The 121412-nt window shown below is 44.5% G+C and overlaps 14 protein-coding genes, 1 long non-coding RNA gene and 2 pseudogenes across 16 annotated transcripts; 13 read left to right on the top strand and 4 right to left on the bottom strand.

Annotated features, from left to right (window-relative positions):
• LOC8068777 lies at positions 3631–4930 on the top strand. The gene has a single exon (XM_021449037.1). The coding sequence runs from the start codon at positions 3893–3895 to the stop codon at positions 4454–4456; it is 564 nt and encodes a 187-aa protein (XP_021304712.1). The 5' UTR covers positions 3631–3892; the 3' UTR covers positions 4457–4930.
• Positions 13524–14268, top strand: LOC8068776. The gene has a single exon (XM_002437781.2). It carries the CDS (start codon positions 13650–13652, stop codon positions 14013–14015), a length of 366 nt encoding a protein of 121 aa, XP_002437826.2. The 5' UTR covers positions 13524–13649; the 3' UTR covers positions 14016–14268.
• LOC8068775 lies at positions 17816–19171 on the top strand. Its single transcript, XM_002437780.2, has one exon. It carries the CDS (start codon positions 18342–18344, stop codon positions 18741–18743), a length of 402 nt encoding a protein of 133 aa, XP_002437825.1. The 5' UTR covers positions 17816–18341; the 3' UTR covers positions 18744–19171.
• On the top strand, positions 20966–21914 carry LOC8068774. Its single transcript, XM_002437779.2, has one exon. It carries the CDS (start codon positions 21131–21133, stop codon positions 21488–21490), a length of 360 nt encoding a protein of 119 aa, XP_002437824.1. The 5' UTR covers positions 20966–21130; the 3' UTR covers positions 21491–21914.
• On the top strand, positions 29097–30171 carry LOC8068773. Its single transcript, XM_002437778.2, has 2 exons — positions 29097–29320; positions 29456–30171. The coding sequence occupies exon 2, from the start codon at positions 29661–29663 to the stop codon at positions 30006–30008; it is 348 nt and encodes a 115-aa protein (XP_002437823.1). The 5' UTR covers positions 29097–29320; positions 29456–29660; the 3' UTR covers positions 30009–30171.
• Positions 31343–37569, top strand: LOC8068772. The gene is made up of 4 exons (XM_021449271.1): positions 31343–31396; positions 32492–32776; positions 35147–35375; positions 37056–37569. Exons 1-4 carry the CDS (start codon positions 31343–31345, stop codon positions 37319–37321), a joined length of 834 nt encoding a protein of 277 aa, XP_021304946.1. The 3' UTR covers positions 37322–37569.
• Positions 38467–39171, top strand: LOC110431431. Its single transcript, XM_021450557.1, has one exon. It carries the CDS (start codon positions 38490–38492, stop codon positions 38844–38846), a length of 357 nt encoding a protein of 118 aa, XP_021306232.1. The 5' UTR covers positions 38467–38489; the 3' UTR covers positions 38847–39171.
• Positions 42340–49999, top strand: LOC8068771 (iron-sulfur assembly protein IscA, chloroplastic). Of its 2 annotated transcripts, none has more exons than XM_021449143.1 (3): positions 42340–42638; positions 43920–44147; positions 49586–49999. In XM_021449143.1, exons 1-3 carry the CDS (start codon positions 42464–42466, stop codon positions 49759–49761), a joined length of 579 nt encoding a protein of 192 aa, XP_021304818.1. In that variant the 5' UTR covers positions 42340–42463; the 3' UTR covers positions 49762–49999. The 2 variants fall into 2 exon arrangements, with proteins under 2 accessions (XP_021304818.1, XP_002437821.1); XM_002437776.2 differs by having other exon boundaries at positions 42341–42638; positions 43917–44147.
• LOC8070733 lies at positions 50447–54256 on the top strand. Its single transcript, XM_002437775.2, has 9 exons — positions 50447–50766; positions 50860–50947; positions 51142–51252; positions 51433–51515; positions 51862–51976; positions 52553–52644; positions 53022–53087; positions 53170–53263; positions 53760–54256. The coding sequence occupies exons 1-9, from the start codon at positions 50453–50455 to the stop codon at positions 53868–53870; spliced, it is 1074 nt and encodes a 357-aa protein (XP_002437820.2). The 5' UTR covers positions 50447–50452; the 3' UTR covers positions 53871–54256.
• Positions 54117–62172, bottom strand: LOC8070732 (probable WRKY transcription factor 61). The gene is made up of 6 exons (XM_002436423.2): positions 60554–62172; positions 60110–60181; positions 59748–59822; positions 59041–59619; positions 58790–58903; positions 54117–55422 (listed from the first exon to the last, which is right to left on the bottom strand). Exons 1-6 carry the CDS (start codon positions 60605–60607, stop codon positions 54448–54450), a joined length of 1869 nt encoding a protein of 622 aa, XP_002436468.2. The 5' UTR covers positions 60608–62172; the 3' UTR covers positions 54117–54447.
• LOC110430920 lies at positions 57428–59491 on the top strand. The gene is made up of 3 exons (XR_002448351.1): positions 57428–58001; positions 59098–59230; positions 59355–59491. It is a non-coding gene; the product is annotated as an uncharacterized LOC110430920 (long non-coding RNA).
• On the bottom strand, positions 70182–73347 carry LOC8068770 (single-stranded DNA-binding protein WHY1, chloroplastic). The gene is made up of 6 exons (XM_002436422.2): positions 72932–73347; positions 72741–72833; positions 72198–72292; positions 71455–71528; positions 71277–71365; positions 70182–70710 (listed from the first exon to the last, which is right to left on the bottom strand). The coding sequence occupies exons 1-6, from the start codon at positions 73265–73267 to the stop codon at positions 70597–70599; spliced, it is 801 nt and encodes a 266-aa protein (XP_002436467.1). The 5' UTR covers positions 73268–73347; the 3' UTR covers positions 70182–70596.
• On the top strand, positions 86641–88987 carry LOC8068769 (AP2-like ethylene-responsive transcription factor BBM2). Its single transcript, XM_021449270.1, has 7 exons — positions 86641–86963; positions 87123–87205; positions 87320–87417; positions 87794–87867; positions 88010–88060; positions 88150–88777; positions 88820–88987. The coding sequence occupies exons 1-7, from the start codon at positions 86641–86643 to the stop codon at positions 88985–88987; spliced, it is 1425 nt and encodes a 474-aa protein (XP_021304945.1).
• LOC110430689 lies at positions 103886–104742 on the bottom strand. The gene is made up of 3 exons (XM_021448496.1): positions 104523–104742; positions 104352–104410; positions 103886–104159 (listed from the first exon to the last, which is right to left on the bottom strand). The coding sequence occupies exons 1-3, from the start codon at positions 104653–104655 to the stop codon at positions 104037–104039; spliced, it is 315 nt and encodes a 104-aa protein (XP_021304171.1). The 5' UTR covers positions 104656–104742; the 3' UTR covers positions 103886–104036.
• LOC8070731 lies at positions 108265–110051 on the top strand (annotated as a pseudogene).
• LOC8070730 lies at positions 111245–113064 on the bottom strand (annotated as a pseudogene).
• Positions 115699–116555, top strand: LOC8070729 (eukaryotic translation initiation factor 1A). The gene has a single exon (XM_002437772.2). It carries the CDS (start codon positions 115846–115848, stop codon positions 116278–116280), a length of 435 nt encoding a protein of 144 aa, XP_002437817.1. The 5' UTR covers positions 115699–115845; the 3' UTR covers positions 116281–116555.

Below are 121412 nucleotides of genomic sequence, written 5' to 3'. Positions count from 1 at the left end.
CACCTGTCACATTGAATGTTTGAATATACATAGAGTATTAAATATAGATTATTTATGAAACTAAAAACATAACTAGAGAATAATTTGCGAGATGAATCTTTTAAGCCTAATTAATTCATTAATTGTCAAATAAAACGAGAACACAACACCGTAAAAACTTTAATATCTTCATCCAAAGATCCCTTTAGAGCAAGTTTAATAATACAGCCCACTTGCTCACTGTAAGGTTTCTTGCAGCCTTCTCCCAGTCCACTCATACAATAGTTAGCTATTTACCATTAATATATGGCTCACTTATCTCTCTCATAAATTTTTTTAGTTTTTATGCTAAGCTGACTGTAAGCTTACAGCCCTGTTTTTTTTTCTTCTTTGCTCTCATTCACCTCAGCATTTAGCCAGCTTACAGCCCACTATAATACTTACTCTTATATCCTCTAATGGCTTTTCTATATCTCATCAGTCGCCGGCCAGGTTTTTCTTTGGCAGCACAGCGAGTGAGGTCTGGACTCTGGACCCATGTGGCCGTTGTCGGCTAGTGTGATCCGGTCGCCCTCGGAGCGGAGAGCTAGCGCCGCCGTTGGAGCGGAGCCGGAGAGTAGTAGCGCCGCCGTGCAGGAGGACGACGACTTGTCGCGTTTCGTGCTGGAGGATTCGATTCAGGCTTGTTTAGTTCTATTTTTTTAAAAATTCTTTATCACATTAAATTTTATAGTATATATAGAAAATATTAAATATAGATAAAAATAATTAATTATATAGTTTATTTATAATTTGTGAGACAAATTTTTTAAAACTAAGTAACTTATAATTAAATAATAATTATCAAATAAAAATGAAAATAGTACAGTAGCAAAATGCAAAAACAAAAATCCTGAAATAAACAAGGCCTCAGAGATTTGTCAGCACAGATACGCCGCCCGGCACCGATGTCCACGCGTAGATTTGTCGCGAATGATCAGCACGGATACGTCGTTGCGCCCAGCAGACGGGGACGCGTAGAAAAGTTTGTGCGTGTGTGGATACGGGGTCGTGTCATTCAGAGCATGACGTTTACCCCCTATTAAGGCCTTGTTTATTCGAAAATATTTCGGATTTCGGTACTGTAGCACTTTCGTTTGTTTGTGACAAATATTATCTAATTATGGACTAATTAGGATTAAAAGATTCATCTCGTGATTTTCAGCTAAACTGTGTAATTAGTTTTTGTTTTCATTTATATTTAATGCTTCATGCATGTGCCGAAAGATTCGATGTGACGGAAAATCTTAAAAACTTTTTGCTTTTTGAGTGAACTAAACAAGGCCTAAAAGCCACTCCCAGTTTTGCGGCGACCACGAACCCACGGCGGTCGCGTCGTCGCCCCAGGACTCCCATGCCTAGCTTTGTCAGGGTGGAGTATCCTCGGTCGGCCATGTCAAATTGTCAAGTCGAACGATCGCGCTCATATGTGTAAGGTTCAAAGCAACAATTTCTTTGAGGGGTGAAAATTGAAACTCCAATAAGGCCTTGTTTAGTTCACCCGAAAACCAAAAACTTTTCAAGATTCTCCGTAACATCAAATCTTGTGTCCCATACATGGAGCATTAAATATAAATGAAAACAAAAACTAACTACACAGTTTGTCTGTAAATCGTGAGATGAATCTTTTAAGCCTAGTTACTCTATGATTGGACAATGTTTGTCAAATAAAAACGAAATTGCTACAGTGTCGAAATCAAAAAAAAAATCTAGATCTAAACAAGGCCTAAATATATCATCACCTTGTAGGTTGCAGGAAACTTTTAGGGAAGTGTATATTCTTAAGTGCTGACCTAAACGGTCAAGGTAATTTCACATTCTATATTTCCTTGATTGTTATTAAAAACATCTAAAATAATTTCTCATTTCATTATTCGAAACCTCCAAAATAGTTCAACATTTTGTTGCGTGTTATTTACATTCCCAAGAGAAATGCACATTTTCTTGAGTGTATTTGGAAACTGCTAAAGAAGTTTTTTTTAGGAAAGGTATTGAAATGTACTATGGATCCAACTAGGCCCTGTTTAGTTACTCACCCAAAAAATTTTCATCCATCCTATCGAATCTTTAGACACATGCATGGAACATTAAATGTAGATAAAAAAATAAACTAATTACACAGTTTGGTTGAAAATCGCGAGACGAATCTTTTAAGCCTAGTTACTCCATGATTAGCCTTAAGTGCTACAGTAACCCCACATGTGCTAATGATAGATTAATTATACTTAATAGATTTGTCTTGCAGTTTCCTGACGAGCTATGTAATTTATTTTTTATTAGTTTCTAAAAACCCTTCCCGACATTCTTCCGACACATCTGATGTGACACCTAAAAAATTTTTATTCTCAATCTAAACAGGGCCTACACAAAATTTCGATAAGATAACGACGTTTATTGTTTTTCTTTTTGCGAACGATATATCCTGCTAGCAGATGATCCTCTTATCATCTAGCAGACATTTATTGACTTTAGGAGACAACTATAAAACTTTTGGACAAAGTTCTAGACAAACCATCAGTATGACATTGACGTTTTTGATCTGATTATTTTTTCTCTTTTTTTCCCCTACGCACTTGGCGTCTTGGCGGCTAAGCATACTCAGCTGCTCTCACCTGCTCCTCTTTCAGGCCCGAATCTGGTTCGAAATGTGACATTGTGGATCACAGAGACCGCAAACACCTCAGCAGGCCTTGTTTTTAGTTCCTCCCAAGTGTACTCTTAATTACATCAGATATTGGATATATGCATAAAGTATTAAATATAGATTAAAGAATAATTAACTGCACATGTTGCGATTATTTTGTAAGATAAATCTTTTAAGTCTAGTTAGTCTATAATTTAATAATATAATGCTACAGTATATATGTAGTAATGACAGATTAATTAGCTTAATAAATTTATCTCAAAAAATACTGAGAATTTCTGTAATTTGTTTTTATTACTATCTAAACACTCGATATGACACCCTAAAACTTTATATGCTTGATTAAAACACAAGGCCTTACTACACGTGGTAGTGAATTTGGGTTATTCAAAATTCATTTGATATTTGTTTCTCTCACGGTTCTTTGAGTTCGTCTCAAATATATTCAATATCCACATCCTTATATGATCCAATGAGGTCAAATATATTTGGGCCTTATTTAGTTGATGAAAATTTTTAGATTTGGCTACTGTAGCGTTTTTGTTTATATTTCATAATTATTGTTCAACTATGAACTAACTAGGCTCAAAAGATTTATCTCGCAAATTACAGCTAAACTGTATAATTAGTTTTAATATTTTATTTTTATTTAATGCTCTATGTATATGTCTACAAATTTAATATAACAGAAAATCTTAAAAAATTTTGGAATTTTGAGGTGAACTAAACAAGGCCTTGGGAGCAACCCAAAAATTGAAGTCCAGTGTCAACTTGATGTCTCTGGACTTGAGAGAGGGGTCTCCAACTTAACATCTGGTTTAGGTTTTTGAATATTCTGGTTGTGACTCGTAGTAATCGTGGGTGGTCGGCGGCTCCCGGCTGGGCCATTTTTTTTTTTTTTTTGGTTGCCTGTGTTGTTGTACTGATCTGTGCGGTGGCCCACTCGGACATGGTTGCGGGGGCACGAAATCTTGAATTTCAGAAGAAGAGCGCCGCGCAATACAGAATTTCTAATTTTAAATAAATATACAAATACATGAACTACGACTTTTTAACGTAGTGCCCCGCGGCCTAGCAGGAAACGGCTATAAAAACGAAGGCCGAACTGCTAGATTGTTTCATCGCCAGCCACGATCAAGGCTTAGGCTTAAGTTTCTGCTTTGCAGCCCAGATCGAGAAGAAACCTTTCCTACTCGTCGTAGTCGATTATATTATTCCGGCGACCACCGCATGGACGACCGGCGCTATTCCGGGCTAACCAAGGTAGGCTTCGGTGTCATGGCGTGCAGCTCAGCGCTCGCCGTCTGCAAATCCTGGGGAGGCGCCAGCTCCGTCGCGTTCGTGCTCGTCGCCGACGCGGCACTCGTCCTCCTCTTCGCCTGCCTCCGTGAGCTCGACCGCCGCTGCCGTGCTGATGGCGGTGCCGCCGCCGCAGCAGGCAGCGGCAGCGTCAAGGCCGCGGTGTGGGCGCTCACCACGCTGCTCACGGCGATGTTCGCCTACGCCTCGAGGGTGGCGCCGCTGCTGCCGCTGGTCGTCGGCGCCATCATCTTCCTCTGCCTCAGCGAGTCCGAGTGGGCCCAGATCGGCTTGGGAGGAAACTATGCTGCTGAGCTGCTCAAGATGGGCTTCGGCGTCGTGGCGTGCGACTCCGCCCTCGCCCACCACCACGCCCGCGGCGAGGGCGACGCGGGCTCCCTGGCGTTCGTCTTCTTCGCATACGTGGGTTTCCTGACGCTCACCTGGCTCTTCCTCCGTCGCTTCGACGGCCGCGCCCGCGGGGCCGAGCAGTGAGGCAATGGCACGACCAAATGAATAAATGCCGCGGCCTGGGCGCTCACCGCGCTCTGCTCACCGGGATGTTCACGTCCAGGGTGGCTCCGGTCATGCCGCCGCCAGTGGACGCTCCGGTCTGGGGCATGGCCGTGGCCACGGCCGCCGGTGGGCTGCGGGCGTTGTTCTGAGACTAGCTAGCTAATCCATAGGTTGAAATGGTGCGTGATCTGTATTTGCCTGTCGTCGCTTTGTATGATTGTATTTGTACTTGTACAATCGATTTGCTGTGAGGTACAGTACAGAATGGTATTCCTTGCTGGGTCACCTCTGTTTCTTCTTCTGGAACTGGATTCCACATCATCACATTCCTTGCATGCCAACGAAGTGTTCATCAAAACGGAATCTGTTTGCAGCTGCGACCAGATGACAAACACCGCTACTTTATTCGATTTTAATCACTCACGCAGAAATGACGATTACTGGGCACAACAGTCTGTCAAATATCATGTGCAAAGCAAGATTAGCAGTGTGTTGAAGCTGAAATCATATTTGAATATGAACTGTGCAAAAGTATGAGACTGTCCACATTTCATCACTTCATACATTAATATGACTCTTGAAACCATATTGGCTATATAAATGCCTACTATCATATTAAGAATTCTCTTCAAAACTCAACTATTTCAGCATCATATTCTAAGATTGATGGTTTCTGCGGCTAATGTTTACTTGTTGTGAAAGAAAAACATCATATCATGGCTAATAAGTTATGCAGATAAGTTTAAGCGACCAGGACAAACTCCACTGGATTTCACTACTAATTGGCTCTAAAATGGCGCGTCACACCCAAGGTTTTCTAGTCGGTTACTATTGGGAATCGAGAATCGAACAGCATCGTAGGTACCGTCTGTATCGGATTGTTAAAATCTACGAAATAAAATCTAGGACACTGATTTCAGGAACACATCCTACATACTCTGTGGATACTGAATTGCTTTGATAAGGCCTTGTTTAGTTCGCAAAAATTTTTCAAGATTTCCCGTCACATCGAATCTTTGGTCGCATGCATGAAGCATTAAATATAGACAAAAATAAAAACTAATTACACAGTTTACCTGTAATTTGTGAGATGAATCTTTTGAGCCTAGTTACTCTGTGATTGGGCAATGTTTTTGTCAAATAAAAACGAAATGCTATAGTAGCCAAAAACTAAAATTTTTAGGAACTAAGGCCTTGTTTACTTTCAAAATTTTTTGCAAAACGTGAATAGTAGTATTTTCGTTTGTATTTGATAAATATTGTCTAATTATAGACTAACTAGGTTCAAAAGATTCGTCTCGTCAATTCTGACCAAACTGTATAATTAGTTTTTATTTTCATCTATATTTAATACTCCATGCATACGTCTAAAGATTCGATGTGACAGAGAATTTGAAAAGTTTTGCAAAATTTTTGGGAACTAAACAAGGCCTAAACAAGGCCTAAGTGAAGGTGGACCCATGTGCGTGGCTACAATATTACCTGGGCTACCCGGACGCATTATTGTTTTGATCTAGGACATGCAATTTGAGTAGTTAACTATGCCGGTCGGCTTACCGTTACCGACATGGTCCGCACGCATCTAGTTTGCTCTGTCGCCGTCGCTGGGCGGTGTGGTCGATGCCGCGTCGGGTGGCACGTGCCACAGCACCGAAATTCTTGGAAGCCTCCGCGGCTCCGCCGATGATTTCCCGCGCCAGCATCCGAGTCTTCCGTGCGACGATTCCCGCGTGATGGATGCTGCACACGGACGGGAGCGTGGATGCTGCGTGCGTGGACAGCCCATGCTGAGGCCGGCCCACAACCATGTTTTTTCGTTCGTAGGCTGGATCGTTGTTTTGTTGATATTTCATTTTTTTTAAAATTTTCTGTTCTTGTTTCATTTCTTTTTCTTTTTCCATTTATTACTTTTCGATTTCTTTTCTTGTTTCGTTTCTTCTTGTTTTTTTTATTTTTTTATTACCGTGGCCAGCCATCATCGTTCCTTCTTTTGTCCTTTCATATTATATTCTTTTTTTCTTTTTCTTTTTCACATAGTTTTTTTTTCTCTTTTTTAGTTTTCTTTTTTCTCTTTTATTTATTTACTTTTTGTTCCTTTTCTAATTTATGTTTTTATTTGATTCATGTTTTTATTTTTTTACCTTTCTTTAGTTATTTCCTTTTTTCCTTTTCTTTTTTTTTTGTCTTTTTCCTTTTTTCTTTTCATGCACCATTTATTTTTTTTTCTAATTTCTTTTTCTGTTTTATGTGTTTATTATTATTTTAATTTTTTATATTACCTTTATTTTATTTATTTTTCTTTTATTATCTTTTTATGATGATCTATGTTGTTTTTGATGATATCATGTAGATGTTCTATATTTTTTTTTGTGATGTTGACGTGTTATATATGTGATGTTTTTTTAAATTTTCACGTGATGTATATGTGATGTTCTATGATGTGTCTTGTGATGTTTGTGTAGTATACATGTGATGTTCACGTAATATACAATGATGTTCTAGATGTATTCTGTGATGTTCATATAGTATATATGTGATGTTTTATGATTTTTTTTGTGATGTTCACTTAATATACATGTGATGTTTTATTATATATTTAGTGATGTTTACGTACTATATATGTGATGTTTTATAATATATTTTAAGTGATGTTTTATGGTGTATTTAGTAATATTCACTTAGTACACATGTGGTGTTCTATAATATATTTAGTAATGCTCATGTAATATATATGCGATGTTCTGTAATATATTCAATGATGTTTCTATGGTGTATTTAGGAATGTTCACTTAGTACATATCTGATGTTTTCTAATATATTTTAGAATGGTTGAAAAGTATTCGTGTGATGTTCTTTTAATTTTTTTTCTATTACGTGTTTTTATTTGTTGTTATGCTTTGCTCTAGATTCTTTATTTATATTATGTATTTATTTTTACGTATATTATAATATCAATTTGATGAGTCTAAAAACTAGAATATGATTCTTCTAAATAGATAATATTTTTTCTTATGAACACAAAACATTGTTCTATAAGCCAAGAACATCGTCCCTGCTAAATAAAAGAAAATGTTCTATTTTTATGAAATTAATGTTTGTTAATAAAATTTTATCTAAATATATTTATCTGGAATCTTGTTTTGAAGTATTTATTATAAAAAATATATAATGGTACAATTAGAATTTAATTTAGATATCGGTTTAGCAGTTATATTTTTTTAGTTAGTAGAAAACTATACACCTTCCAGCATGGAAATCAATAAAATAAATAGAAAAATAATCTGCCGTCATGGGCCGTGCGAACCAACTTTTCTGTCCGTGTTGCAGCTTTGCTGCCTCAGCATATTTTGCGAATTTTGCGTATGATTTCTGCTGGCGCGGTGTACCCTCGTGAATTTATTTGCGTGCGCTTTCTATCAGGGCCCGCACAGCACTGCACCCACATTCTCGCAGCGCAAGCAGTGATCCTCGTCGCGGCCTAGGTCCAGTGCAGGCCCAAAATCATGGATGAAGCGGCCCCTTTAAGATGTTGGAATAGATTACGTGGCCCAGAAGTTGCCTCCTCTAGTGATCAAGGCCCAATATACCTAATGATATAAAAGAACGTATACTATCGACCACAAAGAATAAAAACACAAACTATAACAAATACAGTAGGTATACTATTGTCTATTGGACCCGCTTGCCCACTACCCCACTTCGTCAAACCATCCCATGTTACCAGCATATATTTTTTTTCCGACAACATATCAGTGCTGAACTTATTTATCGAATATGTTAGTATTTTTCTCTTATAATAAATTAGTAAATATTATTTTCTATAATTTTTTAGATAAACGAACAGGCTTGTGATTGGCCGGCTAAATGACCTATTGCTTCTAATTCGTGCATCATCAGAAATACGTAGAGGTAAAGGATCCATCATCGAAATGTGAGGGGAAGACTTAGTGAATAACAGATTGGGTAAAATAAAGGGTAAAAAAAATGAATGATTATAAATGTGTTGAAACAGAAAAGTTGATAAATAGGAAGACAACGATGTGAGGAGTAAATCTATGAAGAGAATATGATCTCAGTTGATAAAAGGAGAAAAAATAGACAAGGTATGAATTAAATTGGAAATAGTTTAATGTCCCCAATGAAAAATTTATAATATTAAAAAGAAATAGTATTTTTTAACCCCGGTGTAAGGCACCGGTATATATCTAGTTAGAGAAAATTAGTTCCAGGCCATGAAAAAAGTTAGACTTAGTTTTTTTGGCACTTTTTCTTTCAAATTCAAACTTGCTTACTTGGCCTCAAAACAAATTTTGTTTAAGCCTCGTTTAGTTCCATTTTTTTTGCAAAATAGACATTGTAGCATTTTCATTTGTATTTGACAAATATTATCCAATCATGGACTAACTAGGCTCAAAAAATTTCGTCTCGCATTGTGAACTAGTTATTTTTTAATCTATATTTAATGCTTTATCCATGTGTCGCGAGTTTCGATGTGACGGGAAATCTAAAAAAATTACAAAATTTGGAAGGAACGAAAACAAGGCGTTTCTTGGGATATTTAATTTTTCGCCACTATTATGTTTAGCACAGACTCAATTGCCATCTTTATATATGTTTCTACATTTTTGCCATTGCATCAACGAAAACTTCACATATTTAGATATTTTGCACACATGGGTAGCAGAGTCACCCATCCAACATTGCAGTGGCATGCGAAAAGACTTCTATGCCCTTAGCCTTATCCCTGTGTCCATGGCGATCTTCTCCTGCGTGTCCCACGGTCACTGGCGGAGCCACCGTCCGGCCACCCGGGCGGCCGGCCGGGCTCCTCGCCAAAATGCAAAAGAAATCTTCTTTATATTTATATAAAATTATGTGATTTTATATTTTTTAATGAGAATTGCCCGGGCTCCTGAAATGTTCTGGCTTCGCCACTGCCCACAGTTCAACTTCCCCATCCTGAGCAAGCTGATGTGCCCCCGCTATGCTCTTCCAAAGTATGAGAAGAGGCCGAGTTCCTATACCATGTTGTGCTCTACCCGGACGCGCCTAATCATTGCTACCGCGCATTGGCGGACGCACGTTGAATCTATGTTTATTCTATGAATCTTTGTTTTTGAGCACTTTGAATCAATATTGAATTATCACTCTTAGCTATCTATTAGTATACTGGATTGAGCGAGAAAAAAATTAGATATGTTATTTAGCCCCCCTTTGATCTGTTTCCGGGTCCGCCACTGCTGCCGCGCGCTGGCCTGCTATATTGCTTGGCCGTGTTGTCACTGCCGCCAGCGCTGAGGAGCATCGTCGTTCTATGCTCCTTCAGGCCGTAGAGGAGCTCGCCATCCCATGCCGGTCCGCGGACATCGTCGAGCTGGGGTTCTGCAATGAGGTGTCGTTGCCAACGCGGGCAATTGTTTCAGTTTCTAATGATTCTTCCGACAGCCACAGGCAAAATCCAGCGCCTTGTAGATTCAGCTCCATTCCCTGGTGGCTGCAGCTCCCTGTCAATCTTTCGAGGCTACAGAGCTTTCAGTTCTTGCTGCTCTGCTTTCTTCCTCTTCCTCTCACCTCTGCATTCCTCCCTTCCTCTGTCTCTAATGGCGTATCCAAGCTAGCTCGCCAGTATTCTCTCTGGCAAACGGACGGAGGAGACGCCACCATTAGATAGATTGGATAAAGAGCAAGAGCAAACATGCGAGCTTTGAGTAGCATCGGCGTCGAGCTGGTCGTGGTGTCCTCGCTACTCCTGCTAGGGCTCACCGTGAAGCTCTACTACATCTTCGTGCAGAAGCCCCTAGCGAGCAAGTGCAGCAGCGATGTAGCTGTGGGCTAAGGCCTTGTTTAAATGCAAAAAGTTTTTGGATTTTGACACTGTAAAATTTTCGTTTTTATTTGACAAACATTATCTAATTATAGAGTAACTAGGCTTAAAAGATTCATCTCGTAAATTACAGGTAAACTGTGCAATTAGTTATTCTTTTTATCTATATTTAATACTTCATGCATGTGCCGCAAGATTCGATGTGACACGGAATCTTGTAAAGTTTTGGATTTTTGAGTGTATATAAACTAGGCCTAACGCTGAGGCCACGGCGAACAGGACGGGAAAGATGAACAATGGACGTTGAGCCAAAGAATAAGGTAAGGGTAGAGAGGTCTTTTCACATGCTGCTGCCACGTTGGACATTTGACTTGGCTAGCTACATGTGTAAAATGTCTAAGGCCTTGTTTAGTTCTCAAAAAATTTTGCAAAATTTTTTTGATTCCCCGTCACATCGAATCTTTAGACACATGCATGAAGTATTAAATATAGATAAAAATAAAAACTAATTGCACAGTTTGGTCGAAATTGACGAGATGAATCTTTTGAGTAGTCCATGATTGGACAATATTTATCAAATACAAACGAAAGAGCTTCAGTGTCGATTTTGCAAAATATTTTGGAACTAAACAAGGCCTAAATCTATGAAGTTTTCGTCGATAGAGTGGCAAAAACGTAGGAATGTATATAAAGATGGCTATTGAGCCCGTGCCAAACATACACGTGAAAAGACAGAAATAGCTCAGAAGAGAGAGAGAGAGAGAGAGAGAGAGAGGTGGACCGGGGGGAGGGGGCGAGCTGGGCGCCGCGAGGCAGGGCAACGAGCAGGACGCGGAGCTGGCCCTAGCCGCCGGCTGCTCGGGCATGGCCGTTCGTTTGGCTGATAAACCATGACAGAAAGTATTATTGACTGATTTGTTCTGAGAGAAAAACACTACTGAATAGCTGATAGATTCGGCTAATAAGCTCAAGCGAACAAAAGAAAAACACTGTTGTCTGTTTATTTTTAAAGCAAGTCTAGGCCCATGTAAAATATATAAAAAATATTATCGGCATGATATTGTCATGTGCAAATATATATGAAAAATAATAATTTGATGCTTAAAAAAATATTTACCTTATTTGAAGAAACTATTGATAATAGGCAGCCTCAAAGGTTTGTATGACGCTACTATAGTCCGAAATCTATCTCTAATACTAATGAGATAAAATTTCCACTGATTTTTTGTTCTAGATTTTTTTGTCTGACCACTCTAATCAGCTACTCGTACTCAAAAAGCCTCCTCTGATAATGGACTCTAATATCCTCATCTCTCCTGCCCAAAATTGAATTCAAACCACATACGACACGAACCCAAAAATGAACCACACCAAATGTGGATTCTAGACTGAGTCCAAAAATAAAATCACATACCAAATGAAGTCTAAAACAAATCACATACAAAATCTATGAAAATCATACCGAATAAAGGCCACCAACGTGACAAAATTATGGGAGCATAGCGATGCCGGCAAACCGCGCCATCATAGCCGCAGATGGAGCTCAGGTGACCGCCGCCGCCGCCGCCGCGGACGGAGCTCGTGAGGCCACCAGCGACGCCATGGATCTCCCTTGTGATCAGCTTAACAAGATTTGTAAGAACTTGTGGCATACCAGCCAGCCTTGTAGGCGAATTGAGATTGAAAAATCGCTATGATGGAGATGCCGATTTGAAGATCGATTTGAGTATCATAGGGGGAAGAGAAGGGGCATGGAGAGGGAGCCGGTGTTGGAGATGGGAGCAGCAAGGGAAGGCGAGAGAGAGAGGAGAAAGACACACGAGAGGGAGAGATCGAGCGGACGGGAGGATGAGTAAGGGGCGTCGGTGGCCGGGCGTATGCTTTTCTCCGTTGTGTGGTGTGCGTGAGTTGCTTTGTTTTTACTTTTTTTTTCTTTTCTTGTTAGGCCTTGTTTAGTTCCGAAAACTGAAAAGTTTTCGGAACTGTAGCACTTTCGTTTTTATTTGACAAACATTATCCAATTATAGATTAAATAGGTTTAAAAGATTCATCTCGTGATTTACAGGTAAACTGTGCAATTGGTTTTTATTTTCGTCTATATTTAATACTCAATGCATGTGGCGTAAGATTCGATGTGACAGAAAATCTTGAGGCCTTGTTTAGTTCGCAATATTTTTTGTTTTTGGGTACTGTAGCATTTCGTTTTTATTTGACAAACATTGTCTAATCACGGAGTTACTAGGCTCAAAAGATTCATCTCACAAATTACAGGTAAACTGTGCAGTTAATTTTTATTTTCATCTATATTTAATGCTCCATGTATGCGACCAAAGATTCGATGTGACGGGAAATCTTGAAAATTTTTACGAACTAAACAAGGCCTGAAAAGATTTTGGTTTTTGGGGTGAACTAAACAAGGCCTTATTTAAAAAACAAATCAGAAACATAAAAGTGCTGTGGTAGAATGGTAACCTAATCGAGTGGAACACGACCGATTCAAATGCACACTGGAGGCTAAATAGCTTCCCAATCTCTTTCTTTGCATGTATTGCTAGATAGCCACCGATCAAAAAAAAAATATATCCAAAACTAAGGTTTCAGTGTTACATCTTTATTTATGTGTTTACACTTTATGTAAAACTGAAATGTTGTTATTCATTTTATGATGAATACAATACCCACAATATAAGTTAGTATTGACAATAATACGATATTATCTTTTAAGTCTATATCGAATTAAATCAATTTTTCATAGTCTTTTTCTTCTGTTATAAGACACAAGTTTAAGACCCACTAAAAGAAGCTCGTAGAATTCTTTTCTCCCGTTGTAATGTACAGACATAAATAAAAAGACAAAACTGTGTTTAAAATTGTTTATAACAGATGTAGATAGGTAAGGTGAATGGTTTTAAAAATTTTGAAAAAGTGTTTTGTTCGGTTTTGAAGTTTAGACAGAAAAAATGAACATAATGTGGACTTTTTTTTCCTTTATTTTACTGCCTGATTTGTTTTACTGGTGTGGGCGGTGGCCCACTAGGACATGGTTGTGGGCTGGCGGGCTAAGAAATTTGAATTTCAAATGAGAGAGCGCCGAGTACGACGCAATCTGTAATAATTTTAAATACACGAGCTACGACTTTTTAAAATACTTAAAATAATGCCCCGCGGCCTAGCGGGAAACGGCTATAAAACGAAGGCGCGGATGCTCGGTCGTCTCGTGGCCAACCAGGTAAGTTCAAATGCTGCATTTCCGCCCAGGGAAAAGAAAAACTTTCTAGTTTCTACGACGATCACGATCAGGCACCCGGTCCCTGTCTCTCCCTGTCCCAGTGAGCAACTCAGCATCGCATGGACCTGGACCGGCGCTATTCGGGGCTCACCAAGGTAGGCTTCGGTGTCCTGGCGTGCAACTCGGCGCTCGTCGTCTACAAGTCCAGGGGCGACGCCGGCTCCGTCGCGTTCGTGCTCGTCGCCGACGCGGCACTCGTCCTCCTCTTCGTCTGCCTCCGTGAGTTCGAGCGGCGCCGTGGCAGACCAGCAGGGAGCGGCAGGATCAAGGCCGCGGTGTGGGCGCTCACCACGCTGCTGACGGCGATGTTCGCGTCCAGGGTGGCTCCGGTCATGCCGACGCCCGTGGACGCTCTGGTCTGGGGCATGGCCCTGGCCACGGCCGCCGGCGGACTGTGGGCGTTGTTTTTTACTGTAATTGATTAGCTCGTAGTAGTAGTCCCTAAGTTGCATCGTGCATTATACTTATACCCGTATCGGCCCGTCGATCTCTTTTGTAGTACGATTGTACTTGTAATTGATTTGGTGTGATCACCTGAAATGCTTTTTGGTGTGAAACGAACAAGCCCTCAAGCAGAAACGGAGTCCACGCACGGAACAAGACGTAGGAAAAACTGTGAAAGTAGCACCCAGGTCGTGTCTTCCTCTCTCTCCCGCATCGCGCCATGCTGCTGATGGGCCTCCCGCCCGCTCTCGCCATGCGCGCAGCAAGCAGTCCGATCCCGCGGTGGCGCCGCCGTGCAGTAGTAGGCCGTGTCACTGCCGCGCTTGCCGCCGCGAAGGTCGCCACGCGCCACGCGTTCGCGTGCTGGCCTCAGCGCTCGCTGGCCGCCGCGCGCGCGCTCGGCTGCCGGATGCGGCGCGCGCTTGCAAGCCGCGGTCGCTGCCGCCAAGGCCGCTCGCTGTTCCCCTGGACGTGCGCGACGCTGCTGTCCAGAAAAGGCCGAGAATTATTATCCTATCCTAAGGCCTTGTTTAGTTAAACTCAAAATTTAAAAACTTTTCAAGATTTTCAATCAAATCGAATCTTTAAATATATGTATAGTACATTAAATATATATAAAAATAAAGCTAATTGCATAGTTTGTCTATAATTTGCGAGACGAATTTCTTAAGTCTAGTTAGTTCATGATTGAATAATAAATATCAAATATAAACGAAAATGCTACCGTGGCCAAATTCTAAAAAACAATTGAACTAAACAAGATCTTAGGAGAGAGATAATTAAAAAGAAAGGTAATATTTATTAAGCAAAGAAATCAGTACTTTATTTATGGGATAGTTTCTATGTATGTATCTTGTTGACGTGGTTGTTATAAAAAGTGTACGTAGTTTTTACTACTATGTTTAGATGTACCCAAGTAACCAAAATTTTTGGAGAAATGAACACTTTTTGTAAGAATGGATCTAAACAGGGAGCTATAAAACTTGGGCTGTGAAGATTTGAAATTTGAACCCTAGAACCCAAAAAATGTGTAAACTTACTTCGGGGCCCGAGTTGGACGACCTATACCCCCGCAGCCCCACTCCCACCCCAGCCCTACCTTATCCATTCCCGCACCCACCACAGTGAACCCTACTTCTCTCCCGCAGGCGCTCTCTCCTGCAAGCAACCCTCACCCACCCCACCTCGCCGCCGCTTTCTCCTCCATCCCCGTCCTCTCCCCCACCGCTAGATCCACCGCAGCAATAACTGGATCCTTGTCCTCCACATCCAGATTCAGATCCGGCTGCTTCTCCCCTCCGTCGGTGATGGACAACTGGAGCGGCTCTGGAAATCGGGTCCAGGGCTACCACAGCGACGACTACAGCGACGCAGACATCTTCGGCGACGGAGGAGACACCAGGGGCTTCCTCTCCTAGCTATCGGGATTCCACGGCATGTGGTACAACTACCAACCTTCGAGCTCCCCAACCCTAACCGGGTGGGGATGGAGGTGTTGGACCACAACTCCTGCGAAGGGTGGCCCGGCCTCAATTCCTACAAGGGCCTCCTCCGATCCGGGACTGAAGACGGTGATTTTGGGAGCACCCAAGGTCCTCCTTTGTTCAGCACGCCACCCGCAACGACAGAGGCACTCTATGCTTGCGCGGTGCTCACGGTAGTGTCGGTCAAGGTGGAGCTCCCTTGGGTCGCGACGTCTCACCGTCCATTGGTGGCGGATGCATCCCTCCCCTAGGTGGTCATTGTGGTGCTGCATCCGGTTCCTCCGGCAGATCCAGGGGACGCAGTGCGCCTGTACACGGCGTGGCGACAGCTGCCAACTTCGAACCAGAGGACGAGATCTCCTTCGCTCAAGTCCCGGTATGACTGCTTCTGCTACCCATACAAACTTGTGTTTCTTGTTCACTCCCATACAAGTTGTAATTTTATTTTTGTTTGAGGACATATAATTTTATTTATGTTTGAGAACATGTATTGCTTGTTTTATATTTTTTGAGAATAATTTGCTTTGGAATAAAATATTTTCTTTCAAATCGGCACTGCAGGAAGCAAACCATGCAGTGCATGGATCGGCCATATGCAGGAAGCAATCATGTGCATGTAGTTCAATTAATGAACCAAATCAAGTATTAAACGAGAGCAAATCTGTCTTACGTGTTACAGATTAAAAAAATTAAAAAGCATCTAAATACTTATTTTAAATGTAAAGTTTACAACTAAAAGTTTTAGGATATAAAGATTTGTGATCTAAATAGACTCTAAGACTGTCATAATTTGATGTGTTGCATTGATCAGTGAAGGTGGACCACGTGTGTGTGGCTAAATATCGGTCGGCTTGCCGGCATCGTCCGCACCGCCTCTAGTTTGCTTTGTCGCCGTCCTTGGGCGGCGTGGTCGGTGCCGCTTCGGGTAGAACGGAGCAACAGCACTACACAGCCACGTCGCACGCCGTGATGTTGAGTGGGAGCATATGTCTTTGAGGGCGGCAGAAAAAAAAAACTTTACCAGCATTGGAGAGGTCCAATGCATGGTAGCCCAGCATCGTTCTCAGGCATCCTAGCTTTGAGACGCTGTAATAGATTACGCGTGTGCGTGTAATTAAAACTTGTGATAATTTTGAGGATGAGATGGGACAAGGGGACACCGGCCTTTCTCGACGAACCAGATACATGTTGCGCCCACCGCGCGCCCACCGCCCACGGCCATCTCACATATCATGTGGTGTTGACATTCAAAATTATCACAAGTTTTCAGAGTTTTCGTCAAGAACATTGTGACAAGACAAAGGGACGACATCGAATCATCCGTGGTGACGATCACGTTAAAAAATGTGCTCCCCAGAAAACATATCATCAGGTCTTGACAAAGGCGTTTTTTCTATGAAGAGATACCCTGAAAGCTCTTCTCCGAGTGTTGTATTCGGAGAAAGCTTTCCCGAGTGTAATTGGGCCTTCCCCGAGTATATTTGGCACTAGGGGAATTGAAGCCACTCCCTCCCGTAGTGCGAGGCATGCCATGATATTATCACAAGGATATTTGGTGACCGGTGAGTGGCATCAGAGCATAAAGTGAAGATCACCTTTCTGCGGCACATGATCTGTACTAGGGATTCGAGACTTAGTTCTTTTTTTTTGTTGTTGTTCTAATAAGGTCTTGTTTAGTAGAAGCCAACAGCATGGCTTTGTCACCGTGCGGCACATGATCTGTACTAACTATTCTATGGTACTTATTTTTTTTTTTCTAATTTTGTCTTTAGGATAACTCATGAGCTCTTGCTTACTTTTGGCAGGTACGTACTCATGATGCTTGAAAGTTTACCGTGTGCCGACGGTGGTAGGATGCCTGGACTTAACCTTGGTATAGGATGCATGGAACATAGAAAAACCTCCCTTTCAACCAAAATAGAAAAGGCTCCCCGCGTGTTCAAAGGGGCTATATCTTTGTCTTGTGCGTAACTCATCATCAAGAACAATGGGCGTATCATAAACCTAGGGGAAAAACAACGGGCACATGGAATCTTATCCAGCGACCAGCGGTCAGTCAAGTCAAGCACCTGAGATCTTGACCAACGACGACATAAGATGGCAATGTAGTAGACTTGGAGGTCGTCTATGGCCTTGTTTAGTTTACCCCAAAAATCAAAAAAAAAAGATTTTTTATCACATCAAATCTTGCGGCACATGCATAAAGTATTAAATATAGATAAAAATAAAAACTAATTGCACAATTTATCTATAAATCGTGAGATAAATTCTTTAAGCCTATCATGATTAAACAATGTTTGTTATATAAAACTGAAAATACTGCAGTTCTAAAAACCAAAAAGCTTTCGGAACTAAAGAAGGCCTGACAGGTCCTTGAATTGAATTGTATCCACAGTGTACTAGCCATGGTCCACGGCGGAGTCGTCCATGGCGGAGTCAAGGAACAAGCGCCGCAGGGCAAGCCAAATTTCATCCTCACTAACAACCACCGCTCTTTGAGGCACCACGTACCCTTGCAATGTCCCTGAAGTTTCACCCGACGACGTTGACTGCCGGGGTATCCTATCCAGATTCCAGACCATGCACACACACTTCCGACTATAAACAAGTCTGTGAGCGCAGCGGATTTTCTAATAATACTAGTTGCTACGCTAGCCTAGCTATTTATCACCAATCAACACGCCAATCTTAACGAGAAAAAAAAGAACATTAAACAGTAGTAATCTTAATTATATATAAAAACTGATACCGGCTTTCAGGCTTGATCACACACGGGCACACGGCTACTCTGATACCAGCCACACTGCCTACTAAGCACTAGCCATGGCGGACAACAACGACGACGACGACAACCGGAGGAACCGCGGGCAGACGACGACGACACTGATCGCCGGCGCGGGGCTCGGCTTGCTCACCGTCAACTCGGGCCTCGCCATCTACCGCGCCAGGGGCGACGACGTGGCCGCCGTCCTCTTCGTCGCGGGGTCGTACCTCACCTTGCTCCTTCTGTTCGTCTGCCTCCGCGCCTACGAGCTGGCGGCGCCCGGGTCGCCGGCCAGGGAGCGGGCGAGGCGAGCCGTGTGGCCGCTCACCACGCTGCTCACCGTGGCCTTCGCGTGGAAGGTGGCGGCGGTCATGCCTTCGCCTGCTGCGGCCGCCGTCGTCTGGGCGCTCGCCGTCGCCACCACCGTCGGCGGTTTCGTTGCTCTGTACGTGCAGCGCTGAAGGCATGCACGGACCTAGCATCAGTTCAGGGCTCTCTCGGCTCGGCCTCGGCCTCGGCGGCTCCATCAGCCTAGCTAACTTTTCACTCTTGTGCATATATAGTATATGTACAGTAGCTGATTGGCTTTTACAAAACAGAGTGCCTTATTGTAGCAGGTAACCTTTACCTTTATACTAAAACCTTTACAAAACAGAGTGACCATGTAGGCTTTAAAGCTGTTAATAAAGGTTACATTAGCACTCGGTAGGCACTTCGATCGCCTACACACATTAGCGCTTGCTCGACCCGTGTAATCACCCCCAGTGCTAGCTAGCTTTTGTGTACATAGCTGATGACTTTGCCTAAAGACAGCTGTAACGGTGTTAAGAGCACTCCGAATGCTCCGGCAGCTCCGCGTGGCCACGTTCTGACGCCACGCGATTTGGTCTATTGTGTACTTGTATTCGATTCAGTCTCTTGATTTGCTTGCAGATTTGAAAAAAAAATTCATTATAGATTTGGGGAATAGAAGGAATTTTAGTTTATTCGGAGCAGAGATTGCTACGGAGTAGGGAGAGGCCAGACGAAATTTTGACCAGACAAAATTTTTAATTGAAATTTTGCCTCTTTAGTATTAGGTATAGATATAGATAAAAATATATATGTCATAATTAAAGACACTATTGTTAATACTATCCATTATTAATTTAGTTAAATTTAAACTAGTTTGACCGCCACAAAATAGTTATATGTTCTTTTGTGTACAGGGTAGTCCTACTAATAATTATTATTAGATTTCGCATAGAGATAGTTATGGTTGTTTGTTTTCTTTCATAATTTTGTGTTTGCCACACCCACACATGTGGACTACTGTACTTCGGAATGGAGCATGTTACCGCGGCATGGCGTGTCACCGGCTCCATCTCCCGATCACTGTCGTGCACGATGGGTCATCATTCAAGGCCAGCAGGCAGCTCCAGGTGATCGAGCAAGCAACGAGTACGACATGCACAATCAGTACCACCCCGCACCGGGCAATGAAACTTTACCACGAAACCTGCCAGCTGTGCATACCATCTTTGGAGACAGAGGGAGAAAAAAAAAAGTTGAAAGAGACGATCATCATACAGTGAAAATACCAAATTGCCCTAAGAGATAGTCGAATTAGGGCTCTAAATATTTAAGATGACAAACTTAACCTATTAATATTTTACTTCACCCTACTAGCGTTCCTAGCCTTAGAATTAAAAAGATCACACTAAAATCAAATCCTTAGGGACATCATACTATAAGCCAGGCCCTTAGTCATAGGGCACATTAACAATATATTGTAGTTAAAGAGCAAAAGTAAAACATATTATCTATGAACATACACTACCATGAAAAGATTCTATGTCAATCAAATGTGACTTGCACACAAAAACATATGGGAAGCACTAAAAAATATGAGGACAGTAAATGAAAAAAAACAAAAGAGAGAACAAGAAACAACTTAGATTTCGAGGTGTTTTTTTAGTTTTGTGACTTGGGTCTCCAAGTGTTGTGACACGTACTTCACCCACTAAGAGTTTCATAGCCTCGGCCCTTGGGTCACCAGCACCCAATATCTACTAAGAATTACATTGGTAGTTAGCTAAAAAATAACTTTTGGAGCCTTATTGCTTATTTGAAAAGTTATGACTAAAAGTACTGCTCGTTGATTTTGTGTAAAAGAAAAACACTACTAAATGACTGACTGAGTCGGCAGATAAGCTAAAGCGAAGAGGGTCCAAGTCATCAACCAGTTCTTCATTAACTAACTAGTCAATCATAACTAATTTAGATTAATTTTTGCCTCAACTAGACCCTAAATTAGCAGCAGCCGGCTCCCATAAAAAATACCGTGTTAGAGCACCTCTAAATGCCTTTGTGAATTTTATTCTTTAAATAAGAGTTATTTATATAAAAATCGTTTTCTATTTCTATGATTCCATATCGTTTAGTAAGAGGGTATTTGGTTGGAGTAGTTGTTTAACATATATTGTAGTATTTTCGTTTTATTTAACAATTATTATAGATCAATTAGGCAAAAAAAGTTCGTCTCTCAAATTACTCTCTATTTGTATTTTTAGTTTTATAAATAATCTATATTTATTATTTCATATATATATATATATATATCTAAACACTTAATATAATAAACTATAAACTTTAACCACTACAACAAAACACAACCGTGAGCCAGAAGAATTGCTGGCCACAAAGGCCACGAGACTTTCCTGTCCACACGTTTTATAGAGTTACCTTGACCCTTCCAGACGTCAAAGACTCAAAGAGTCAAGACACACCACACAAGGCAAGGATAAAAGCTGTCAACATCATCAGCGTCCCTTGCTCCACACACACACAGCGTCCCTTGCTCTCAGCCATGGCGAACCTCGCGCCGACCTGGGTCACCAAAGCGGGCCTCGGCGTCCTCACCCTCAACTCCGGCCTGGCCATGTACCGCGCGAGGGGCGACCCGGCCTCCATCCTCTTCGTCTCAGGTTCGTACGCCACCCTGCTCCTCCTCTTCCGCTGCCTCCGGGACTACGAGCGGGCGGCCCCCGGGTCCCCGGCGAGGGAGCGGGCGAGGCGCGCCGTGTGGCCGCTCACCACGCTGCTCACCTTGGCCTTCTCGTGGAAGGTGGCGGCGGTCATGCCTTCCGCCGTCGCGGCCGCCGTCGTCTGGGCGCTCGCCGTCGCCACCACCGCCGGTGGCTTCTTTGCTCTGTTCGTTCCCGGATGAAGCCATGGATTTCGCTCAGATGCATGCTTCAGGCCGGCCGGGTGCGTGTGTGTGTGCTACTTATGCGTGTATGGTATGGACTGAGAAGGAGACTGCAGCAGGACCCTGTATTTTTGTACTAACAGTATGTGTATATATATTGTAGATATGTATAAGTATGCGCGATGCTAGCTTTTTGTTCTACTGTATGTATTTGCTGGTCTTCTTCTGTATATAGTACCCTCTGTAAAAGTTTGCCTCGATCATCAGCCATATATTGAGCGAGGAAGCTAGTTCAAATTTGTACGGTGGATTATCGAAGGATCACCGAAGCTCCTTGTAAAGAGAAAAGATGAGGACTGACTAGCGATTAGGCAGTTTGCTTGATAAGATATAAAAGATACTATTTACTGATAAACTTAAATGAACATGTTAGATGTTTAGAGATCGCTTGTGAGGCCGTCACTGTCCTCATTTGTCAGCGTATCAATCTCACACTTTGTTTGCTTGAGTTTATCAGTCAAATCTAGCTATTAGTCATTTAACAGTGTTTTTCGTTCGTAACCAATCAGCCAATAATATTTTTTGTCATGGCTTATTAGTCAAACGAAACAGACGTCGTGGCCACTTCTGACTTTGTGAGCATTAAACGAGAAAGTTGAAAGTTTGGGAACCGGATAACATTCTTATCTCTCGGCCGCCACAGGACAATCCAGTACAATTTTGGTGCTCGTTCGTCTAAAAAATGGAAATTTGGTCCTCGTTCGCCCATTTTATCAGTAGCCAGCGCCCATCGGTTCTGAGCCTTTTTGTCCCATCGGTTCTGATGCTTTTGTGCCATCCAATGGCCGCCTGCTGCAGCGGTGTTGGCGAGCTGCTCCGCATCACATCGCATCATCCTGCTACTTTCACACTCTCTCTATTTCTAAATATTTATTAATACAATTTACGTATTAACTTTAACTTGATTTATAAAAAAACATATATAATATTTCTGTTTCTAAATAAATTTACTAAAATTTAGAATTAAATATTTATTTAATGATACTAATTATATATTATAAATTTTAATATTTTTAATATATATTTAATCAAATTTATTTATTAAAAAGCGAGATTATTTAGAAATGGAGGGAGTAGTACCGTTGCCATATGCCACGTCACTTCTGGTACAGTGTCAAGAAAGCCCGAAATAAAAGTCACCCGTGAGGTGGTCACTGACCATCGATAAATTAAACGCCGTGTAAGCGCATCTTTAAAAAATTAGCTAATTCATTTTTTAAAGATAAATTTAGTTATTATTGAAGAAAAAAACATTTTTAATGGACTTTATAAACAACTCTTCAATAGCTCTTCGTCCCACATTATTCGCTCTTTACTTTTAGATAGTCTATATCATTAGCCATCATTTACAGAGTCTGTTGAAGTATTTTAATATTTTTTTGTCAAATCTATTTTAAAGAGTAGCTAAATCAATAAATTTAGATAACTTTTTTGACTAATCTCTTGAAGATGCTCTAACGCGCGAGTATAAATGTCGTGTCCACCAGGAGCGGGCAAGGAACTTGTAACAGAAACCAATTCGGAATCCGTTCTCACAGTTCCTCCGAATTCTGCTCTAATTTCTATCTAATTTCTCTCTCTACTTAGGCCCTATTTAGTTATCACATCGAATATTTGAATACATATATAAAGCATTTAATATAGATTTTAAAAATAATTAATTGCACAGTTTTACATATATTTTATGAGACGAATCTTTTAAATTTAATTAGTTCATGATTAAACATCAATTGCTATACTTACAAACGTGCTACAGTATTAAAAACTTTTGTTTTCGCGAACTGAACAAAGCCTTGGATATCAAAGTCTGGTCCTTTTTTTGAACTAATCAAAGTCTGGTCCTTGACCCGGGATCTGACAACTTCAAGGTCTTGTTTAGTTCTAAAAAAATTTGCAAAATTTTTCATATTTTCTGTCACATAGAATCTTTAGACGTATTCATAGAGCATTAAATATAGACGAGAATAAAACTAATTACACAGTTCATCTGTAATTTGTAAGACGAATCTTTTGAGTCTAGTTAGTTCATGATTAAATAATATTTGTCAAATACAAACGAAAGTGTTACAGTGGTCGTTTTGTAAAAATTTTTGGAACTAAACAAGGCCCATGCTGGAGAGAAAGTTCCTTCAGGAATCAGGACGTCATCGCAGAAGGCTCGCTTGGAACTTGGAAGGAGAATATTGAAAAGAAAAAGAACGAGAAAAAAAAACACTGGAATAGAAAAGGAACAGCCGTGTGTAGAAACCGAAAAAGACAAAACTTTAGAGGAATTAGTATTTAAAACACAGAAATTGACGTGTTAGTGGTAATAAACACATTTGCTTAGACTAAACAAGAAACTAATACAGTATTCTTTTCACAAGGGCATATATCAGTTAATAATAATAATAAGAAGCATCGTGGACGACCCATAAGCTGGTCTTGCTGGTAGAAACTTTAGACCATGGACTTTAGCAGTGACTTAGGCCCATGTTCGGGTCACAGGATTTCTAGAGGAATCGTAAAAGAATTGGATGCCTCCATAGTTTTAAAATTGTAACAGTGTTTGAAATGAAGAATTTATTATTTTTTCTTAAAGAAAAGGTTCTTGCACTTTGGAGGAAAAAGAATCAGCCGGCATCTCAACAAAAATTAGGAAATCAAGTTCTTTCTCGGATATTGAAGTATCTAACCTGACAGTGGGTATCATATTTCTGCTGTTGGGTAGAGGCTCGACCAGATAGTTACCCTCTTTCTATCATTATCGGGTCTAGCCTATACTCGATAATGATATCTTCCTATCACTACCGATTATCCTATACCGAATTTGATTGCGGCAGTAATGAGTTGTAGCAACTAAAAAATAGGAATTTGTCACCTTACCATGAAAAGAGCAAAGTGTAGTCTAACAAAATATTTTCTCTAGGAAAAACTCTAACAACCAATCTACATGGCCTTATAGTTATAGATATATTGGCTAACTAGGTTTGTGACTGCGTGTTACGTACAAAAGGAACAAAATATAAGAGCCGTAGGTCGCCATGGGATGCAATTGGCGTGCATGGCTACAATTTTGGGAGAGGGGGGAGGGGGAGGGGGAGGGGAGGTTGTGTTAGTCTTGGAGTTGGATTGTGAGGTCAAGGGTAGCAATGACGACAATGTCGTCATGGAGACAAATCTAGTTAGGGTGAGGAAGGAGTGAGCGATGGGTAGAGAAGGGAGCATGATGCGAGTGGTGGCAAATGGGGTGTATATGGTGTGTGTGCAGTGGACATCTGTTCACGCAGGAGGTGGGATGGATGCTGTAAAAGCTGAGACTAAACCCAGCACTTGAGTAGACGCATGGTCAAGTGAGAGGAGGGAGGAAAAATAGTGTAAAAGAGTGGGAGGAGGGAGGAGAGGACGGTGTAAAAGAGTGATAAAAATGCACCAGGAGAGATTCAAATTCAAGCAACACCATTGAGCTATGTGTGGGTGGTTGTGACTTGTGAGTTGTAATATCGATATTGATACATGTCTAATCCTACTTGGACCATATTGAGCCGGCGGTTCAAACGGTTGAACCAATCAAACTATGAACTGAGACCTTTACCGATTCAATCCGGTCGGTCCTAACATAACACCTATGGCTAATGACAGCGTCAAATGTCAGCTGACACTCCCGTTCCACAATGAGCCTAATTACGGATTCACGAATCACATCTCAAGCCCGGCGTGTGCTGGCCCGCCGGTATATACTTTTGACACCAGAGGAAGGCACCAATGACCAGCACAAACAAGCATTGGTCCGGCACCATTTGACTAATTCACCGAAAGAGCATAGTCTGACGAAATAAACGGCCGGCTTACGAGCACATATAATTGTCTAATGTCTAATGCCAGTGCAAGGAACAAGGTCGCCGGTCAGCTTTTTATGACGCTGTTGTTCACCTGGTCCATCTGTGCCGTTGCCATCCTAATTCCTAATATCAGGTCCTTTACTTCTAGTAGTCCTGTGCTTCGACTTTGGCAAGTTCGGAGGGAAACTTTTTAGTGACACTTTCAGAACTTTGGGCAAAAAATTTGTGCCATAGAATTTAGGGGAAAATTTCCTAACTAAACTTTTCGGGAACAAAATGTTTCATCGTTTTTCATAAAAAAGAAACTAAAAAGGTTAGAATGAGGAAGGGCGTGTGTGTGACTCCTCTACCATTTCTGTCATGAACTGAGTGTTAGACCATGACCGAACGTTATAACGAAACGACACAAAGAAGACACCTATGTCACACATAACGTGACACCCGGCGGTGTATCCAATTGGAGACGTGGAATAACCAAACTTGTCTCTGGTATCATAGCTCATGTGTACTACGTATCTCTGAAGACTACTCATCAAAGACACATGTCAATCTAGTCGCGTCCATATGACTACAGAGGCTCTCAACTGATGTGTGATCACCTGTTGTCGGAGCTTGAACGTAACAGAGATTCCACCTTCCAGGTAGCTACAGAGGAAGTAGTAGAAGCACAGTCACAAAACCATGTTCGCCATGACACAGATGACAGCAAACCTAACGGCGCCCCACCACCTGCTGCAAAAGCCCCGGCCAACACATGCAGCTAGCAGGTTCCCCGGAGGCAATTCCCAGTGTCTTCTCTCATGGCTGCCATCAAATTCTTCGAGTGAGAACAGTTTGTCAAAGGCTCAAAGCATGAAATTCGACTCATCCTCCACACCACATGACTTCGGCGTTCCAGGTGCCTGCGCCACTTATTCAGCTTTGTAGCTAGAATTAATGAAAGATGAACTACTCCAAGAGGTTGATCTGATGTGGGAATGACTCATCTGACGTGCTGCTTTTACATTTGTTTTCTGTACACAACATTAACTTATTAAACTTTAAAAATAAATTGGGAAAAAAACTTCAAACACATAGTTCGCCTCCCTGAATATAATGGCAATAGCACTGAGCTTCAACCAGAGGGTTTTACTCTTTTAGTAGATCTTTTTTCGAAAGGACGGCAAAAGCTTTGCCATGATTTTTATTAGACACGAAAGAAAAGAAAAAGGCAAGTGTCTGCTTAGTTTTTTTAATGGAAATTAGGCCCAAAAACCAAACAACCGAGAGTGCACCACTCAACCTACACCACTTTGGTACAACTCCCGAGCAACTATCACAACTCAACTAACAATTCATACCACTACTTGCTCCAACTTGGTAAAAAATGACCCCACTAAACAACTCAACTAACAACTAACAACTAGTGCTCCAACTTAGTGAATCGACCCAACTAACAACTCAACTAACTAAAAAGAGGCGAAGAAAAACCCGAAGAACAGCCGAGCAAAATTGGGGCACCACCATGAGCAACCACGGAACTGGAAAACCTACCAAAGCCTCCAAAGAGGAAACGACACTAACAAGCGCCAACAAAGTAGCCCGCCAAAGAGAAGATTTTCACCTGCAATATCCAGCATGACAGGAGAAGAGATAGGAAGGACACCTCCAAGAAGGGAACGACGTCTGAGGACACCGACAACCAAAGATTTCGCCCCGATCTCAAACAAGCTCCACACCGACCCAACCCAACCAGGGTTAGGGAGCGACAATGGTTTAGCAGCAACCTCACCCGTCCGTCATGGAAAGGAGAAGTGTCATGAGAAGCTTGTTCGAGAATCCGCCCCGCCGGAACTAGCAAAGCTAGCTAGCAGCACGCAAATCAGACCAGCTCTGCCACAGGAACCAGCCCAGAAAAAGGGAGGAAGGCCGATGACAGAACGAAGAGGGTCGGGATCAGAAGAAGCCCTAGTCGTCCAACCCATCACCGTCCCAACCCCTTCTGAGCCAACCCTACACAACCACGCCGCACAAGGCCTTCAGCAACCCCCGCACCAAGTTGCTGTTACGCACCGGCCCCACGGCACCACCACCGTCGACGAGCTGCACCAAAGCAGCTCCGGCCCTATGACCGCTAGATCCAGCAACTGAGGCGGCAGATCTACAGCCTTCCCTAGCCACCTCCAACCTAGATGTAGCCTGACAAGGGAGGGGCACGAGGAGAGCACCCAGGTAGCCCTGAACGCCAACCACGCGACCACCATGCATGTCCCAGCCATGGCGCCGCGGGAAGACGTGGGCAGGCGAGCTCGTTAGCCACCAAATCTGGCCATCGGCGACCGGATCCGGACGACTTGCCCACGGATCTGCCCACCCCGACGCAGGAACGGCCGAGCCAGCCACCGACGGAGGAGGCCTTGACGTTTGCAGCAGCACCACTAGAGAGGAAAAAGCGCAGGGGAAGAACAGAAGAAAGGGAAGAAGGCCTTGCCGCCGCCATCCTTGCGGCTATGTGGACTCCCGGCGGCGTGCTCAAGCGGCGGCAAAGCCGGTGGATTGGTGAGGGAGATGCTATGACACGAACGATGGGGTCTGCCCGAGCCGCCCCAAGGAGTGACACGGAGGAAGGGGAGTTAGGACACCACTCTCTCTCATCCGATAAAATTGGAAGGATACATAGAAGATTAGCATAGCCCCCGCGCAAGGATGACACACACTCTTTTAGTAGATCACTAGTTTTTTTTACAACAAAAATGGCAAAGGGTTGTGCCAAAAATTATTAGAATGAAGGAAAAGAGAAGAAAAGGGGGCGGGGGTGTGCTGGCTTGGTTCAATTTTTAAGAATCCAGGTCTAAAAAAACTCTGTAACTAGGACATCACCTTTCCCTTCAAACAACTACGGTAGAAAATGACTCAACTGAGACGTCACTAATTTTCAGTGAATTCGGTACACTAAACCAACCAAAACCCAACTAACAGCATTAGCATCAACTAACAAATGTTTGGTTCATTACCATAACTTGTCACACCATAAGTTAGATCATGTCACAGTTTTAGTGCCATAATTATTGACATGTCAAGCTTAATTTCTTAGCACTCTCTGTCCCACACTCCCATATGTCATAGAATCACTTTTATGTCAAACTTTGCAACAAGCATAGCTTGTATTTTGCCTACAACACTTTCTGTGATAGCCATAGTTTCTGAAGGTTAGGTGTGATAAACTACGACGACAAACAAACGAGGCCATAGTATTCCACTGACAACTTGCATAGCAATTCCCTCAGAAGTGTCCTTAGCACAAACTAGAAAACCAAACCACTGATAACAACCGCTTGCAAAACAAAATTCTAGTCTCTTAGAACTGAACTGCACCGCCCAACCATTGACTATACCACCTTTCAAGGAAAAAAAAACATTTACTACCGACCTAGAGAAATGGAAGCACCTAAAATTGAGAGAACATGTGAAGTGCTTAACATAACTACGAAAACCATGAAAGAAGGCTAATGAAAAGTATACTAGTATAGTAAACTATTTGCTCTCTTGACATGATGTGGCAGACTGCAAGAAGGCAAAGAACATCCGGATTCGCACGCATTCACTGAAGTCCGTGGACGAATACACCTGTCACAGTGACGAATTTGCTTGAGCTTATCGGCCGAATCTGTCAGTTATTCAACAATATTTTTCTCTCACAACAAATCAACCAACAATACTTTCTGCCATCGCTTATCAGGCAAACAAAAAGGACATGACGAGCACCCTTTCGCCGTGGACGAACATAAATTGGGCAACTCAGGAGAACCGGTGAAGGCAGGGAAGGAGAGACGAACGCTCGGTCAGAAGTCAGGGCTGGGAACTTTTCCAGGACTAACAGGAAGAACGGTGACCAGAGACGATCGCTGCCAAGTGAAAGGACCGGCGCTTCGCAACGACGCTGGCAGCAGACGTGCTGGGCGCATGCAGGACCTTCCCGTCGGCATTGGTGAGCAGCGTCTGTTCCTTTTTTTCACCAATCAAAGTCGCTTTGCGTTGCGAGATGGGTTTTCCGTTTGCCTCTCGGCCGGCTCTTGATTTCAGTCTGTAGAATTTCTAATCTGAATTAGTCTCCTTCTTGTAGCTGAGCAGCCAATATACGGCTGTGCAGTTGGCACCAGCCGCCGCAGCCGGCGGACAGGCTAGGAATTCTCGCTTCGTCCTCAGGCCGGCTCTCAGCGGCGGAGGCGGAGCATACGAGGTGTTTTGTTCTCTCCGTCGACAATAAAGCGTGGCGCTTGGGTGTATAGCTCCAGGTTGCACAGCGCGTGCCAGAAAGCGAGCGATAGATGGAGTTGTATCCTCACGGCGTGCTGGCCACGCTCGGCGTCGCCGCTCTGACGGGCAGCTCCGTGCTCGCCGTGTACACATCAAGGGAGGACCCGCGCTCTGTGGCGTTCGTGGCCGGCGCATACGCCTCCATCGCGCTGCTCTTCCACTTCCTGCGCAAATTCGAGCGCGGCGAAGGGGAGAGGGGAAGGACCAAGGTGGCGGTCTGGCTGCTCACGACTCTGCTCACGGCCATGTTCGCCTCCAAGGTTGCCCCGCTGATGCCGCTGGCCGTCAGTTTCTTGGTGTATCTGATGGCGGCCGGAACCGTCGGCGCTGGATTCTGGGCGTTGTTTCTCCATCAGTGAGGTGAATTCGTCGTCGTATATGAGCAGAATAATGTGGTTTCAGTGTAAACAATATCTTCGATCGTCAGTGTGCAATCGTCAAAATCCAATATTGCACTGAATATTTTGCAATTTCTTCTTATATGCTGTATGCAGTATGCAGCTGCCAGGTGCAATTATATTCCTTGCCCATTTTTCTTTCATACAAATGAACTTATCTCTTTTTATGATTTATATTATACAGACAAAGACATCCATAGATATGTACGTGCACTCACTAATAACTTGCTTGTTGTAAGGCCCTCTTTGGAAGTACTTTAAACTTGCTTGTTTATTGCTATATATAGACTATAGTGCCATAGGAAGCCAGGCCGGTGATGGGGAAAAAAAACTAGCTTCACCGGCTTCTAGTCCATTGGAGAGGATGACAGAAAATAGCTAAGGTGAACAGTACTTTAAATGATGCTAATGTAGATGAAGTTGAAGTATTTATAGAGTAGGCAAGTTCAACAGTTTGAACAATCATTTATAGAGTAGGCAAGAATTCTGCACTTCTAGTTTTAGATTCAAGAATATTTCATGGTGTACTATCTAACTATTCTAATTTGATATCATAAAAATTGGTGTTTTTTTTCTCTCTATAGATTCAGCCAAACTTTAAGACTCGCTGTAATTTAGAAGGTTTATATTTTTAAAGTGTATCCTGTAGCAGGTGTAGCAACTCTGCCGCTGCACTACTCCGCCCCCCTCTGCTCACCATCTGCGTCAACTTCATCGACCCTTTTCCTTGGTAGTGTTACGTCTCTTTCTGTGCCGGCGCTACAACGCAGGAGCTTCAAAAGTCACAGGCCAGCTGCTACGTCGACAAGTACTTTGCACCGTTCTGGGGCTTTCCATGCCTTTGGCCAAAATCTTCCGGCGTATATTTTCAAAAAAAAAGTCGGTGGTTAAAACCTGAACAAAGTTTGCACCGACTGTGGCGAGATTGTGTGAGTGACGCGTGCAGCGTCGGTGTGAAATAATTGGCCCGTACGTATGCTGACAATGGAGGATGTGAGGCCAATCCCGCGCCATCTCATTCCGCTCAGCCGCTGCCTCGTGTTTACAATGGCGGAGGTCACGCTTTGGCCGTTGACTGTGCATCAATTTTTTGCTAAATCAAAAGTTGGTTCTTTTGTCCATTCTTGCCGAGAAATGCGGAGCAATTCCAGGCATAGAAATGCTATTAGGGAGACAGATGTGAGGGTCCCTGATGATTTTGAGTATATTTTGACCAAGTATATATATATATACCCAAACAGCTCCAAATCAAACTTGTCATGCGCCTCTGCATTTGCGGCTTTCATTGCGCGTTCATGTCCTGTCCAGATCCACCCACCGAACAAAATATTGGAGCGACGCAGCACAAGGTACCAAACGGTGTGAAACGGATATCTCTACATCAGTGCACAAATCCATCCAATGCAGTGGCGGAGGAAGGATTAAAACTAAGGTATGGCGAAGTTTGTAATATAGATATGAATGGTAACAATGTCTGGCGCATCATCATTCGGTTTACGAAAGCGTGAAAAACACAAATGCCAAAAATTTTGTATCAAAATTAATAGTGTCCGGTGAAGATAGTTATGGGCTCAAGTGGGCCTTGGTAACACATATCATAGAGCCCAAATATAATAACGGTTCACTTGTCCAATTGTGACCTTTCTCCTGCCGAAGGAGCTTCTCTCACAATCAGCCATAGTGAACGCCAAACATAGACGCAAGACCTGCAATTCGCAGTGGATATCCACACCAGAATTGACCTTGCCATATGGGATCCTCCGCCCCTGATCCAATGCATTGCAACCATGATAACAAATGGACCCTAGCCATAGCCGTGCTTCCCCCACCTAGCTCGCCCCTGCTGTCCTTATGTACAACTCCGCGGGGGATCCGGGCAACTTGCATCTATATATTTATTTATGTCCAACAAAATTGATTTTTATATTTTATGATTTTTCTATGGTTTACTATAAGTTTTTAAAGATTTCAGTTGAAATAAATAGAAAAATAAAATACAAAACCGTCTTCAAAATCGGAATAAAATGAATGGTTATAAAAATTAAAGGAGGTGGTCACTTGATTTGAAGTTCATGAGGGAAAAGTTGACTTTTGCAAAAATTGAGGAGATGATGTGGACTATTTTCAGCGTGTAATTTAATTTTTGCCCGAAAACCATATTGAGCCCACTTAAAACGGCCCTTCAGTAGCTCCCCCGAGCCTGTTTATTCAGGCCCAAGAATTTAGCCTGCAGAACCTGGGCCCAGGTCTCGAGTTTGCGCTGCTCTTCAGGCCCACTTAGCCCTGAGCATCGTCGGCCGTTAGATGCCATCGGATGGCTCACATTCTCTCCTCCCGATTTTTTCTGGAGCGGACTGCGGCGGCAGCGACGAGCGCCGACCGCGCGCGGCGGAGGGGGATGGCACCGCCGGCGTTCCTCTCGCCGAAGCACGCGCGCGGCCTAGGCTGCACGCGGCTCCGTCGAGGGGATCCTCGGCGTTGCCCTGTTCGATGAATGCGAGCGGTGCCCACGCTGGACTCTTACGGCGGCTGCTGCGCGCTCCCTCCCCAACTCTTCACACGGCAGCGGCGGAGGTCACCACGGCAACGGCGGTGCACGTGGAGCCGACGGAGAGTGTGCGACGCGGCCAGCGGCGGGTCCACGCGAGGCAATCGGTGCGCAACGTGTCCCTACCGTTTTCTCAGGAGGCCGATGCACCGCCGTCAACGACGACGCGCTCGTCGTTAAGGTAATCCCGCTGCCATGAATCATCAAAAGAGGGGCTAGGGTTAGTGTTTGCTGCATGATCCGTGGCATATGTGTCGAATATTATGTATGAGTTTGGTTACAGAAGAATTGGAAGACGTAAATTTGGTAAGATGATATATAAACGGACTAGGATTACGATTTGTAGTTTCCTTGTAGATAGAATTGTATGTTTTATATAACAGTTTTGACCTGACCTCCACAAACAGCCTCCGTCGACCTCCAACCTTAGAGCTTCGCTACTTCGCCCTCGATGAGCCCCGGCAAGGATGTCTCCGTCCCTCCCCAGTCATCTAGCCTTCCTTCCTCGATTTTCATCGACCACGATGCTGATGTCCGTCCCTGGACTGGGGTGCCGACTCCTGACGCTGACGACAACAACAACGTCCATCTCGATACAGATTCGGCGATGCCGGACTCCTCAGTCACTCCCCGCCATCCCTCACCGGAGCCGAACTCCAGATTCCCTCCTAGCCATCTCTTGCCGGACCCGGGGTCGAACAGATTCCCTCCCGGTCATCCGATGAATCCTGTTCCGGTAGAGCCGAACTCCCGCAATCCCTCATCCTGGGCCTCAGGTTGTTTCTCCTTGTCGTCCAAGCTCCACTTTGATCTACCTTCGAGAATCTGCAGCGGCGGCGGCGTTCCTGCCTGCAGCCGCACCATATATGGGCCGAAAGAAGTTTGGGACAATTTCCACCGTAACCTAAAGGAAGATGAGTTTAAGAGAGTTCTTGCCAAGATCGAGATGATCTACCGTGAGGTGGAGCTTGACAGCGACAAACTGGAGAGCGGCTACTGTTGTTGCTTGGGCCTTCTGAATCCCAAAGCAAACATCCTTGTCAACAGCTTTATTTTCTGCAGCAATGTTGCTTCGTCGCCGGCCGGTAAGGGAGGAGACATGGCCCAGCGGTCGCTAGACGGCCTCATCACCTTCCTAACTTGCCTCTTCCCCTACCTCCCGGTCGCGGAGGCCCTGGCGTACCTTGACGCTGTCGACGCCGACCCCCTTGCCGCCGCTGCCCTCATCATCACCAGACGTGGGCGGAACTACTGCTGGAACTACCGCTGGATGCACCCTACCATTGCCGCCGCCACCATGGCGATGGCCCTCAAATGCGGAGCAGTTGCCGCCCAGCATCCAGACCCATCCCTGCTAGTGAAAGGATGGACGAGTCTTTCACATTACCTGCATCAGATCGCCTGTCCTCTGTCAGTCCCCCGTCCTGACTACATTACTGGGAGTTTCGTACTCGGCAATCTTCGAAATGAATATTGCAATCTTGAGGTCAAAGCTGCGTGGGAACTTGCAGATGACAGGCTTCATGCAAAGCTTAAGTTTTCTAATGGTGGCTTACGCTTCTTACCCACAGGGCTTCCTCCTGTCCGCGCAGCCATGAAGCGCATGCTCCTTGCGAAAATCCATGGATTCTACCTGAAAGCACTGTGCAGTCTCCCCAAGGATGAGCTGACTGAGAGGTATCATCGTGCCTTGGTCATGGGTGGCTACTGCTACGGCCCACTGCAGCCTGTTGCCAACATCATTGTCAACATGATATCGTATGAGCAAAACGTCCCAACAACCAAAAGATTGAAGAAGATAACCATGATCAGCACCGGATTCCTGTGGCGAGTTGCGGCTCGGTCACTCTATGGCCTCATATCCTTCTTGTGCACCCGCTACCCGAGCCTCACACCTGACCATGCCATACAACGCCTGCTGGTGGGAGAGGCCAACTTGCAAGTTGCTGATCCCAATCTCTTTGATACGCCTAGTAGTAGCAACCAAAAGATGGACTGGTCTTCGTGTCCACAGATTGGAACAGGCAAAGACAATGTTCCCATACAGACGAAAGCAGTTAGGAAGGCCTTTGCTAGTGTCCTAGAAGCATATACTGCTGCAGCCACTGCTGCTAAACACCCCAGCCCACCTGCGCAGAAAGAGTTTCTTGGATCACCGAATTCTGTGGAAAAACTCAAGGATGTCTCATATATGGTTTGTTTGGATAATGGTCACCAACTCTCAAATGAAGAATTTGGTTTGCTCTTCATGTTCTTACAAAAGTGCTGCCTATCCTCTGTTGGTACGTTGGACCATCAACAGGAATCTGAACCTACAGTGGTAGGAAAATCAGAATACGCCGAAATATCTCGACGCGTGCACTGTTTCTGGGGTCAGCATGACCGAGTCAGTAGCATGGTCAACGCTGCACTGGAGAAATTCAACAGAACTCATGTTGGTTTCTTCTATTACTCACTCTTATTATTACTTACCTCAGATATATTAGTCTCCTTTTCAGCTATGCCTGGTTTCCATTTTAACCCTCTTCTTCATTGTTGAAATTGATTGCAGGAATCTCAGTATAGCCTTCATATTATCTGTGGTGTTAATGAGCTTGTATCTGGGCCAAAGTTTTGCAAAACCTTTCTGGCGCATCTTCCTTTCAAATATCAACATTACCATATCAACTTTCTGGCGACTCTAGATGCTCAACCTCCAAAGCTCTTCTTTGCTGAATGTAACCTCGATGATCATAATGATACTTGGTGTGTCCCTGTGGAGTGGTCACCCCCAGTTGGTGGTATGCTCTAGTCTCTTATCTCATGGGTCATGGTTTCTATTTTATTATTAAGTCTGGTCAATTAGATTGATCTCTTTCATTCTTACTATATCAATCAATTATGCAATCTGGAATGTCCATTTCGAAATAGAGTTATGCTATTTAACAGCTGCATGATTTGTGGCAAAAGAATTATATATTGGATTGTCTTTGAGATCTACTGCTATGCTTGCTTCATTTGCTTATCTTGAACCCATTTGAACTACAACCTGTTTAGTCATTCACCACAGGTAGAGTAGCAGTATTTGCTGAATTGCTGTGGTTCTCAATCATCTCTAGATCTGCTCTTCTTTTTCCTCTATTTTCTTCTTCAAGATCTAAGGTTTTCCTTAAATTTTCTATGGGTTCGAAACATATTTCATGGATGTGGATGCCGTCTATTGAGTTCTCTTGCTTTTCTTTTTCTTGTGCCTTTTTGTGGTTTAATAAAGTTTGCTTGGTTTTGACTTTTGAGCACTGGTGAGATGACTACACAAATGCTTTCTTTGTTGATTTTCATTTTCTTGTTAGATTTGTTGGGTTAGAGAGAAAGGTACTGCTTAAATTTGTTTTGATTTTAGTTGTTTGTGAAGGAATTTTTTCCGTTTAGTTTTTGAGGGGATTTGAAGGGCAGGCCTGGTGCAAGCGGTAGAGTCTTATCATCTGTGACCGGAAGGTCCTGGGTTCGAGTCGCGGTCTCCTCGCATTGCACTGACACCCTTCCCCAGACCCGCACAGAGCAGGAGCTCTCTGCACTGGGTACACCCTTTAAGTTTGTTAGGGGATTTGAGTTGCTTTTATAAAATTTGCATAGTAACTTTTTATACTCTCATGCATTCTGAGTAGTCCACTGCTAGTGTAATTGCATCATTTTCTCATTTTACATCAGCTGCTCTGTGATAGTAATTTTCACCTACTCCTACATATTGCCATGGATCTTCATATCTGATGTTTATTTCAACGTTGCCATCACACTAAATTGTTGATCTTTTCTATGTAACTTATATGAGCTTCGTTCTTTCTTCTATTTGCTCCTGTGTTATTTGAGTATATTTTTTTTTCACACCGCTAAAACCGAATTTCATTAACGCAGCAACAAAATTACAAAAGTTTTCAGTTCATATCCAACATAACGACATATACCACAGAGAATAATCACATTTCAGACATGTGATCACCAAGGGAACACATGCCTGAAGCCCCGAACACCCGCCACCATTACAAAAAAAAAACTACAAGCACCTGCCATCAACCATATTTGAGTGATTATGACTTTGTGTTTGTTTTAACCTGTTAACATTGATGCGTATCTACTGTCTGTTGGTTACAATTAGGTAGATACACATCACACAAATTATGTGTGCCTACTGATCTGTCATGATTTATTGGTCACATCCTGACAGATTTTCTTATAAAATCTTGCGAAAGATATGTTGATATTCCAGATTCAAAATATAGGGCATATAAGTCAATCTTTAGAAAAGTTGGCAAACAAATTTTTCAAATTTATGCTTGGCTGATAAAGTTAAATCAGTAGATTCTCATTCCACATATCTTCTAGTATGATTTATTTGCTTTGATCTATGATATATTGCAAGAGTAATCGGTGGTCAAAGGACTATATGCATTATTTTATTAATTTATAATGTGTTGCATCTGCAGGACAAGCTCGATGCTTTTATTGTGAGAGTCATGGGAATAGGATCATCCATCCAGCCCTGTCCGTTTTCCATGGGTTTGACTTTGAAGATGCCTTCTTTGGGCCAGATAATAAATATTTTTATGGCAACGACCAGATCATCTTCTTTGAATCTGCATTTATGGAATGGGTGAATGTTGTGGAAGAAGATGCTATATACAACGATTACCGGCTTCGTGATGACGATGGTAATGGACACTACTCCTCCAAGCTTTTACGACTTGATTGAGTATGCTTTTGCGTGAAGCTCACATGGCGCAACAGGAGACGTCACCCATAGCCTGAAGGCCCGACGCGCATGGAGAGTGGCTGACAAGCAACCAGCGCGTGCACGTAGTTTGTGTAGCTCAGGATTAGTCAGTTTCCTTCTTTTGATACTTTACCTTAGAAGATGATCATCGTCGAGAGATCAAACTTTAATTATGTGGTTATTTTTGGTTGAAGTATGCTGTTATATGAAGTACTATATTAAGGTCCTATTTGGTACAGCTCACAACAGCTTCATGAGCTGTTGTGAGCTTTTTTTTTTTTTGCCAAACACTTGTTTCCAAAAACAGCTTCATGAGTGAGCTGTTTTTCTTCTCTCACAAAAACATGAGTGAGATGAAGCTGAAAAAAGTAGCTAATTGCAGCTCTCTCCCTCATTTATTTCTCCCATCTATATAAGAAGTAGTTGGTAAAGCTATTTTACCAAACACTTTTTCTAAAGTAGCTTAGCTAAAACAGCTTTACTAGTGAAGTTGAGCTATGCCAAACAGGGCCTAGTTATCTCTACCTTGGATGATTGATCATCGGGAGAAGTTGGTGTATTGTATAATTGTGTTTAGTATGCATGCTGGTGTGTGGACTGTGAAGTACTATATCATGTCAAATTCTCTCAAGCTAAAATGCGCACGTCTCCTGCCGCGGGATCTTCATCTTTGCTCCCCTAGTTTCCCGCTTATGGCCTTCATTCCTTGCTCCCCTTCTCCTCGTGGCCTCGATTCGATTATTCATCACAAAGCTCAGAGGGCATCCACCATTGTCCACTGGTACCCTTTTGCATCTCTGAAAGCTATGCTGCCTCTTTTCATGAGCATGGGCGTCACGACTCACGAGCAACCGTGCGTGGAACTCACCGTGCGACGGCGTCACGAGTGATGTGGCGCTCCTACACGACAGTTTCTTCTAGGAACATCCTACAGACTCCGACTCGAGCCTTTTTCCGGATTTCTATACTAGCTGATTCCAGAATCTTTGGCGTGTTTCCTGAAATCACTAGAACGGTGGAAGAAACTGTTCCAGTTACTCCCTTGCTCTCTCCGCATTCTTCGCCGAGGCGTCTCTCTCTATATATAGAGAGAGATGCATGCGTCGGGAAACAATTCGAGGATGCAAAAGTGCCAGAAAAGCGATACATGGACTTGCACCGCCACGGCGTACTACTGACCACGCTGGGCTTCGCCGCGCTGACGGGCAACTCGGCGCTGGCCATCTACCGCTCTCGCGACGACCCGCGCGCCGTCGCGTTCGTGGCCGGCGCCTACGGAGGCATCGCGCTGCTCTTCCACTTCCTGCGCAAGTTCGAGCGAGGGGACGACGGCGGCAGGACCACCAGGGCGGCGGTCTGGGTGCTCACCACGCTGCTCACGGCCATGTTCGCCGCCAGGGTCGCCCCGATGATGATGCCGCCGGTCGTCGGCGCCTTGGTGTACCTGATGGCGGCCGGAACCGCTGGGGCTGGATTCTGGGCCTTGTTTCTCCGTCGCCATTGATGTGCGGAGGACATACAGATGATGATGATGCCGGCCGGTGCGCATATTCATACGCGCGACACTGGACAGGAGGAGTAGCAAAAAATTCTCTTTACATACCTTCGTTTTTCTTTTTCCAGATGTTTGATTAATTGGCGAGAGATCGCCTTTTAAAACAGAAAGAAATTTAGTATTATAAATCGCTGCAATAAAGCAGGCTTTTATCACCACAACGATAAAAGCAGAGGCACGTAATAATTAACTTAACTACATGTGTGTGTCTATATATATATATATATGTAATAGCTAATAATAAAGACGCTTGTACAGCAGAAAAGCTTTCCCTACTCCATCAACGAAAATTAATTAGTAGTAGTTGTCAAAACCCACGCTGGCCTTAATAAAACGATCGATGGTCATTCGTCGCCTGCAATCTCAACCTCCTCGTAGGCGCAGCCGTTGTTGATGTACTGCAGTATCATATCAGGTCATCGTCGCGCTGATGGTTCTTATGGATGATCGGGACAGCCTTCTCATAGGCCCGGCTCAGTTCCACCCTTGAGCCATCGTCGTCAGCCCTAGGTTTCCACGCCGGGAAGTCGCCACGAGGGGTGCACGCCTTTTGCCGCATGAGATTGAGGATGCAGGCCTCGGGCACCGGCACTAGCTTCTTCTTCGTCTTCCTCGTCGGCCCCGCCGCTGCTGGCTTGGTGTTGATCGTCGTCGATCGGCACGTCTACCGCCGCCGCCTCGTTGCCGCTTGTTGCTGCTGCTCCGGTCTCCGCCATCATCGTGCGCGATGGAGACTTCGGAGCAAAATTAAAGATGGAGAATTCGGAGGGAGAGCTCACCTTTGTCATTATGGATGCAGAAGCCAAATCTTTTTTCTGTTCGTTAAGCTAGATGCAGCATGTCCAACACAATGCCACACCAATCATCAAAATTTAGTCAAACATCAAAACTTAGTCTGTTGAAGGACTATGAGGAGGTAGCTTATGAATTGTAGTGCAAAATCGTCATCTTGACACACCTACAATTCAAGAAAGAAACAAACAGGTTATCAAAAAGGAACTGCAAGAAAGCCCCTACCCATAGACAACGGTCAAGCTGGAGAGCAAATGGTCAGCGTCACCTACCACGATCGACGATGGGGATCCCCGCTGCGACAAGCCATGACGCCCCCACACCGTGGTTGACCACGGCTCAAGTGCCTCCAGGCACAGCGGCCCTAGAGCATCTCCTCGGGGGCTCGCTAATGGATTCGGTGCCAGCTACGTGAATGGTGTAGGGGCGGGGCGGGGCAGCGGCATTGGTTATGTGGAATCGGCGGGTGGGCGAGGAGCCGGAGGAGCGGAAGGGAATCCTGTCGTTGCACACGGATGGAGACTTCGGGTTCAGATCGCGCGAGGAGGCTCTCTGGTACGGCGATTGCGCCGGCATTGAGCAGAAGGCGGCGGTGCTGGCAGCGCTGACGGTGGCGATGGCTGTCTAGGGCGTCGTGAAGTCGGGGGCATCGGGCGGCGGACGAATCTCTAGGATCTTTGCGCGGGGGAGCGAGATAACGCCGGGTCATGCGGGGAGCGAGACTAAGGCCCTGTTTGGTTCACCAACTAAATTTTAGCTAGCTAAAATTATTTTAGCTACTCTTGAATGACTAATGGAACTAAACTATTTTAGCTTTTTTTAGTCAATGTGTTTGGAACTTTAGCTACTAAAGTGACTAAAGTTTAGCTAGCTAAAATTTAGTTGGTGGAACCAAACAGGGCCTGAATCGTGAAAAGGCAGACAGAGTTGTGCGAGGCGTGGCCGGGTGCGGGGGAGCAAGCGCATGGCTGGACGCCACACCGATCCAACCTGGCGGCGCAAAAAGTCTTGCGGGGACAACATTCGCACGAGTGGCAGATGGACGAACGAAGAAAATGGTTGCACTAGAAAAGTCCGCTCTTTAATTTTTTTAGTTGTAGGAGAAAAGGATATAGTCGATGAAAAATCCAAATACAGGTTCACCGTTCAAGATTTTACCTAGCTAGATGAGATGAGGGGGGAAAATGGGTATCCAAAGAGACCACACAAAATTGCCCTGCGCAATGTCCTCATTTTTTTGTCTTTCACTTAGGCCTTGTTTAGATGCACCCAAAAACCCAAAACTTTACAAGATTCTCCATCACATCGAATCTTGCGGCACATGCATGGAACATTAAATATAGATAAAAAATATAACTAATTGCACAGTTACCTATAAATCACGAGACGAATCTTTTAAGCCTAGTTGCTCCATGATTGGATAATATTTGTCAAATAAAAATGAAAGTGCTACAGTGTAAAAATCCAAAAAGTTTCTGGATCTAAACAAACTTTTAATCGAAGCTTGCAATTTATAATAAGTTAGGTTACAACATGATTTACCATCCTATACACAACGATAATAGAGGAATTTTGTATAGGCCTTGTTTAGTTCGCAAAAAAATTTACAAAATTTTTTAGATTCTTCTCACGTCGAATCTTGTGGCACATGCATTAAGTATTAAATGTAGATAAAATAAATAACTAATTGCACAATTTACTTGTAATTTGTAGGACGAATCTTTTAAGTCTAGTTAGTCTATAATTAGACAATATTTGTCAAATACAAATGAAAGTGCTATATTGTCTATTTTATAAAAAAATTAAGAACTGAACAAGTCACAAGACAAGTATCCACCGTGAGATTTTTATGGTGATTTTTGTTAACTTTGCGATTTAACGGCTTATAGTCCTTCAGTTCAGATGTGCTCGGTTATATATATAAAATTAGGGGGTTCATCGATCCAAATACAAGAAAATTTAGATGTGATAGCTACTCTAGCTAATTTATGAGCCACTTTATTGGCTTTCCAATTACAATGTTCTATAGTTATTGAAACAAACTATTTCTGAAGCTGATTATATTCGTCATAAACGGGAACACTTGCCGTAGCTGAGAAACCATCATGCATCATTATCTCTGCTACCTCCACACGGTGGTAGAGTTTATTTACCTGTATGGCTCGCAACTCCAACAGTTTGCTAAAAGTACTTGGCATTCTAGGATTTTTACCAAAACCACAAAAAATAGCCTCCAACAAGTTGGCAAAACTATTTGGCAATTTTGTGAGCTTGGCAAAATTCCCCCTTCACTTGGCAAATATGCCAAGTCCTCCATCACTTGGCATCACGTGTATCCCAATTTTCCAATTAGTTTTGCCAACTTGTTGGAGGCTCAATTTTGTGATTTTGGCAAAAAATCCTAGGATGCCAAGTTCTTTTGCCAAGCCCAAATAGCAAACTGTTGGAGAAGGCCACTTTTTTCACTTGACATTTGGTTTTAAGACTTGGTAAAAATATAATTTTGTCAATTGAGTTTTAGCAAACTATTGGAGTTGTAACTGACCATTGCTTTTTTATCTTTGTAGACATCAGCACGTGGTAAAATATCTCACGGCGGGTCGGCGGCCCGCTGAGGCCGACGCGAAAATGCTCCAGGCCTCCACGAATCTGGGCGGCCCACCACCACACCAGATTTTTCTTCCTGTTGCTTCCTCGGTTGCTCCTCTCCTCTGCTTCCGTCCCTCCCCGCGTCGCCTGCTTCTCCCCACAACCAAACACACAACAAATCCGCCATGGCGCTCGCCTCCGGCACGTCCCGCCTCCTGCTGGGTCGCCCCGCCGGCACCGCGCGGCTCCACCTCGCCGTCTCCTCATCCTCCCCCGCCTCTTCGATCCGCTTCCGCCGCGGCGCTGGTGCCGGCGGCGGCAGGGCGGCCGTCGTCTCCCTCCGCGCCCCCGCGCCTCCAGGTACGTCCGTGGTCAACCCAGGATGTGTTTCTTTTCCCCGCGTACTAATTAGAAGTAGTTGGGTTATGCACTTATGCTCTTGGCAAATGATTTGGGTTTGGGGGTTGTGGAGACGTATGAAAACTGAACTCTGTTTGATCCGTGATGCTCTGGCTTTTGGATACGGTCACAGTCACAGGGACGATAGTCGATATGGATATATTACGTGCAAGACTCTTTCAGAGCAAGCTTAGCTTCTTAGCCGCAGAGATTATGAATGAAATGCTTTAAATCGGCTGTCTGCAGACCAGTCTCAATGCATGTTTCATGAGAGTGTCATGCACATTAAATAGGGTGCCACGTAAGCATAATTGCTGACTTGGCAGAGTCATTAAATGAAGTAGTTTCATCAGATGAGAGAGGAGTTTCATCTCCATGAAACTCCCGTGGCTCGGTTACCTAGTTTATAGTCTTGGTAACTGTGCCATGAAACTATGTATTGAGACTGGTCTAAGATACATTCTGCTTAAACAGAATTCCAATTAAGCACGCTTATCGCAATCTGCTATTGCCTTTCGCGTATAATCGAGGAGGAAAATGCCTTTTTGCAGTAATATGAATTAGCTTTTCTATTGGCTACCCTAGTGCTCAGTTCAATGCTTGGTAGTTCCAACCTTGTTTCTTTTATTGCCAAAATGCCAAGTTATCCGCATTCAATTTATCCTAAAATCACAGAGGTTTAAAACTTCACTGCTTTCAGAGAAGTAGAAAGCCTCAGACATAGTACTAGTTCCCAAGTAGTACATCTTGTAATCTTATAAATCCCAAGGACTGTGGTACATGACAGTTTTACTTGGGATGGATTTACCTGGATTTTGTTTCCTTTTTTCTTCAAGCCACAAGTAAAACTTCCCCTTTCTAAAGCTGTGTAATGTGCAAATACAATACTCATGAGTCACAACCTCTATAATTGTCAACTAGTAGCATGTTTTATTCATTACAAAAGTTGCAACTGTCACTGCAGTAAGCATTTGTTTCTGATGTTCATGATTGGTAAGCGGTAGGTCAATCTGAACTTCAATATTTTGTCCTTAACATGACAACAACATTGATCCATGAGCATTTTTTACTGCCAACAAACACAACCATGGAGCTGTAGATTGAAGTGGACTTCAATTATTGATTCTAACATCATTCATGTTAAAGTTTCCAATAATAGCAAAAAAGAAAAAAAAACATGTACACAATTCTGCTCATGCTCCATTTAACATTAAGTCATTCATTGATTATATTTTGCAGCAGCGGCGGCAGCAGCAGCAACATCTGGTAGCATTGCTCCAGCAATTTCATTGACTGAAAAGGCCTTGAAACATCTGAACAAAATGAGGGCTGAACGGAATGAAGATTTGTGCTTGAGAATTGGAGTGAAACAGGGTGGATGCTCAGGCATGTCTTACACCATGGAGTTTGAAAGTCGAGCGAATGCCAGCCCTGATGATTCTGTTGTAGAGTATGATGGTTTTGCAATAGGTAACTGCCTTAACCTGGCTGTGGCTATTCTACACCCTAGGTGTAGAATTTCTACACCGCAAGCCAAATTTGAGCAGAAAAAATACTGAGCAGTACTGAACATCGTTCAGTATCATCCAACACTACACTCAGGACCACGAAATACTGAACAATACTGAAACACGAAAACTGAGCGATACTGAATTTTGCTCAGTATAACAGTTTGGTGTAGAATAGTATTCTACACCTAGAGTGTAGAATAGCACTTATATACTGAGCGATACTGAATTGTTCAGTATTTCGTGGTCCTGAGTGTTGGACAAGTTGAACTGAACACTCTCCAGTACTGCTCAGTATTTTTTCTATTCAGTTTTGACTTGCGGTGTAGAATAGCGCTACCATATATATATATTTATTTATTTATTTTTCCTGAGTGAGGATGGCCCTCATCTCCATTAACCACAGCGAAAAAACAAGGTTTTTACTAGTAATTAGACAGGAAAGAAACACTAAACAGGAAGCCACTAACGAAATCAACCAAGGCCAAGCTTGCAACATGGACGCATGGCACTAAACTACCTGATTCAGATAGAAGCTACCAACTAAGAAGACCCCAACAGTACAAAACCTTCTACCACAAAACAATCTGGTTACCAAAACAACCAAACGGCCAAGTCTTGTTCCTACAGTTGGACATGAACTTCGCCGGTTCACCTGTTGCTCGTTCCTCTGCTTTCTTGTCAACCTCCAGGTTTCAGCTCCTTCTGCCCTCTCATGCACTGGAGCCTCCATGGATCTGATTTTCTGGAGGCGAAGTTGTACCAGATGTAGGTTTCAACACCAGGAGCTGTGTTGCGGTGTTGAGCATTGTCCACGCTCCCTCCATAATCACCTTCTGCATTTCATCTGGATATAAACCTGCCCAATATTCCACCAGCATGTCTCTACTGTATTCTTAATCAGTTTATTCTCAAATCATGCCCTGTTTTGGGCTTTCCAGATAGCCCAGCTTATTTATGCAACACCCAACACATTGTTGGCATGAACTGGATTGCAAACATAGGATTGAACTGCCAGAGGGCAGCTTGGCCAAGAGAGGCCGCTTGGATTGTATTGAATTGCAAAACCAGAACCACACCATACAAGGGTGAGGGGGCTGCTGCATATATAGCTTAGAGGGCAGACAGCACCCCAACATACCCTGACAGACTAGAGATGCTGTCCACCAGCAACTTGGTTGCCAAGGCACCATATTCAACTTGGCTGCCAAGGAACCTATTAGGTAATTAAAACAATTACAGCAAAGTAAATTACAGCAAAGTAAAGATAACTAGGCTAACACTAGGCTAACCCTGTCAATTCTCCCCCTTAGCCTTGTGTGCCTTGGGGATGATCTGCCTAAAGCCAATTCTTCCCCTCATCTCCTGGAATTTTGCCTTGCCCAGAGACTTGGTCAGAATGTCAGCGAGCTGATCAGTAGTAGACACATGCTCAGCTTTGATGGTTCCATCTTCCAGGCAGCTTCTAAGGAAATGATACTTAATCCTGATGTGCTTGCTCTTCTCATGGAAGACTGGATTATTGGCCAGAGCAAGTGCTGATTTGCTGTCCATCTTCAGTTCCACCACCTCGACACCTCTGCCAAGGAGCTCAGCCAGCAGCCGTGACAGCCACAGTGCTTGAGTAGCAGCAGTGGAAGCAGCAATGTATTCAGCTTCACAGCTTGAGAGAGCCACCACCTTCTGCTTGATGGAATGCCAGCTGACCAGGCAGCTGCCGAGGAAGAAGAGTGATCCACTCGTACTTTTGCTCGTATCAACGTCGCCGGCAAGATCACTGTCGGTGTAGCCGATGAAGCGAGTGCCGCCTGGAGCCTTGGTGTAGTGGAGGCCGAAATCAAGTGTACCAGCGAGATAGCGCAGGATTCGCTTGACTGCCCCTTGATGCTCAACTGTCGGCCGCTCCATGAACCGACTCACATAGCCGACGGCGTAGGCCAGATCAGGGCGAGTGTGCACCAGGTAGCGCAGGCTTCCAATGAGGCGCCGGTAGTGAGTGGGGTCGACCTGAGCAGCTGTGCTGTTCTTGCTCAGTCGAAGGCGCTCCTCCATCGGAGTGTTGGCAGGATTGCAGCCATCCATGCCCCCCAACTCAAGAATCCTCTTGGCATAGTGAGTTTGCCTCAGAGTGATCCCGGTGGCATCCTGGTGCACTTCGACGCCGAGGTAGAAGCTGAGTGCGCCGAGGTCGCTCATGTCGAAGGTCTTCTTCATCTGAGCCTTGAACGCCTCTACTTCACCTTCTTCGGCGCCGGTGATGATCAGATCGTCGACGTAGACGCCGACAAGCAGGACAGTGCGCCCACTGCCCCGCCTGTACATCGCCGCTTCGTGGGCGCTCTGCTGGAAGCCCATGGCCTTCAAGGTGCCGTCCAGCTTTGCGTTCCATGCGCGCGGAGCTTGCCGCAGGCCGTAGAGAGCCTTGTGCAGCCTGTAGACCTTCCCTTCTTCTCCGGCGACGGTGTAGCCTGGCGGCTGCTTCACATACACCTCCTCCTTGAGGTCGCCATTAAGGAAGGCGGACTTGACGTCCATATGGTGGACACGCCACCCTTCTTGAGCCGCCAGCGCGAGGAGGACCCAAACAGACTCCATGCGTGCCACTGGAGCAAACGCATCGTCGAAGTCGATCCCTTCTTGCTGGACGAAGCCGCGCGCCACGAGCCTGGCCTTGTGCTTGATCACCGCGCCCAGCTCGTTCTTCTTGAGCTTGAACACCCACTTCAGAGAAATGGGGCGATGACCGGCAGGAAGATTGACCAGCTCCCAGACTCCACCGACGCAAGCTCCTGCTCCATTGCCGCTCGCCAGGCAGGGTCTTCCTTGGCCTCGGCGTAGCTGGCCGGTTCTCCGGCGTGCATCAGGTGGAGCTCGGCGAAGAGGCGCGGGGGAGGCTCTGGTGTAGGTGCGTCGCCCAAGATGTTGCCCACCGTGCGATATCGCAGTGGCTCATCATCGTCGTGGAAGGCGTCGAGGCGGTCTTCATCTTCTTCAAGCGGAGTGACAAACTCCACGCGGCCATCGTCCTCAGCTGGACCTGATGATGCCGTTGGTGTTGAAGATGAAGCAGAGCCCGACGATGGTGGCGCAGGGGAAGCAGGGCGTGGTGGCGCTGTTGGTGATGGCGACGGTGTCCGGGCAGAGGGCCCAATTGGAGTTGGCTCTCTCTGCTCGAACTCCCCCGGAGCTTGACTTGCCGACGAGGAATCTTCAGGAGCCCCTCCTTGATCTCCCGGCATCCAGAGCTCGACGGTGAACTCGCTCCCTGCTGCTGCTGAGCATCCTGCGCCCGGAGTGGACCAATCCCAGCCGCGACCTTCATCAAAGACCATGTCACGGCTTACCTTGACCCGCTGCGTGGCCGGATCAAGGATCCGGTAAGCTTTTGCCCCTTCTGCGTAGCCGATGAAGACGCCCGGCTTCCCGCGGTCGTCGAGCTTGCGCAACTGGCCCAAGTCCTTGACGTAGGCGACGCAGCCGAAGACCTTGAGATGGCTCACCGACGGCGCGCGCCCGTGCCAGGCCTCGTACGGGGTCTTGCCCAGCAAGCTCTTGGTCGGCGATCGGTTGAGCAGATGTACCGCCGTCACGACCGCTTCTCCCCAGTACTTGGCCGGCAGCCTCCTCTGCTTCAGCAGCGCACGGGCGGTGGCAACCACAGTCTGATTGCGGCGCTCAACCACTCCGTTCTGCTGCGGCGAGTGAGGTGCGCTGAAGTGGCGTCGAACACCTTCGCCGGCGCAGTAGTCCGCGAACTCGGCGACGGTGAACTCCCCGCCGTTGTCGGTGCGCAGAGCCTTCAGCGCGTGTCCGCTCTCCTTCTCTGCTTCCGCCTTGATCATCTTCACAGCGTCCCAGAGCTGGCGGGTCTGCATCTTGAGTCGCATGAGCGTGCTCCACTCATGGTAGTTCGACTTCGTCAGCATCGGCCATGGAGTCCCCGCGCCGCCGTCCTTGTACACCGTCTGGACCACCGGAGATCCGCAACGGCCTCCGCGTCCTCGACGGCGAGCGGGCGACGGAGATTGAGCCCGGCGATGCCGCTCAGGGCTCCGCTCAGGGCTCCCGCGGCGCGGATCAGGGCTCCTCCGCCCGTACACGCGCGGCTCCCGGTCCACCTCCGCACGGAGAGCCGCGGCCGTGGCGGCCGCCTCCTGAGCTGCTGCTGCTGCCTCTCGCGCCGCCTGTGCTGCCTGCGCGGCTGCGGCCTCTGCCGCTGCCAAGCGCCTGGCGCGATCGCCTCCTGGGTTCACCACGGCGCCAGCCTCTGGTTAGGCGCCCGCGGCGGCGGCGGCTGCGGCTTGTGCTGCTCTGGCTCTCTGGCTTGAGGTAGACATGGCCCCTAGGATCTCTAAACCTTGCTCTTGATACCAATTGTTGGCATGAACTGGATTGCAAACATAGGATTGAACTGCCAGAGGGCAGCTTGGCCAAGAGAGGCCGCTTGGATTGTATTTTATTGCAAAACCAGGACCACACCATACAAGGGTGAGGGGGCTGCTGCATATATAGTTTAGAGGGCAGACAGCACCCCAACATACCCTGACAGCTTCTAACAGACTAGAGATGCTGTCCACCAGCAACTTGGTTGCCAAGGCACCATATTCAACTTGGCTGCCAAGGAACCTATTAGGTAATTAAAACAATTACAGCAAAGTAAAGATAACTAGGCTAACACTAGGCTAACCCTGTCACACATACCCTTTATTCTTGAACCCAAAGTCAGTATTGTTGCAAGTTCATGTGAATATTAACAGCACCAAAGCACTTGGCTATGGTTCTCCACACATGTCACATGGTACTAAAAAAACAAGTGAGAAGCAGTTTCCTCTTGCTCACAGAAGTAACATTTGGAACCCTGTACCGAATTTCTTTTGATCATATTGTCCCGGGCCACTTGGCTATGATGCAGTACTGATTTAAAGAATGGTTACTGTTTCTAGAATTCAGCCTTTGAATATCAGAGTTCTCAGTGTTGCTTCTGCCTTGGCTGAACTCTAAAGTATAATTGCTCAAAAAGTTACTATTGCTTTTAAGTTCGATTGTTGGCGATGACGATGCATTAATAGAGAAAAGAAACTTGGCATTTCCTGTTTGAATTGCAAGGCATGCTAAGTGAACCTGATAGAGTAACAGGTTAACAGGTCAGCGAGATCTTCCTCCTGCACCTGTGAAGTTACTTTAGGACTCAATGTCCTGCTTCCGAACACTTGCTGACTGCTGTAATATAGGCAATTTTTCATACCTTCCATCTCAACTGATTGCGACTCTATGTATTCAGAATGAACCAATTCTAATAGCATACATCTATAGACAGATTTTAAGAACTTCATCTGAACTGATTAACTCTCTATTCAGAATGAACCGATTCTAACAGCATGTATTTCTTTGGTTCTGCAGTCTGTGACCCCAAAAGCCTTCTTTTCATGTTTGGAATGGAGCTGGACTACAGTGATGCGCTCATTGGTGGTGGCTTCCATTTCCAGAATCCAAACGCAACAAAAACCTGTGGGTGCGGCAAATCTTTTGCGACTGGGAAAGAAACCGAGGCCGCAGCAACTGCTTGCAACAACTAGAGTAGCGAAATAATGATAGCAAAATGTGATGTAACATGTTATATAGCTTGCTCCTATTGAAGTCCCGTGGCTACACCACAATACAGAAGGCATAGAATTCAAAGAAAGTACACCATTATCAATGGCCCCCATATTTCAGCTTTTCTTGTATGGCGATCATTCTGAATCTGAAGTCCTTAAACTTGTGTTATGGTCCCTGAACTCTCAAAAAGTATTTTCAGGTATCTAAGCTTGTCTTGACGTGTCATCCACGCATAGAACTCCTAAAATTTTATTTTTAGGTTCTTATAAACTTGTCACAGTATACCTTCTGATCCGGAGGAGCTCCAATCAACTCACATGCTCTAGTGCTCCATCTACATGTTCTCTCGCTTCTAGCTCCATCTTTATGTTCACTCTCCACGTTGGAATCTAGGGTGGCACATTATGTTCACTCTTTCTACTAACCGGTCCTAAAATGAGTGTCACTTTGGGTTCCATTTTAGTCAAATTAAGTTTGATTAAATTTGTAAAAAAATATTAGTAATATATTTATCTCTAAATAAATATATTATAAAAATGTATTCAATATTTAATTAAATGATTTTTATTGTAATATTAATGATTTCTTTTATATGTATTCTGTTAAAGTTAAAATATTTAATTTTTCAGCAAGCGAGAATGATAGCGTTTTTTTTTTGATCGAGGGCGTATGCGTTATCCGAGGAGCTGCAGAGCAGCCGCTTCTCTCAGCCACGTCTTCCTCGCACGGTCGCGGCGCCAAGCAATGGCGACTACGGGGCCGCTGCTCTCGCCCCAGCGTGCTCGCCCTGCGCATCTCCCCCGCCGCCTCCCGCCCCTACATCTCGCATCCCCCCTCGACCCACCAGCGAGGCGGCTGCGCCTTCGCCGGGCGCCGCCACCTTGTACAGCCAAGTTCGGCAAGTTCGACGCCTCCGACGTCCCCGCGGAGGCCGAAGAGGCGGTGGACAGTGGGGTTGCGCAGCCCGTGGAGGAGGACGACAGGTCAGGCTCACTGCACTGCACCCACAAACTCGTGCGTAATTGAGAACACAAAAGATGCTGACGTTCTGAGGCGGCCTTTGCTGTGTGGTTCAGCTGCTTGCCATCGGATTTGGAGGGCGCGATTCGGCAGTCGGGGAAGGCGACCGCCGATTTCGTCAACTCTGGAGGCATGCGAGCTATCGTATGATTCTCATTGGGCATACGTATTGTTGGCTGTTGCTTCTGTAATTCGGTTTCAATCGTATCTGCTGTAATGCTGTAGCAATGGTGACAGAATTATAGAAGTACTCGCTCTGATGGGCTTCTGATTTATCATGTTTACCATACGATTCTTGAGGATTTATGATTGGTGATGACGTGATGTCAATATTGCAGGCAGAGCTTCTGATCCCTCAGTTGGAGTTCCTCAACGAGGAAGGAGCACAGGCTGAACTCTGGGCGTTGTCAAAGATTTTCCTGGACACACTTGCACAAGAGACAGGACAGGTTTGGATACAAGGTCGTTTCAGCATTAGACATAGCTTTTACTCTCTCCAGCCTACAATTGCATCACTTTTGCCCTAATTGATGTTTGAGACTACAGATTACTACTTTGCAAATTTGTCGCTCTTGACCTCTTGTGATTTATGTATTTGTCTGTTTCTGATTCCACTTGCTGTTTTGCAGAAAGTTACTGCCATTTTCCCCGACGCTGGAGCAGCTGCCCTTCTCAAGTATCAATGGAAAGATGCGCAATTCAAGTGTGCCAGGTACTACTGAGAAGTGATGGTTTCATACCAAGATGATGTAACTTGTTGCATCTCATGATTTTCTGACTACAAGTGACATGCTACCTATATCAATTGAAAAGCACAATTGATTTGTTTTTTTTTTTTTGAGACCAGGAACAGTTAATTTTCTAGCTACCCAGAATTGTCCAGTTCACCTTTACTCTTAGTTGCAAATGCCATATTTTACTGGACATGGCAAGACAGAATTCTGACTCATTTTTGTGTTCTTGAAGAAGAAACTTTATGGATGCATCCAGATAATGACATTGAATAGTAATCAGGTTGTTATTCAAAATGTTCAATCTGTTTTTGACTTGACTTGCAGCTTAGGTGACCGGAAGCCAGTTGATCCTGAAGATGAGGTCGCAGTTATGATTATCCCTGATCATCAGATGCTGGAAGCTGTTGAACGCATCGCATCTCAACTCTCTGATGATCCTGTATGCAACTTATGTCTGATCAGATTGCAAATTTCTGCAGATCTTGTATTTAAAATATAAAAAAATAAATTTCAAGTAATGTTCCAAGCAGATTTGGTATAATAAGTTTTACATGAACAAGAGTATTAGGATAAAGGGCATACAAGTAGTGTGGTAGATCCAGATCCAGGCCATAAATCAATCATGTATTTCCATTTTGTATATAGTGCAAATTGGCTAACAAAGTTCCAGATCCACCCAAGTAGATTCATCCAAGATCAATATACACTGGCCTTTCTTTTCAAAAAAAAAATACACTGGCCTAGCCCTGGCCCAGCTGAATTCCTGGATTCGCCCCTGTATGCATGTGCTTATGCAGTATCTAAATGCATCTGCTCCAGCAGATTAGTCCACTCCACCTACATGTATAGCCATTTCATGAAAGAACTCATGCGAATCTTCCTGCCTAAAACCATCCATCCCTATTTACATTAATTTAACATTGAATTTGATCAGCAGCCATCTTCGTATTTGTATATATATATATATATATTTCTTTTAATGCTATTCTCAAGTAGTGTCTACTTTTTAATGAAGATAAAACCTCTTGTCATGTGGAACCCACGCCTTGTTAGTGGAGATGTTGGAGTAGGCTTTAATGTCCGGAATCTGCGCAGAAATTTCTTAAGGTAAGTCAAGTGGAAAATCTGCAAACTTTTGCATGCCATTGTGTAACTATTCTGCTTCAGGAAACAGATATAATGCTTATTGAGGCCAGAATATGATCTGAGATGCCTCTCTTGTGAAATATACTGATATGTTCTAAACTACAGTAGTACCCATAAATCATATGTTATCTCGGATAGTTATATTTTCAAAAAGCTATTTAATGAAATAATGAATGTTTTATGTCAACACATGGGGTTGAGAAACCTTCCTTAGATCTTATACAAATTAAATGTGTGTATTTTCCATTGTTGACTCTAGGTCTCGTTGAGTCGAGCATGTTTGCTTATTATATGCTGATTTTCCCTGACTTTTGCTACATCCACCACTCACTTTGCAGTACTTTTACCACTGTTTACTCAATGAGGCCATTGCCAACTGGTGCAGTCTTTAGATGCTTTCCAGGGTGAGTAGATAACTTTTCATTTTCATTCATTTATGATCCAAAAGAATAAGCTAAGGCATATGTTTCTTTATTTATGTTACAGGCAGTGGAAAGTGTTTTATGATGATCCAAATAGGCCAAATCGGTACTTGCTTGCCAGAGAACTCACAAGTAAGCCTGATGCAACTGATATCGAGGTAAGGCACAGAGACTGACAGATGCCTCATTTTGCTGGTTTTTGTCTATATTTGATGATTACCTCTTTAGTGAGTTCCTCCAGTCATGAAAACATGATGTTTCAGAGAAACAAAACATTTTTTGTTTTTGCTTCTGCTGCTGCTTGTTTGAATGCCACCTTTTATTGACTGGAGGTAGTAATTGTGTTGAATTGAATCTTTGAACTGTTGAAACAAGTGAGTCAAATTATGTGTCTGCTATAAGAACTAAAAAGTATCCAATAGTCAGCATTTCTCACTCTCTAGACAGTATGTTGTGGATGCAGCACATTAATCAGCTAAACTACTGACATTTAACACAAACTGGAGAATGCCACTTTTTTATTAAAAAAAGACATGTGCCTAGTAGGAAAATACTTTATTACATATGCTGCTGTAGCCTTTAGTTCAGCAATGAAGTTTGTATTTTCCCAAACTTAATTTTTTTAAAAAAACTAACAGTACTATAATTTTGCAGAGAATATTTGGTGGTGTCGATGAGCAATCTGAAGAGGCACCATCCTTGATGAACAATGTCATGGGAGTGTTTAGTTCTGTGAGTCGATTTATGAGGGTCATCTCTAAGTGAAAGTTAAAGCTAACATTGTTCACACTTGAAGCCGTCAACAATCATCATGATGCTTGAGTTACACAAGAAGATTATTTTGGTGCATCCATGCTGCTCTTAGTCTGTAACAACATGGTACTACTGTTCGGAACGGTATAGTTTGGCATTCCAGCACAAGCCACCAAATGTGTACACTTACCATACCGTGAATTCCTGGAGTCATTTGGTGATCCTATACACCGTGAGATCTTATTTATGTAACTTAGGAAAAAAAAATCTGTAGATAGATCCTCATTCTGGAAAAGGCAGCTATTTGATTATAATTCAATACTGTGTTGATGTATCATCATCAGCTCACATTTTGCTAACTCATCAGGGAAGGAAAGACTGAACAAAGATAAATTCAATCCTTTGTTTTACATGTGTGTTGTGTGAATCAAAACAATTTCTTTACCTTACAGTGAGAGTCAGGATATCTATCCTCTATAAAGTGACACTTATCCTCAGGATATATACACCAAATGCTGCTGAAATAACCAGATTAAGGGAAAAAAAACATTTGAATGAAGTGGCCTAAATACATTCAGAATCTTTACGATCAGTGCTCCCTGTTCTCCACAGGAGAGGTGGAGGTGCTGTGAGAACCTGACAAGCCCAGCGATGGTTGCAAGAACGACCGGTGCCCATTGGAACCCTGCTCCACCACCGCTGCTGCCGTCGTCGACGATGACCGTGCCAGCAGCGCCGACGAGCACGCCGCACCCGGGCTTGATGGCGACGGCCCCAGGCCGAGGTGCTGTCCCCACTTGAGCCCCTGCAGCTGGCTCCCGCCCTCTCCTCCCGCCGACGATCTGTTACCTCCCTGCGTGCCGACGTACGACGTGATGGCGGCTGCCAGCACCGTTTGGAAGCTCGGGTCCGACGTGATCACCTTCGCTATCGTGTCGGTGAGCACGCCCTCCGGTGCGCTCCCGCTCGCCGCCGCCGACGCCTTCTGCTGCGGCTGGTAGAGCACGGGGAATTCCCCGCCTTGTTGCCTTCCGTTGATGCTGCTCAGTGCAGCGCCACCGTTGAACAACGAGGCTGCTGGTGACCCGTAGCTCAGGTACCCAGCACCACCGGCCGCCGGCCATGCAGCGCCGGACAGCGCGCTGGGCCCGGAGTTGGAGAAGGAGAGGCTCGTGGGATGATGGTACCTAGCGCCGCCGTGAACCAAGCTCGACGAGAACCTGTTGCCCAGAGAGAATGCCTGCGAGGTGGCCGCCGGCGAGGTGAGGTCGAGCGTGATGGTCGGGTAGGACGGCGTGGAGGTGATGGACGCGGCGCCGCCGTTCGGGAGGAAGAAATGTTTGGAGGGGTCGTGCGCCGCCGCCGGAGGGAAGCCGAAGCTGAGGCCGGCGGCGGCCGGCGAGGCGGCGGGGAAGCGGAGGGAGGTAGAGGAGCCCGAGGTGAGCATGGACGCCGCGGCGGAGGTGGTGGTGGCCATGGCGGTGGCGGAGGCGGAGAGCGGGTGGTTGTGCGTGCCCTCGTACGTGGTGATCAGGATCGACATGTCGTCCGCGCACCTCTGCACCTGCAAATGTTACACGCACGGTGTGTCATGCTCATGCATGAAAATTCATGGTGACTTGCTTGCAGGAAATTAGTGGGTCCACAACCAAGCAGCATTTGGCTAGTTTCCTACTACTGATAGTATAATATAAACAAATTCAAAATAAAAGCAGCATATCAATCTCCCGGGTCCTGATCGAATACCATGTGCACATGCACTTATTGGATCCACAAGAACTATGCCAATTCACTAGGGATTTTTTTTTTGTGACTATACAAGTTGAGCTTTAAATTCAAAATTTGTGTTATGGCTTATATAGAAAATAATGTTCAGGGTTCTTTGTGGTTATCTTTCCTATTTCTGATTTTAACTCTCAAAGATCCAATACATTAGGGGCGTGTTTGGTTCGTAGCGTGGCCTAAAGGTGCTTACCCAGACAGGTTGATCTAGCCGTCAGTCAATCGATGGCCTGGGAAGTAGACTGACCCAAGCACTTTTGCCTAGGTTAGAAGTAAACACATCCTAGATGCTTGGAACCATGAAAACAATCATGAAAAGATCTACTACGTATATTTTTATAGAGGTTAGAGCAACTCCAACAGCTTTGCTATCTTATTATGAAGGCTTTTTAGAACTTGTATAGTAGAAAAATAGGCTCCAATAGATGTGCTATTTGGTTTTGTAAAATAGAAAGTTTGTTATTTCTTGATTTTCGTTGGCCATATATAGCCAACCACTGACACTAGCTATCTGATAGCAAGGCTGTTGTGGACCTCTTCTTTTTTAAGAAGTTGTCTATTTTACAAAATGGCTAAACATTAGAATTTGGCTACTAATTTTAGCCAAGCTCTTGGAGATGCTCTTAGGTCGGTGACACTCAAGCATTTAAAGGCCCCTACACCAAATTTTAAATATGTGACATTAGATCCAACATTTCTCTTCAGTTCATCCTTCTTTCTTAAATATCTATGCCAATGGATGACTACCATCTTTTTCAACGTCTCTTGTTATATCCACTCACTAGCTAAATTTTTGAGTTGTAGTGGCCTCTCACCTCCAGCCCATCCAACCAGGCTCATCAACCTCGTGCCCCCACCCTTCCATGACACCTCCACCACTTTTCCCTCGAGGCCTGTGGGAGCACATAAGTACTCCCAAACTCTAACCTTACCAGAGGTGAAAAGAAGCTCTCACGATGAGGTGTGGAGAGAAGCAAAATTCAAATTCGTATAAGAGAAAAAACCTTGAACCTAAATGTGTGATATAACAACATCCATCTTATAACATTCCACCACCGACACCTCCCATCGCCACTACCAGCCGCTCCCACCACCTCATCCCCCATCGCTGCCGAGAGAGAGAGAGAGAGAGAGAGAGAGAGAGAGAGAGAGAGAGAGAGAGAGAGAGAGAGAGAGAGAGAGAGAGAGGGCATGTGAGGTTAGAAAACGCGGATCACCATGAAGGAGATGAGAAGAAGCTAAGGCAGCGATAGTGGAAGACAAGTCGACCAACTACTTTCCTTCTCTTTCATCTCGGGCCAGTGGTGTGGTTTGCTCGTAGTAACCTTGACTTAGAGAGGTGGTGCGCCCTGCTTGTGGCATGGCAAGCTCGGTCGGTGGCACATGTAGAGAATGAAAGGAAAGGGGATTGAATCGCTACCCCTTTCTTTGAGGGACTAAGGGGGTGGTTTTCTCAATTGATAAAAAATAGGGAAGGCGATTTGCTAGAGCTTGCCTTTTGCATTTGATCCTCTTTCAACACTTGTTATAGGGAAAGGGATCACTTAGGGCTTATTTCAACAATTTGTGTCTCTAACTTCACTTGAAGAGGAATCGTGCCAAATAAGACCTTTATCCTCAATATGGTAGAGATATTCTTTTTATATAGAGAGTTAAATTTGAAAATCGTATCGAGAAGTACTCCATCCACCCCAAATTGTAAGTCATTCTAAGAATCTTGGAGAGTCAAAGCATCTCAAGTTTGACCAAAATTATAGAAAAACTTACAAATTTTTGTGACATCAAATAGATATACTATGAAAATATAAGTAACAAAGAACCTAATGATACTTAGCTAATATTATAAATATTATTATCCTATCATATAGATTTGGTCAAACTGTTTTGACTCTCTAAGATTCTTACAGTGACTTACAATTTTGGGATGAAGGGAGTATATAGCTAAGTAGTTGGGGCCGAGGCCGAGAAGAAATGGACTTCGCCTTTTTTTTTAAGATACTAGTACTATGGAACCGGGCCTCTCTAGCCTGAATATGCTGCGAACCAGTCCAGCTCTCTCCGAACACTAGTTTCCCAAGGCCCATTTCTCTTCAAATTCAACTGGCCGTCGCCAATTCGCCATGGGCGCATGGGAGGGACCACCAGTCCACCAGGTCCAGTAAGCAAGCGCGCGAACCGGAAGCCCGGCGACGCCGGGAGCGCCCCATGCGCGGGCGGCGGGAGCACTCCTCCTCGGGGGCTCGGGGTTCCGCCTCCGCCGCGACGGAGAGGAGTGGGAAGCGGACGCCTCGGGCTGCGCGTCGCCTTCCCTAGCGCTCCCTCGCCGCGCTCGCGGCCTCCTCCCCGTATCTTCTCGATCTGGTAAGCCCCCGAGTCCCCGATCTCCAATCTATCGTGCATTCGTGCTTCTGACCTTAATTTCGATCCGTGATGAGCGCCAGTGCGAATGTACGATTCCTTAGTTCACGAGTTCGATTAGATGCGTGTTTTTTGTTGAATTCTGTTTGGCGTGGTGGTTCTGAATTGTGATCAATTTTATGGGTGAATTAAGACCTAGTGTTCAACTTAGCTCGTCTATTGCCAACTGTTAGTAGTGGTATTGGTAGATTAGTAGAATGCATAGAGTAAACTGGGGTTCGGAAGCGGTTGGATCACATCATTCGGATTTCAGAGCTCTAATAGTAAGTGATAGCATTTGTTTATTAGTTTACACATGGGTCCATGTCAAGTTGTCAACCCATCACTTGCGATTTCAATTGCCTCGTAGACTGCAAGCAATGATTGTTCAAACTAACAGACTTCGGGCCATCCATTCCATTGACTCCAAACCCACGTTCTCTAGTACTTCTATAGTGCAGCCAGCAGCTTTGTTAATTAGGTTCGGGGCCTAGATTCAGTACTCGGTTATCCAACCCAACTTCCCCAAGTCAATCTATAGCAACTATATTATGTGCATCTTAAATAAAGTCCCTTCTGTTTTCAACTGATGAAGAATAAATAAATTATAGCCGTGTAAAGGAGACTTGGGTTTAGTGTGTTTGGGTTTTCTATGTTCAGAGACAGAAGCATTTTACCTTTGAACTGAACATGTGTAGATTCAAAGATGAGAATCGAACAGTATTGTTTGATGTAAACCATGCATTATGTACCTGTTTTCTGACGGGGCATCCTGCTCCCACTGTACACCGGTAGTAGGCACGGGGGCATGGGTTCCCCTTGGCTATCTTCTGCCCATACTTTCTCCATTGGCATCCATCATTCATCTGATCAACAACCAAAGCATATATTTGCATGTTGTTCAGTTGTATATCTGATCACCATGTGTATTATTAGCTACTTCCTATACATATCAAGCAGGCATTATACATCTCTCTCAGATGGAATATATATGTCTACGTACCGTTGGTGCATCACACCTTGCTCTTACAGACACCCTTGCCTTCTTGGCCTGTGGCAGTGGACCTATGTCATCCTCAGGCCCCGTGCCAACGTTCCTCAAGCTCTTCTCTGCTTTGCTTGGCGGCCACTGCTGATCTGCTGCCTCCATGGCATCATCCTTGGCATCCTCGGAACTAACTTCAGGGCTCAAGGTCATCACTTCGGGCTGGATCTTTACATTGTTATTAGTTGCACCATCTTTGCAGGCTGACAGTCCAAGTGACAGGCCTTCTTCTTTAATACTCATGAAGTCTTCTCTCCCTTTTCCTTCAGCAGCACTATTCTTGTCTTCCTTCCTGTGCATGCTTGTGGTCGTGCCGAGGCTCAGTGAGACGAATTCAGGCTCCTCGATGCCGGTGGGCATGATGGTCGAGGGGTCAGCAAGCTTCTTGGCTTGTCCTTTTTGAAGAACGTCATGGAAGTGCAATTGAAGAGATCGGTAGTCCTCTACAATGCGTGACAACATAGTTTTTAACCTCTTGTTCTCTTCTCTTACCTCACCCATCTCTGCCCTTGTGGATGCAAGTTTATCTTTATCAACCTGAAGACACAAATGCACAACTATGAGATCTGTAGACATTCCTTAACCAAGTCACATATGATAATAATGGACTTTTGTCTTTGTATAAACCTCGGAAGATTATTGATATAATCAGAATGCATCCTGACCTTGTTATGATTAGCTGAAGTTTGATTTGATGCTTCGTCCGTTTCAGATCTTTCCCTTAGGCTTGAGGAGCTTGCCTAGTAAAGGCATAAAAAAACGGCTGATCAGAATACTGCAGTAGACAATAAGAACAGGGTAAAACTACACACAGAACTCATGAAGAAACTATGGTTTCTCTTCTCGTGAAAATTCCAGGGAAAAAAACCTTCTGGATAAGGTACTTAGACTTCTGAAATAGGTGATGGAAAATGGACTGGTTTTATCCTCTCATGTAGTCATGTTTAGCCATGCACGAATTGCTTTCATACATGGTTAATGGATTAAATTATTGAATATATATATGTTTATACTAATAGTTAGGCACCTCTTTTCTTGAACTTGATTCGTGTAAGGACTTAAACAAGTTGCCATCCAGGATATGATCATCATCTTTGATCTGCAATAGTAACATGGAAATTTGTTTTTGTAAGAACAGCAAAGAAAGCCATGGATAAATATCTTGAGGACCAACTATACATGGGGCAGAGACCATTCCAGTTTAGTTTTTCCACATGTTTTTTTGTGTGTTATTTACATATGCACCACAATTGGTGGTTTCTAATATTTAGTTGGACACCTGATTGATTTCGACATCAGAATTTGCTGCTGAATATGTCTCCCTAATCCTAGTTCCAATCATATCTATATATTCCAGGAAAACTGCAATTCTGAAGGAAGTCCCTTTACATATATAGATCAAGAACAATAAATCAATAATAATCCGAAAGAGAGAAAATCACAGACAAACAAAACGAGAAAAATACCAAACCTTGCTTGTTAACTGCTCTTCATGGCTACCAGAACGCTTCTCCCCTCTAACCATCTCTCTCCTCTTTGACAGAAGCTAGCTAACTTTCAAGGGTCTAATCCCTCCTTTCTTCTCTAACTTCCCTCTAGCTCCAGTTCTCTCTCTTCCAATCTCTTTGTTCCTGCAGCAGTCTATAGCTTATAAAGGCAGGCTACAACCTCTTGTCTCTCTCTCCTATTTGGACTTTGGCATAAAAGAAGTCATAACCCAGTGCTAACCTATGTTAGACGGTCAACATCTGATATGTCAAATATCGCCGCACCCTTCCATGACTTGGAGACAGAAAAAGAGAAAAAAAGGCACAGGCGAGTAGGCAACTGAGATTTATGTGGACTTCAACGTGTGCAACATGTTGCTGTTGTTTTTTGGCCAATTAAGATGTGCGTCCAGACTGCGTACAGCCAGCTGGAGGAGCGAGTCCACAGTTAATGTCCGTATGAAGCTTCCCACGAGTCATCACGTCAGCCGACTCTATTAGAAAAGTGTCTTAACATAAGGACTTGATTTTCAAAGCTTCAACATAGGACCTCTCTAAACAATAGGATGGTTATAGGCAACCGGTAATCTGGTATCCGTAGGATAGTATCCATAAAGCTATGGTACCTTATGGATTTGCCATTATATATGGTCTTGTGGAGCTGAAAAATGTTGATAGCTCACGCTGAATTTATGGAATGAGCTTAAGTGACTAATGAGCATTGGATTTGGGGACTCTCTGATGGGAAGCTAGTGGTTTAGATGAAACTAGTAGATTACATATAAATTGGAAATTTTGTTTCACGACTTTAGCAATAATTATATTTCCCATATTTAAGATAGTTCAATAATGACTTGTCTTGTTCTTTATTGAGAGGAAAACAGTATTGGCATTTGATGAAATTAGTGGACCACATACATCTTTTATCTGTATACTGTTATATCACTGTTTGGTTTAGACTTGAGGGCCACATGTGTCTTTTTCAGAAGTCAGTATTGTTCTTGGAGAAAAGTCCACTTAATTTCACCCGCATGATGTGGTAATAGTAGCTTCAATTGAGTTAATTAATTGCTTTGGATGCGTATATGAACAACCATTGTACATGCTATATTCTCTGATATCTAGAAACATTTCTCCAAGCTCTGAATCACGGCATTGGTAGTAGTATTACAGTAGAGGGTCTACCGCCTTTTTTTATGGGTTTACCATTCGGTTCCCAAAAAAATCTGTGTTAAAATGAAGGATCTCTAAGGCTTTAGTGTATCTATATGCTTAGTAGCTGATCACAATAAAATTACCAAGTATATAGAAATTTATGCCATAAAAAACAAAGGGCATGCTAACTTATAATTAATAGATTTTTTTTCGCGGATGCCTGAATGCATATTTCATTAAGAGGAGAAGAAGTGCGACTGCACGCACGCCTAGGCCAGGACAGGGCTTAGGCAGCACGGAATCAAGTTACAGCAGCTCACAGGAAAGCTACCAATAAACACGGACTCCTCATTGATTGAACCTACAAGAAGCGATCACAGCCTAAGGAAACTGTAGAAATCCAAACATCCACCTAAGCGCGAATTATTGGAACTGACTAATAAAATTATATAAAAATCTAAGGCATGTCTGACTAAAAAACTCGTCATTCAAGAAGTAATGATTTGCTGCTAGCTAGATTGGGCTTCATCTACAAAACTTGGATTATGAATATATATATATATATATATATATATATATATATATATATATATATATATCTCCTAGATCCAATGTTTCCACTTCCTCAGGGGCATCGATGGTCCACTTGTATGGTGTTCTTTGAGAAATAAAAAAAGTGACACATTAATCAATCACAAGACCATTGACCTTAATCATAACTAATTCTGTAGAGATTAAGAACATAATGCAGTGCTGTGATCCAAAGTTGGCTGTACCATTTTTCTAGAGTATTGTGTGGGTTCAGCTGGGGTGGTCTTTGAGATTCTGACTGCCTCTTCTGATGACACCATTGGTGCTCCTTTAGAGGCCAACTCTATGGATGTGGTTCTTTTTAGATCCCAATGCTTTTAAATCTCCATTTACTATTGCCCATTTGCATTGCAACCATGCATGGTTCTAGGCTTCCACTACTAACAGATCATTTGCCTCGACAAGTGGTATGTACTTATACCCTCATACAATGTTAGCACTACCATTCTAAAATCCTTATCAGTTGTTGACTATACTTACCCAGTTAGAAATTAAGATCAGTCGCTTAATCTTTGTTGCACTGAACATATATACTCAGCTAGAAACTAACAGTGTCTTCACAAAATATTTATTATCTTTCTTTGCCATTTTGGACCTTCATAGCTAGCGCATACGTATATCACTAGAGAGAATTAAATATATTTCTATGCTACTCCATAGCAGGGTTTGAAATTTTGATTGAATTTGGCAATTTTTGTTCCTGCTGGTGATCTTCAATAAATATATATACCGGTACTTTTGTTTTTTTTTCATTTGGATGAGATTACTTCAAGTTTACAATTTTAGTCAAAAAATTTCGGTTGAACTTTGGTCGGTTTTTTGTCCTACCGCCTCCGATATTTCTGTCACAACTGGTAATATGAACACTGCTCTACAGTCGTTTTCATGCAGCTGAGGTAATCAGCTATTGTGTTCGGTAGTGCCGTTCAAGCTTTCTCTTTGAATTGGTGTACAAACCAGCGGGGCTTACATATTTATATGAGGTATGTGATGCCCTTTAGCTGAGCTTTGATTTTGCAGCAATTCAAGTAGGTAAAACCAGTTCAGTTTCAACCGAACAGTAGCTGCACGTATTTATCTTCAAGTTTGTGCTGTCCACTGAATTGATATTTTACTTAGTATTTGTTAATTTAACTTATCAGCTAATACAATATTTTATTTGCATATAGGCTGTAGCCTCAGTTTTTTCTTCATTGTGTCTTGTGAGTCTTGGTCTTTGATCTTACATTTGTTTGACTTTGGAAAAATGAAAAAATAAATATTTTTGCTAGCTCTCTTACTATTTGAGCCTGTTGAAGTTACAAAATGAGCAGTATGATAGTTGTACACGCATGTGTCCTTATTCCACTGCTCTACTTCTCCCCTGTTTCTGATCTAGATTCATGGATTCTAAGTCAACTGAAGTTATAGTATTTTTGGTTCAACGTAAACAAATAATGCTGATGAGTTGTTACACCTAGTAAGATGTTCTCTGTCTCTACGACTCTACATAATTAGAAAGGTGTTTGTTTGACCTGTAGATTTCGAGTACTATTTGTATTTGTACGGTACATGTACCATGTTCCAATGAATGCGGGTTCATCCTTACAGTTGACTATGGTTCGCGTTTTGCATTTGTCTATGCAATTCGTTATAACCTCACAGAGCATCTCTTTTTATATTTTATTAGACAATGAGGCTATGTGTTTTTGGTTAATGACCTCTAGAGTCTATGAAGCTATACATCCAAATGGATCAATGGTGCTGTTTCGATCTGCCAATCTAGCTCTTCAAAGTGAAAAGTTATATGTAGAACAATCATGAGATGAATAAATGTAGCACGAGTAAGTACAAAAAAAAGGGTGCCTGGTCAGCTATAATCTAGTAAATATATAGTATATGTAAGTTTATGGCAGATCAGAATTAGCTTGTTCAGATGCAGCAATTACAACTAGAGGGTAAAGTTGCACTGTTTTCCTTGAATTTGTAAACCCTAAAGTAAGGAAGTGTTGGGCACAAAATAGAGTGCAATGGTTTCGACGTGCTGGAATTAGTGGCGGCTGGCCAATATTCAAGGAAACAACCATGTTGACGATCATGTAGCTAGGACCTATAGCCTGGTTTACTTGATTTCTCCATATTAGGTTTAGGCCACCAACAGTTTTGACAATTATATCACAAATAATAGGGTTGTCAGATCGATCACACGACCACAACGACAAGACTTGATGTTATATTAAGAATAATATATGAGGAAGCATCAACTCAACGTCCGACTTATGTCATGCTTATGTCGTCTCTATTGTCACAGTAGATGTGTAGATTTGTGCTTTTGTTTTGTCTTTGCAACTTTTAAATTTAAACTAGATGCATGCATGCTGTAGCGTGGTGCTGAGTCTTCATCAGAATATAATACTCGTGCATGAGAAGAAGTCATGGCGCGAGAGGTGTGTGTATATATACAAAAGAAAATGCATGTATTACTCATCATATACTTTTATATCAAAAACAAATCTAGCATATAATTTGTAGAGGTCATCATGAAGCAGCAGCATATGGGGCCGAGCTTTTCAACTATCTGGTCAAAGAGAGGTGCCTAATCCACATGGTAAGACTACTCATTGCCGTTGGTTGAAAGGAGGCAACCAATCAGAAACCCTGAAAATATTCTGATATCAAACTGGTTGCTTGAGAGAAGTGGCTTCCCCATGCATATATATTTTTGTACCGTTCCGTCAACTTTCGTGGTCTATCGAGTACTGGGAGAGTCCTCACAACTTGCATGCATGTGCCTACCTATTATCCTCTCATTGGTTGAGCTTTTCCATTGAGCTGTGAACAAGTGGTATTATTCAGGTCAGAGTCTCTAGTTCAGAATTTCTAATTCCTGAGTTCAGAATTCTTGATGGAATTATATATGGAGGTCTACATACGGTGCATTTCAATTGCTGTTGAACTAGGCGCAGGTGGTGTCGTAGTCACGCATGACCACATTTCCTAGTAATTATCAGGGCCGATTGTTCTAATTCTCATGTTGAAAAGTTTTGCGGAGCAAAATTTTTTTCCCTCCAATTCTAATTTATATCAATTTTGGAGTTATTTTAAGTTAGACGAATTTTATAGAAAAAACCACTAGATACATAATAAAATATATTTTTATAATATAATTTATTTGGATGTTATTATCTTTTTATATAAAGCTAGCTAAATTTAAGATGATTTGATTCAGGTTGATTTTAGAAATTGATTTATTTTAGGATGGATGTAGTGTTATTACTGGAAATTTCCTACCTCGTCTCTACAGACTACGTTGAAATGTTGACATAGTAATTGAGCATGGTCTGAAAACATTCAGCTGCATAGTAGAGAGGTCGTCTCGTCTGCATGCAGTTTGAATTCTGATTGGTCAAAAGACCTCTGTGTGCACTTTCTGCGGCCGTACGTGCAACTCGTGGTGCCACCACTTTTTTTCACGGCGTCAAGGATCGACGCCTTTTCTCATCGTACTTCTGGCAAGGTCATATGATCGAGCCCTTTTCAAACGTGCTCCTAATTTTTTGTTACAACTTGTTCTACTTCAGTTGCGCTCGTGATAGAGATGGTTCCTAGTGATTGGTTTGTTTCCTTGAAGAAAGCATGGGATGGAGAATTTTGTTCGCAAAAATAACATTATATGTAGAATTTGAAGCTCAGGTACAGTCAGGGGCGGGCTCAGGCCTAGGTAAGGCCATGGCCCTACTCGTGGCTCAAGTTTTCTAGCAATATGTTTTCAATTTTTGGCCAACAACGAGCAGTACAGAGAGTTTTGGAAAAGTGTGTCGCTCGAGTCCGTGCGCCTCCTCTTCCACGTTCTCGCTTAGGCTCGGTGTCTTCTCTTTCTCTTTCCCCATTGTAGCTCGCAGCAGCGTTGCAGATGCTGGTGCCTATCAGCCGCAAGCCCACTCGGCCCTGCACCCTCCGCTGCTCGCCGCCCTCGTGGCCTCACCTCCTGGCTGCGCGCTTGCATGCTGCACTGTGGTCTGTCGAGCTCAGCATCAAGTGTCGGCCGTCGAACGCCGCCCTCGGCTTCGCCTGCGCTATCGCCCACCGGCCGCCGCCCTGAGCGCTGGAGCCCCACGCGGCCGAGCGGCCGAGCCAGCCGAGCAAGAACTCCTGAAACTAGAAGAGTGTAGTGATTTCTTCTCTTTATTTCTATTCTTTGCTCATTTTGATTCTAACTTCTAGGTTTACAATTTCAATTATATCATTTCTATGTACATTTTTTATCTTTAATTCCAATTAGAATATATAATTACAGATTTATTAATTTGTTTATAAGATGAAGAACACTAGGACTTCAGCATCATGTTTCTCTTGGCCAGAAATAGCTATATTTTTTTCTGACACACAAATAGATAATCATAAATAAACTATAGTGTATTAACCAATATTTCTCTTTTGAAATTTGGCCCTAGTCTTTGGTGAATCCTGGGTCCGCCACTGGGTACAGCAATACCACTGTACCTATTGAGACTATCCAAACGTTGTATTTGACCATCTGCAACACACGAGTACATCGAAAATATTTGTCCTGCACAGACTAGGATCGGGTGTCCGTGATCAATCTCGCAATGTGGAACAAACCTGCTAGTTTTGAAAGCAAGTGGTAGGAACTATGCGTTTCAATAAAAAAGAAACGAGTTACACGTACAGAGAGGGGCAAAAACCTAAAATACATCGGAGGCATGCCTCAGCATGGAGATGGCCTATTTGTTGACAGCTTGAAAAAGATGACTGACCCAGGCAAGCTTAACTCTTAGGCGTTCCATTTTGGATGCCTGAGACCAGGATTCGTTGCCAGGCAGTACGAGGTCTCAATGCGAACACGTCTTAAGAACTCAAAAAAAAAAAAACTAGTTACATAGCACCAATCCCTTTTCTATATATGTTTTTTCTCTAACGAAAAAAATCGATGAAGCTTCACCGTCACCAATCAACTTGTTGACCTTGAGAATTTAGCACCTTCTATCTCAGTATTTTAAAAAATATTTGCGACTTGCATCAAGGAGAGAATGGTCAAGCTTCCTACGCTAGCATTGTGAAGTAAGCATCCAAAATAAATTTAAGCGGGTGCCAGCTAGTCTCCCAGCAGTATCTAACCTCCAAGCTACAGCACATAGCCATACAGGCTTCTTTCAAAGTGGATAACATTTGCACGATTAAACTAGGTCTACCAAAATTTGGCTGGATTCACAATCCAACAGAACTCACCCACGTAGACGCAGAGGAAAATGCAGAGTGTTCCACAATTCAAAACAGGACTATAATTCAAAACAAGAATTTTAAGGTCATGTCCATGTATGGTCAACTGTTCTTTCAATAGAATTGTCTCATAGTGGACAACAGCAGAGTAGATGACAAACATGACCAAAGGACGGTTTATATACTGTATATATCTGGTGTACAACAGAGGAAGAGATAGGTCTTAAAAATAACAGAGGAATTGATAGGAGGCCTTTGAGCTACTAGTTTCTACGGGTAAGGATATTTCCGTATGATTTAAGAACATATGATTTTAACCACTTCTGCGTAAACAGAACCATTGCCTCAACACTTAACATGACACATCAGTTGCCATCTTTTACTTAATCAGAAGCCGGCTCTCATTCAATTTTCAACCCTTAGTTCGTACAACCCTGTTAACCTAATAAGAGTCAATAATGTTCAGCCAATAAACTGCTTGTTTCTTCCCACTATCTAAAGAGAATAAATATGGCCTGCTCGATGTCACCTAGAACTGTTTTCATTTCAAAGCATTTATCCAAAATGACTTCCAAAAAAGAATGCAACAGTGCTGTTGTGGGGTTAAAAAAAGTTAACATCTGTAACATGTCAACTAGAACTTTTTACATTTGTAAGCATCTTGACTTTGAAGGATTGCAATAGGAGGGACAAGCTCATCCAATTGTCGCATTGTACTTACAATGCTACTGAAGCATTTCATTTTCCGTAATTTTCAACAGCAATCACATTAAAGAAATGCCCACATGCAATTGAAAACTGGGAATATCAGTAAGTCCAAGCTTTTAAAAAAATGAATTTGTTAAGATATCAACACAGTAGTTGTGCAGCCATATAACCCTTATAATAATGGTGCAGGTCAATGCTTTCATCAAGGATTGAATTGAGCATGTCAAGAACACAAACCTTGTTTATTTCCATTTAGACTGCATCACATAAAAAGTAAGATTGGTTCCTTGCAGTTAAAATATTAAAGCTAAGACCTCATTGGCTCTTTGGCATTGACGTGGACTATTTATATGTAGTCGAGAATGGCAACTGGGAGTTAAACATTTGAGGAATCAACTTATAACCACAGCATCAGAGTAGAAAACAGCTACGATCTCATTGGACCCATTTCTTGGAAGCCTCTTTATTGTCCTTCAATAATGCTAACAGGTCAAACCATCTTCACACGGTCCATGTGCTTATCTAAAAGCCGCCATGGGAATGAAAAAGTAAATTAAAAAAAGAACAGAGAACGAACTGGTTCCGTAGGGGGAAACGACACAAGTTGAAAAGAATCAGTCAGAAGTTCAGAACACACAACAGAGAAGTTAAAAATGCATGTTCGTTTTCGAAGTATTGCTGGAAGGAAATCACCAGACTTAATTTGTGTTATTTGAAGTGGTAAACAGAACAAGAAGAATGCGAAAGGAAAAAAAAGAAATGTAAAATGTGCTAAACACCCTGGACCCTTTTTTCACCCTTTGACATAGGCTCTTGTTTCTGCCTTTATTTTCAATGTTGACACAGTAAAAAAAATCGTGTATTTACACTTCTCCACACATTTTGGAGAAGAATGATGACTATTGTGTTCCAATTAACTCGTCTGTACGACCTGTCATACTCATCTAGTCATCTTCATTTCACTGTAAAGATAATGTCTCTATTTCTGAAGATTGTAATTGCTAGTGTATTATTGTATCACTAGTGTGGCGTACAGTAAATGATGAACACAACCAATCAAATCACAAGATCTCACATCTGGTTGAAGAAAATCACAATTCATCCGTATGGTGAACTGATTTCAAATCCCACTAAGCAAAATACAAACACATACCATAACATATGGAAACATGGAAAACCTAGGAGGGCCGTGAGAAGAATATAACAAACTTGATGTATCTCGGCACATTTGCAAAAAATGATAAGATTTTCCTAGCTGAGTACATTATGAACAGACGATTTCTTTGAATGTTGGCTTGCCCGAGATAAAACTTTTAGCACACTTAGCTGTCCTCACAAGTCACAAAGAAAGCGTTGCAAGATGCAAGATGTCAATGGTATTGTCATTTTCATGTCCTCCCCTCGGGGATTACTTTCATCCAGCGTTATTTTTTCTCAACCGTTCAACTTGTCCCAAAAACCAAGGAAAGCAAAGTGGACAAATAAGGTTGCAAGTTGTGTTACTGAAGTCAGAGAGAGGTACACTCACCAGGATAGGACGATTTGTGGTTTCACTGTATCTGATATGATCCATAGGTGAATTTTGAATTGTGTGTAGATGCCGCACATTCTGAAATTTCTGATGCCCACATGGCAAACAGAGTTCACAACCTTTTTTTAGCTAATGTGACTAGTGAATCTGTAAGCACTACCCCTCGCTCAAACTGGTGCTACTCTTCGCAGCAGAGCGGCCAAAGTGGCTGGATTTCGCTGTCTGCCCAGGATGAGACCATGACACACACGGCAGCATCATGGCCTCGCCTCGTGGCAACACGCCGCCCTCCGTTGTCCGTTCTTGAGAGGGGAGCGCGAGGCTATGGGCAATTTGTTCCGTTCCGTCAGTTCAAAGGAGCTCAAAACCCAAACGATCAAACAGAAAAACCTGAACGATCAGGGGGGTTAACGCAGAGTCGCAGACTACATGTATACATACAATAATCTCATGTATGCAAGTAATTCATGAACAAAGGCCAACCCCTTTCCCGGCAGCCAAAAGCATTTCTCAGCTGAGTCCGACCAACAATGGAGTCAAGGAGCAGATTCACATGAGGCATTGGCAACCTACACAACCACTACTGCCTCCTTCAATGTCAGAACTGAGATGTGCTGCCCAAAATATGACCCCTACGAGCCCGTGAATATCTGGATAGAAGTCGTGCTACCTGCCTGATTAATAACTAGAAAAGAAACAGGAGTAACCCAAAAAGGCATCCATCAACTAACCACATCTGAGATTACCCAGCCAAACGATACCAACAATTCCATCCCTCAAGTGTGAGTTGTAGCCATTTTTTTGCTGTGGTTGATCAGCGTGTCACCTTCGCCATTCGTACTCTGATGTGGACTGAGGCCTGCTGTATAAGCGCGACTCCTCGGGTTTGATTGAACTTGCAAATGTGCTCCAGCCCATGAGGTGTGGTATGATGTACTGCACAGGTGATAGATAATAGGGTATTATTTTCTTTAATGGATATGAATGTTGTATGCTACTTTACCTATAAAAGAAAACAAAAGGTAATGTGTGCCCAACTGTTTGTGTTAACTCTGACTATGATGAAAGCTAGCTTCATTGCCTATTGTGTTAGCAGTAACCCACACACTTTAGAAATTCAACATTCACACAAGATTGCGATGGCAGTGTTAACCAAAAGAATGTGGCAGGATGAACAGAGTAATCAAAAGTGAAATCATGAAGATTGAATATGCAGCAAATATACATAATCAAATCAAGTTGTTACAAGCATAATTCAACCATTACATACTGCACAGAAAAATCTACTGTCAAAATCATTGATTGATGGTATAAATCATGTAACATGTCACTATTTGCAGAACAGTGGAAGTAGAAGTGTAGAACCCAGAGTCAGGTGCAAAGTAATCCACCAACTAGAACTCACGTAATCTTTTCAAACTATAACAATAAAAAGGGTAGTTGCGAAAAAGCACCTGTACAAGGATTGATGATAAAACAGGAGTACAGGATATGCTACTTACATTGAAAGTTGATACAATGACAGCAAACTCTCCCTTGGTTATAGGGATGTAAATGCTCTCATCAACATTGATAAGTCGGTTCTGGACACCTAGTACGAGCAATAATGATTATCAGATCAATCTGTGAACATAAATTGATGAGACCAAAATCTGTAACAATGAGTTGGCAACTACATACTGAGGTTGAAAAAGCGACCATTGCCATCTGGTGTTGGCTCAACCTTTAGAACCTTACGCACTTTACCTTCTTCACTGTATATATCAAAAGATGAAATGATAATGTGGTTAATAATTTCTTGATGTGTGTGACCAAGGTTGAATGTGCTTGAAGCAATAAATAATAGAAGAAAATATAAAACACGATGAATTTAAGGATGTAAAAATGCTTATAAAGTCTAGATATATGATGCTATAGACAATGTGACTGAGGAATATAGAACAACCCTCACTCAGCAATCTTGATTAGAGATGTTGGATGGATGAGATCAAGATTATGTTAGCTAGCAAGATTTTGTGTGTTGAAATAAAAATACAGTTGAAACAAATCTCCTCTGTTGCTAACTGTAACAAAAGGAGGGGCAAGAATGCCTCCCCAATCGCCATTCCTTTTAAAACATAAGATGAAACAAATAGAGTTGATAAGCAACAATGACAAGTCCTTAAACCAGATTGGCACAAACAGTATGAAAGAAGTTCAATGATGATATAACTGCATTCTTACACCACTGGACAGACAACACAAGAAAATAATATATGCTGCAACTGACTAGGAGAATAACAAGATGCATAAGTGCATAACATGATGATGTGCGTTTGTGGTATCTCTTCTGGAACACTCAGAGCTAAACAACAATAGGGGCCTTAGGGGGAGACTCGCTAGGAGAAGAACTCGGGTAATAAGATGCATCAAATGATACCAACCTCCGCCCCTTGAAAGGGTCATGAAAGAACTCGCAAGAATCTGTTGGACCAAGAGTAAGCAGGGTTCCTATCTCCCACACAGATAATGAGAACACCTGCATAGCATAGCATTAAATTACATCAAACAAGTTAGTGTAAGCACATTAGATGGATACAAAGAATCAGCAGGCTTGTCGCAAAATTTACAAAAACATACAGCAGGCAAGATATATGAAGCAGGAAAGATCACAGAGGATCCGAATGGATAGAACCCATGGGCCATAATACATGGCATCTCTTGCATGGCCAGAGTGAGGAAGCAGTAACTATCCTTCCTGGTTCAGCTTATTACAAAGAAGCAACAATGCAGCCAGTTGAAAACTGCGTGTCCAAATTGCTACAACATTTTATTTTCACCAAGATGAATTTCTAGCTACGCTGCAACTGCAAATATCGGCTCTTCTCTCCCCATGCCCGACGGGTTGACTCAAATTGGTGGGTTGCTTATCCAAAATCAAAAAGGAAGATAAGTTGAAACCAAAAGCTGAGGCAATTGGAGCATACCTGCTTGCGCGTCCAGTCGTACTGTCGAGTGGCCACGGCGGGCGCGAACTGCAGCAGCACGAATCCCTCCTTGGCCACCTTGTATGCCCCAGACTACAAGAACTCGCACACGCAAGCATCCGTTAGCGCAACACACCCGTAGGGAACAATGACGGAAACAACGGAGCCTCAATCGAACCTCCTCTACCTACATCGAGCGGCACGAACTGCGGCGGCCTGGGGTCGAACGAGAGCGCGGCCTTGCCCTTGTAGATGCTGTAGCTGGTGAAGACCCTCCCGTCCTGCGCGCCGTTGGGGGCCCGCCCGTACCCGCCGCCGTCCCCGCGCGGCGGCGGCGGGGCCCGAGGGTCGAAGTAGTCGGAGTGGCGCGGGGACGCGACGGGACACGCGGGAAGCGCGGCGGCCTTCCTGGTGGAGGCAACGAGCGGGGGTAGTAGGCTCCTGGGGTGGTTGTGGTGGTGGTGTACGGGCAGGAGCGCAGGCGGCGAGGCGAGCGAGAGGAAGCGCGGCGCCGGCGGTGGTGGCATTGCGCCGAACGGGCTGAGGGCGTGCGAGGAGACAGACGGCTCAGACCGGCAGACGGGTGGGCGGTGCCAAAGGGGTTTATCCTGTGCTGCTGCTCTGTGGTGTGTGGATGGACCGGCTTTGGGCCTGTGGTGACATGGGCCTACCTCACTGCCCTCCAGCCCATGGACCCACTTGACAGCGAAGTAGAGTCGTCGATGGCCACCGTTCTAGGGCCATTTGGGCCTGTCTATCTATCCGTTTTCTCTGATGTGTCGAGAGTCCAACCTTAAATTTTTATTTACATGCTATGATAAAAAAAGTAGGAGCTCAAATTAAGACCCAACTCCAACTCACTGTAACACTCTCGTGTTAAGCGAACTAAAACATGACATGTCATCATGAGCATTGCATAGTTTATTGTTAAGTAAACCCTGATGCATTAACTTAAAATAAGTTTAAATTTGGTTGAATGTGCTTAAGAATTAAAGTGTGTTTATTTTATGTATGGATGCTTGTTTTGGAGTTTAAAAACCATGGGTGAAAATTTTTCCGAAAAACTTAGGGGGGGAACCCTAGTTTTCAAAACCCTAGATTTGCCCCCTTTTGTGCAATTCAAAAACCAAGCAAAATTTGAAGTTGAGTTTAAAAGCAAAGTTGTAGATCTTGTCAAGATGTACAACTTTGGTGTTTTGGGTTTTTGGAGTTTCCATACAAAATTCAAAGTAATTTTGAAAATACAGATTTCCGGAAAGTGACCCCTTTTCAAACTTAAATCCCCAATTCAAAATCTGTTTGGAATTTTGAAAATTGGTCAACATGAAAGTTGTAGGGTTTGAAAAGTTGAACAACTTTCATGTTGGGAGTTTTTCAAGTTGCTATACAAAAATCAAAAGTAATTTTGGAAATTCTGTTTTGCCCCAATTCAAAAATTTGGAATTTCTTTGAATTGAGTTTGAATTTCAAAACGGTTTGGCCAATTTAGCTAATTTCCACGCAGAATTGGCTCTGGCCACCAAAAGATGTTTTGTAGTTCACAAAATTTTGTACAACTTTTATTTTGGTGAAATTTTGGCTTTAGTTCAAACTTTGGCTGTTTTTGCTAAAGGACAGAATGGGGAGGATATGGACGTCTACAGTAACCGATATGCTCCTCGGCGCTCTGTCCAAGCGCGGCCACCGCTCGCGCCGCGCCGCCTGCGAGCGTGAGGGCACGCAGCTGCTTGCTGTCAGAGTCGCCAAGCGACGTGGACGTCATAGCCTCGCTCCTTTCTCCTTTCTGAGCACCGACGTGGACGACGTCGTCTGTTTGCTGTCCATGACCGAAAGAAACCCGACGCCCTTCCCCTTCAAATTCGTCGTGCTCAACACCTCTCTCACCAAATTGAGCTGTCCACGATGTTCGCCATCCCTATGCGAACCCAGCGCACTCCCAAGCTCGCTGCATAACCCACTCAAGCGCCGGAGTTTCTTTTCCTTCTCCAAATCCGACCGAGCGCCGCCGTGATCGAGCTCCACCGTGGCCAGTACTACTCCGACTCTCTCCACTGCCTCTCCTTGCTCCTTTGAAGTCTTGGTGAGCCCCTCAAGCTCGTGCGCCCTTTGGTTTGCTTTCTATCCGTTCGCAGTAGCCGGTGTCCGCACCGTAGGCCGCGTCGTCCGCCATGGACGCAGGCAAGGGGAGTAGGAGGGAGTAGCTTGGGCTTTGTATACCTTGGTAAGTGCGCAAGGGACCGGAGATGCTAACCCATCCCACCGCGGGAGCCGGGAGCTCACCGGCGCAGAGCCGGGGCTCATCGGAGCGACGGGCGGGAGGTGGAAGACGACTCTGACGGGCGGGACCCGCCCGTCAGTGGTCGCGTGTGGAGGGGCGCGCGCAGTTCGCGCGGGGGAGTGCTCGCGGGCCGCCTTGGGCCGGGTCCAAGCAGGCCGTCAGTGAAGCACAGTGCTGTTTTTTTTTCTCTTTTCTTTTATGCAGTTTTTGTATTATGTTTGATTTTATGTATTAAATCATGTGCTGGTTCAAAAATTGTGAGAATTTTTGTATAGCTTCCATAAAATGGATAGAGCATAAGAAAAATGTTAGGTTTTATTTTCTGGTAATTTTCAGGTATACATAAATTGCCTCTGTTTATTAATGAGTAAACCTTCCATGATTTTTAGTAAATTATGGGTATATCCAAAAATCATGAAATTTAATATGTGACCTTATGTTACTGTTATCTAGCTTCAAGAATAATTTCAGCTCTGTTTGATAAAGTATGCTCTGTCTCTTAATAAAGCTATTTAAAAATAATTATCAAAGAAATAGAAATAATTATTCCTTTAGGCTTTGTGTGATATTTTGGATGGATTGGCAACCAGTGGTTACTTAGCATGATATGCTCCTTGGTTATGGTTTATTTTCATATAAATAATCTTTATGGTATGATAGATTCACAATATTGCTTAATAAAAATAATAAAGTTTGTTTAGTAGCGATTTATGCTTTGATAGCTAGCTTTGTTTGTTTCTTTACCATGAAGGTAAATTGTACTTGAGATAGTCATGTTTATTGTTGTCATCCAAGAACATGTAACCTGTCTTTATCATGCCATGAGTATATCATAATCATGCATATGCACTTTTACGTATAGAATACGCTCCGGAAGAATCTGATCCTCAGTGGGTTTCTTCCGAGTTTGTGGATCCTTCGGGTGTTGTTGAATTGCCGAACGTCCCCTCCGACCAAGGCAAGCCCCGGACATTAAACCCTATCCTTGTATTTTCATAAAGTTATTTATATCACTTGAGTTAATATGATGCATTAGGTAAATAGGAATTGAGTGAATCCTATTTGCTGCATTATCTACCTTGATGATTCTATATTAACCTTGATACTTGTTTTATGAAAATGCTTAGTATGCTTAGCCCTGCTTATTAGATAAGTTTTCAAATGAGAAAGTTTGAAGGGTTGTTGTGGCATACTTTTGTAGTCGATAATGTTAAACTTGAGACCGGTCGGTGGATTTGCTTTAAGAATGGAGTCTTAAAGTAGTGTCTCCAACTGTGTCGATTAAGGACCGTACCGTTGATTGGCCTGTTGTGATTGAGACCTTTGAGTACAGCCCACATGCGCTGGTAAGCCTTACCTATAGCTATTCCGATACTTGAGAACGGCTAACCACGTACTGGGAGTGGAAAGATGGCGAGAGTAGCGTGTACCCACCTTACGGATCTGAGATGACCGGGAAACATCTAGATTGGCTGTAGGATGGTGGTGTACTGTACTCTCGGGTGACGCTGGACCCGTTCTTGTATGGGAGGATCTATAGAAAAGGTTGACATATGCAAGATTAAGTTCTACATATGTCGTGTGGTACTGAATCCCCAGCTGGGTTTAATCGATTCGAATCGCCGTGTTTCCTCGGATATGGAGCCTCAATCCTCACCCCATCATCGTAGTAATAAGTGAATCTTTGGTATAAGAAGGACATGGTTTGCTTATGAACGTTTGATAATGATTTGGTTAGTCATAAATAATAACCTTGAGTTAAAACTTGAAAGTAGATTTTACTCTTAGTAAGCTTTTATGCAGAAGAAATACTTGATCTTGATAAAGCTTTACCTTGAATCCCTATAGCCTGCATACCTGAGTCTCCACCTCTTTTATAGTCGGTTAAGTCTTGTTGAGTACTTTTGTACTCAGGGTTTTATTAACCCCTGTTGCAGGTGAACCTCTTGATTATCCTTTTGATGGTCATGGTTATTTTACTCTTGTGGAGGAGAGTGGTGATGATGAACCTGATGTGTGACCTTGGGCAAGTAAAAACTTGTTGTGTGATCTATGGTTTATGTAATATAAAGTTCCGAAGCTTTTATGTATCAAATACTTATGGTTTTGTAAGCTATGAACGTAAATTTCCAATCTATGTTATGTAACCTTTCCGCTTTTACTCTGATTTCTCTTATCTATGAAATGTTGTAATACTGTGATGCTTGATGAGGGAATTCCTGAAAAGAATGTTACGTGGATGATTCGGGTTTTCCGAGGACACCCGACAGACTTCTTGAGTCATTTGGAACTCGTGCACGTCAATCAGAAGTCTTTGGGACAATGATGTGTGCATGTGGGCCACTTAATTCAGGGAGGTTCTGCCACACTCACCTCCTAAACAAGTAGAATAGAGGGTTCTAGATGTGAGGAGTTGAAACTATAATTTAGGAGGGCATGGAAAATGGGAGCCCAAGTAGGAGGTGGGTTGGATTTGATTTTTTTGAATCAAGTCCCTAGATTTAGAATAGGGACTTGTTTAGGAGGTGGGTTGGAGTTGCTCTAGGACCTATTCGGAAGTGATTCTTCAAATTCTCCCAAGAAACGGAACCATTTTTTACAATCTGAATGGTTTCAACGTGACATTAGGTCCGTTGTGGGTGGTAAATCGGATTGCTCAATAGTTTATCTTTCTTAAGAAATATTTCAGGATAAATTTGTCCAAATTTTTTTTATTGAAAGTTTCCAATATTGCTTTATAGGAAGTGTTTTAGGTTCTGCTTCAGTTGCTTAAGTTTTGGCAGTCTAGAGGGAAAGCTTTTCTGCTTAGCAGTTGGTTGATCATGGATCACAACTTTGTATTGGTTCAGCTGGGTTGCACCCATTCGTTTATGAATGTGGGAGGCCGGAATGCATCATTTATTAAAAAAAAGATAAATGGAAAACAAACGTCGCTATCCTACCGCTGCCACCACAGTCTGCACACGACAACACCTAATAAAACCATCGAGATGTCATCATCGTAGGGTAAAAATATGTATCCCCTTCCTCGCAAACAATGTGTTCCCTAATTTCAGCAAATCTCACAGTAGAAGTATTGTTTGGTTTTTAGGAAAAAATAAATCAGGCCCTTCAGTTTTCATGAAAAACACAAACAACAACGGCAAGTGAGAAGGAACTCGAATGCAAGATATACAGTGTACTACATAGCTTGTCCACGGCTCCTACACGTATGAACAACCACACCCAATGCAAGTGGATCGAAATAAAGATTTTTTTTTCTGTAAAGTAGTTTGAATACCTAAACATCGTTTGAATAGACTTTAAAAGACTATTCGGACAGCTTCAAAAGATATTCAGAAAAAGACTATTATTTTTTTGGGTAAAGACTATTATTTTTTATAAGTAGTTCATTATATCACCTTTAACTATTTTTTTTCTAGAAAATAATATTCAGATAACTTTTTCAAAACAAAAAACCTTTTTTTTCAAAAGATTACTTTCCTATAAAACAAGTTCATTTTATCCTCCCAATGGCGTCCAACTTACCACTCCGTATATAGTTAACGCAATATCACATAGGATGGTTGATGATAGGATGTTATTCTATTATATAAGATAAAACCGTTATTGTAATTAAACACCCAAAATGTAAAAAGTAAAAACCTGCTTTTTAACAAGACCTGTTTAGCTAACAGTAATTTCAGCCATAACTTTCCAGACCAGCGACAGAGAAATATATTGCGGTTCAAGGAGGAACTAGAACAACATGGAGCCAAGAGAAAAAGAGTTGGCTTGATACTTCAATTGGACCGAATCAATAGAGAAAGATAAGCTGGATCAATTGTATTGATGTTCTAGTGCTTAGCGTAAGCAAGAGGATGTTTGTTTGCTTCCAGGGGGGTGGGGGGAGGGGAGAAGCCGACGATTGTAGCTTTGGTTGCTTGGATTGGAATTTTGCTTGCGTGTGCGAAAATTGGAACTAGGGCTGCATGCTCAGATTGGGTTCAGGTTGAGGCTGGTGTTGACCTGTGTGTTGGATTCACATGAGGAAGGAGGGAGCAGCGAGGGCACAATTTGTTGTTGCTAGGTAAATTTGTACCAAGATATCCTTTGTTACTGCCTTGTTGTTGCCTGACTTAATTGAAGAAGATCGATAGAGCAGGAAAGGAGAAAAAATAAGTGTGGCGAGGCCTCTTGGGAGAGATGGACAGATTGTAAGACTTATTGGACCATCCAAAATCCGCTTCTTCTTCTTTTTTTCTTTAATTATTATTATGTGTGCTAGGCTGCCCGCCTCTGTTTTGCTTGCACTTCTTGCCTTTTTCTTTAATGACATGTAGTTAGTAGTGTAGATTTTTTAGAGCATGTTTGTTGTTTGTGTATGTGCAGAAGAAAATAATTATCACCCTATTACCAGGCAGGGTTGGATCTACGAAAATATTTAGCAAAGACTTCTTCAACCTCTAATAGCTTGAGCCTCTCAAAGTGTATCCATCACAAAAATTCCTAGGGAGGGGGGTGGGGGGGGGGGGGGGGCTAAGCAGAGCTTCATGGTCCAGCTGCCCTTTGCTTCATGGTCCACTATTATTGATCTTCAATGCTCATAAAACTCAATATAGAAAATTTTGACTGCAAACAAGCATATTAAAAAAGCAATGAATTGGTGCGTGTAACAATTTTCTCCAAATAATGAAGCCATCTATATAAGATAAATTCATCAAGTTTTTCATTCTGTGACTGAACGGTTACTGATGGTTGGAAACCGAAGTTTCTAAAAACCGAAAACCAGACCCAAGTACACCAAATGCCCAGTCCTACAATTAGGATCTAAGCTATGTCTAATCGTTTATTTCTTGCTATAAGATATTTAATTGTTTATTGGACTTGGTCGTGTTAGCAGTAGCAACACATGGAAATATTTGCTAGTAATTCAGAAAGTAAAAATAGATATATTTTTCCTCTTACTTAAGGCATGGGCCTGTTCTTTGTCCGCTGCACTGTTTTAAGTGTCAATTCTCCCACCAAACATTGCTTCGTTTGTCCTCTCAGTCGTCCTCACTGGTGCTTGTTAATCCATTCCTTAGACTGCTGGGGGCAGCTACGTTTTTCCCCTTCAAAATAGATCAGTTGTCACAGCTAAGAATGGCCCCCATACATCATCCATTGTGCACGAAAGTTCTACTAAAAGACATACATAAACACGCGATTAAAAACAATGTCGCTGTTTGGCGCCCATCAGGGTTGCAAAAAATAAGGTGGAGTCAAGGATTCTGCCACGCGCGCTCGGCAGGAACGAAGCCCTGCCCTGCGAACAACCCAAGGCTGCAGATGTTCGTTCTCCCGTTTTGTCCACATCTCATATCTTTCCTGCCTGGAAATGCTGCTGCCGTGCCGACTAAGTATGCACAGTACAACTGCATCTTAATTAATATTCTATCCTAATTACCGGCCCGTCAATGCTTCAGGTATCAGAATTCCAAGCTGTGCCCCAGCTAGCATGCTGCTGGTCATTGTCTATATAATATACTCCCTCAGTCCTAAAAAGTTTGCCATTGTACAGTTTAAAATTTGTCCCACTAAAACTACATGTTGGCACAGACGTGGGCACCCTCTCATCCACAGTTTTTTTTGCTCGGTACCTCCCTGTTCTCTGTGAAAGATTCCAGATCCTTGAGCTGCAGGGCCAGCGACGGATCGCAGTGCACCAACATTTTTTTGCAATTTACCTTTCGATTGGTTTCTGTGTTAGTCTTAGGGTCTGTTTGGTTTTCCTTGATAAATTTTAGTTAGCTAAAATTATTTTAGCTACTCTTGCTCTGGTGCATGCATAATACGTATGAGAAGAATTATATATTGCCATCATTCTCATGTGGTAGTATTCAGCGCCTGCCGGGCAGAATTATTCATATTCTGACAAAAAAAAAAGTCATTGTCTTCTTTTTTTTCTGACTATATATATATATATATATATATATATATATATATATATATATATATATATATATATATATATATATATATATATATATATATATATATATATATATATATATATATATATATATATATATATATATATATATATATATATATATATATGATGCAAACTCTAATCTGTGCAAATACTATTCTACACCAAACTGTAATACTGAACAGAATTCGGTATTGTTCAGTACTCGTGTTTCAGTATTGTTCAGTATTTCGTGGTCCTGGGTGTACAACTAGATGATACTGAACGTTGTTCAGTACTGCTCAGTATTTTTTCTACTCAATTTTGACTTGTAGTGTAGAATATTATTCTACACTTAGGGTGTAGAATAGCGCTACCGTATATATATACTGTTATACTGAGCAGAAAAAATACTAAGCAGTACTGGAGAGTGTTCAGTATCATCTTGTCCAACACCCAGAACCACGAAATACTGAACAATACTGAAACACGAATACCGAACGATACTGAATTTTGCTCAGTATAACAGTTTGGTGTAGAATAGTATTCTACACCTAGGCTGTAGAATAGCATATATATATATATAACTCATTGTACTATTTTACTGCAAAGATTTTTCTTATTCACGCCAATGTTATTGGATGTGTGCTTCTTTAGCTATGCTAGCTTACATTCAATATGCAAAGGTAGGACGCGTTTTTTCTACACGTGTGTAGTTACTCTCATGTATATATCTCTAAATTTAAGGTGTATATGACCGGACAAAATGTATATAGACGAAGTATATGATCATACTAGACCATCTAGGGTGATATGTATGTTAAGTATGCATGCATACATAGAGTATATAGTTATACTTATAGTATATAATATAGTAGTGGCATTTTAGTAATATATTAAAAATATAATTTTTTTGAAAAAATTTCACGTGATAAGATCTAGAGTATCTTAATATAAGTATCTAAACATGCTCAAACCGATAAACAAGTATGAATATATACACAATATGGTTTATTAAAGATGAGAGTAACTATATATATACTAATTTACGATAATTTTATATACTAATTTACGATAATATGTATACATATTTACGATAGTTGGATTACTATAACACATGAGAATATTTACCGTAATGTTACAGTAAATCACTTAGTAAGGAGTTACTATAATCTTGTAAATTGATATAGTAATTATCGTAACTCAAAGTGACTACAGAATAACATATTTTGTAGCCAACTACAGAGTAATAGTTCTGTGTGTGTATATATATATATATATATTCCTGTTTTCTTTTGTCCGATAGTCTTCTGCCAGTGTGAAATACATCACATATATAGGAGGAGATAATAAAACTGTCTTAGTAATGCATGTACCATCAGTGCATCCAAGATCGACTAAGACATCGTTTAGTTCACCCTAAAAACAAAAAAGTTTTCAAGATTCTCCGTCATATCGAATATTGCGGCACATGCATGAAGCATTAAATATAGACGAAAACAAAAATTAATTACACAGTTTATCTGTAAATCGCGAGACGAATCTTTTGACCCTAGTTAATCTATGATTGGACAATATTTACCACAAACAAACAAAAAGTGCTACAGTAGCGAAATCCAAAATATTTTCGCATCTAAACAAGGCCTAACAAGAACCATGAATACTTGTTGTGCTGAAATGATCTAATTGCTTTTCTTACCATGCCTAAGCACGTTTTTAAGAGGATTGGAATAGAAAGAGAAACAACACATAACCCTAGTAGGCCTAATCTTACCAAGTTCACTCAGATCCTTGCAAGACAAGTCTCACAAAGGATCATCAACAAAGTTTGCAATCAGTTAATTACATAAAAGGCATATGTGACTTGACAAAGCTTAGCACTAAGAGGAGCGATAGAAACAACCACACGATTACTACCCGAAGGTGATACTCCAAGCAGTGAAAACCTCCTCCATGCATCTGACCAACCAATACGAGCTTGATGAACGCAGCAATCACCCTCTAGCAATCAAGACACGACCTCTTCTTGAAGCAAGGCTTCTTGAACACCTTTGCCAATGAAAATCTAAGGTCGGGTAGTGGAGATAGTGGGAGAAGGGAAATGGCAACACCTCCAACAATTAGGGGCAAATGATGTGTCATGAACCACACAATAGCCAGTGATGATGGAATGCATACACTCAGTGTTCCCACAACTAAGACAAGTTAAATTATATTAAAGTGTCGAAACGATCCGCGACCACCAAAGTCATGCAAGGTGCCACAATGACCGACGCCCAACAACAACAGCAAGCAAAGGGAAAAAAGGACTGCAAGTGATCACAAAGCACCACCTTGTTAATTGAGAGCCTTCTTGACTTAGACACCATAGATAGAAGCACTCGAAAGTGCAATATCCAATCCATCTCTAGTAAGGAGGCCATTCTGGTAAATATGATAAACTTGAAGGGTAGCATAAGGCGACATTGACAAGTATCCCATTATTAATGGAGATGGTGGTTGATGATGACAAAGAAGAATGAGCAACATGCAACGAAAATAGTTAAGGCACCATGTGATTAGAACTGGTGGAAGCGCAACAAATGCGGGGTGGACTCATCAACATCGAGGTCAACTCCCCTTGAAAACAGGGAGAATGCAAAAGGAGTAAATGGTTTAAGAACCTCCTTGGCATTGACATGGGGGACTGAGGAGCAATCAACCAACCAAAGCTACAAGGAGTAGATCTGGTCCTGCAGGAACTCAATAAGATAAATCTCATCTACAATAATGATGACTTATGAGCCTAAGCCATGCCCAATTGAAGAATGACATCCTTGGTGATTTCCCCTTGGACTTCAATATAGTGGTAAATCCATTCGACAGCTGGGATGACAAGGGCACACTGCGTGAAGACAGGGGCAACTTACAAGCGAGGAGTCTAGTCGATGAGGTGTGGAGCGGTGGGGGCAACGAAGCTAGCCTAGCACTGATTGCTAGTGGGCGACAACAATGCTGCACAAAAGAATCTAGGAATGCCCAACTATTGGAGAACGACTACGGCAAAGCATGGCCGAAGGATTGCTAGTCCCTTAGGTGCAAGGTCACCAAACAATGGCACCATCACCTCCTAGGTATGACATGGCGATGACGGTTAAAGAAGCAAAGAGTATTGGTGGGGGAAAATAGGCTTGGCAAATGATGTCTACTAGAGCATATCCACCCCAGGAAGGGTTGAGAGACAAGGGACACTGATGGACACCATCAGCGCTATTGGAGGGATTGGATGACTCGATGCGACCGGCCCAACACAAATGGAACATCATTTTCGAGATGCAGATACTATGGGAAAGATGAGCATCCCATAGAGAAGATGGGTCTAATGGGGCAAGGCATAGAATCAGCTAGAAAAGGGGTGGGTTTAAGATGTGTAGAGCATGGAGGGGGAGGGAGGTGGTTGGGCGCTCGTGAAGGCATAGGAGGCGTGATCGCATAAATGTGAGTGCCCCAAATGGTCTAATTGCTAGTAAAGGAATTGATGGAACCAGTGCGAGTAAGATGTTTACTCATCGTTCTACTGCAATAATGGTGAATGGATTTGTTTTCTCGTATTGTTGCTGGATGCTAGACGGTGGTTGCTTCCGCTAAAGGGGAAAGTAGAGGAAGGACACAACTTTGCTAGAGCACACATGTAAACCACAAACTATATAGGAAGCTGATCACTACCATCTCTAGAACCAATTTGATCACTGATTTTGCCCTTATTAGGCAGTGAAAGTGGGCAATGATAATATATAAGCTCCATCGCTATCAGTTTCAAACCGACGATGAAAATGATGATCACCATCGGCTTGTTATATGAAACCGACGATGAAAATGATGAAAATGGTGAATGGATTTGTTTTCTCCCACTGTTATGGCTCGCTCACATGCCGCCATGGGCGCCACTCTCACAGGTAGGCTGGTTATATGAACCGAGCTCACACATGTGCCGTCACCACACCCATGCCATTAGGGGGCTACTAGCTGGGGCCCACACATCGTGGGACACCTCCATAGCTGCCGCCGAGCAGGCTGTGCTCGTGCACGCTACCGTCTAGCTCATGCACTGGGGGGCTCACCGGGGAGCCACTGCATGCCAAGACTCGCGAGAAGGGATAGGGAGGAAGAGAGGGAGAGATATTTCTTCATTCACTAAGGGAGAGGATGAGACAGTGGGCCATAGGATCCGTGTGCTATTCACAGGGCAACACCTGCATGCACTGTCCAAACCGGCAGTGTTGTTTGAAGCCGGCTATCAAAACCATCTAGTTTTCACTGCCAGTTCTTTGTCCCGAACTGACGGCGGACTGTGAAAATACCGCTGGAAAAGAACTTTTCTGTAGCAGTGAACTGCATTGCGCGTAGAAGATGGACACCTGGTGGTATAGTGCAAAAGCATTGAGCGCATACAAAAGCATTGATGTGCACAGCACATACGCTGAAAAGGGCAGGGAGATGCGGTGAAACTTCCTGCTGAAACAGAGAAGGCTATATAGCCGTGCAATAAGTACAGTATTTACGAGGATAATTAATGAGACAACAATCAAGCTATGCGAGTTCCTTGATGTTATCATGATCTTGAAAGGGATTGTATTTTTGTGATTGGGCGACGGTAATCAAGCAATGCAAGTCCGTGTCTCTTTTACAGCTTGCATGAGATTCTCATCAGATCTTGTTCCTCAACTATGCTTAGGGACTTTTTAATAAGGTTACAAATAGGCATAGTGGTCAACTTACTAAGTTTGGTTAGCGCTATCTACTAACTATAAGAATCTACACTCATCCAGAATGTACCATATATATGCAACGTATTATTAGGTATTTTTTATGCTTGGCTGGTCCTGTTTATATTAATATTATATCACTTAAGTGAAAAAAGTTGCATATTTTGCAGTATGGTGTTTTGACTTTTCTAAATACATCACTTTTATTATGTATCTAGATATATCATATATCTTGTATCTAGAAAAAGCTAAAATGGCCTACAATTTAGAACCGGAGAGTATATATAAATAGGAACTACTTGGAATTATACATGCATTCTGTTGAGCCTCCCAAAGCCCAATATCTGTTGTCAGCTGTATCATCCACATATATTAATTTACCAACATTTGTGTCTAGAGAAAAAACCATATGTCATTGATAGTATTCTCCACAAGAAAAGTGCAAGTTGTATCTGCACTCTACTAAGTGTTTTCTGTCAGATATTATAGGCTAATTTGTTTCATCCGACTGGATTTAATTTACCAACATTTCTTTTATTTTGAAGAGAAGTTATCATATATACAATAAACCATTGACTGTTTAGCTTTGTGATATAAATTCTGGACACGCAAGGAGAGTTTTCTTTTTTTTTCCCGGCCAATGAATATTATGCGCCAAGTAGCTAGGCAGCGGCAACACAATGCAAGGCGTGTAAGCTGTCGAGGCCAGCAAGAGACAAAGCGGCGTGGCACCGAGAACACCGCCGCCCTGCTGTCGTTTTCAGCGGAGATAGATGGAAACAAGGACGAAATACCAGCCGTGTGCCATCTGTTCTCGATCAGCTGCATATAAACATTCACACGCACGTAGGGAGCGGAGCTACCTCCCGGCCCTTTACTTCCAATTCCAACACACAACATCGATCTAGCCGGCCGGCCTTCTGATCTCTGGTGGTGGCCGTGGCCATGGAAACCTACAGCCTGCAGGTGAAGGATGAGCTCCACGGCGGCGGCATCGGCATCGGAGGAGGAGGGCAGGGGCTGTACTGCGGCGCTACGCCGAGGCCGGCGGCTCCTGCGGCCACCGGCGGCGGCGGCGGCGGCGGGGACGGTGCTGTGAAGAGTAATAAGAGGAGTAGGAAGAGGGAGCCGCCGCCGCCGCCGCCGTCGTCCCTGGTGACGATGAGCAACGGCGGCAAGGACGAGGCGGTCGCCGGCAGCGGCGACAAGTCGGCGAGTAGCAACAGTAACGCGTCCAAGAGGAGCTCAAGGTTCAGAGGCGTAAGCAGGTAATTAATTAAGCTGCTAGCTATTTGTGTGCTTTTGTATATAGCTAGGCTAGAGCATGTACGTACGTACGTACGTACGTACGTGAATTTTGGTCCAGGCGTATATACGTATTGAGAACGTTTATTTGCATGTAATTGCTTCTACGTACACACACGCAGGCATCGGTGGACGGGCAGGTTCGAGGCGCACCTGTGGGACAAAGGGACATGGAACCCAACGCAGAAGAAGAAAGGGAAGCAAGGTACAGTACGTCGTAGTTCGTACAAAATTGAGCATGAACAAGATCAAGATGTATACATATATATCGATCTTTTGTATGACACGTACGTACGCGTGCCACGATGTTGTTGAACAGTTTACCTTGGAGCGTACAACGAGGAAGACGCGGCAGCAAGAGCGTATGATCTGGCAGCGCTCAAGTACTGGGGACCTACCACCTACACCAACTTTCCGGTACGTCGTATATATACTCTCATATATGGTGTTGGATCGGAGTATAAAGCTACGGTTCCTTTTTGATGAAAGTAGTAGTACGTAGCTAGTAGGGCCGTGGAAAAGAAAATTATGGTATGTACCAGTATATATGTGTATAACAAACCTCCTCCAAAAATACACAACAATAAGAGGAGTGCTGTAGGGAGAATCCAAGAGTTGTACAAGGAAAATCCTATATATATCTTGTACAACCAGCAGTATTACAGTTGTAGAAGGTAATTTGAGAACAGTCCAAATAAAATTTCTAGGCAAGGTGTATATATGCTATACAAAATATATTTTAGATTTCGAGCATCATGATCAATATCAATATGATTTGTTGTACATCTGGCAGGTCGTGGACTACGAGAGAGAGCTCAAAGTGATGCAGAATGTGTCCAAGGAAGAGTACCTTGCCTCCATACGAAGGTGACCATATACACACTCATATAGTTCTATGCACCAACGAACTGTAGTACGTTCGTGTTCTGATGTGCTCCACAGCTCGCAGAGAAAGATCCAAGCTAGAGTGATCGAATAATGTTTTTGTTTTCCCCCATTGGCAAAGCAGGAAGAGCAACGGCTTCTCCCGCGGAGTTTCCAAGTACAGGGGCGTCGCACGGTACGTACGCACGACACACCTAGCTTGTCCGGCCGATCATCTCGCCGGTCATGCATGGCCGCCGCCTGACGCACATCGCTTGCACGCAGGCACCACCACAACGGCAGATGGGAGGCACGGATCGGCCGGGTGTTCGGCAACAAGTACCTGTACCTGGGCACGTACAGCACGCAGGAGGAGGCGGCGCGCGCCTACGACATCGCCGCCATCGAGTACCGCGGCATCAACGCCGTCACCAACTTCGACCTCAGCACCTACATCCGCTGGCTCAAGCCCGGCGGCGGCGTCGAGGACAGCGCCGCCGGCACCCCGACGTCGGGCGTCAGGGCGCCGGGTATACCGCCGGCGTCGCTGTCCCTACAGGCTGGCGGCCTCCTGCAGCACCCGCACGGCGCCGCGGCCGGCATGCTGCAGGTCGACGTCGACGACCTCTACCGCGGGCAGCTGGCCGCGGCGCGTGGGGCTGCTCTGTTCTCTGGCGGCATCGACGACGTGGGCTCCGTGTACGCAGCTGGCAGCGCAGGGCCCAGCCCGACGGCTCTGTGCGCCGGGAGGCCGTCTCCATCGCCGTCGCCGTCGTCGTCCACCACGGCGCTCAGCCTGCTGCTGCGCTCGTCAGTGTTTCAGGAGCTCGTGGCGCGGAACGCCGGCGGCGGCGCCGCGCAGCAGCAGCAGCTCGTGGTCGCGGACGACGACGGGGCAGTATCGCCGGCGGACGTTGTTGACGCCAAAGTTGAGCAGCCGGAGGCAGAGGGCGAGCTGGGTCGTCACGGTGACCAGCTCTACGGCGCGGCGAGGGCGGACGAGGACGAGGACGCGTTCGCCTGCTCCATGTACGAGCTTGACGACAGCTTCGCGCGCATGGAGCAGTCGCTCTGGGGCTGCCTACGATCATCGGATGCACCTGATAATATGAACAACCTCTGATCACAATTCAATTAACGGCTGATGATGATGGGATGGACGAGACGAATAACCGATCGACATGGTCGGTCAAGGAGGTGTGGTGGAGGAGACAATGGCTATGGCTCGGAACTTGAGCTTGAACTTGTCGACATTGGAGTGTATAGAATGTTAGGAGCTGGGTGCGTGTGCGTGAGGTGTGAAAAATGGGAGAGTCGTCAGTTGTCAGTTTCTGTGGATTTCTTCGGTCGTTGCAAATGTTCCATAGCTAATTGGAGTGACATTCAAATATGTGTCAAATTGATCGTTACTAATGGATATAGATTGTTATGTGGTCACCTGCTGATAAAGTCGCGCCTCGCCTATTTATTCAACGATCGCACCGGTTGTTTCAATACATCTGAATCGAATTCATACCATGTTGAATGTGTATTGGATTCAGAGTATGTGGTGGTGCGCAGTGAACGTGCCAGTGCATTACAATGGGATGTGCAACTTATTGCATTGTCACCTACATACTTTGCGTCTCGGAGATTTATTCGACAATGGCGCCATCTATTCTAACACGTGTATTGGAATTGAACTCTGTACCATCCACTAGAGCAAATCAGAACTTTGTTGAGTGTCATACCCTTTAATTATCGACGAAAATTTTGCGGAGTGCTCTTTGCCGAGTGCAGCACTCGGCAAAGCACCTATTTGCTGTAGTGATCATTGTAACTAGCTCATCATACCAGCAAGGGAGAGTTTAGATTATACAAGTTTAGGTACTAGATCCAACATGTCAGATTCAGATCAACGATGAAATAACATATCATTCAGCATTTTGAGCAAGTAGAAACTATAGATGGTCAAACGAGGCAGGTCCAATGGGTCGACGTGGGCACAACCCCAAAAAGCATGACCCTAACCCAGCACGTCACGATGTCTGTAGTGCCAGTACCAACAGTGCCTAGGTTATCACGACTCCGGGCCGCAGTGGTGGCACAGGCACGACATAGCTAATAGGCTGGAACAATCGACCCAAACTTTTCTAGACATTGGGCAGCCCTTGAGGAATTTAAAAGTGTGAATATAGATACGAGAGTATATAAATATTCAAAACCCTAGCCCTCAAATAACAGTTCCTTGTCCCGCCTCTCTTACCAAAATATGTGTACATCCTCCATCTCGCGCAACAACCACGTTTCTCTCTCATGCGGCGCCCGCTCCCTCTCGTGTGATGCCTGACGGTGCGACGATCTCAGCCATGGAGCTGGGCTCCCTCGTGCGGTGGCGCGACACCTCAGTGAGGAGAGCTAGGGCTCCCTGAAAGGATCAAGATGCCCAAGAGGGGGGGATTGGGCTTCTCTAAAAATTTAAGCAACCTATAAGCTCCAATTCAACCCCTTGTGCCTAGTGTGATCTGTTCCAATCCTATTCTAGCAAGGCAATTCTAGGAATGTAAATGCTAGAAAGTAAAGGAGTAGAGCAAGAGGAACGCAGCGATGTTTTGCTGAGGTATCGGAGAGTTGCCACTCCCAACTAGTCCTCGTTGGAGCACCCGCCCAAGGGTCTTGCTCCCCCTTGGTCCGCGCAAGGACCAAGTGCTCTCTACGGGCTGATTCTTCGACACTCCATCATGGTGAATCGTCCAAAACTGCTCACAAGCTTGACACAAGCCATCTACAAGAACTCCGGGCGGTCTTCGTGCCTCCAATCACCACCGAATTGTCTAGGTGATTGCGATCACCAAGAGTAACAAGCAATGAACTCTCACTTGATGCAAACAAGGCACTAGAGAGTGGTGGATGCACACTTGACTCTTGGAACTCTACTAGAGAAGGATTCACTCAAGAAATCTCTCAATTCTCAATCCTCTCTAGGCTCTTGCTTCTCTCTTGCACCACAAGGTGATTCTCAACTTATTAAAATGGGCAAGAGACCTTCCATGGACGAGGTGGAGGAGTATAAATACTCCCCATCAAGTCCAAGGGCCGACCAACCGTTTTACACTGAAAACGGGAGCACCGGATGCTTGTAATGTTGCACTGGACGCACTGCACAGAGCGTCCAGTGACACATTAACAGCTAACTATACTGCCTCTGACAGAGCACCGGACGCACCCTTAGTGGGTCTGGTGGCATCGTCCGGTGTGAGGGGAAATTTACACCCTCCCTAGGTATGGGACCGGATGCTCCCCGGCGTGTCCGGTGCTAGCGTCTGGTGCCCTGGTTAACTGCAGACTTCCCTGGGTATGGGACCGGACGCTCCCCGGTGAGTCCGGTGTGAGCGTCCGGTGTCTAACCCTCGGCACCCAGCCACTCTGACTCAAGTCAACCTCACCGGACGCATTCACATAGCGTCCGGTGCCTACTTAGGCACCCAAACTTCGTCGAAACTCGATCTTTCCGAAACGAAGTTTGTTCCTTTCGATCTAAGGACTTTCTCAGAGCTGCCTAGTGCTAGGTTTACCAAGTGTGCACCACACCTGAACCTAAAGCCTTGTCTAGGTCAAGCTACCCATTCAATGCCCTCTTAATAGTATAGTCAAAGGAAAACAAAGTCCTAAACTACTCTAAGTGTCCTTCTTCACCAAATGGCACTTAGACCTAGTCTAGTCTCCACGATGTCCAATCATCCTTTAAAAACCGAAACAATTTCCACCATTAAGTCGGCATGAATGATCTAGTCCATCGATCACCATTACCATGACCTTGCCTCTGCAAAACACACGTTAGTCATAGTAATCAACATTGTTATTAATCACCGAAACTCATTAGGAGCCTAGATGCTTTTCACTCCCTCTCACGGCACAGCGGTGGCATGATGAACTCGGCACGATGTTGCGGCGGCGTAACAGCCACAACGCACAAGGCGTAGCTGCAGCGATGACAACTCGGCCTGGCACGGGCCCTATAGGCTATCGTGCCCGTAGGGTCGCGCATAGGCTAAGAGGATTGGGCTTAGCAGCCTGACACGGCATGACATAGCTAGAGCGTAGTGTTGACTAGTATGCCGCACAAATTAGTGCTAGTTTTGGCCTATCTATTCGCTTGAACTTATCTACTGAATCTATCAACCATTCAACAGTGTTAGTAGTGCCGAGAAATAAAAAAAATTGAGATCTGACTGGCAACCTCTCCCAAATATAGGGAGTTAGGGACCATTAGTATTTTTTAATTATTCTATGATACAGGAGCACTAACAAAGCACTTTGTAGTACTACACTGGTAAAGACGAACGATTATTGGGTCCAGCTTCATTCAAGCTCTTCATTGGCCCGGGCCATGGTGGTGGTTATGGACTTATGGTCAGGCGGTGGGTAGTCATCTACCTCAAAGTTTATCGCCGCCGTCGCCATCTCCTGTTTTGGAACACAAAAGTCATCATCAGAATTACAGCGGCTACTTTCGCCAACAGTTCTGTAATAGGCAAGAAGGCAGGGTACGAGGGAGATTAGAGCAAAACAGCAAATTAGTACGGTACCTGAGAAGAAGTGAGCTTCAGAGCCGTAGGGTGCTGCTGCTGGCTCCCCACGCGCAGACTTCCTGCAATCGCACGAACACATGCACAGACAAAGTAATCAGCTACTGATCGATAAAGGAATTGCCTGCTGGTAGCTACTGAGACTCACTTGGCATGGCAACGGAGGAGTACGGGTGGTGTGGGGGAGGTGGCGAAGGGGGGTAGACGAGGAGGCAGGACAGCACAAGGAGCACAAGGACGACGAGGACCGGGTTCACGGTCACGGCGCGGCGCTCCATTCTGCCTGCTCGCTTGCGAGTAGGGCTGCAGGAGTATCTCACAGTCGCGACGAACTCAGAACGAAAGGTGCCAAAATCCTGAAATTGCAATGGGAATGGGATGACGCTGGGGTGGTGCTGGTGTTGGTGTGAGTTTTATAGTTGAACCTCTGACCACGACGTCACTAGTTCACTAGCATAATCTCGCTCTGGCTAAAAAGATAGGTCAACGAAAATGTCTGAATCTATTGTCTATAATTTGTTATGTGATTATCTGGATGGCTTGGAGAGATAGAGCTAGACAGGGAGTAGAGATAGAGATGCACTCTCTTTATTCCAAATTATAAGTCGCTTTGATTTATTTTTTGGTACATCCATTTTGTTATGCATCTGGACACATATTATATCTAGATACATAATAAAATGTATGTATTAATAAAGTCAAAGTGACTTATAATTTGTAACGGAGGGAGTATGTGGGGGTATAAACTCCTATACCCTTACGGCTAGACTTCAGCCAGGAAGCTTGGCCCACTACGAGACGAGTTCAAGGCTTGATCCGACAGCCCGAGTTTCGCGCAAGGAAACAAGACGTGGAGATCAAGCAGGATTCTAGTCGGTTAGAATAGGAATTGATATCGAATTATCTACGGCAGTTGTAACCGACTAGGATTAGTTTCTAGCTCTGTAGCCCTGCCCTCCGGACTATATAAGGAGGGGCAAGGGACCCCCCTAACACATCATATTCTTTCAGCACAAATCAATACAACCAGACGCAGGACGTAGGTATTACGCCAACTCGGCGGCCGAACCTGGATAAAAAGCTTGTCCGTGTCTTGCGTCACCATCGAGTTCGTAGTTTGCGCACCGTCTACCGATAAACTACTACCGTGGGTATACCCCAAGGTAGACTGCCGACTAGCTTTCGTCGACAGTGGCGCGCCAGGTAGGGGGTGTGCGTGCAACTTTTCCGGCGAACAAGATGGTCACGATCCCAGCTTCCGCGACCGTGCCCGAAGGCCTCACGTTCACCGTCGGCCAGATCACGTGGACGACGTGCAGCGGCGGTTTCGCGACCACGGTTCCGAAAGAGATCCAGATCCAATCTGAGATCACGCCGTCTCCGACCACACGCATGACGGCACCAAGCTCCCGACCACCGTTCCCGCTCTACAAGGGAAAGGAGATCGACTGCTCGGACCTCCTCCAAGCGCTCGATCGCGCTGACTCCAAGCTACTCGAAGTCTCCCAACTAATAGATGGAGTTCTGCGCCGGCCCGACCAAGCTGCTCGAGCGGATTTTTCGAAATTCCGCCGGCCAACTCGTGTCGCCACACACGAACGGCTGGGAACGTCCCTGACGATAACCTTAACCCCCTCAGGACGATCCGTCGAGCTCAAAAAGGAAGACTATCCTTGCGGCCTGAACAACTCGGCCTCTGTTTACTCACAGCATGTCCAATCCGTTTTCAGCAAAGCGGGCTGGTCGCCGACAAGGAACAATCGTCACCATGTCAACATGGTGACCATCCGAGAGCTACGGGACGGCCAGGTTTCCAGCACCAACTCAAGCACCGGCTCCGTCCCCACCGAGGTTGTGAACACCGAAGACGAGGACTACGACCTGGATTTTCCTCCACACCCTCCGGGTTTCGACCGATTCCCGATATTCCCCCCCGGCGAGGGGATATTGTATTCAATGTCAGCGCCGACGAACCGGTTGTTGACGGAGAAACAGACGACCAGAGGCAACTCCGCGAACAGCGTAACGCCGATCGCGCCCGACGGCGTGCGGACGAGCAACAACAGACGCCACCAGGTAACCTCAACGATGCCTTTGACATGGTCGGGGACCAGCCGGTCTACAAAACGCCAAGCGCCAACGTGGCTGTCGCCATGGCCAACCTGGATCGGCTTCCTGACACCCCCGAATGCCAGGGAGTCCGGACCAGTATCCGAGCACACCTGATCGCCGCGATGGGACAGACAGCCACTCTGCTCAAGAGAGTCCATGACGTCTCTTATACGGAAGCCGCCTCCGACCAGACTCATCGTAGCCGGGCCTCACCCAGCAGGCGTCGCCGCAGCCGCTCTCCCGACAACCGTCGAGGGGACTCACGGCGCGACGATGGTGGTCGGGACGCCGATGGCCGCCGCCAGCAGAACCGTGTACGCGGCCAAGAAGAAGAAGATCAACACAGGGATCTCCGCCACAACATCCCTCCCAAAGATGCCCGGGACAGCATCAACAGGCGCGCCGCAGAGAGAGCAGTCCACGAAAACCTGCGCCGCATCGAGTACGATGCGACCCATGGTCCTCCGGGCCTAAGGCAGTTCTCCTCACACCTCCGCCAGGTCGTGTGGCCCCGCAATTTCAAGCTCGAAAAACTTAAAAAATACGACGGCAAGGAAAATCCAGAGAACTGGATCACCCTCTACGAAATCGCCGTCCGATCAGCGGCAGGAGATGAGCACGTCATGGCTAACTACTTCCCCGTAGTCCTCGACCAGGCTGGTCATCAGTGGCTTCTCGGCTTGCCCGAGGACTCCTTCGACTCTTGGGAAGAGCTACGACAGGCTTTCATCGACAACTTCATCGCCACATGCGAGCAGCCCGGAAACAAGTATGACCTTGAAAGGATAAGAGACAGGAAGAATGAACCTCTGCGCGATTACATCCGACGATTCTCGGATATGCGCCTCAAAATCCCGAAGATTTCTCATGACGAGGCCATATCAGCCTTTATCAAGGGCTTGCGTTTCCATGAAGCGCTGAGGAACAAGCTGTTGCGTAAGCGCCCATCAACGGTAGCAGAGCTCCTAGCCACGGCTAAAAATTATGCCGATGCTGATGACGCAGAAAAACTAATCCGAGACGATGCGAGAGGCACCGACCAGCCCTCCCGGCGAGATGACGGTCGTGGTCGCTACGACAACAGAAATCACCGCCGCTCCGACAACCGCGATCACCGAGAGGGTTGGGATCGGCGGCGCGACAGCCGCGACGACTTCAGAGGAAAGCGCCCTCGCGAATACGACCACGAAGTAAACACGGTCAAACGTCCCAATGGACGACGGGACTACCAAGACGACTACAACAAAACGTTGAAGGGACCGTGCCAGCTACACCCAAAGTCTAACCATACCATGGAAGAGTGCCGCGTCCTCAAAAGTATCTATACACGGCGGGCCGCCCAAGAAGACACCGCCAAGAAAAGTAACAAACGCGACGGGCACGACCACGAAGATGAGGATGAGGACCAAGACAGGGACCCCCGACACAAGGGACGTGAGCACCCTAATCGACAACTTAGACCGAACCTTCAAGGCACTCAATAGGTACAAGTGGAAGCTCAACCCCAAGAAATGCATTTTCGGCGTTCCTTCCGGTCTACTGCTCGGCAACGTCGTCAGTTGCGACGGCATACGACCAAACCCTTCAAAAGTCAAAGCCGTACTCGACATGCGACCACCGAAGAACGTCAAGGATATTCAGAAGCTAACCGGATGCATGGCCGCCCTCAGTCGTTTCATCTCAAGGCTGGGAGAAAAAGGCCTCCCTTTCTTCAAACTATTGAAAGCGTCAGAAAAATTCTCCTGGACAGAAGAAGCCGACGCTGCGTTCACTCAGCTTAAGACCTTCCTCACTTCACCGCCTGTCCTCACAGCGCCTCAGCCCAATGAAGACCTGCTCCTTTACATTGCTGCAACCGACAGGGTTGTTTCCACGGCAATAGTGGTCGAGCGAGATGAACCAGGTCACGTCTTCAAGGTCCAGAGACCCGTTTACTTCATAAGTGAAGTTTTAAACGAATCCAAGGCCAGGTACCCACAAATACAGAAGCTTATATACGCCATCCTGATAACGTCAAGAAAGCTGAAGCACTACTTCGACGGCCATCGAGTCCTGGTGACAACCAGTTTTCCTCTCGGGGACATCCTGCGCAATAAAGACGCCAATGGCAGAATCGTGAAATGGGCAATGGAATTATGTCCATTTTCTCTAGAGTTCCAGAGTCGCACCACTGTCAAGTCTCAAGCCCTGGTCGATTTCATTGCCGAATGGACGGATCTCAACGAGCCTTCCGTTCCAGATGTCTCAGACCACTGGTCAATGTTCTTTGATGGGTCCTTGAACATCAACGGTGCAGGCGCTGGGATATTGTTCGTATCACCAAACAAGGACAAACTCCGCTACGTCCTTCGGATCCTTTTTCCGGCGTCAAACAATGTCGCCGAATACGAAGCTTGCTTACATGGCGTACGACTAGCCGTCGAACTGGGGGTCAAGCGCCTCTATGTCTACGGCGACTCCGCTTTGGTCATCAACCAGCTCAACAAGGAGTGGGACGCAACCCACGAGAAGATGGATCTCTACTGCAAAGAAATTCGCAAATGGGAAACTAACTTCTATGGCATAGAGTACATCCACGTGGTCCGGGATAAGAACCAAGCAGCAGATGCGTTGTCAAAGTTAGGCTCGTCTCGGGCCCAAATCCCGCGGGGTATTTTCGTCCAGGACATCCATGAGCCGAGCGTAAGCTCCCCCTGGTCGCCAAGCAACCCACCGAGGCAATGCTCATAGATGACGCCACTCCGACAACCGGTGGGCGTGACTGGCGTATCCCGTTCATCAAATACATCTCAGACGGGACAGGTTTTCAGGACAAAACAGAGAACGAGCGTCTCATCCGACGATCAAAGAACTACATTCCTGGTCGACGGAAGACTCATGCGGAAAAACGCAAGCTCCGAGGTACTGCTCAAGTGCATACCCCAAGACGATGGTATCAAGCTCTTGGAGGACATACACGCCGGATCCTGCGGCAACCACGCCGCATCTAGAACGCTGGTCGGAAAGGCTTTCCGAGCAGGTTTTTATTGGCCAACCGCGGTCAGCGACGCAGAAAAACTGGTTCGGCATTGCGAAGGATGTCAGTTTTTCGCTAAGAGGACCCACGTACCTGCCCATGAAATTCAAACCATCCCGTCGTCTTGGCCCTTTGCTTGCTGGGGGCTTGACATGATCGGACCATTTAAACCAGCCCCGGGCAAGTTCAAGTTTGTCTTCGTGTTAATCGACAAGTTCTCCAAGTGGATTGAATACATGCCCCTGGTCAAGGCAACCTCCGAGAAGGCTGTGGAGTTCCTCAATCAAATCATACACAGATTCGGCATCCCGAACAGCATAATCACCGACCTGGGCACTCAGTTTACTGGCACCACTTTTTGGGATTTCTGCGATGACAGAGGCATAGTCATAAAATATGTGTCAGTGGCACATCCACGTGCCAACGGTCAAGTTGAACGTGCTAACGGAATGATCGTCGACGCCCTAAAGAAAAGGTTGTACACCGAGAACGACAGAGCACCCGGTCGATGGATGAAAGAATTGCCGGCAGTGGTCTGGGGCCTCCGAACTCAGACCAGTCGAAACACAGGGGTGTCTCCCTACTTCATGGTGTACGGCGCAGAGGCGGTCTTGCCGTCTGACATACACTTCGGATCTCCTAGAATCGAGCACTTCGACCAGGCGGCCGCCGACAACGCCAGAGAACTCGAAATCAATTGCATGGAGGAGAAGCGTTTAGTTTCGTGTCTCCGAACAGCAAAATATCTCGCAGCAGTCAGGCGATACTACAACAGGAACGTCAAGGACCGTTCCTTCGTGGTCGGCGATCTGGTGCTTCGATGGAAAACAAGCCAGGAGGGAATGCACAAGCTATCCACCCCCTGGGAAGGACCTACGTCCTACAGATTGGCATACCCAGACGGAACAAGAGTGCCTAATTCTTGGCACATCGACAAACTGCGACGTTTCTATCCATAAAGTTTTAATGACTTCCTTTTGTAAGTATCTTATAATTTTTGATAATGAAATTCTCTATTTTTGGCCCATACCTTGTCACATACAGCACTTGGCAAAACTCCTGCAACGGATGCTCTTAGCGACAACCAAGACAAATGTGGTGACACGTCACTCAGATATTCTTACAGCGCTCAAAACAACAGTCATGACAAAAAGCAAACTTTATTACAAACTTTACATACAAAGTTTACAATAAATACTCTGACGGGCAAACACTAGTCTATTCCTACAGACTACTTTATTGGCCTAGCTGCTCGGGCTGATCACCCGCCTGGCCCTGCTGCCCGGACGAAGGGGTCGGGGCCACCGGCGCCTGGCTGGTCGAGACCGCAGGCGTCGACCGCCCATCTCCCGCAACGGACGCGCCCGACAACTCCCTGGCCGACCTATCTGAGCTCGGCTGGTCTGGAGGAGTGGCCGTTCCGCACAGATTGATGTCGCCGATCACCGTCGACGACAAGTCCAGCAGACTACCCCGAAGTTCGTCCGCTTCCTGTGGGCCGACTTCCTTCGGGTACCCCTTCTCCAGCCTGCTCAAGTCGACCAGGGGGTAGTGGGCGCGCACCATGCTAAGGACGTGCGCGCCGGCAAACTCCCCGGCGTCCTTCACAAACTGCTGGAGCCAGTCCCACGCCCGTTGCGCCTTCTCGACCGGGGTCAACTGCGGCGCGCGGGGCTGGCTCTCCGGGAGCTCGGGGCTGAGCAGATCTAGGACCGGGGACACTCCTTTCCAGATCCTGCAACAGTTGGCCTTCCAGGAGTCCCGGTCCTTGATCAGGTCATCCAGGTGCTTTTTGGTGTTCACCTTGAGCACTGCAAACGAAACGAAACGTTACTTTCGGCATACCAGACAAGCAAAGGGGCAGGCAGCAACCAACAAGGCGGCACCCATTACCAGCTAACTCCCGGTCTTTTCGACCCAATTCCTCTTCCGCTCGCCGCCCGGACTCCTGAGCACCGGCGAGCTGTTGGCTGAGCTGCTCCTTCTCTTGTTGGAGGCTCGCCACCTCCTCCTCCAAGTCTGCGTGAATCCTAAACTGGTCAGCAAAGCAAACTATACAAGTACGCGAAACTGCTCGGAGCGTGTGACTAACCTTCCTGCAGCCGGTACTGGTCGGCCAGACGACGAGCGAGGTCGAGACGACGCTCCTTTTCGGCGCTCATCTCGACCACCTTCTCCCCGACCTCCGCCCGCAAACGGTCTACCTCCGCGGCAAGGGCCTTGTTCTCGGCCATGACGCCTTCTATCTGGTCAAAGCACCGTTTCCGGTACTTCGCCGTTTTCATTACGTCCTACAAAGCAAGCATATAACGATCAAGCAAGACAAGGCAAAAGAATGCGCAGCAGTACAAAAAGCCGCTTACCTTGACTTCGTCGACAAGGCGCTTGGCCGCGCGCTCCACCCTGGCGGCCTCTTCGGTCTCGGCGACCTCCTCATGACCGATAAAGTGATCCCCGCGTTGGCGCCACACATAGAGAAGAGAAGAGATAGAGATCGATAGATAAGTTGTCATGGTATTGTAGGTCTTCTAAAATACTACGCGTATGATAGACGGATTGTTAAGAGTACAGACAAGTTTCGTGTGTCTATATTTTGGCCATTCTAAGGCCATCCTCAATGGGAGTTTCATAGCTCAGTTTTCAACACATCCATACTTCGGAAACAGTGCATAAGAGTTTCATGGGGATGAAACTCTCAATACTCCCATAAAACTATTATCATCTCTCTCTTCATTACTATAGCGCCACATCATCATATTTAATGTGCATGAAACTCTTATGAAACACCATTGAGACTGGCCTAAGAGCATCTTCAAGAATAACCTAATACTTTCCTCAATGTGTAGTTATTAGGAGAGTTACGGCAATATGTCTCCTTTAATATTCATTAACATGTCAGACTTATATGTTGGCATCTCTCTCTCTCACATGTCAGACCTATTTGTCATTGGCCTCTCTCTCTCTGATGGTTGGGTTTGGTGCGGCAACTTTATTTGTAAAAAGATGAGTGGCCATAAAAGAGTTGGGGATATGGAAGGTATTTTGAAATACTTTTGGAGTAGTAAAAATCTCAACAGTGGCATATATAGTTATAGTTAGACGAGGATTTATCTGGAACAATCAGAGCTGCTTAGCAAGAGAGTGCATATGTTAACCGATTGTTGTTGGCTGGTGCCTTTCTTAATGTAAGCACTGAATGGTCCAATAGTCAGAGAAAAGATAGAGATTAGAGATCAGATGGTTGTGAGAAATGACCGACCAAGAAATACCTTCCTCTTTTTTTATTGTGAGAAAGAGAAAAGAAGAGATAAAGCTAGAAAGTATAGATATAGATATAGATATAGATATAGATATAGATATAGATATAGAGATTAATATTAAGTATAGAGATATAACTAGGTAATTTTGTGTCTACCTTAATTTCTAGAGAGAAAAAAATACATTAGCGGTCCTGTAATTTGGGAGGGAATGCCATCCAGCTCCTTATTATTTCTGAATCTAGCTCTAGCACTAGTCCAGATGGAGTCCCTCGTGTGTCCATTCGGATAGCGCTCCATGCCCTTGGTCTAGTGATGTTCGAACAACACTATACAAGGAAGCTTTGCAGGCCTTCTAATTTTTTTTGATTTTAGGTACTATAACACTTTTATTTTTATTTAGCAATTATTGTCCAATCATAAACTAACTAGACTCAAAAGATTCATCTCGCGATTTACAGATAAACTGTATAATTAGTTTTTGTTTTTATCTATATTTAATGCTCCATGCATGTGTCGCAAGATTTAATGTGACGAAAAATTTTAAAAAGTTTTCGATTTTTAGGGTGAAATAAACAAAAGTGTGGATCCTTCCGCCGCCAAAGTCGAGGGTAGGGAGCCCTCCTCGCTCCTGGCTGGTCACCATCCACTAGAACAAACTTTCGATTTTGGATTTTAGTCCTGCCTAGAATTTGGCCCATGACTAATACTCTCTCTATCTCTGAAAACTTCAATTCCTAGTGTGTCAGTCAAACTTTTTTTAAGTTTAATCAACTTTATAAATGAGTATGTTATGAAAATATATTCTATGATAAATCTAACGGTACTAAATTAGTACTAAAAATTTTAGTGTTTTTTCTAAATTCGGTCAAAGTTTAAAAATTGTAACTTAAGACAACTCTAGGAATTGAAGTTTTCAAGAACAGAGGGTTAAGAGATTTAGATTGGTTGGAACCATCAACCGGGACCAGAATTTCCTGCCCAACGTATAGTACAGCAGGCTTTTGCAGCAGAGATCTTTAGTCCCGGTTGGTGTTATTAACCAGGACTAAAGGTCCTCCAACCTTTAGCCCTAGTTGGTAACACCAAGTGGGACTCCTGATTATAGTCATCAACCTAGATTAAAGGTCTCCCATCCAGGACTAAAGGTCTAAATTCAAAAAGAGAGTGTCCAGGACATCGTCGCAAGTGGTGTACAGTTGAGTTGATAAGTAAGCTACATGCGAGACAAGAGCTCCTAGGTCGTTCGAATCTCACACACGTAAGAGGGAGTCCTAGGTTCAAATCTCACACACGTAAGAGGAAGATCTGCAGAATTTAAATTAATTTTTAGTCTCGATGATGGGTTTTAATCTCAGTTGTGTAACCCGAAACTAAAAGTCTGAACCTTTTTAGTCTCAGATTCGCAATTCTGGTTGGAAAACCAGGATTAATCCTGCTCCACGATCTCGGTTGGGACTAAAACTAAAAGGGCTTTCCCAACCGAGATTAAAAAACCTACTTGTCTACTAGTGATCGGCCTTGGTTGTGGCCCAGCTCGGCAAGCGTGTGGAGAATACCAGGGAGCATGCGGATGCTAGCTGCCACACGCTTGGTCATGGTGGCAGTACGTGCTCCTTTTATTCATATTTTGAGCCACTTCAAATGTTGATGAGCTATTGTTGGTGCTGTTGCTCGAGCTGTGGCAGCACAATAGAGAGTGGCAGTGGCATATGAGGGGGAAATGGTAAAGCAGATGAGAGAGAGGGATGTCCTGCTACGACTGGTGGTTTATCGTAAATAATGATAATCTACATCTATCATCATGTGACCCGATTAGCAAGTTTTGGAACTTGGAGCTGTAATTAGAAATTAAGGACTCAGATGCACTGTCTTGCAAGTTTAGTTACCTCATGCAGTTCATTTAACAAGTTTGGAGACCTGTATAAATAAATATGTGAATTTGGAATTTAAGACCTAGACGACACCGGTGTATAAGTTCAGATATTAGACACAACATGTCATATTCACATTAGTGTTGAATCAGTGTATGCCCCATCTGTATATAGAGCGAGTTGAAACTTGTCTGAAATAGTGCTAGAATCCACAACAGACCTAGAAATCAAAATAAAAGTGATGTGGCGAAGTGAGCCAGCTTAGTTGGTTAAGTTTCTTGTGACGATGTAATCTGCCTATCTGGATTTAACTCCTTGACTTGGTATAGGTGCCCGCATGTTCCTACAATTATTATAGGATTTAACAGTGTTGCACTTCATTCACCCTAAACTGGATGAACTCAGGCCAATTTATTACAAAGTTTTACAATTAAGTTATGACACTTGTCATAGACCAACACGATCAAGGTCATAAGCAAACAATCAAGTTGGACAATATGGAAAGCCATAAATGAATTAATCTTTAACAACAATCAGTTATCCATTCAAGAGTGCAAGGCTTTATTCTTCAATGAAGTTCGACTAGTCTCCCTAAGGGTCAAGCAGAGTCTAACGCCTGATTTTGAACAATGGTTGCAAAGTTTGCAGTTGACTTGACCCATTGCTGTAATCTTATTCTTCTTATCTTTTTTTTGTTTCCTTCTTTGTTTCTTGATCTACTGCAGTTTTTTAGTTCTTTTGTAAACTCTAGACTACTTTCTCCCCTTTTTGCAATAAAATTTACTGCAGGGGCTCAAGCCCCTCCAGATTCTTCAAAAAAATAAGCAAACCAAAGAAACATTAACTAACTGCAAAAATTCCTCATATAAAGATCAATGTAAAGTAATCTTAAAAGCAAACGACCAGCCAAAAGATGAAAACAGCTAAAGAGACTTAAAGTTTCGAGAACCCGATAGGCGTTGATTAACTTTTGCTTGCGGTTTTTATGATGTTGTAAGAGACGGAGCTAGTAAGTTTCTCTGAATAATACCTATAAAAAAGTTTTAGGTCTATATTGATCAAAAATAATTGTTGCTTCTCTTCCTTGCTCATAGGTATAGAGTTTATGTACGTGTGTCTATAAGAGTGAGTGTGCATGCATATTGAGCGTTCGTGTCTCTCCTTGTGTAATTCATAAAAATAAAGTGTGTAATGTGGATAGCAATGTCTCTCAAATTTAGTGACTGAGAGTATATTTTAATCTTTCAAGAATACAGGAGCAACAGCAAAGCACTATGCAGTAGCAGTACTACTGATAAAGCTAGACGAATGATTATTGGGGGTCCAGCTAGCCGTCCAGCTCCGTTCAAACTCTTCCGTGACCTGGGTCATGGTCATGGTCATGGTCGGGCGGTGGGTAGTCGTTCACCTCCAAGTCCATCCTCGCCTCCGGCCTACCCAGGTTCATCGCCGCCCCAATCGTCGTCTCCTGTTTCCGGACACAAAGTCATCATCATGCAGCTACCTCAGCTCTAGATGACAAATATATATATCCACTATCGATGAATTAGTTAACCTCTGTATTTTCACTAACAGTATATAACAGGTAGGAAGGCAGGGTATGAGCCTACAAGGGAGATCAGAGCAAAACAGCGAATTAGTACTGAATTAGTAGTAGTACCTGAGAGTGAGAGGAAGTGAGCTTCAAATCCGTCAGGTGGCTCCCCAGGCGCAGGCTTCCTGCAATCGCACGAAACAAAATAATCAGCAAAGCAGCTCGAGAAAGGAATCAGCGAAGGCCATGCATGACCGAGGCACCGAGCTGCTGCTGGTAGCGATCAGTGAGACTCACTTGGCATGGGAAAGGAGGAGTACGGGTGGTGGGGTGGAGGTGGGGAGGGGGGGTAGACGAGGAGGCAGGACAGCACAAGGAGCACAAGGACCACGAGGACCGGGTTCACGGTCACGACGACGCGACGCTCCATTCTGCCTGCTCGCTCGCGAGTATGGCTGCAGGAGTATCTCACAGTCGCGAACTCAGAACGAAGGTGCCAGGAATTCTGAATCTGCAATGGGAATGGAATGACGCTGGGGTGTTGCCGTGGGTTTTATAGTTGAACCACCGGTGTCGCTAGTCATATTAGAAAGAGAAGAGAAGAGATAAAGATATAAAGTAGAGATATATAGAGATAGAGAGATAGAGATAGAGAGAAGACATAGAGATAGAGATAGAGTAATATTAGTTAGAGATATAACTAGGTAATTTTGTGTCTACCTTAATTTCTACTTCCTCCATTCTAAAATATAAGTCGCTTTGATTTTCTTTGTTATATCCATTTTGTCATGTATCTAGATATATAATATTATATCAAGATACATAGTAAAATGGATGAACCATAAAAGTCAAAGCGACTTATAATTTATAATGGATAGAGTAGAATAATAAAATACATTAGCGGTCGTTTAATTTGGGAGGACGGAGTGCCATCTAGCTGCCAAACTTCTATTTTTTATTTATGAATGTCTAAACTTAATTCTAGCACTAGTCGAGTGTTGTGATAATAAAAAAATACTAGCCGAAAAGGCGGTTCCATTTGAATACTCTGCTGCGAGAAAGAGGTAGATCTTATTAATCGACAATCTAAAAGTCTTTGTGGGACATAAAGAAATAAAACAACAACTCATCTTTGCAATACTGATGTATTCTTCTTGTTGTAGAAGTTTGATTTTTACAAGTTCATGATATGAAGAGCCTTTAGATGACCCTACTAAGAAAAGTAAAGTAGAGGAAGACTAACCAGATGAATATGCTTTTTTCACTTGGGACTAGGGCTTGCCTTTGGATGACACTATACAACAAAGCCAAATTGAAGTGTGGATCTGGCTGCCACCAAAAGTAAGGGTAAGGAGCCCTGCTCGTCCATGTCTAGTTATCAGTAACATTGGTTATGGCCAAGCTCAGCAAGCGTGTGGAGAAGAGGAGGGAGCATGCGGTGGCTAGCTGTCGCCACTTGGTCATGGTGGTGGTACTCCTTCTATTCGGAGGCACTTCAACTATTGGTGGGCTGGCTATGGTGGCACAACAGAGAGTAGTGGTGGCACGAGGGGAAATGGTAAATGAGATGAGAGAGAGGGATGTCACATGAGCCCTACTTTAGATGCACAATTAGTTGTTATGCTGGTGGTTTATTACAGATATGGTAATTTGAATCTCATGTAACCTGATTATCAAGTTTAGGAACCTAGATCTGTAATTTTAGAAATTAGGGACCTATATGCCCACCTTTTCACAAAAAGAGGGAAGGAGCTAGAGTATTGCATGTTGCTTCTGCCGGTGGGCACTTTTGGCATCCCCTTCGGTGGGTTCCTTGTTTGTGTTGCTAACGATGTTGGTAACAGCGAAATAATCTTTCAGTCATCGGTCTCATGGTCGATGGTGGTGGATCCCTCTTACTCTCTTTTTCTTCATATGTCTGCAGTCGATGCTCATTTAACGTCAAAGATGCATTTTGATGGAGTTTCTAAGTGCTCACTGTTGCAGTAGATCCAAGGTTTTGGCAACCCCTGTGAGGCTAGGAGGTGGATCTTGGACCGATCTCGACGGTCATTTTCAGTGGACGATGTTTAGGTGATGATGGGGAGAGCACTGGTGTCTTGGGTGTTGCGTGTTGTAACATCCAATTTTGCTAAGGTGTTTTCTATAAGACTGGGATGTATTGTGCTATGGCTTCTTAATACAATTTCTCCTTTTGCAAAAAATATAACATGTCATAAAATATAAGATTATATGGGAAAACTAGTCTCCTTAATTACAAAGCATGTATATGGATATTTTTCTTTTCTTCTTCTTTCGGCCTCATACACACATCTGTCATTTTCTCTATATCCCCACCATTTAGGTCTCATATAGAACTAGATCTAGATAGCTAAATCCATCAAGAATAAAAAAATAACAAATATTAAATACATAGGAGCCACAAACTAGCCACTTAGATACAACTCTTCCAAACTAATCAAGATCATCAAAACCTTGCTCCCTCTCCTTGAGAAATCACTTTTTTGGGCCTCCTAAAGCACCTCAACTCAAGCAAGAATATATCCAACTTGGTGATCTCTAAAAGTGTGATGGTCGTTTCTAGGGAAGCAGGTTGGGGTGGCCTAAGGGCAGTACAGGCGTACAACAACGGTAATGAGGGGTGGTGGTGCTGTTATGCTAGCCATAGGCGGGTAGGGGGGGTACCGAGCTGGCGTGAGGCTAGCTAGTGCAAGGGCACACATGCGAGGAAGAGAGGAGAGGGCAGCGACAAGAGAGAGAGAGGAGATAGGGAAATTGATCATTTCTTTTTCTTGATCTGAATGGTTACAATGCCCAGATATTTATAGTTCCTATGGGACTTGACCCTTAATATAAGCAACTAAATCCTTATGGAAAGAGTCCTTATCGATCTATACTGCTTTCACTACATGTAATGTAACTATTTATTCTCGTAACAAAATCTTAATCTATTTTTACTAAGCAAATCTCTATTATTTTTTCTATTTTATTCTAATTCTCCTCGGAATGTGGGCCGGGATCTCCCCCAGGAGGCGACAGTCCTCCCTGGCCGCACACTCCCCTGGTCGTGCGAATGAGGTGCCGCAAGCCAGCCATCGCCCTCCGTTGGGCTTCGCTAACAAGGACGTGCCTTGCAACTCAACCACCTATGTTAATATTGGTGCATTAAAAATATGATCTTTGTTACTTGGTCACCTCTATAAAATTATTACTAGAGGCAATCTTCCTAACTCGCTTGTCTCTGTAGAAAATTAACAATTGCAATCTCATTAGAATACCCGCCTCTGTTAACGATCTAGAGGCAGTGCCCCAAAGAAGTTTGCCTTTGTTAATCAGGTTGCCTATCTCGAGAAATCGATTTTTTAGTAGCACAAGTCCAAACCCAACCTATTGCCATCCTCACTCCCTTGCTTAGTAAAGCACAATATGGTTATGGATACACCTCCCCACCCCCCCACCCCCCACCCCCATAATCTCTTTTCAACTCCTCCTAAACGCTCTTCTACACTGTGATTGGTAGTTTGCTATATCGCCACCTTTCTCACCGTCCCATTACTGCCAATTGTCGGACAATCACCTTGCAATTCCCTCTATATTAGGTCGGTAGATAAAGGTCCTTCAAAATCCCTAAATCCTAATCCTCTACACATTGGTATTGGGCAAATTTCTAGACTAACGGTGTGTACCAGTAGATACCATATATGAACGGTGTCTCTAAACAAAATTTATCATATCATAAAGTACTAATATTTATAATGTACGGAAAATATACTAGATTATTATAATCTTGGAACATAATTTCAAGATCAATATAAAATTATAAACCTAGTTAAATATAAATATATTTTGTATGTGAATTTTCCTTGGAAGATGTCGTTTGGCTAATAAGCTATGACAGAAAATATTATTAGCTGATTTATTGTGAGAGAAAAATACTGCTGAACCACTGACAGATTCGGCCGATAAGCCTAAACGAACAAGGCTAGGCAACAAAAGGGACCCACACTGACAGTGACAGCACCAGGAAGCTCTACTCCCAACCACCCTGGCCTTCGTCTCCAATCGATACAATGGTGGGCAAGAAGTCGCCGGCAGCAGGTGAAACCGATGTGTAATGTGCTTTGATCATACTCCCTGCTGGCTGCCTGGTTCTTGCATAGCCAGATTATCCGTACGATGAGCTCCAGCGTGCGAGTTCTCAACGTCACCCATGTCCTCCCGGATCAAAATCGAGCTGCGCTGTACTCGCCGTCGCCGCAGCAGCTTCTCCCCGACGACGACAGCATCATGAAGCTGTCGTTCATGGACTCCCTGTTCGTCGACAGGATCATGCCGATGCGGCGGCTGTTCTTGTACGAGGGCCCCGGCGTCCCGCCCTTCCCGGACCTCGTCGGCTCCCTGCAGTCCTCCCTCGCCACCGTGCTCGCCATCTTCTTCCCTCTCGCAGGGAAGCTCACCTACCGCCCATCACCCGGCGGTGACGTCGTCGTGGACTGCTCGCCGGCCGCGGTGTCGCCAGGCGTCAAGTTCGTGGAGGCCGAGTACGCCGGCAGCATCGACGACATGCGCCGCGTGGCCAGTGCCAGTAGCGACGGCGACGAGGGCGACAGGGACGCGCTGACGGAGCTCGGGCCCGAGCTGGACGCGAGGCAGCTGCCGGCCCCGGTGATAGCGGTGCAGGTCACCAGGCCGGGCGTCGGCGGCGGGCGCGCTGTGGTGGTCGCGGTGGCCATCCACCACGCCGTGGCTGACGGCCACTCCGTGTGGCAGTTCATGAGGGCGTGGACAGCCGTGGCGCGGACGGAGCAGGGCTCGGCGGCCATGGCGCGCCTCGTGCCGCCGACGTTTGACCGGACGACGGTGATTCGGTACCCCGAAGCTGACGAGCTCGCCTCCAAGATCTTGCGCGCGATTGCGCCGGCGCTGCCTGTGGTAATCGCTGCCACTACTGCACCTATTCGATATCGATCCTCTTCGTTACATGGTTGTGTATGAACAATCTTCTGAAGCAGGTTTTGAGTGATAATCGAGCAGGTGAGATCGCCGTCGTCGTGCTCGCCGCCGGACCGGTCGAGGAGGAGCTTTCTGATCCACGCCGACGAGATCCAGTCGGTGAAGCAGCAGATACGGGCACAAACAGAGACCGCCGTCGCCGAGCAGCTGGAGACACCTCCAACTCCAAGCACCTACGTCGCGGTGTCGTCCCTGGTGTGGACATCCATCGTGCGCGCCAAGTCCCGAGCCCCGCACCTCGCCGTCGCCGGCGACGACGCCTACTACTACTTTCTGGTGGCCGTGGACTACCGCCGCCGGCGCCGCCTCGGCCCTGAGGTCAACGAGCGGTACTTCGGCAACTGCGTCGTGCCGTGCGTGGCCAGAGCCGCCGCGCGCGACCTGTGCGGCGGCGACGACGCCGGGCTCGGGATCGCGCGCGCAGCCGGAGGACCCGGTGCGCGCCATGGAGAGCTGGCTGGACTCGTTGCTCGCGGCTCCGAAGGAGAGGTTCACGTTCACGGGGTCGTCCAACAGGTTCATGGCGTACGAGACGGACTTCGGGTGGGGCGCGCCGAGCCGGGTGGAGCTCGTGTCGCTCTTCGCCACGGAGCTGGTGCTGCTGGTGGGCGCGGAGGACGGCGGCGTGCAGGTCACCGTGACGCTCGATCCAGTGCAGATGGAGGGCTTCGCGTCCAACCTCCTGCGGGTAGCACGTAGCAGGGCGAGGGAACGAGGTATATAGTTGGGGGGTCCTTGACTGCTGAATGCTGATTGATATTCGCATTCAATAATGTGTGCTGTCCAGAAATAAATACATATCTCGTTTTCTAAGGGAACAATTTTTAAAAAAAATTAATTAAAAATATATCGAATAATATCAATATTTGTATCTGTGAATAAGTATATTATAAAAGTATATTTTTAGAATGGAGCGATCAAAAAATAAACATGGTAAGTTGGCATGCTTTATTTAAATCTAATAGATCAAATCATAGTTGACAACTCAGTATTCCTCAGTGCATAAAAAAATCGTTATGAATTTTATTCATGGTAATTGGTGAACCCTACGATGGATCCAGTTAACACGGAGCCACAAGCATTCGGGTTGGCAGTTCCATTTATGATTTATCTAGCAACCAATGTGCCTTGTCGCGCACTGAGGCTGCTCTTGGGATGGCCATGAGCTACCACAGGTGTGTGGTTGATTCACTCTAGTGATCCTCCACTTCTGAACCTCATCGGCAACAGGATATACCCATACACCCCATCCAAAGTTTCCTGGCAACGAACCATTTACCTAAGCTTAGTTGACAAATGAACCACATCTTATGGACAGTGATGATGCACCAAATAATCCTTAAGCCAGAACTTGAGGTCCTCAAGTCTCTCGAAAAACCATACCCTTGTGAACAAACACTTTCTCACTAAGCTTAGTTGACATTGAACCACATCTAAAAAATGCTTTTTTATTTTATCTCTTAATACGTCCTAAAATTTCTAGAATACACTCTATATTATAGGATGGAGAAAATAGTAATTTAGAATACACTATATTATAGGGCAGAGTGAATAGTAAACAAATTAAGGCCCTGTTTAGTTCCCCACCCAAAAATTTTTCATCCATCCCATCGAATCTTTAGACACATACATGGAACATTAAATGTAGATAAAAAAATAAACTAATTACACAGTTTAGTTGAGAATCGCGAGACGAATCTTTTAAGCCTAGTTACTCCCTGATTAGCCTTAAGTGCTACAGTAACCCACATATGCTAATGATAGATTAATTATGCTTAATAAATTTGTCTTGCAGTTTCCTGACGAGCTATGTAATTTGTTTTTTTATTAGTCTGTAAAAACCCCTCCCGACATCCTTCCGACACATTCGATGTGACACCCAAAAAATTTTCGTTACCAATCTAAACAGGCCCTAAAGGGAGAAAAAGGGAAACAAGTAATTCAGACGTTGATAAGAGAGTTCATTTGCTAATCCCATAAGAGTATCAGTCTACCAATGAGAAGAGTCATTCCAAACCGTCCAACTGCGACAAGAAGTTGGCCTCGAAGCCGTCCATGCATCCCCGGTCAAGCACCACGGACACCTGCACTGCGCCGTCCGGCGCCCGCCGACCACCGCCACGAACTCCCTGACGAACACCGCCGCGAGCTCCACCCGGCTCGGCTTGCCCCAGCCAAAGTCCGTCTCGTACGCGGCGAACCGGTGGGACGACCCTATCTGCACGAACCTGTCCGGCGGGACCGCCCGGTAGCACTCCAGCCACCGGTCGACGTCGCCCAGCGGGTCCTCAAGCTGCTCCCGGACCGCCTCCCGCACCGCCGACGCGGCGCGCGCGAGCGCGCCCACGCCGCCGTCCCTGAGCTCGCCCATCGTGGCCCTCGCGTAGCACAGCTTGACGCAGTTGCCCAAGAACGCGGCGGGCATGGGCGGGCGCAGGCGCGCGCGGCAGTCCGCGGTGAACAGGAGGTAGGCGTCGTCGTCGGCGCCGCTTAGCGCGTTCTTTCTTGGCGCGCACGCCGGACGTCCAGACCAGGGACGCCACGGCGGCGTAGGTGGTCGGGGGCTTCGGTACGGTGCTCGGTGGTACGCCGTCGCCGTCGGCGAGATTGCCATTGCTCTGCGGTGAAATGCGCTGCTTCAGCGATCGGATCTGCCTGGCGCTGAGCAGGTAGGTTCTTCTCCCTTGGAGCGTCGTGTCCGGTTTCGGGAATGCGTTCATCTGTTCAGACGACGATGTGATTGCAACGCGGATTATTGCATGCAAATTTGCAAACTGCTATAAGAAAATTGAAGTGAACTGAGATTCCAAGGCAGCCAAATTTGACATCTTAAAAAGTACACACAAATTTCTCTCTTTTTGTTTCAGGGTCGTCTCAACTCTGAAGCAACTTGATCCTCGTTGTCTTCTTGTGTGGCAGCGAGTGATCAGGAACAATGATTCAGATTTGAGAAGACTTTACTGTGCCAACTTGATTCGATCAAAATGATTGAGAAATGTGTTGTCCGGTGTCCTCATTATCCACGGCGATTAATAATGAAAAAAAAAAAGAAACTGATCTAGCTCGGCACCGCAACACTGACAGTCAAACACGCTGAATTGACGGAGCAACTCACCATCGGCAATGCCGGCGCGAAGATACGCAGGAACGTGCGCGACACCGCCTCTGCCTTGGGGTGGCGGTTGATCACCGCGCGGTCGAACACCGGCGGCAGGAATCCCGGCAAGGCCGGCGAGCCGCCCCGCGCCGCGGCAGCCCACGCTCGGATGAACTCCCACAGCGCCTGGCCGTCGCCCACTCCATGGCACATGGACACGCCGGCCACCACGGCTCCGATGCCGCCTCCGTCGTCCGTGTCCGCGGGCCTCGTCACTTGCACGGCCAGCGCGGGGACCGGCAGCGCGGTGACCACGAGAGTGGGCACGAGCTGCGCGTACGCCTCGGCGTCGCTGGCAAGGCGGCGCATGTCGTCGGTGGTGCCGGCGTACTCGGCCTCGACGAACCTGACGCCCTGGGAGACGGCGCTCGGGGAGCAGTCGATGACGACGTCCTCCGACGGCGAGGAGACCGCGAGGTGGCCGGCGAGCGGGGTGAAGACGGCGAGGGTGGCGGCCAAGGAGGACTGCAGCGTGCGGAGCAGGGCAGGGAAGGGCGGCAGGTCGTCGCCCTCGTAGAAGAAGAGGCGCCGCATCGGCTGGTAGGGAAGGAACATGGTGTCGAGGAGCGAGAGCTTGATGGCGTGGTCGTCGTCGTTGTTGGGCAGAGGATTGGAGGTTTCAGGGGACCGGACATGGGTGGCGTTGAGAACTCGGACGCGGGAGCCCATGCTGGTGGTGGTGCCGCGAAAAGCCGAGAAGCAGTGCGTCAGTGTGCTTGTGGTTTTTTAGTAGAGGTGGATGAACATGCTGTTGGATCCTTCAAGTAGAGGATTGAACTGTTTTTTATTGAAAAGTTCCAGCAAAAGAGCCTGATAGTGCTCACTGCTCAGACCTTATAGTTGCGAACAGAAACAAAAACAAAGGGAAAATAAAAACTTGACATAGTCTCCCTAGCTAAATGGTAGCCAGAGAACACTCAATGGCTTCATTTGCCAACGTCTGTCTGGGACAACATAGCTACATAGCTACATCTTGCATAGCCTGATAGCCATGTCAGGTTCTTCTAACCATCCTCGTGTCAGCTTCTAATCATCCTCGTGTCTATTTTGGACCGGAAAGAGATCACTTAATAAATACATTAAGAAGTCAAATAGACGATTTCATAGATTTGGGACCCAGGTGAGATGAACGCCATGATTGGCTCATCCTGGCTTTGCAGAATTGCAGTGCAGCGGCCTTTTGTTCAAACAGCAAGAAAGATCACTAATCCAGTCTCATGCTGCACCTGCCGAAGGGAAGAATTCCTGGTGACGGTCGGCGATGTACTCCATCCACCGCGGGCTCTTGTCGAACGCGAGCGCTTCTTCGTAACCCATCGCCAAGAACTCCTCGACGATGTCCGGGATCGTGCGCGGGGGCTCCGGCGCCGCAGCGTCACGGCGGCACGCGGCGGCGGCGGCGGCGGGTGCAGCCGGGCACCGGCACACGGGGCAGGTCAGCTTCACCCTCAGCCACTTGTCCACGCACGCGGCGTGGAAACGGTGCCCGCACGGCGCGACCCGGCTCCACGGCCGCGCCGCCGGCTCGTCCGGCGCCTCCCCACCGTCCTGCAGGCAGACCGGGCAGCAGTCGTCGGCCGGCGCCTCGGCCGCCTCCAGCGCCGCGATCGCCGCCTCGGACGCCGCTGCGGGAGGCGCGTGCACGGGGAAGGGGTCGTCGTCGTCGTCGGGCATGAAGTCGTCGTCGTCGTCACCTTGCGTCGACCAGAAATCGTCATCGTCGTCTGTCGACCGGTAATCGTAATCGTCATCGTCGTCGGACTCGGACGTAAAGCAGTCCTCGTCCTCCCCTTGCCACGGCTGCTGGTGAAGGAAATCGTCATCGTCGTCGCCACCTTGGTCTGGTTGCTGGTCGAGGAAATCGTCGTCCTCGCCGTCCACCGCCGCGCCAAACGTCTCCATTGATCGAGGGGCGGGCGGCCGGGCGGCCGGCAAACGAAAAGGCCGGTCGGGGCGATTGATTGATTCTGGTCCATACGGATCCGTTCGTGGGGGGATTTATGGTCATGGGGCCTGGAGGTGTCCGTGTCGGGATAGGAATAGGAAATCGGATCGGAACCGGCCCATATGCAGGTACTCCTAGCCTCAAACATTTATGTATTTTATTTATTTATTCACTTGTTGAGGAGTCACATAGTTTTAAACTTATAGTGTTATTAGTAATAACAAAATGTAGAAAATAGTTTCCATATTGCATTTCTAAATAAATTTATTATAAAAATATATATATCGCTATCAATCTGACGATAATTATTACACATATATGTACTTTTTATATATACGTAGTTAATTTTTTTAAAAAAAATCTGACGATAATTATTAGTCCCTCCGTCTCACAAATAAATGCATTTCTTTGACTAGTACGATTCATGTTTGACTATTTATATTATTTAAATTTTTTATGCAGATAATAAAATAAATAAATCATTATAAAAATATACCTAACAATAAAATAAGTCATAAAAAATAATATTTATTAATTTTTTAAATAAGACAAATGATCAAACATGAATCATAGAAGTCAAAGAAATGTGTTTTATTTGTGGGACGGAGGGAGTACATATTATAAATATGTGTATTTTTTTATATATGCCTAGTTATGTTTTTAAATAACTCCTCATAAAGCTTTGTGTGTACTTCCTCCGTTCCAAAATAAGTGACGTTTGTGTTTTTCGAGAAATAACTTTAACTAAATATATAGTAAAGACATTAATATTTATAATACATAATTAGTATCAATCTTTAGATTTAGTTTTTTAACAAATTTATTTAGAGATATAAATATTACATGTATTTTATATAAATCGAGTCAAAGTTGTAGTACGAAAATCCAAAACAGACACTGTTTTTGGACGGAGGGTGTTGGACTAGTTTGAGGCCTTGTTTACTTCCAAAAACTTTTGCAAAATGTGAATAGTAACACTTTCGTTTGTATTTGATAAATATTGTCTAATTATAGACTAACTAGGCTCAAAAGATTCGTCTCGTCAATTCCGACCAAACTGTGTAATTAGTTTTTATTTCCATCTATATTTAATACTCCATACATACGTCTAAAGATTCGATGTGACGGAGAATCTGAAAAGTTTTGTAAAATTTTTTAGAACTAAACAAGGCATGAGATGGAGTCTGTTTTTGTTTTGAGAGGCAGAGATGGACCCGTTGTTGAAAAGGCACGCGGAGTGCCTTATCCAGAAGACCCCGCTCTCCCTATCCCAGCGGTCCACGCCGCCCAACCCTAGATCCAACGAACCATACGCCTCCACCCCTCCTCCCCACGCGTTCACCCTATAAACTCGCCGCCGCCGGCCGCACCACCCTCCTCCAAACACAACACACCCACGAACCGCAACCCGCACCGTTCCCTTTCCCCACCTCGATCTCGCGCGCTAGGGTTTCGTCTCGCCGCCGCCGCCGCCGCCGCCGCCGCTCTCGCCCTCCTCCGCGAAGATGCCGAAGAACAAGGGTAAGGGAGGCAAGAACCGGAAGAGGGGAAAGAACGAGGCCGACGACGACAAGCGCGAGCTCGTCTTCAAGGAAGACGGGCAGGAGTACGCGCAGGTGACCCGGATGCTCGGCAACGGGCGGTGCGAGGCCATCTGCGTCGATGGCACGCGCCGCCTCTGCCACATCCGGGGCAAGATGCACAAGAAGGTCTGGATCGCGGCCGGGGACATCGTCCTCGTCGGCCTCCGCGACTACCAGGACGACAAGGCTGACGTCATCCTCAAGTACATGAACGACGAGGCGCGTCTGCTCAAGGCCTACGGGGAGCTCCCCGAGACGCTCAGGCTCAACGAGGGCGTCGACGTCGATGGGCCCGAGGACGGCGAGGAGGGCAGCGACTACATCCAGTTCGAGGACGAGGACATCGACAAGATCTAAGAAATCTTTTTCTCCTTGCGGGGCTACTCTATTATTGTGTGACTTTGTGTTCTAGTATGTGGTGGTATGGTTTAGGCTGGGCTGGCTGTTGTGGATTAGCTATCCTGCCTGCGTGGATCACAATCCTGCCTGAGTGATCTTGTAATAGGATCGAGGTGGTTAAATAATCGCGGATAATTTCGTTTTTAATCTGGTACATGCTGTTACAGGATGTTCTATACTAAGTTGTTATTGTTCTGGATTGTGTTCTATTATATTGATTGATTTGCCAAGTAGATCCAGTGTTTATTGAGTCCAATGTTTTTGGAAATCTATCATACTATTTGATTCATGAATTCATACAAAAGCAGGGTTTATTTGCCTTCCTTTTTATGATACACAGTTTGCAGGGGTGAACGAGGGGCTGCTGTTTGTGGTGTGATGCCTGCTTGTGTTAACCTGTTCATGTGAACAAGAACTCTTAAGTGTTTGGGGTACACTGGATCAGGAATTGCCACCCTCGTTTGTGGAGAAATATGTTTTTGTTTTGTCGTGCTTGTTCTTGTGCCCTTTTGTTTGTCTTTGTTTTTTATGAGGTAGGATTCAGTGACGTCTGACTTGGCGTTGGACTGGCTATGCTATAATCTGCCTGGTTATGAGCTCCCCCTCAAGTTCTCCATTGGCAGCAGCACCACCTCCTCTCACAGGTATGAAATTTCAAGGGGTTTAAGGTCTATTAGGTGATGAATGGTTCAACATGTTTACACACATTTATCTGTGTGTGTGTGCTTGTGTTCTCACCAGTCTACTAGGGTGCTCATTTGCCTGCATTCTGTGATTCTTGTTTATCTGTGAGCTGGCTGTCACACCCATGGCCACTGGTGAGATCAACCTGATTACGGGACTTGTAATAAATAACTGACTACATGAGCAATCGCAGGGATAATTGGAGGAAGAGGATCTCGATGGGGAGGAGGAAGATTTGCTTCCTTTCCTCTGTTTGTCTTATATTTTTCTGTTCTGTTTGATGCTTCATTCCCTGATGCTGTAGTCTAGACCTTAGGCTTCCTCTTCAGATGTTGTTTGGACCAATACTCTCAACAGCCCATGAATTCACTGGTTTGTCTCTTCTTTTCCACTTGTATAGGCGCTGATTGGTTGATTAATTAGGTGTTGCTCTTTCATGCTACAATCATGTGATGATCACATTGTTGGTATGTGATGTAGGAACCGAAGGTTCTGTTAAAGTACTGTCCACAGTGCCAAGGACAATTGCGTGCCAGAGTCGTGAACCTGAGGAGGTGAAGGTGATGCACTGAGGGGTTGGAAGTTAGAATCGGTGGGTGGAGAGAAGAGACTGTGTCACTGGATGATGGGCGGTTGTTGCAAGCTGCATGGATTCGTCAGTACCTGGACCAGCAAGAGGAGGTATAGATGAATGAACAAGTAAATTTATCACTTGAATTGAGTCATCTCTTAGGGGGTGTTTGGGACTGCTCCACGAACTCTGCTCCATAAACTCCGTCGTGGAGTAGCTCCACAAAAAACTGGAGTTCGTGGAGTACCTCTTTAGGTGCTCTCACAACTCCACCCTTTTTTCTCGAACTGAGTGCGTGAAGCTGAAACCGTTTGGCTAAAAAACGTAGAGCGGAGCTGAAAAACGTGGAGCAGAGCAGTCCCAAACACCCCCCTTAGTACTCTATATTATGTTTTTTTGTCTGCTTGTTTATTCTGTAATTGTATCGTTCTGAATACTTCTCTGAGGTTGTACTGAACTTCTCATGGATACTAAGAGCCTCTACCTCATGAACCTGTGCAACTTGCAGTTTAGAAGACAAACAATTTATTTGTTGTGCTAGTCTAAGTAGCCCAATGTTTTTATTATTTGGAAAAGAAAAACTCAGAAATGGTTATGCAAGATGGAACTGTTGTTCACTGAGAAATCTGTTTCACAACGATTCAAGTCTTTTCTTATCTCTTTTGCTCACGGTTTATCTTTTGTTTCAATCCGTTAACTATCCTCACCGCAGTTTCAGTACATGGTCTCCAATGTGTAGTTTTTTGTAGGGTGAGGTAATACCCTGTGGTGAGGATAGTTAACACTTAACAGATTGAAACAAAAGTTATTTTTTTTTGTAAAGCGTGAGGTAATACCCAGAAAGCATACGAGCTTTTCCAAGTTCCAAGCTGGGGAACAACCCACATGAATGGGAAATTATGAAAACATGTCTGTCACCGGTCACTTAGCGGTGTCAATGTATCAGAGAGATTATTGCAGTAAAATATAAATATACGGCTGATATGGGCATTGCATTGCATGTACCCAACATTGGAATATCCTATGCATACAATTTCACAACCAATTGAATGATTCCTCTACCACTTCATCAATTTTTTTGTTAGCTGTTATTCCTTTTCCTTTATTTTAATACCATGTTTATTGATATATAATTGTATAATTTTTCTTTTGGATGTCACTGATGTTAGGAGGAGGATGCAAATTCCAATGATTCCTCTACATGGGAAGATCACTCCTTACAAAGTTTTGAAGTTGTCAGCACAAGGCCAAATAGGCGTTAGAGCAAGGTAACCTTGCTCATTGTATTACTGGCATTCATGTTGTAACTATGACACATGTCGTCTACTAGTTTTTAATACATGGCCCTGACAAGTTTTTGGAAGTTTTACATAGTTGATAACACTGATCTATTTATGATTCCCTCCCACACTTTACAGCTGCAAAAAAGAATTCCAAGCATGGAAGCCTGAACCGACATATAAGCCATCCTGCCAATTCTGTATCTTCAAATTCTGAAACTGCAAATGTCCAGGGTGTTAAGAATGATTTAGAGGCAACTGGGGAAAAAAATCTGCGAGTATAGGCAATGTTGATGAAGGATCTGGTTTTAAAAAGGCTATTCCTAGGATGTCGATAGAACTTATACAAAGGATAGAACTTATACAAAGGAGGTAGATGAAGAGGTGGCAGAGCTTGATAGCATGTTCTTTGAAGTTTGAAGACTCATCTGCTTGGGAGGCTGTGGCTCCAGAAATCTTGAAACACCAACAAATAGAGAAATTATCACATGATGGTTGTGGCCATCTTCTTGGAAACATAGATGATATATGGAAGGTCCAAGTGCTTTTTCCCTTTTTTCTTCATAGTGGTGGGACATGTTTCATGTTAGATTTGCGCTTTTACTATGCACTATTTTCTAGCCTTTTTTTTTGCTCAACTACAGGGAGACTATGGTAAAATGTGAAAAGCTGTTCTACAAAAGTTGTCATAAACTTGGTTGGGAAACACCAAAGTTGTCATAAACTTGGTTGGGAAACACCAAAGTATAATAAAATATTCCCTCCATTCCAAATTATTAGTCATTCTAAGAATTTTGGAGAGTCATCAAGTTTGGTCAAAATTATAGAGAAAATTACAAAGATTTATGGCATCAAATAGATACTATGAAAATATAATTAATAAAGATTCTAATGATACTTAGTTGACACCATAAATGTTATTATGTTATCATATAAATTTGGTCGAACTTAAGATGGTTTGACTCTCTAAGATTATTTGAATGCCTTATCATCATTTCGGATGGAGCATCTGAGAGAGATGGCAAACTTGTATCTGAGAGAGATTGCAAATTTGTATATTCTGTTAATGCGTTGCAGGGAGCTACTGGCCGTGGTATAAAATCCAGTTACATGAACTAGATGAAGGATATTGATCTGTCCAGGTTATAACTTTTCTGTTTGTATGATAATGCTTCTTACAAATAATTTGATTCAGCTAATTATTATTCTATTATGGCACTTCTCTCCATGATAATAATTATCATTTTTTGTACATGGTACACTGAGATATCAGTGCATAGCAAATCAAATAGAATGTTATCTCTTCTTATCTAAAATGCCATTATTAAACCGGATTTATGAACAGGAAGCACAAAGTCGAGTTGCAGCTTTTGCTCTGTACAGAGCCACACCCATCACTTATTTTAAGATGGCAAGAAGGTCGGAGCTATTGGTTTAGGTTTTCTTATGTGATTACTTGAGTATCTTAATGGGTCTTTTTTGAGCTACAAATTGCATGTTTTCATAAAACTGGTGAATTGTCGTCAACATCAAGGGTGCTGGATAATGAGGATAGCCGAAGATATGGTTTTGTAGATATGTTATTGAATATAGATGCAGATACAATTCCTTCATTTAAATAGAAGATTCTTCTGCTGGTGGCATATCCGTAGATTCTGGTAAATACTGAAGGCGGCAGATCTGTGAATGAGAAGAGACAGACTACGGCCGTGTTTAGTTCATCCGGAAAACCAAAAAGTTTTCAAGATTTCCCGTCACATCAAATATTATGCCACATGCATGAAACGTTAAATATAGACGAAAACAAAAACTAATTACACAGTTTAGCTGTAAATCACGAGACGAATCTTTTGATCCTAGTTAGTCCATGATTGGATAATATTTGTCACAAACAAACGAAAGTGCTACAGTACCAAAAACTTTTCATTTTTCGCAACTAAACAAGGCCTACCATGATGAGTTGTATGGGTATGTTTTCAAACCATTTATACATAATTTCAGATTTCAGAATAATGTCACAAGAAATCTTGCTTGTGGATGATTATCTTTTCCCCTTCCAAAACATGCAGTCATCCATGACAGACATACAAGGCAATCAATCAAAATTTCGCTCACGGCACGGCCACTTAATCGACTGAGATCTGATGGTTGAGATGTCGGTGGCCTTATTCTTTTTTTTCTCATGGGTGCATATGTTTAATGTAACAGTGTGAGTGTCGTGTGGTGTGTGCCATTTAGACTCTCTTCGATAATGCAATGATATGCATCTTCTCTTTTTATTTGAAAAAAAAGGACATAAATAGCCTTGCTACAACTCGATGTCGTAGTTCGATTAGGGCATGTTGAGAACCTCTCACATGGAAATGGCTGGTTGGTTTCCATCTGATTACTGGCCTTGTATATACAAAATGGTCATGATAATTACTGATACGGCATATAAAATTTAAACATTCGTATATTCCAATTCGAATGAATGAATTAAACAGATCGCCCCAACTCAATCAATCCCGTTGCCAATTAACAATCTAATGTGAGTGGCGCCCTCTTTTCGGACA

The sequence above is a fragment of the Sorghum bicolor genome, chromosome 10 (genome assembly GCF_000003195.3).
Source record: "Sorghum bicolor cultivar BTx623 chromosome 10, Sorghum_bicolor_NCBIv3, whole genome shotgun sequence".
NCBI lineage: Eukaryota > Viridiplantae > Streptophyta > Magnoliopsida > Poales > Poaceae > Sorghum > Sorghum bicolor.
The sequence above is the reverse complement of the archived record's forward strand: the minus strand, read 5'-3'. Positions and strand labels throughout refer to the sequence as shown.

Excerpts from the sequence above, each read along its gene's own strand:
- LOC8068777 (XM_021449037.1), top strand. The coding sequence starts at position 3,893 with ATGGACGACCGGCGCTATTCCGGGCTAACCAAGGTAGGCTTCGGTGTC.
- LOC8068776 (XM_002437781.2), top strand. The coding sequence starts at position 13,650 with ATGGACCTGGACCGGCGCTATTCGGGGCTCACCAAGGTAGGCTTCGGT.
- LOC8068775 (XM_002437780.2), top strand. The coding sequence starts at position 18,342 with ATGGCGGACAACAACGACGACGACGACAACCGGAGGAACCGCGGGCAG.
- LOC8068774 (XM_002437779.2), top strand. The coding sequence starts at position 21,131 with ATGGCGAACCTCGCGCCGACCTGGGTCACCAAAGCGGGCCTCGGCGTC.
- LOC8068773 (XM_002437778.2), top strand. The coding sequence starts at position 29,661 with ATGGAGTTGTATCCTCACGGCGTGCTGGCCACGCTCGGCGTCGCCGCT.
- LOC8068772 (XM_021449271.1), top strand. The coding sequence starts at position 31,343 with ATGTCCTGTCCAGATCCACCCACCGAACAAAATATTGGAGCGACGCAG. Across the intron at positions 31,397-32,491 it reads TTGGAGCGACGCAGCACAAG|GCTGCACGCGGCTCCGTCGA; the intron begins GTACCAAACGGT and ends CGCGCGGCCTAG. Across the intron at positions 35,376-37,055 it reads GTGGTCACCCCCAGTTGGTG|GACAAGCTCGATGCTTTTAT; the intron begins GTATGCTCTAGT and ends TTGCATCTGCAG.
- LOC110431431 (XM_021450557.1), top strand. The coding sequence starts at position 38,490 with ATGGACTTGCACCGCCACGGCGTACTACTGACCACGCTGGGCTTCGCC.
- LOC8068771 (XM_002437776.2), top strand. The coding sequence starts at position 42,464 with ATGGCGCTCGCCTCCGGCACGTCCCGCCTCCTGCTGGGTCGCCCCGCC. Across the intron at positions 42,639-43,916 it reads CCGCGCCCCCGCGCCTCCAG|CAGCGGCGGCAGCAGCAGCA; the intron begins GTACGTCCGTGG and ends TATATTTTGCAG. Across the intron at positions 44,148-49,585 it reads GTATGATGGTTTTGCAATAG|TCTGTGACCCCAAAAGCCTT; the intron begins GTAACTGCCTTA and ends TTGGTTCTGCAG.
- LOC8070733 (XM_002437775.2), top strand. The coding sequence starts at position 50,453 with ATGCGTTATCCGAGGAGCTGCAGAGCAGCCGCTTCTCTCAGCCACGTC. Across the intron at positions 50,948-51,141 it reads CTGGAGGCATGCGAGCTATC|GCAGAGCTTCTGATCCCTCA; the intron begins GTATGATTCTCA and ends TCAATATTGCAG. Across the intron at positions 53,264-53,759 it reads CTGATGCAACTGATATCGAG|AGAATATTTGGTGGTGTCGA; the intron begins GTAAGGCACAGA and ends ATAATTTTGCAG.
- LOC8070732 (XM_002436423.2), bottom strand. The coding sequence starts at position 60,607 with ATGGTTAGAGGGGAGAAGCGTTCTGGTAGCCATGAAGAGCAGTTAACA. Across the intron at positions 59,823-60,109 it reads AATCAAGTTCAAGAAAAGAG|GCAAGCTCCTCAAGCCTAAG; the intron begins GTGCCTAACTAT and ends TGCCTTTACTAG. Across the intron at positions 58,904-59,040 it reads CAAGGTGTGATGCACCAACG|ATGAATGATGGATGCCAATG; the intron begins GTACGTAGACAT and ends GTTGTTGATCAG.
- LOC8068770 (XM_002436422.2), bottom strand. The coding sequence starts at position 73,267 with ATGCCACCACCGCCGGCGCCGCGCTTCCTCTCGCTCGCCTCGCCGCCT. Across the intron at positions 72,834-72,931 it reads CGCAGTTCGTGCCGCTCGAT|TCTGGGGCATACAAGGTGGC; the intron begins GTAGGTAGAGGA and ends GAGTTCTTGTAG. Across the intron at positions 71,366-71,454 it reads TGGTCGCTTTTTCAACCTCA|GTGTCCAGAACCGACTTATC; the intron begins GTATGTAGTTGC and ends TGCTCGTACTAG.
- LOC8068769 (XM_021449270.1), top strand. The coding sequence starts at position 86,641 with ATGGAAACCTACAGCCTGCAGGTGAAGGATGAGCTCCACGGCGGCGGC. Across the intron at positions 87,418-87,793 it reads CCACCTACACCAACTTTCCG|GTCGTGGACTACGAGAGAGA; the intron begins GTACGTCGTATA and ends TACATCTGGCAG. Across the intron at positions 88,778-88,819 it reads GGGCAGTATCGCCGGCGGAC|CTGGGTCGTCACGGTGACCA; the intron begins GTTGTTGACGCC and ends GCAGAGGGCGAG.
- LOC110430689 (XM_021448496.1), bottom strand. The coding sequence starts at position 104,655 with ATGGAGCGTCGCGTCGTCGTGACCGTGAACCCGGTCCTCGTGGTCCTT. Across the intron at positions 104,411-104,522 it reads CTCCTCCTTTCCCATGCCAA|GAAGCCTGCGCCTGGGGAGC; the intron begins GTGAGTCTCACT and ends GTGCGATTGCAG. Across the intron at positions 104,160-104,351 it reads TCACTTCCTCTCACTCTCAG|GAGACGACGATTGGGGCGGC; the intron begins GTACTACTACTA and ends GTCCGGAAACAG.
- LOC8070729 (XM_002437772.2), top strand. The coding sequence starts at position 115,846 with ATGCCGAAGAACAAGGGTAAGGGAGGCAAGAACCGGAAGAGGGGAAAG.